The sequence below is a fragment of the Aristolochia californica genome, unplaced genomic scaffold, assembly GCF_029961685.1.
Source record: "Aristolochia californica isolate CCGP_79_NKW_82.1479 unplaced genomic scaffold, dmAriCali1.0.hap1 SCAF_1, whole genome shotgun sequence".
Lineage (NCBI taxonomy): Eukaryota > Viridiplantae > Streptophyta > Magnoliopsida > Piperales > Aristolochiaceae > Aristolochia > Aristolochia californica.
This window is the reverse complement of record NW_027181770.1, coordinates 52,652,317-52,796,495: the sequence shown is the minus strand read 5'-3', so window position 1 is coordinate 52,796,495 and position 144,179 is coordinate 52,652,317. Positions and strand designations below refer to the sequence as shown.

General features: G+C 37.4%; 10 protein-coding genes across 12 annotated transcripts; 5 read left to right on the top strand and 5 right to left on the bottom strand.

Moving 5' to 3' along the window:
- The first annotated feature begins 22,884 nt into the window (after positions 1-22,884).
- LOC137950743 (alcohol dehydrogenase class-3) lies at positions 22,885-33,198 on the top strand. The gene is made up of 9 exons (XM_068797353.1): positions 22,885-22,971; positions 23,068-23,204; positions 23,284-23,330; positions 23,447-23,772; positions 24,836-24,918; positions 25,001-25,076; positions 30,410-30,567; positions 30,649-30,810; positions 32,707-33,198. Exons 1-9 carry the CDS (start codon positions 22,938-22,940, stop codon positions 32,821-32,823), a joined length of 1,140 nt encoding a protein of 379 aa, XP_068653454.1. The 5' UTR covers positions 22,885-22,937; the 3' UTR covers positions 32,824-33,198.
- A 10,348-nt stretch (positions 33,199-43,546) lies between these two features.
- Positions 43,547-45,444, top strand: LOC137950723 (pentatricopeptide repeat-containing protein At1g33350). The gene has a single exon (XM_068797332.1). It carries the CDS (start codon positions 43,635-43,637, stop codon positions 45,201-45,203), a length of 1,569 nt encoding a protein of 522 aa, XP_068653433.1. The 5' UTR covers positions 43,547-43,634; the 3' UTR covers positions 45,204-45,444.
- Positions 45,445-46,300: 856 nt separating this feature from the next.
- On the bottom strand, positions 46,301-48,446 carry LOC137950735 (ammonium transporter 1 member 1-like). The gene has a single exon (XM_068797342.1). The coding sequence runs from the start codon at positions 48,119-48,121 to the stop codon at positions 46,589-46,591; it is 1,533 nt and encodes a 510-aa protein (XP_068653443.1). The 5' UTR covers positions 48,122-48,446; the 3' UTR covers positions 46,301-46,588.
- Positions 48,447-49,828: 1,382 nt separating this feature from the next.
- LOC137948667 (uncharacterized) lies at positions 49,829-51,914 on the top strand. Its single transcript, XM_068794788.1, has 4 exons — positions 49,829-49,949; positions 50,460-50,606; positions 50,932-51,092; positions 51,684-51,914. Exons 1-4 carry the CDS (start codon positions 49,829-49,831, stop codon positions 51,912-51,914), a joined length of 660 nt encoding a protein of 219 aa, XP_068650889.1.
- Positions 51,915-59,280: 7,366 nt separating this feature from the next.
- Positions 59,281-81,367, bottom strand: LOC137950709 (uncharacterized). Of its 2 annotated transcripts, none has more exons than XM_068797313.1 (9): positions 81,263-81,367; positions 78,848-79,083; positions 61,990-62,202; positions 61,705-61,896; positions 61,395-61,595; positions 61,192-61,272; positions 60,571-60,700; positions 59,699-59,782; positions 59,281-59,605 (listed from the first exon to the last, which is right to left on the bottom strand). In XM_068797313.1, exons 2-9 carry the CDS (start codon positions 78,950-78,952, stop codon positions 59,535-59,537), a joined length of 1,077 nt encoding a protein of 358 aa, XP_068653414.1. In that variant the 5' UTR covers positions 78,953-79,083; positions 81,263-81,367; the 3' UTR covers positions 59,281-59,534. The 2 variants fall into 2 exon arrangements, with proteins under 2 accessions (XP_068653414.1, XP_068653421.1); XM_068797320.1 differs by lacking the exon at positions 81,263-81,367 and adding an exon at positions 80,722-80,797.
- LOC137950698 (uncharacterized) lies at positions 79,292-81,256 on the bottom strand. Its single transcript, XM_068797301.1, has one exon. The coding sequence runs from the start codon at positions 80,930-80,932 to the stop codon at positions 79,580-79,582; it is 1,353 nt and encodes a 450-aa protein (XP_068653402.1). The 5' UTR covers positions 80,933-81,256; the 3' UTR covers positions 79,292-79,579.
- Positions 81,368-87,918: 6,551 nt separating the features above from the next.
- Positions 87,919-89,186, bottom strand: LOC137960118 (uncharacterized). The gene is made up of 2 exons (XM_068807618.1): positions 88,954-89,186; positions 87,919-88,501 (listed from the first exon to the last, which is right to left on the bottom strand). Exons 1-2 carry the CDS (start codon positions 89,100-89,102, stop codon positions 88,180-88,182), a joined length of 471 nt encoding a protein of 156 aa, XP_068663719.1. The 5' UTR covers positions 89,103-89,186; the 3' UTR covers positions 87,919-88,179.
- A 728-nt stretch (positions 89,187-89,914) lies between these two features.
- Positions 89,915-91,762, bottom strand: LOC137948658 (cocosin 1-like). The gene is made up of 4 exons (XM_068794775.1): positions 91,372-91,762; positions 90,996-91,258; positions 90,440-90,868; positions 89,915-90,307 (listed from the first exon to the last, which is right to left on the bottom strand). Exons 1-4 carry the CDS (start codon positions 91,760-91,762, stop codon positions 89,915-89,917), a joined length of 1,476 nt encoding a protein of 491 aa, XP_068650876.1.
- A 6,714-nt stretch (positions 91,763-98,476) lies between these two features.
- Positions 98,477-103,786, top strand: LOC137960106 (mitochondrial import inner membrane translocase subunit TIM44-2-like). 2 transcript variants are annotated; one of them, XM_068807596.1, is made up of 15 exons: positions 98,477-98,572; positions 99,229-99,390; positions 99,558-99,664; positions 100,218-100,301; positions 100,430-100,505; positions 100,948-100,992; positions 101,090-101,530; positions 101,643-101,711; positions 101,796-101,860; positions 101,940-102,008; positions 102,089-102,161; positions 102,277-102,381; positions 103,146-103,217; positions 103,307-103,369; positions 103,462-103,786. In XM_068807596.1, exons 2-15 carry the CDS (start codon positions 99,316-99,318, stop codon positions 103,591-103,593), a joined length of 1,476 nt encoding a protein of 491 aa, XP_068663697.1. In that variant the 5' UTR covers positions 98,477-98,572; positions 99,229-99,315; the 3' UTR covers positions 103,594-103,786. The 2 variants fall into 2 exon arrangements, with proteins under 2 accessions (XP_068663697.1, XP_068663706.1); XM_068807605.1 differs by lacking the exon at positions 98,477-98,572 and adding an exon at positions 98,971-99,087.
- Positions 103,787-104,642: 856 nt separating this feature from the next.
- On the top strand, positions 104,643-106,357 carry LOC137948647 (11S globulin seed storage protein 2-like). The gene is made up of 4 exons (XM_068794764.1): positions 104,643-104,952; positions 105,024-105,298; positions 105,438-105,854; positions 105,974-106,357. The coding sequence occupies exons 1-4, from the start codon at positions 104,643-104,645 to the stop codon at positions 106,355-106,357; spliced, it is 1,386 nt and encodes a 461-aa protein (XP_068650865.1).
- The last annotated feature ends 37,822 nt before the right edge of the window (positions 106,358-144,179 follow it).

Below are 144,179 nucleotides of genomic sequence, written 5' to 3'. Positions count from 1 at the left end.
CAGGCTACCTCCAACTAAGGTATTGTACCCTGAAGTGGACTTCCTGTCAACAAATGATCCAACCCAATCTGCATCTAAAAAACCTTATATGTTGATGTGGCCATGATACTTATAGAGAAGCCCTTTCCTCTCCAGGGCTTGCCAATGGGTAAGTTGTGGTTTGTGCTTATATTGACTCACCACACTTATTGCATATGATATATTTGGTTTGGTCTCTATGAGGTAAATAAGCTTTCCCACAAGCCTCTAATATTTACTTATATTAACATCTTCTCTAGAGCTTGCACATAACTTTGTATTGGCATCCATAAGAGTATCTGCAGGTCGACACTCCATCATCCATATGTCCTCTAGTAGATCTAAAACATACTTTCTCTGAGATAATACAATCTCATGCTTTGATTGGAATACCTGAATACCCAGAAAATAATTTAGAAGTCCAAGATCCCTCGTTTTAAATTCTTTGCATATCTTCTCTTTGACTTCTTTTATGTTATCCACATCACTGCAAGTTAAGATGATATTATCCACATAATTTACTAGTAATACTTTTCCCTTTTAAGGTATTCTTGACAAAGATAGAATGATCTAATAAGCATCAGGTGAATCCACACTGCGATATTGTTTGGCTAAATATGTCAAACCAAGCCCGATGAGACTATTTAAGTCCATATAAAGACTTTCTCAATTTGCATACCAATTCCCCCTCAACCACAAAACCAGGTGATTGATGCATTTATATCTTTTCTTTAATGTCCCCATTCAAAAAGGCATTTCTTACTTCCAATTGATATATCGGCCAAGAGGAATTAGCAACTAGAGATAATAAGACGTGTACCGAATTTAATTTAGCCATTGGGGAGAATATCTTTTCATAATCCACTCCATAACACTGAGTGTACCCCTTTGCAACAAGTCGGGCTTTGAGGCAAGCAATAGAATCATCCGGATTGTGTTTGATAGTAAAAACCCATTTATAGCCCACGAGTTTCTTGCTGGGAGGAAGAGGAACTAGGGCCTACGTCTGATTCTCATATAATGCATGCATTTCTCCTTCCATGGTTGTCTTCCATCCTGGATGTCTCAGAGCCTCCTACAATGATTGAGGAACAAAGATGAAAGAAATAGATGCAAGAAATTGACAACATGAAGAAGACAATTGATGGTGAGGAAAAAAATTTGATATAGGATAAAAAGTGGAGGGCCTAGTGCAAGTCTGAGGCTCCTTCCATGGAGTTATAGGCCGCGTATCAAATTATGGGCCAAATACAATAGGAGAAGACGGGCTTACCTTGGATGGATTCGTAAACTCCACAGGTGTGGTGTCCACTGAGGCTTTAGGGGGCTGAAGTAGATCCACATCAAGCGGCACAACGGTCTTCAGAGCTGCCTGAACTAATGAAAAATCCGGAGGAGCATCTTTTGAGGAATATAAAGATGTGTCCTAAAAAAGTGACTTCCCTAGAAATAATTAACTTAGGAAGAGAAGGATTATAATAGATATATCCTTTTTGGGTACAAGAGTAACCCAAAAAAATACACTTAAGAGACGAAGGGTCAAGCTTTCTCTTCTTAGGGGACGTGACATAAAAAAAACATGTGCAACCAAAGATCTTCAAAGGAAGGAAGAAGAGATTGTCATAGGTATCTCCTAGAAGGTTTAGTCCACCACAATGAGTGTAGACATAGTTATCTGACCTTGAAGAACCAGAGCCAATTTTACCACCTCTTGCTCGGCCTACTCTATAATTTCTATTGCACCCTCAGGTGGTAAAAGATGTACCCCTATTTTTTTTTTTAGTACATAACATATAATACTTTAGTATGAGAGGTGGAGGAATGATCTGATATCCTAAGTAATGTTGCACTTATGTCATCAAATGATGGAAGTGCAAAGGGGTTGAGAAGTTGAGTCTTAGCCACTTCAAGATATGGCTTGATGTTTGACAAACATATAGCAACTGCTAAGGCCTCCCACTGCTTTTCTTGAATTGAGATGTCAGTGGAGTAGGGTTGAGCAATCTTCCATTCTTGAATTAGTCCTCTACATTGAGCCAAGTACTAATGTAGAATGTCCTCTTGCTTTGTATTGAACATGGTTTGGAACACATCATACAACTTCTGTAGGTTTTGTGTACTAGAGTACAACTTAACACAAGTGCCCCAAATTTGTTTTTCAGTTTCAAGGAGAAGAACATCGTTGGCCACATGCTCCTCTATGCTATTAATTACCCAACTAATGACTAAGGTCTTATTCTTAAGCCCTTTCACATAAGAACTATAATCTTCATCAATCGGTGAAACTGGTTTGGTTAAGTGACCTAAGAGGTCTCAAGTAATGAGAAACATCTTAATTGATAGTGGCCAACTTAGATAATTAGTTAACTCTCTCAAGAGTATGGTGGTAATTTTAAGAAGATCACTTTTGCCTCCCATTTAGTCTTCAACCATTATAATCAATAAGTAAACAATTTCTTATGTGCAATATGTTAATCCTTCAAGTAGCTTGAGCAGCAAACCGAGGCAAATATATTAATTAATTTGAGAAGAGATAAGCCACTTGAACTCAAATAGTATGCATCATTAACCTTCTATCAAAAGGAAGTTCATGTGTTGTCTCATAGAAGGTAGATCTCATACCTCTATCACACATGAACTCAAAATCGGATTGGAGAGGATCTCATACCAAGAGGATCTTCAACTAAGAGACAATAGAAGGTAAGTTACTATCCTATTTTAAACAAGCACTAAATAGGTATGAAATACTAATCACGTGCTACTCATGCCACTTAGAAAGGATTAAAATATTCTTCAATTAGGAGATTACCTCAAATCAAATCAAATCAAATCTGGAAATAAATTTGAAACAAATTAGAATCCAGTTCGGGTATCTTTCGAAGAGGGAAACTTGCCTTCTTTGTCAAATGCACTACCAAACAATTAAAAATATCACAATCACTGCTCCTTCTTTCCTTAATGTAATTAGGGAAACAAATAACATTGAATCTTTTAATAAGATAAAGTTTTATATCAACCTAAAAACAGTAGCACTTTCTTTTTTTAAAGGTGCAACTCTCGGATAGCTTCAAGAAGGAAACATTTCTTACCTAATTATGCACTAGATTTGGATGATAGAATCATGCCTTCTTTGGCCCCTTTTTTGCTCTTTTTTTCCTCAAATATTTTAGGTATGTTTTCAGAGAGGAGAAGATACCAATAAAAGATCCAAAAACGTTGCAAACAACCAGCAACCTTATAAAAAAAAATCTCCTAGGCTCCCTTTCAAACAATCCTTTTTTGAGCTCTTGGAGAGGAAAACAAGAGGAGAAACAATTAACGGATATAATAACTCAAAAAATTATTAGAACTGAAACCTTAAATCATAGTCAACTTAGATGCCAATAATAGATATAGTGAACCTTGATTTAGATGCAAATTTCAGTCACAAACATCAACATAATATGCAAGAGAGCAATAACACAATTGGTTTTGCATGAGGAATAAACACTGAGCATAATCACTATGAGCGAGCCACTTTCAAGGCCTAAAATATAATCACCAGCTTCTCATACAGATTAGATGAGAAAGTCATCCATAAACCATCTTTTAGAGATAAAGAACTATCGACAATAATCTCATAAGAGAAAAAAATTATATTGGTGCAACTAAAAGCTACTGCTTTATCAACAAAAAGAACTCTACGTGAAGCTTGATCAGTGGAGCCTTTCAAATTTTACTTGATCTGAAAATCCTAAATCCACTGCTCTGATACCATGTTGAATTTAGGATCTATGACAAGGTCCTCGACTAAGGTAGTAAAAGAGGAGAGGAAGAAAAGGAGGAGAAGCAAGGAAAAGAGCGAAGGAAGAGAGAAATAAGAGAGAACTTGGCTAGAGAGAAGGAGAGAGAGAGAGCTTGGGAGAGGAGACAATTTTAAGGAAAAATTTGAGAGAGAAGAGGGGAGACCTAATGATCTACCCCATGCATTAAGCCTCTATTTATAGCTATGGAAAGAAATTTACAATGACTACAAGGCCCTTAGAACTACAAACTTTGAAAAAGAAAAGACATAAGTAGACATACATCGTCTTAAATAATTACACTTTTGTGTCATCTTTATGAGTAAAACTTTAAATTACCACATTTTCCACGTGGGGAAGGTAATTACTTTGATGCCACTTTGAGATGTCTTCTAATAACAAATATCTTCACAAAAGCCATTTTTATGAAGTCACACGCAGATACATGCACCAAGCTAGGAATATTTGATGTTTTTTCACCAGCTTGAGGGGAAGTGATGAAGAAGTTCAAGTCGTATATTATGTAATTAAGAGAGTGAATTTTATAATTTGTAATTAGTTACAAGCTTAAGGGTTATTTTTTATTTGCTTATGTACTAGTGCATTCAAGCCTCACATATATAAATAACATAGTGATGGGAAGGAGGCTCATTCGAGCTCTCTTCTAAACCCTAATTCTCTCCTCTCACAACTTCCTTCTCTTCACCTTCTCTTCTTCCTTCTCTTATTCCTTCCTTCTTCTTCTATCTTCTTCTTCTTCTCAAACTAAGTTACTTATAGATTAAACCCTAGAATTTAACATCTACCATATTAATTCTGGCTTTGTGAGACTTCTTGCTATGAGAGTCATGTAAGACTCTTCAATACCTACTATTCAACAATGCTCTACATCTAGTCTTAAAATATTCAGTTTTCTTTTTTTTTGTAAGTTCTTATTTTTAGGAACAAGCTTCAATGTGGTTTTACTTTGGGCCTTAACTTGGCAACTTGATTGACCATCCTTTTGTCTTAAGCTTTTGCCATAGTACTCATAATATATGTGTTGGAGGGTTTGTGTCTAAAATACACTCATAACACCATTAGTAGTACACTTTCAAGCTACCTATTGGAAGATATGATGTAATTAGGGTGACACTGATGTAATTAGTTTAAGTTTTTTGTCTCTTATTCACTTTTATTAGGGTGAAAGGTATACTTATAATATTGATACTTTTGATACCTATAAATATAACTTATGGGGGAGGGTTTGGACTAAGTCCAAGACCCTAATTTCTTCCTCCTTTTCCCCTCACGCATTCTTCTCTCTTTCTCTCTTTTTTCTCTCTTGGACGTGTATCATACACTCTCCTCTATTTTCTCTTTTTTTCTCTCTTGGACGTCTATCATACACTCTCCTCTCTTCTTTGATTAACCATATTACCTATGGAATACTGAAAATCAACATGGTATCAGAGCGATGATTGATTTTTTAGGATTCCAGTTGGGTTTTCTCTACCCATATTTTGTTAGATGTTGCTCGGTGAATGAGTTCTTCTCTCTAAAAAAATTTCATATGCTTCTTGGTAAATGATTGATTGATTGATGCTCTTTTCTTTGTTTGAAGACGAGAACCCATATCAGTATAAGGTTTTTCCCTTTGTGCTTCATTATCAAAGGAACTCTTCATGGAGGGATGAATATCACTAAACTCAGCCATCATCACTCTATTTTGCTGGTAAGTTTTTTTCTTTTCTCTTCACTCCAAAAGTTTTGTTGCTCTGTTTTTGAATTAAGAATGGAAGAGGATTGTTGCGGCTGTAAAAGAAGCAGTACGAGAGGTGGTTATTGCTGCAAGACAATAGTTTTTTGTTAAAGACTACTGCTACATGATAGCCAATGTTCGTGGACGGTAGAGGTTCAAAATTCTGAGAAATAGTAGACAAGAACAACTTCCATTAGTTTGTGGGGTCTGGTAATGTTCTTAGTCAGGCCAAAAGCAGCTTTATCTCTGTCTGGGATTTTTTTATTTGAAGAGAATGGGTTTGCTTGTGGCTTCCATGGCTGCTGCTTTGGTATTACTATGTCAACCTTGATTCTGAATCCTATTTGTTATTTCATGGCCTCCTCCACCTGTTGCACTGTCGTAGGAAAGATTGTTGAAAACCAGCATACCATTGTTATCTTACATCTTTGTTTGAAATTCACGGCTTGATATATCGTCAAGCTATTTCTATATTGATAGGTGATTTCTTTTCTGTTTGGAAATTTTTCGTTTCAATCATAGAAGATGAAGTAGAGCTGGCAATATTTCATGTTGCTATAAATTAGGAAAAATATGCTACTATTATGCTGGAAAGTCTTGTTGATTGAGATAGTGGATGTTGCAGTTTGTTGGTAAGATAAGAAACAAGACTCTCGGTTTCGTATCTTGCTCTCCTCTCTGTTTTGAAAATATTTTTAGTAGTTGAACTATGGAATCTTCCATATTATTCTAGCCAACATGGCGAACTCTATGGTAGATTGTATCATGCTTATCTCTACGAAACTTATCTACATCTATTGGTATCGTTCCCTCAAAGGAAGAGGGAGTTTTTGGTAGTTCACGCAGTGTTGGGAGCAACAAGAAAAGCAGCACTCTTGGTTGCCATTCAGCAATAGTAGAAACTGAAATCTCTTATACAGAAAGGGTACAAACCAGAAATTATTATCCGGAGATAATATTTCCATATTCCTTGAATCACGTGATCTTTGTTTGATCCAGAGAGATTAATTTGGAAATAAAGATTGGTAATTCCAGCATAGATCTTCGAATTGTGCAACTCTATCCTCGATTTATTCTGATCCAACCAACTTCATTCTATTATGCTATTGGTATCCCAAGTTGCTGATTATATCTACCGAGTTGTTGTTGTTGTTGTTGTTTATATCTACCAAATCATTGTTTATATCTACCGAGTTTTTTTTTGTTTATATCTACCAAGTTGTTGTTTATATCTATCGAGTTGTTGAGTATAGCAAGATTTGTGAGTTGCTTCTTTAACTTGGACCATCAAGGTGTGACTCAGGACAGGTCCACTCAGACTCACAAGTCCGCTTGACTCAGTCATATCAACTCGGTCACTTTACTCAGTCTAAGTCTTCTTCTCTACTCGACGTGACTCAATTTTGTTGACTCGGCTTGACTCACTCATTGGGTGTAAAAGGTGCTATCTGCTACATTCTTCACTTTGGCTAGGTTATTATCTTGGATTATTTTTTGGTGCACATCTTCCTTATTCAAGGATGGACTCGTTGCAAATTATTTCATGCGTTTATTAAGGATTTTCATTATTTGGAACGTGTTATTTGGGCATTGGCCCATAACCGTTGCTACTATTATGTCTCTTTGATTGAAACCTCATTATTGAAGAATAAATCCTCAGTTTCTTGCCTCGGGTTCATTATTCGTTGATTATTGTCGGCATCGGTTCGTCTGCTGCAGAATTTGAATTTCTTAGAAAAATAAAGCACATGGTGGCCTCAACATCTTATCTTCCTCTTTACCCATTACCCATTGGTTACTTGGAACATTTCTCTGACTATCTTTTATTTGATTCTCACTTCCTGTATTGGCCAACCCTGTTGGAGCATTGTTTTGATTGGTCCATTTTATTTATATGGGTGTTTTGAAGTCCTTTGAGACTTTTTATTAGTACCCGTGAGCTTTTTAATGATGTCTTGTGAATGATAGACATTACCCACTTTAGTGATTATTATCACTATATTTGTTCAAAATCCTTTGAGGTTGGTTTCGACTTATGTTTTATAACCCATTTCTACCCTTGGAGAGTTTGTACCCGGTGTCGTACTTATTCTTGGGACACCGTGATGTAGGAGTTTGTTACTATATCTATGTTATTTGGTTCAAGCTGGGATTACTGCCATTACCTCTAAGCTTGAGGGAGAGTGTTGGAAGATATGATGTAATTAGGGTAGCACTGATGTAATTAGTTTACATTTTATGTCTCTTATTCACTCTTATTAGGGTGAAGGGTATACTTGTAATATTGATACTTTTGATACCTATGAATATATCTTATGGGGGAAGGTCTGGACTAAGTCTAAGACCCTAATTTCTTCCTCCTTTTTACCTCACGTATTCTTCTCTCTATTTCTCTCTTAGACGTGTATCATACACTTTCCTCTCTTATTTTTCTCCCTTCTTCCTTCTCTCCTTTGCTTAACCTTATTACATATTGTAGAATTTAGGATCCCATGAGAAGAACTTTAGAACAACGAAGAAGGAGAAGAAGAAGAGAGAAAAGAGGGGAGAAGAAGAAGGATGTAGAGGGAGAGACTTTGGATTAAGGAAAGGATGGATTGCGTCAACCAAGAATGAGGTTGGCTCGACAAATTTCTAGGAAAAGAGGAGAGGGCTTCAATGATCTACCTCTTATCCAATGCCTTTATTTATAGTTTTACAATGCACTTAGGGCAACAACTTGATAAAACAAAATATATAAAATGAACACGTATTTACACCTTTATGCCATTTTTATGGAAAATATCATATTTTACCCATATGCCACTCCTTTGACATGTGGGCTTCTTGCCTTGAGCTTGTGGGTTTGAGCCCATCTTCCAACACTCCCCTCAAGCTGGAGGAGAAAATACATCATAAATACCCAACTTGCCACATATAAAAGATAAGATTTTAGATGTAACCGGTTTAGTGAGAATATCAACTACTTGCTCTTGAGATGAAACATGTTTGAGGGAGATTATTCCTTCTTGAAACTTTTCTTGTATAAAGTAACAATCCACCTCAATATGTTTAGTTCTTTCATGGAAGATTGGATTTGAAGTTATATGAATGGCTGTTTGGTTATCACAATGTAGACCCATGGAACCTCCTTTATAAAATCCTAATTTAGTAAGAAGGGTCCTGATCCATAAGGGTGAGCCATAGGTTTGTATTTTGTTTCGGCGCTAGATCTTGAAACCACATTTTGCTTCTTACTTTCCATGTAACCAAGTTCCCCCCAACAAGAGTGTAAAATCCTAATGTGGATTTCCTAGCATCAGGTGATCCAACCCAATATGCATCTGAGAAGCCTTCTATGTTGAAGTGCTCATGTCTTTTATACAGTAATCCTCTTCTCGGAGCTCCTTTTAGGTATCGTAATATTCTCTCTAAGGCCTTCTAGTGGGTAATTTGTGGTTTGTGCATGAATTGACTCTCCACGCTTATAACATATGATATGTCTAGCCTAGTTACTGTGAGATAGATCAATTTTCCCACAAGTCTTTGATATTTGCCAATATCAACATCTTCTCCAGTCGTGGCACACAATTTTACATTTGTATCCATAGGTGTGTCAACTGGTCGACAACCCTTCTTTCCTATTTCTTCAAGGAGATCCAGGACATATTTTCGTTGAGACAATATTATCCTATGTTTGGATTTAAGAACTTCTATGCCCAAAAAATATTTAAGCATACCCAGATCTTTAGTCTTGAATTCCTGACATATCATATTCTTCACTTCTTGTATGCTATGAGCATCATCACCAGTTAAGATAATATCATCAACATATACAACCAATAATATTTTCCCTTTAACAATATCTTTAAGATATATTGAATGATCGACTGAGCACCGATGAAAACCAAATTGTAGAGCACTTGACTAAATTTATCAAAACAAGCCCGAGGTGACTGTTTAAGCCCATATAAAGATTTTTTTAACTGGCATACTTTCTCCCCCTCAACCACATAACCTGGTGGTTGAACCATATAAATTTTCTAGTGTATATTACCATTTAAGAAGGCATTTTTGACATCGAGTTGATATACGGGCCAAGATGAGTTAGCAACAATAGATAAGATGATACGTACCGAATTCAATTTGGCAACAAGAGAGAAGGTCTCCTCATAATCTATCCCATATCACTGAGTGTAACCTTTAGCAATGAGTCGAGCTTTAAGAAGAGCAACCGACCCATCCGGGTTATGTTTCACTGAAAACACCCATCTACAACCGACCTGACATTTTCCTTTTTGGAGTGATGCTAAAGACCAGGTTTGATTTTCATATAAGGCATGCATTTCTTCATCCATAGCTGCCTTTCATCTTGGATGCTTTAGGGCCTCCTGATAGGACTGTGGAATGGAAGTAGAAGAAATAAATGCAAGGAACGGAAAGCACTCGGAAGACAAGCGATGGTGAGACATAAAATTGGAGATAGGGTGAGACGTAGTACATGATCGACATTCATTTCTTAAAGCAATAGGTCGAGTATCAAATTCAGGCCCAAACATAGGAGGAGGACTTACCTTTGGTGGATACGACAACTTCACAGGTGAGGGGACAGCCGGTGCTTCAGGGGGTAGAGTAATATCAACATTGAAAGACACAAACAGACAAAGAGTGGTAGGAGGAAATGTCAATCCTAGAGGAGCATCTTGTGAGGAGTAGAAGGGGGTGTCCTCAAAGAAAGTCACATATCGAGATACAAGCATCCTCTGAAGGGTAGGATTGTAACAGACATATCTTTTTTGGGTGTGAGAGTACCCCAAAAAAATATACCTCATAGACCGATGATCAAGTATATTTTTTTGTGGTAAAGTAACATGAACAAAACATGTACATCCAAAAAACTTTAAGAGGAAGAGAAAAAGGATCTTCACCATGAAATAAAACAGAGTAAGGAGTTTTATTACAAAGAACTGATGAAGGTAACTTATTAATAAGAAAACGGGTATAGCATGAGGCCGTAAGTATAGCATGAGGCCAATAAAAGTAGGGTACCTTCATGGAGTAGAGGAGGCCCGAGCAACTTCAAGAAGGTGACGATTTTTTCTTTCAGCAACACCATTTTGTTGAGGGGTATAAACACATGATGTTTGATGTATAAGCCCATTACCACTCAAAATGATTTGAATTCATTATAAAAATACTCCTTAGCATTATTAGACTTGAGGATTTGAATTTTCTTTCCAATTTGTGTTAAAACCATAACATGAAAATTTTTAATGATAGGAAGAATTTCTAATTGTTCTTTAAATAAATAAAACCAAGTCACGGGTAAAGTCATCAACAAAAGTAACAAAGTATTTAACTTTTGAAATGTTAAAGACACATAAAAGTCCCCATACATTAGAGTATATTAACTCAAAAAGAGCAACACTTGTAGTTTTAAGACGAGGAGAATATGTACTCCTAATGTGTTTACGTAATTGACAAATCTCACAATTGAAAGTATAAAGTGATTTTAAAGACGGAAGTAAATAATGAAGTGAAGAGGTAGACGGATAACCAAGCCGGTTATGCCAAAGTTGGGCCTCAGATGTAGTGGATGATAGGGCAGCTAATGGTGGAAGAGTGAAGTAGTACAAACCCCCCTTTTTATGGCCGCCACCAATCATCCATTTCGTAGTTAGATCCTAAAATGTACAAGAAGATGGTGAGAAAGTGACAGAGTAATTTAACTGTTTTGTTAATTGATTAACATAAAGCAAATTTAAAGGAAATTGATGGACAAACAAAACATCTTGAAGAGGAATTGACGAGGTAAGAGAGGAGGAACCCTTGCCAAGGACCTTGGTTTGGGTACCATTAGCAATAATAACAAATTTTTGAGGAAGACAAGGAGATAATGAATGAAACAAGTGTTTTTTACCTGACAGATGTTTGGAAGCCTCGAAGTCGATGATCCTAGAGGAAGAGGATGAAGAGGAAGAAATCATACATGAAGCAATGATGGTAGAAGCAGTAGGTAATGGAGGAATGGAGGACTCCATTATGGACTTCATCTTCTGAAATGCGACATAGTCTTCAGCAGTGAGAGTCACATTCCCAGAGTAGGAGTCAACCTTTTTCTTCCCGTTTCTCAACATTAACAAAGGCTGGGTTAGTCGTGGCCCAATCAGGCTTGCCATAAAGTTTCTTGTATGTTTTCACAAGGTGGTTCTGACCACCACAGTAAGTGCAAAGTCGAGGCTCGATAAATTAATTATTCAAACCCATTCGACCACCTTTATTTTCTGCCCCTCATATTTCTGTCCCATCCTTAGTATGAGGATGATGTACCCCGATTGCCAGAGAATATGGAGCATCAATAGGAGAAGGAGGAGATGGATCAGGGATCCGTAGCAACGTAGCACTAATGTCATCGAAGGATGGAAGAGCGGAGAAACTAAGAAGTTGGGTCTTAGCAACCTCAAGGTAAGGCTTAATATTTGACAAGCAAATAGCTGTTGCCAAGGCCTCTTATTGTCGTACTTGAATGGCAATGTCAGTGTATGGCTGAGCTATTTTCCATTCTTGGAGAACTCCCCGAAATCGGACCAAAAACTCATGAATGTTATCTTCGTGTTTAGTATTCAGCATACTTTGTAAGACATTTTAAAATCTTTGTAAGGAGGTAGCACTCAAGTGGAGTTTAGCACATGTGTCCCAAATATCCTTGGTTGTTTCCAAGTGGACCACATTGTTAGCTACATGCTCTTCCATGTTATTGATGAGCCAACTGATAACCATGTTATCATTTTTAACCCACTTGTGAAGGCTTCATCTTCTTCATCAATCGGAGGAGGGAATTTGATAACATGACCGAGAAGGTCACTAGTAATGAAAACCCGTCGTACCGATTGTGACCAGCTAATTAATTGGAGAGACCTCTTAGTGGAATCGTAGTAATGTGGAGTATGTCACTCTTATTACTTGTATGTCCACTCTCTATGATGAGGCAAGGCAAATGTTGAGGTCAAGTGCAGGGGCCTTCTTCAAATAACAATTACTCAATGAAATTTGAAGAATCCATGAACCAAATCAGTCACCAACAATAGAGGGAAAAGGAAAAAAAAATTATGAGAGCAAGCACCAAATCATCAAAAAATTTGTGCTTTTGTCAAGTGAGAACAAGAACCAGACATCACTCAATTCCTCTTATATTTTTATAGAAAAAAAAAGAGAGGAAAAGATAGATGCAACTTCTTATACCTTAATCCAAACTCCAACACAAACCAAGAACAAACAATTTAAAGAAAATTTAGAGGCAAAGGTGGACACTCAGAAACAAATTTTTCTTCAGCTCATGGGAATACTCCAATATAAAAAAATGGCAATTGTCGAAGTTCAAGAGCAACAAGATAATAGAGATAAGTAAGTGCTGGAATTTTAACCATATAACGGTCATCCAACAACATAACACACTCCCATGAGCAAGGTCAAGTGAGAGAATTTACAACAACATGCGCTGGAATTCTACCTCAAAGAAAATTGATCCAAGTTACATAAAGGTAACTGAATCTGAAATCATCAATATTGATAAGACACTAGTAGCAACTGATCTTGATCAAGCTTGTAATGGAGCTACAAGAAGATCAAGATTATAACATCATATTAGTCATAAAAGATAAATCTTCACAATGTCTCATATGAAGATTATCTTGACTTGATGTAATTCAGAATTCAAGAAAAAAAAACCATAAAGAAGGAGTATGTAAATAAGGGCCATAATTAACTTCTCTCTTCATGGTTGAACTCCTTCTTTTATGAACAACTTCTTCGACAGATTTCATAACTACATCTAGAGGGATCCTAAACTCCTTGCTCTGATACCATGAAGAATTTAGGATCCCATGAGAAAACTTTAGAACACCGAGGAAGGAGAAAAAGAAGAGAGAAGGGAGAGGAGAAGAAGAAGGACGTAGAGGGAGAGAGTTTGGATTAAGGAAAGGATGGATTGCGTCAACCAACAATGAGGGAGGTAAATTTCTGGGAAAAGGGGTGTTGAATTTATGGAAAAGACAAATACTTCATTGACTTCATTAACTTATTATAACTAGAGTACATGAACCTCTATTTATAATAGAGAAAGGTAGTGAAGTCCAATTAAAATAAAACTACCATTGTCCCAATTACACCCAAACTCTAACACTTAAAGATAAATCTTAACATAATTAAATAACTCAATATAGATTAAAAACAAACATAACTCAAACTAGAACTCTTCTAGGACATGACCATAAGATAAAGATGCCTTTGTGAGTCCTTCTTGATCTTCCAACTTATGTGATAAGGATGCCTTTGTGAGTTCTTCTTGATCTTCCAACTTATGTGATAAGGATGCCTTTGTGAGTCCTTCTTGATCTTCCAACTTATGTGATAAGGATGCCAGCTTATGGCAATCAAAGTGAGTCCTACTTCTTATGGCTTATGGCCCATCTTGTGGGTCTTCCTTAGTCCTATGACCCATCTTATAATACTCTTAGATGTGTGGGCCTTCCTTGGTCGTGTGGGTTTGGGTGCTACTTCCAACACTCCCCCTCAAGCTGGGGGTGAGAGAACATCAAGAACTCCCAGCTTGCTGCAAATGATGTATAAAATATTTTTGTATAAAATGGTAGTCCTCCAATCTTCCAACACTCCCCCTCACGCTAGTGCTCTCTTCCATGAGGCCCAAGTTGGCCAATTCAGGGGGTATAACATATATGTAATAATAAGTTCCTCCGTCGTGGTGTCCCAACCATTGACATTTGATATTTTTGACAGGGTATTAAGTTCCTCCATCATGGAATCCCAACCATTGACATTTTTTATATTTTTGATGGGGTATTAAGTTCCTCTATCATGGAATCCCAACTGTTGACATTTGATATTTTTTACGGGGTATTAAGTTCTTCTGTCATGGAATCCCAAACATTGATATTTTTTATATTTTTTACGGGGACAAATAAATAATTGTATGAGGCCACCTCTTCTTCAATAATAATGTCCCCAAAGAGACATAATAGCTGCAGCTGAATATAGCACGACCATCTTCCAACACATAACACGAACCAAATAATAAACTTTGTAAAAGAACCCATGAAATAATCCGATATAAAAATTTCTTCTTAGATGCACAAGCTTCATTTGTGCTCCCCCTCTCTTGAATATTTTGGTCACATAAACTTTATCCACAACATATGAAATAAAATACCTCTTTCTTGTACTTCTTCTACTTCTCCCCCTCAAGCTGGGAGGTAATGGATGTGATCCCAGCTTGAACCAAATATCATAGATGTAGAAATAAACCCAAATAATAGAGATGTATAAATAAGCCCTCAAATCAAGGAGAAGTGAGATAATTTTCCGATATATCAACTCAAAAAGTAAAGCAAAACAATGGACATAAATTCGGATTTTTCAATGCAACAGAATATCAACATGACCTTTGATTCTTCCAATGCGAATATATCTTTAAATATAGATCAGATTGACATAAAAGTTTCCCCTTATGAAACTATACTTAAATAAATTTCATCCAAGTATAACTTCTCTTCATAAAATATAATTATGAAAAGGTAAATAATCTGATAGATTTCGGTCTCTGTCATTAGCCGAACTAAGTAATGTTTCTCCTTTTTTTTCAGTTTGACCATCGACTCTTCCAAGATCAATATCTCCTTATAAAAAACTCAGATCGAGAATTGGTTGAATAGGTAACAACATATACTTACATATGTTTCTTTTGATATATAATTCTCCATATAAAGTCTCTTTCTTGATAGCATAAAATACCTCAGAAGTTGAAGCTTTTTGCTGCCACTTGAACCTCTTTTGCAATCTGACCTTTGTTGTTTCAAATATCAATTTCTCTTTGAAGATAACTCAGATAAAAAATTGGTTGAATAGTTAAAAGAATATAATTATAGATATTTCTTTTGATATATATTTTTCTATATAAATTCTAGTTCTTGAGAGCATAAAATACCTCAGAAGCTGAAGTTTTCTGTTGCTGCTCGAACCTCTTTTGCAATCTGACTTTCGCCCATTCAAATATCGATATATCTTTGTAGACAACTCCGATTGGAAAAAATAATTTTTCCTTGGAAATTAGGCTCAAATATCTTTTCGTCAATATATAATTTGTAATATGAAAATCTCAGTATAGAGGTAAAAAATACAAAGCAAACTACAGGTGTAGGGACTGAAAAAAAATAACTACGAACCTAGACATAGGGTTTAGGGTTTAGAGAAAAAGATCTCATTATCTCTGTGGGTTGACGAAATCATCTCTGTGGGTTGACCAAGTCAACTCACAGAACCTGCTCTGGTACCATGTTGAATTTATGAAAAAGATAAATACTCATTGACTTTATTAACTTATTATAATCATAGTACACGAATCTCTATTTATAATAGAGGAAGGTAGTAGAGTCCAATTACAATAAAACTACCTTTATCCCAATTACACCCAAACTCTAACACGTAAAGATAAGTCCTAGCATAATTAAATAACTCAATATAGATAAAAGACAAACATAACTCAAACTAGAACTCTTCTACGACGTGACCATAAGATAAAAATGCCTTTGTGAGTCCTTCTTGATCTTCCTATTTATGTGATAAGGATACCAGCTCGTGGTAATCATGGTGGGTCCTACTTCTTATGGGCTATGGCTTATCTTGTGGGTCTTCCTTGGTCGTGTGACCCATCTTATAATACTCTGAGATATGTGGGCCTTCCTTGGTCGTGTGGGCTTGGGCCCTATCTTCCAACAAGAGGAGAGGGCTTCAATGCTCTACCTCTTAGTCAATGCTTTTATTTATAGTTTTACAATGCCCTTAGGGCTACAACTTGATAAAACAAAAGACATAAAATGAACACATATTTACACCTTTATACCATCTTTATGGAAAATATCATATTTTACCCATATGCCACTCCTTTGACATGTGGGCTTCTTGCCTTGAGCTTGTAGGCTTGAGCCCATCTTCCAACACCTATGGAATACTGAAAATCAACACTAACCATTTTGTTATCATCAAAATAATGGAGGCCAACATGATTTTACCATTTGGTCTAACACATATTTGGAGAGTTTTCAAAATTTTTGTAGTGAGCATGAACTTGTTCATCAAACATTATGTGCTTACACCCCCAACAAAATGGGGTAGCAAAAAGGAAAAATCGACATTTACTTGAAGTAGTTGGAGTCTTACTACAATGTATGAATGTGCCTCATTTCTATTGGGTGCATGCAGTTCTCACTACATGTCTTCTTATTAATCGGTTGCCTTCTTTAGTTCTTCACAACACGTCACCATACTCTCTATTGTTTCAAGATGATAATGGTTTCTCTTTACCTTTGAAGGTTTTTGGATGTACTTATTTTTTTCATGACACATCTCCTCACACAAACAAATTGGACCCTCAAGCTATTAAATGTATTTTTTTGGGATACTCTTTGTAGCGAAAAAGGATATGTATATTATAATCTATCTTTATAATGGTTGTTTGTGTCAGTAGATGTTGCTTTTCTTGAGGGGCAATCTTTTTTTTTCCAATGGGTAATGCACCTCCAGGGTTCCCACGTTCTACAACTTTTCCCAAGCCTATGATGTCGTTGGACGATCCACTACAATCAAGCACATGGAACACTAGCCTCCATCCTCCTGCTAAATTGGCTAAACACCCACCTATGGAGTCTACACAACCTCTTGAGGTCAGTTTCTCCTCCTCCTTCACCTATTATGTTTGGTCCTCCATATGACGCTAGACCTATTGCTATCAGGAGAAAACCACGGTCTTGCACTCAACCATGTACATCTCACCCCATGTCTAACTTTTTTATATACCCATCAATTGTCTTCTACTTGTTTCACATTCCTTTGTTCTCTTTCTTCAACTCCTCTTCCTAGGTCCAATTAGGAGGTCCTTCATCATTCGGGAAGGAGAGCAGTAACCAAAGAAGAAATGGCAACTTTATATGAAAACTAAACTTGACAATTGGTGCCTCTACGACAAGAAAAAAATAGTAGGATGCAAGTGGATGTTCATAGTTAAACATAACCTGGATGACATAGTGGCAAGACTTAAAGCTAGGTTGGTAGCAAAAGGCTATACTCAATGATATAGAATTGATTATAAGGTGACATTCTCCCGTGTGGCCAAACTAAATTCGGTACCAATTTTTTTATCCCTTGTTGCAAATTCTCGCTGGTCCTTGTATCAGCTTAATGGGAATGATGCTTTCTTAATGGGCATATAAAACATGAAATTTATATGGCTCAACCACTTGGGTGTATAGTTGAGGGGGAGTTGGTGTGTAAGTTACAAAAATATTTGTATGGGCTAAAACAATCCTTGAGGTCCTAGTTTGATAAGTTCAGTACAACCATGCTTCTTTTGGTTTTAACAGATGTGTGATGGATCACTCAGTTTTTTTCAAACACACTAACAAGGGAGTTATTTTCTTAATTGTATATGTTGATGATATTATTATAAAAAGCAGTGATTCTGAAGGTATCAGTAAGTGAAGAGACATGAGTTCAAGACAAAAGACTTAGGACTCCCCAAATATTTTCTTGGGATTGAGGTGTTGTAATCCAAGTATAGCATTCACTTGTTACAAAGAAAATATGGTATTGATTTGTTTAATAAAACAAGGTGTCGACCTACAGACACTCATATAGGCACTAATGTAAAATTGTATGCTAATTCTAGAGAAGATTTAGATGTGTAAAAGTACCAAAGGTTGATAGGAAATTGATATATCTTGTTGTCACCATACTTGACATATCTTTTACAGTAACTATTGTTAGCTAGTACATGCAAAAGCCTTAGAGTTCTCATTGGCAAGCCCTAGAAGATACTCTCTGGTACTTCAAAAATCTCATGGATAAGAACTTCTACACAAAAGTCATGGTCACATTAATATTTAAAGCTTTGCATATGCTGATTGGTATGTTCTCCAAATGACAAAAGATCTACTTATGTATATCATTTGGAAGAAATCTACTAACTTGGAAGTGCAAGAAGCAAAATATGGTTGCTCGATCTAGTGCAGTGGCAAAATATAGCGCCATGGCATAAAAGGTGAGTGAACTAATATGGATTGAGTCACATTTCTTAGAGTTGGGTTTCAATAGAGACATTCTGATGAAACTTCATTGCGATAACTCAACAACTATCTATATCGCTTTTAATCTAGTTTTTCATGAAAGGACTAAACACATCGAGGTTGATTATCAATTTGTCAGAGAAAAGTTACAAACAAGTGTCATAAGCCTTGAATATTTTCCATCTGAAGGCCAAGTTGTTGATATATTCACAAAGCCGATTGTGTTAAAGACATTGAGTACCGCATGCTTCAAGTGGGGAGTTTATGATGTTTTTGCTCCAGCTTGTGGGAGAGTGTTAAAAGTCAAGAGGGGTCGAACTCATGTAATTTGTCTTTGGGGTTAGTCTTTATCTTTAGCCCTGTAGTCAAACTATATTTATGTAATACTTTGTTTTAAGAAGTTATAAAAGGCTTGAGGGGGGAGGATTAGGCTTTCACTTTTGAAATCCTAATCCATCTCAATTCCCTCTTCTCGCTCGCGCACCTCATCAACTCTTCCCTCTCTCGCCTTTTTTCAACTTGTTCTTCTCTCCCTTTCTTTTTTCTTCTCATCACATTCTTACTCAAAGGTTCTTAAAGAGTAATAGAATCCTAAGATTTAGTACATATGAAGGCTCTACCTAAAAGGAAAATGTTGCATTATCAAGGTGAGATGTCACTCCCTTATGGAAGAACAAGTCATGCCAATTGTATCCCTTCCCTTGCATGTGTACCAAGAGGAGAAAAGGGTGAGACCACCCCACCACTTTATAAATAGTGGCCTTCTTTAGGTGAAAAGGAATTTTTTTTATAAGAGAATCTAGGGAGAACGTCAAGAACTTCTAGAAGAAATTTAGAGAGAAAATTGTTGGAGAATTTTTCTAAGTTTCAAGTATGTCAAAACTTCGTCCATGAGAATTGTGCTTTTGATGCCACAAATCTCAAATAAATTTGAAGCCTCATCGGATTTGTAGCAGCAAGCAATTTTATTTGTTGCTACTTTGAAAATAAATATATTTTAGAATTTTAATTTTAATTAATAAATATGAAATTTTATTTTTTTATAATTTTCATATATTGAGTTATTATTATATAAAAAATAAATAATAATTTAGAGAGAGAGAATGAGGGCGAGTCGTCATCCCCCTTCTTTGGTTAATGAAGAGGGGGGTCATCCTCCTTCCTCCAACAAGCAAAAGAGTAAGTTGGCTTCTCCTCACCCTATTAAGAGGCCACCTTCCTCTTAGGGTTGGGCACATGCGAAGACAAGGTTAGATTTTAAAAAGCTCCATTTGGATCTTCAACTCTTACTCCAAAATGCAACTTTTAAAAAAATCAAACAGGTTTTAAAACTTAACCTGTCCTCATCCCCATCCAAATCCCAACAAAGAAGCAAAAGGCTGCCAACCCTCTTCCCAAGTCTCAACAAGGAAACAAACTAGCTACTAGGGGTGGCATCGAATCGAGCTGAGCCTAGCCTTGAGCCTAAAATTATAATCAAGCTCGAGCCCAATAATTTTAGCTGAGTTTGAGTTCAAGTTCGAGCTCCAACATACATATAAAACTTTGCAAAAAATACATGTCATATAAATTGTATATAAAATTATGCATACATTTTACATAAAATTGGGCATAACCTATGTATACAATACCTGCATAAAATTATCTATACACACACTCTACATAAAATTATTCATAAACATTGGATAATATTATGCATGAAATTTATACAATAATCAGACACAAAAATTAAATAAAATATCAATATCAATTTAAAATCACCTAAATAAAAACTATAAATCCAGTTAAATTTATAAACTATACTACGATTGACATTATCATTTTCATGGTGAGCAAATATCTGATGCATTTTCTATGTTACCAGCATCCTAAACTATTTTTGTGCAATTATTTGACAAATTTAGTTTTGTTTATTAGTGTCTTCCATAGCATGAATTCTTACAAAGGTTTAATCTATTTGCACCCAGTAGCTTTGTACTCTTGTTTGTTAGACTCAATCATATAGTATTGTTTTTAGTAGATGATCATGTGGAGTTAATCTATTTTTGTTTCAAGTTATTCAAAGAGATCATATACACCACACTTGTCTTCTGATTTGTTCATTGAAGAAAACTTAAAACGGTGGAGTTTAATGGTGGGTCAAGTGGGAAAAGTACAATAGTGTTATGTTCCAATGTACTATTTTCCTATTGTGCTTATGAGAACATCAACCATTCTTAATGCTCTTTTTACATGATATAGTCTCACCAATCTTGTGAACTGTCCAGGGATATGTACCTTGTGCCCTAGGGTTTTGAAATTAGAAATATCTCTTTTGAGAATAAACATTAGAAATACATGCCACTGAATAGTGTTGATATTTTATACTTGTATTCTATTGCAAAATTAGCTTCTCTGAAGAAGAATTTTGGGCGCAATACTATGCCAGCTTGAGTAAGCATTGGTGCTGAGATAATGTCTGGAGGCAACATTTTTTATTATATACTGGATGTTTATCTATAAAGATGTGGCACTTTCATTTTGCCATCTCCATCCCAAAATGTGAGTTGTTACTCCTGAGCATTAATAATTTGGGTTGAGTCTTGGAAATTAGTCCTTTCTATGTGAAATCAGAATGCTAGTATAAAGCTGGTCAGCAAAAAGAGCAAGGCAATTGAGGAAAGATGATAGAACAATGAAAAATAATGGAAAACTCGAATCTAATAATAGGTGAAAAGTTTAAAGACTCAGAAAACTAGCACATTTTGTATGCATCTATTGAGGGGGAGAGAGAGAGCAGATGACCTTCCTTCTATCCCACAACTTTTCAACAGGCTGCTCTCACCTCTGTAATTTGTTCTTGGGTTACAAAAAATTAATTGATGACAAAGAACGAAGAGCTTGAGGAAGAAATTATAGAAATAGAAGATGAAAACAAGTAAAAACAAAAATTTACCTAAAGGGCCAAATTGCAGACCTCTTCTTTCTCTGTTTAGGCTTGGGAAAGATTTGATTGAGGGAACTTCACATTGCCATAAGTAATTTCCTTTTTATTTTCATCTGATTTTGCCTAGCCTCTCAAATCCCTGATTTGCTACTCCCCGAAATCGATGCCCGAAGACAAAACAAAAAGTCAAAGAGAGGAAAGGAAGGTTTGCCGAAAATTAGGGCTCGGGCTTGAAATTACTTAACGAGCTGATTGAATCGAACCGCGGTTCACTCGAGCTTGGCTCGTTTACTTAAACGAGTCTGAACCTCATCTTGAACTTGGTTCGAGTTCAACATTTTTTGAACCGAACCGAGTCGAGCTGTTTGCGAACCGGCTCGATTCGATGCCACCCCTACTAGCTACCCTCCTCTAGATAGAAAGTGGAGGATCTTTGCTCTCCTACTTGCTAAACTCTCTCTCTCTCTCTCTCTCTCTCTTAATTTTTATCAATAATTTATTTTGGAGAGCCAAATTGAAATCTAGTCGAAATAAAAAATTGTGACTTCTCAAGAAATCCCACAATTAATTCTAGACACAAACTCTAAAATCACTATGCCCCCCCTCCTCTAAAGTACAACAATTATCTATCTTTCCTCTAAACTATTACATTTATAAGCAAACAAATAAATTACTAATGTAGTAATTTAGGTTTTTACTAATATTTTTAAAAATAATGAGCTAATGAGGTGACTTAGTCCAATTAAACTTAAGTCAAATAAATTTGATGGATAATTGACTCATATGACATCATAAAATGTTATTTTTAAAGTAAAAATAAAAGAATGATATGATACTTGTGTCCAATGGACAACCACCCTATCCTTCCACCCTCTTTTCTTTTGTTTGTAGGAGAATGGCCACAACCCTCCTTTATTCAGAGTGTCACAAAGGAGAGGATGGTAAGGGTCCTTCCGTGTTCACGGCGGCATGGCCCGGCCAATGCAAAAGCCGGAACTGACGGAGGCTGACCGGTGGCGAGTCTCTCTGCATAGTTGCACCCGGCCGCCACTCCATCTATCACGCACAATTATTGGTGCGAACGAAGATACTTTAAAATTAGGCATACCCACGTGATATGGCCCCCTCCATTCATTCACGAGTTTGTTTGATATGACCGCTCTGAAAACGGAAAATTGAGAACTCAAAAAAAAAAAAAAAAATCAAATAACAGAATATCCAAGTGCTAGAAAAAATGAAAGCCACGTATTCTTCGTAGTGGAGGACCATTAACAGTAACAGCCGGCAGGTCACTATATAAATCACTCCGTCACGACCTCTCTTCTTCCTCGTTTCTCCGCTACTTCTGCTCTGCGTTCATGGCGACTCAAGGTCAGGTCATCACTTGCAAAGGTACTAACTTGACTGCTCTTCCTATGTTTTTTGTCTCTCTTTCTGCCGATCTATCTCTTGGTTGCTGGCCGTCTGAATCGATCTGTTGTCTCTCAGCTGCGGTTGCTTGGGAGCCCAACAAGCCTCTGTCCATCGAGGATGTCCAGGTGGCTCCACCCCAACCTGGGGAAGTCCGAATCAAGATCCTCTTCACTGCTCTTTGTCATACTGACGCTTATACCTGGAGCGGCAAGGTTTTCTCTGCATTTGCATCTTGTTCCTTGCTTGATCCTTGTTCCACAAAAACCTAATGCTTCGTCTCAATCTTTACAGGACCCTGAGGGGCTCTTCCCTTGCATTCTCGGCCATGAGGCCGCCGGGTGAGCTACATTCTTTCCCCCCTCTCTCAGTAACCTTTCCGCTGGTGCATTTCTATTTTCTTCTACTTATTCAAGTCTAAGATTACGATTTTTTGTACTGTTTTTCGAATAATTAGGATCGTTGAGAGTATTGGTGAAGGTGTTACGGATGTACAGCCCGGAGACCACGTTATCCCTTGCTACCAGGCTGAGTGCGGAGAATGTAAGTTCTGCAAATCAGGGAAGACGAACCTTTGTGGCAAAGTACGTGCCGCCACCGGTGTTGGTGTGATGATGAACGACCGCAAGACCCGCTTCTCCATTAACGGGAAACCTATCTATCATTTCATGGGAACTTCTACCTTTAGTCAGTACACCGTGGTTCATGATGTCAGTGTCGCCAAAATTGATCCAAAGGCACCTTTGGAAAAAGTGTGCTTGCTTGGATGTGGTGTTCCGACAGGTGAAGTTCATTCACCCTCTGTTGCCTTGGGCTTCTCCTTTTACTTTATTTTCCTCTCAGGCGTCAAGTAGAGGTTGAGTTTGTAAAGTGATGCTAACGGATCATTTTCAAACAACATCCTCGAGTATAAAAATGGATCCATGCTGGAGGGCATGGATTAAATTTCTTTTCCAAGGTTGATGTGTGAGCGTTTATACCTATAAGTAGATGTTTCATAAGCGATGGTTGTTTTCATCTGTATTTTGGTTATGTCTTTTCTGCTTTCTTATTTTCTTATTTAAAAAAAACAGGAGGGCTTTACGCTGCCAAGGAATGGAAGTTGGTACTTATTAATAAACATTTAATCTTTATCTTCTATTGATGTTCATTTTTGAAATCTGTTGTATAGGGACAGTAGTGAAAAGCAAACTGAACTCTTGAGGGAGGATTTAGGTCATCGTGCAGTAGACTGCAGCTTGTTCAATTCTAGTGGTGTTGTCTAACCAGCTTGCGCAATTTTTTTAGCACTGTAGACTATATACAAGATTAAACCCCCAATGTGCTAAAAACAGTATACATAACATGGACATTGTGGATTCCATTCTTCATTCACTTCAAATTCAGATGCACTGCTGAACTTTATGCTTTGCTCATTTTAATTAAAAGGATAAAAATGGCTGATAAGACCTTATTATATTTGTTGGTACATCACTTATTCTGAAACTTGAAGGACATTCCCCTGTCACTCATACAACGCCACCTTAGGAAGTACCTAATTCAATTTGAGCTGTTATGGTGGAAAATGAACTGCATCCAAGAAACAGGAAACTTGCTATCCTGGTTTCAACGTCCATCTGTATTTCATCATATGGTTCTATGAGAAAAGTATTAATTTATTGCAGATTGGTCCAATGTTATTGTGATATTTGCTACTAATGGTTGCCCACTTATACTGGAAGAAACTGGAAATCTCTATAAATTATCTGTTATTTTGTTATGAGTGTTGATTTTGGTCATACTTTGCTCTTTATCAGATGCTCTGTTTGTTATAAACTTCTAAATGTTGTTGTTTTGTGCTGCTCAGGTCTTGGAGCAGTTTGGAATACGGCAAAGGTTGAACCAGGATCCATTGTTGCTGTTTTTGGTCTTGGGACTGTAGGCCTTGCTGTAAGCTTTCTTCAGAACTTCCCTTGCATTATGGTGGTCACTTCTCTGGTTTGTGATTGAATATGTGCATCCTGTTAAACAGGTGGCTGAGGGTGCAAAGGCTGCTGGAGCATCACGAATTATTGGAATTGATATTGACAGCAAAAAGTTTCCTGTTGGTGAGCCTTCATTATCCTTCTCATTGAAACCCTGCATGCACTTGCAAAAGTGATGGCAGAAATAGGAGTAGGTAGCTATACTATCTATGCATGAAGGGACATGGAGTCAGCCCTTGCACTTAAAGAAGTCAAGGAAAATGTGAAACAGAGATTTGGAGCTATAAATCTGGAAAATATAGAATGGAGAAAATGAAATCAATGTTTGTTTTTATAAAACTTGTATTAGATGTGTTTTAGATGTGGAGAGGTGTTCTTACATCTGGACCTACAGCGACACCCTGTTTCAAGCGAGACTGTAGTCAAAATCTTTTAGAACATGGAACAGTCACCTTATGTGGAGCAATTTCCTGCACTCCAGAGGAAATGGAATGAGCCCACCTAGGAAGATGCACTGGCTTCTGGTTTGAAAATTCTATTTCTGGTGGCTCATTGGGAAGGCCAGTGTTATGTAATGAATCAAGTTGAGCGTGCTTTGTGGTTTCTAACAACATTTAGGAGTTTCCAGCATGAGAATTTCTTGATCCTTACTTAACTTTGTCAAAATTGTTTTAATTTCTAAGAGCTGTTATGACTTGCTCTTGGACAATGTGACCAGTGGGTCCTTCAAAGCAGCTACAATTTTTCTCACTAAAAGACTTATATACCTGTTGAATGGGAAAAAGTCCCACATTGAAAAATAGGAAAAAACATTAATGGGTTATAAGGATGAGTAGTAGGCTTCTTAAGTGGTTAGTTGTTTTGGGATGGAAGCAAAATCAACCCAACACCCAACTGTGGTATTAGAGCAGGTTGTGTGTGTGGGTCGAGGCCCAATTTGTACTCCCTAGGTTATCTATGTGTTGTGAACTCCATGAGGTAAGAATCTGTGTATTATGGACTTCATGAAGGAGTCCGTGTGCCTTATTGATGGATTATGCCCACGTCTCAGACCTGCTCTGTGCAAGCCTGAACGTGAAGGGGAGTGTTGAGTGAAAAAAAGTCTCACATTGAAAAATGGGAAGAAAAGTTAACGGGTTATAAAGTTGAGTAATAAGTTTCTTAAGTCGCTTATCATTTTGGGATGGAACCGAGTTCAATCCAACACCCAATAGATGAAAAGGAACTTCAAAAACAACAAGGGCAGATACATGTAGCTAAGTCTTTGGATGACTTGGGACTAGAATTTGATGCAGTTTGGGCTTAGTTACTTGCCTCTGATGACATTTCATCAAATTTTGAAGCCTTTAACAGAGTTATGCATGCAAAAACAACTATCACATCAAAGGATAACAAAGAGGTAAGGGTGTTGAAGCAATTGCACTTAACACTCATGGACGGTTAGAATCTGTATGGGGCCGTGGTGGAAGTGGTAGTGTTTGAGGCCGTGGCTCTGATAGAGCCAAAGATTGCAATGATGGCAAAGCTAACATAAGGTGTGTTCACTGTGGATGCACAAACTATTTTTCAAATAAGTGTGTAAATTCATAAGATTGGAGTTTGAGAAGGAGAAAATTGAGAAGAAAGAAAGGGGAAAAGAAAGAGAGGAAAATAGCAAGCGAGCACTCCTATTTTAATTGCTTCACTCAAGTGATAATGACATAAAATGATAACATTGCCCCTCATTACAAATCCCTCATAACACTCTAAATGTAACTCAGAATTAAATGATAAATGAAACATAGATTTATAATATGAAGCCTAACTTACTCTAACCCTTATGAGAAATTTATACTCATAGGGAATGACCAAAGTACCCCCCATATGTGAATTCTAACTAAATGTTGGGATAAATTTAGTAAACTACCATGCGCTAACTCTTCTATTTAGGACAACATTGAGACCTCTTCTAGCCAAGCAATAAGCATATTACGTAGTGTCCTTGATGAGCTTCAGCAGCTTGCCCAGGGAATTACTCAATTAACTTCAACATCCTCTTCCTTAGCATCTATTGCTTAACCTACACATCCTACAACCACTCTTACCAGTTCAGGTACGTCAGCTTTACACGTAAGTCCCATATCTTCTTGGATTATTGACTGAGGTGCTTCGTACCACATGTTAGATTTGTCATCCTTGTTCTCCAATTTTAGTCAATCCTCTGTTTTTAAACATGTTACCCTCTCTGATGGGTCTATCTCTTCAGTTCATGAAGTAGGCGATGTTCAACCTATCCCATCTGTGTCACTTGAATCTAGACTATTTGTTCCTAGGTTTTCTCTTAATTTATAGTTAGTTTGTCAACTCACAAAATCCATGATTTGTTTGAAAGAAGCTGGTCAAGAAATAGAATAGTATGTGTTTTAGAATCTCATGACGAGGAGGATGGTTGGTTCCATGCGAGAGATGAGGATTGTATTGCTTGGAAGGCTCTGTTCTACATGTTGTTTTCACCCTCCTAGTGGAATCTATGGTTAGGACATCCTTCTCTAGTAAAATTGGTTAAGCTATTTCTTGAATTTCAATTTAGTTTATCTTTCAAGTGTGAGTTGAGCTATTTCTTGAATTTCAATTTAGTTTATCTTTCAAGTGTGAGTTGAGCTATTTCTTGAATTTCAATTTAGTTTATCTTTCAAGTGTGAGTTGTTTCAACCAGGGAAGCATCATTATCATTTATTTTTAGTCAAACAAAAAGTAGTAGTTTGTTTGAGATAGTTCATTCTGATGTATGGGGACCTTATCTTGTTTCAAATGTTTTTAGTTACTAGTACTTTGTTTTATTTATTGATGATTTCAGTCATACCACTTAGGTGTACCTCATATGGGAGATATCTAAAGTGTTCCATGTATTTCGGATTTTTATATTGAAATGAAAACCCAATTTGATGCGTCTCTTCGTATTTTTCGTATTGTTTCTATCAGAGCCATGAGATTATTCATCAGTCTTCATATGTATTTACTCCACAACAATATGGAGTGACGTTAAGGAAAAAATCACTGTCTTTTTAAAGGTTGCATGTACAATTTTAATTCTGATATATCTTCCTAAGTTGTATTAGGGTGATGTTGTTCTTATTGCATGTTTTCTATCAATTGGATGTCGTTCACTGTACTTGACGATAAATTTCTCTTCAAATATTGAATCCGTAGGCTACATTGTTTTCCCTTTGTCCTTGTACCTTTGGTTGTGTGTGCTTTTTTCATGTATTTGGATCGTTTTTTGATAAATTGTCTTCTCAAGCCATCAAGTGTGTTTCTAGGTTATTCTTGTACATAGAAGGAACACAAATGCTTTTGTCCATCCACAAGAAAAACATTTGTACCTACTGATATAACATTCTTTGAGGATGTTCATTTTTTTTTTCTACCTCCAACGAGGGGATACAGATATAGTTGCTCCTACAACTGTGTAAGATGTTCCTAGTCAGCCACCACCTATTATCGCACCAAAGCCATTGTAGGTGTATCAAAGAAGGAAGATTGTTTAGACACCCATAAAAGTTCCCTGTCTCTTGCTTGTACTAGAATCACTTAGATCTTCCTATTGCTATTTGTAAGGGCATATGTATGTCTACATGGATATTATGTGATCTCCCTTCGAGTACTATAGTTGTGGGATGTCAACGGGTGTACACTATGAAGTACACTGTTGATGGTTCTATTGACAGCTATAAAGCTAGATTGGTTGCTAGGGGTATACTCAAACCTATGGTATAGATGTATTTGAGACTTTTTCACCATTGCCAAATTGACTTATGTCCCAATCCTTATATTTGTTGCAATTAATCAGGGGATGGCCCTTGTTTCAGCTGGTGAAATTGCCTTATTATACAATGATTTGGAAGAAGAGGTGTATATAGAGCAACCTTTTGGGTATGTTGCTCAGAAGGGGACTGGAAAGTGTGCAAATTAAAGAAGACAATTTATGGACTTAAACAGAGTCCTCGGATATGGTTTGAAAAGTTCAACCAGATAGTAATGTTCTTTTGCTTCTCTCAAAGTCATTGTGATCACTCTCTTTTTGTTATAAAGAGAGTATTTGGAATTCTTGTGTTACTTGTATACATTAATAATATTATTTTTTCAGGAAGTGATAAATAGAGAATTGTGGAAGTAAAGGAACATTTGGCCAAACATTTTCAGACCAAAGATTTGGGTTCGTTACTTCCTTGGGATAAAAGTCCCTAGAAGCAAGGCGGGAGTTGTGTTGACCCAAAGGAAGTAGTTTATAGTAAGCCTACAAGAATATTGCCTATTAGGTGCTAAACCTGTAGAGACACCGATGGACATTGGCAATGATTTTCTTGATTAGAATAGTGATGAACTTAAAGACAAAACAATGTATGTGGGTTTAATTAGAAAGTTGAGTTATGCCACAATTACTCGTCCAAATATCTCATTTCTTGTAAGCTTGGTAAGTCAATTCATGGATTGTCCGCACTAAGTTCATTTGGATGTTGCTAAGATGATATTGAGGTACTTAAAAGGGTCATTGGAAAAAGGATTTTTTTTTTAATTCCATTATCTTTTATGGATAGAGGCTTTCTCAGATGCAGGTTATGCAGGATCTAAGTTTGATAGGAAGTCTACTACTGAGTATTGTGTGTTTGGAGGAGGAAATTTGATAAGTTGGAAGAACAAAAAAGCAAAATGTGGTGGCTCGTTCAAGTACGAAAGTTGAAAATAGAGCTATAGTTGGGTCAAATCAGTTCTCCGAGAGTTGACTTTACATGTTGTAGAACCTATAACCATGTATTGTGATAACCTGACAACCATTTTCATTGTAGGCAATCCTGTGTTCTGTGAGAGAACCAACCGTATAGAGATTGATTACCACTTCATCTAAGATGCAGTGATGAGAAAGGAAGTTGTTACTCTTTGTATTTGTTTAAGTGATCAAATTAGTGATATCTTTACTACAACTTTGAGTAAATGTGAGTTTGGGATAATTTGTAACAAGATGGGGTTTTTATACATATATGCTCCAGCTTGAGGTGGAGTATTAAATGTCAACTGCCAAGTTTAGATTGTTGGGATAAGTCTGTAGTTCAAGTTACACGTTATTTGGATGTGTAGTTAAAGAGTTATTTAGGTTTGTGTCTAGAGGGGTAATTATGTAATAAGCCACTTAAGTGAGTAAAAGAAAAGAGGGGGTTGTGCAAAGCCCCTAATGAGTGCCTGCTCAATGCATTTTTCCATTCTCTCTTCTCTTCTTTTTTTTCTTCTCTCCCCGTTGTTCTCCTATTTTTGATCTTCTCTTCAATGCTTCTTAAGACTTTTTCATTGCTTTATAATATAAGTCTTTATGATTTTCTAATTGAACTAAAAATTCCAGACCATCTTTCTTATCTATTTTAAGGGAATATCTCAGGCTCTTGAAAGTTTTTATCAGTTTTTATGCAAATAATTGTTTGCAGCTAAGGAATTTGGAGTAACAGAATTTGTGAACCCAAAAGATCACGAGAAACCAATACAGCAGGTCCTTGTGGACCTCACAGATGGGGGTGTAGATTATAGTTTTGAATGCATTGGAAATGTTTCTGTGATGAGAGCAGCTTTAGAATGCTGCCACAAGGTGAGACCATGGTTTCTGACAATCTATACTCTTATCAAATATCGCATTGGGTTCACTTCCATTAATATACTTTTACTGCAGGGATGGGGAACATCAGTTATTGTAGGTGTTGCAGCATCAGGACAAGAGATATCCACTCGACCATTTCAGCTGGTCACTGGACGTGTTTGGAAAGGAACGGCCTTCGGTGGATTCAAGAGCCGCTCTCAAGTGCCATGGCTTGTTGAGAAATACTTGAAAAAGGTATTTCAACTTCTCCGTGTATTCCTTAGTTAAGATGCTATATTTTTAGGATATATGAACTAAGTTTCGGAAGCTTTTCACATGGAACCGCACAAGGAACCTAAAAAAGAAGAAAAACAACTGGCACAACATGAGACATATGATTGAAAAAGTGAAACTAGAGCTTAAAAAAAATGTGTTATCTTTTCTTCCCAAGGACTTATGCATGCATCGAAAAAGAAGTATATATTTAAGTTCATGTAAACTTGGTGCCCCCCATCCTCGAGTTTCTTTTCCTATGTGTTTAGGGATGACAATGGGATGAGTTTCTCATTTTGTCCTGTGGGGCTGGTATAAGTTTCCCCTAAAAACCTGTGGGGGGTTGGATTGGGGACGGGTTGGCACTGAAGACCTGACTCAACCTGAGGTCTGGTTATTTTTCTTTATGCATATACCCCTTAAGATTTATTTAAATGACAACATTAAAGTAAGAAGGAAAATGAAATAGAAATTTTTTGGAGGGCATAAATGAAAAAAAAGGAAAATTGTTGATTATACATTCTTCCTCAATTGGGTGTAGTGTGGGAATTAGTGGGGACAAAACGAGGTTTCAGAGATCAAATAGGGTTCGCGGGGATGGGGATGGATTGGCCGGCAAGGATGGTGTTGGAAATCTAAACCTGTGATAGGTTTTTGTGGGGATGGGTTCACAAGGTGGATTTGCAGGTGGAGTCAGATCTCTTCAAACCTGATACCAACTTGACCCAACCAATTGTCATCCCTATACTTGTTCATGATAAGATTAAAAATGTAGAATAGAAAGAACTAAGTCCATTACATTAGGCAGGTTCATCCCAACATGACTAGCAAAGGTTAAAAGACATGTTTTCAACTACTTTATATAAGATCTTGCAAACACAAAAATGGTGAGACTATTCCTCCATAACTTCTGCCACTCTCAGACTACTTTGAGATGTAGAACAGATGAATACGGCCGCAAAATGGTGAGACTTTTCTTACCGACTGAGACTCCTTCACATCCATATGAAAACAAACAAGCTGGCGCATGACATGTAGAGCATGTAAAAATGCCATAGCACACGTTGGTCTCAAAAACCTATTCACCTAACCCATATAACGTAACAAATTTAGGTTTGGGTTCACGTCAGTGCCATGTTAGATTTGGCATGTTCCTCTGAACATGACTAGCTGAAGTTAAGTGATATCTTCCTAACTATTAAGCATAAAAGCTTCCTAGCTCAAACCAATATCTGATTATTCTTGCTAAATAATTTCTCTCAATTAGTCTAAGATGTGGAGAACAAATATTGGCCTAGAGTGGAGGGATAGTTTTTACCCACCAACAAAGTTTTATGGTTAAATCAGGAATAAATGAACCTAACTTGACGGAACTCGAGTTTATATTTTTTATTAAAACAGATTTATTTTACATATAAGTTTTCAGTAAATGATTAGTAGATCTTCTTTGGGTGCTAACTCTTCAAAGTCTAGAAATAAGATTTTTTTTTTCTACTGTCTTCTAAAAGTTTTGCAAGTAGAGGTCCTTGGACGGCTTCATTCTTCATCCAGACCTCTGAGATAGTTTCAGGAGATTATGAAAAGCTCATAGAGTTTCAATTTTCATTAGCCTGTGGAAAACAAGTTACGCTCTTGTATTAGGGGCAGTTCATTGTATGGGGTAAGCAGCACTTCTGCTGATCCCGTCAGTATGCAGTGAAGATCCTGGTTTTATCTTTCTGCATGTCATGTTTCCATAGCTCTAAGAATTGCCACTGCTGTCAGAGAATGCCTTGTCCTATTCTTTCTGCAAATTTGCTATCTTTACTGCTGTTGTTCCGTAAGTATGTGCTCTCGAAACTTGAAGTGGTATATTGAACTCTATTTTCTGGGTTGCAGGAAATCAAAGTTGATGAATACATCACCCATAATCTAACTCTTTCGGAGATAAATGATGGTTTCCATCTGATGCATGAAGGAAGTTGTCTTCGATGCGTGCTTGCTGTGCATCCATGAGGTGAATCGGATAAGCATTGTAGCTATGCACACTAAGGTGAACTGGGAACACAAAGGGTGGAATCTATATACAGTAACTTGTAGCACCTTAAAGAATGTGATGGGGAATCGGGGCATGATGTTTTTTTGAAAGTGAATTACTTCTATGATGATAAGTTTGTTTTATAATCTGTTCTACTTCTCAAAGAAATAATAAACACTTGATTTGGCCCTTTTTAGCCTTCCCTGCATATCCCAGTATTTCCTCTGTGGAGGGCCTTCTGCAGCAAACCTGGGTCTGGGCTGGAGTTCATTTATTAGTTTATTATCAGCTCAAGTCGATTTGTTTGTTTGTTATGTTTCATCCATACTGCAGGTCCATCTCAAGAGGGAAAATTTTAGTTTTGCTTGCATTTCTGTCGATAAGAATTGTGAGATTTTTCCATATTTAAAAATCATAATAGATTTTATATGTGCAAAGTTATATCATCAAAATGTTATAAAAATTGATTTGTTTCTAACTCAACATAAGACATTAGTTTTATGTTCAATTATGTCACATTATAATGAAAAACCATCAGTAAATAATGACTATGTTATTTGGTAGCGGAATACTATGTTATGCATTCTCATAATCTTATATTATAAAAATAATTGTGGGTTCACAAAGATTATGAATCGTGAATGTATCTTCCTTGATCAATGAATTCTAGATTTATGATCATTTAATATGGTCAAGTTATATTATTTTATATTTTTGTAATTTCATCTTAATTTATGCATTAATTGGGTAAAGGATTAGTTTAACCTTTTGGAGTATTTGGATGATTGATGGGTTTACAAGACAAATCAAATGACAGGCATTTGAAAAATCAAAAGGCGTGGAATCTTGGAAATCATTTGAACAGGTACGTGGAATGTTTATGTGGTACTGTGAGCATTACCAGAAAGTAGTCGTCCGCACGCCAAGATTGACCCCTCGTCGTGTGAAAACATAAAGAGGTCACTTGTTTAAAGTCCTCCAATATTTGATTCCAGTTGATTTGCTTGACTTGACCATGGCAAAGTGAAACAACCAGAACTTTCCGTACTCAAATTAATCCCGTCTGAGACTTGGGACCCAGCAGAAACCCATTAGACCTGAGCATTTCATTGCAGACAACGATGACGGCCTGCCTGGAACATTTCATTGCAGGTCACGCACGATATACCCTTTTTGTTTGTTTTATTTTCTTTGAACGGGACTGCGACTTGTGTGAACTGTGTTTAGTCACGACTTAGGTACGGAGAGTATGTGAGTTCATGGTCAAAGTTTGCAGATTTGAGAAACAGGTTTGGAACATGGGAAAGCTTCGCTTTTGAATTCAAATCCCCACTTCTATCATGTACTAACCATGGACGGGGAGGACAATCATGCTCTCTCGTGGACAAATCCACCTTACTCTGATGCATGTTGGACTAGACCCAACAACTATTCATTAAAATATGAAAATTTTATCCTCAAAATGAAGATCCTCCATTAATGGTCTAGATCATCCATATATATATATCAACAGTTAAGATTCAAAGAACTTTTTCAACTCTAATTTCTCAAACATCAAAGTATGATGATTTAGTAAAGTAGTCGATCAATGGTCAAAATCAAAGTCGATTACTAAGATCAAGGCTCGATTGAATATCAAGATAAGTGGATTTTGTGGGGCCATAATCAAGATCAAATAAAAAAGAATACCACCTAAGTATCACCTAAGTAATATATAAGCAATGAGAAGACATATTATTGATAGCACTTGATATTGCAAAGGGCGCAAAAGCATGACATCATAGAAAGGCTCCACCTTAAAGGAGAATGTGACATAAGGTGAGGTATCATCTCCTTATGAAATGAAGAATGAGTTTTACCATGTGGCCTTCTCTCCTAGTGAGTGAGTGCAACTAGTTCAGGGGGATGGAGAAGATTGAAAAAAGAAAAGAAAAAGATGAGGTGACTGAACCACCCCCACAACCCTACAAATAGATGTCCATTGGAAACTTGTAGATTCAGAAACCCAAGGATTTTTAAGAGTTAGGCTATGGAAGCACATAGCATGAAAATTCTCATCGAGCAAAAAGGTGATAGAAAAGCCCCTATTGATGACCCTAGAAAGAAGGCTAAACTCACAATGAAAGAATACTCAAAACCTTTGTCAAGGGATTCATCCAAAAAATTTCACATAGACAATGTCATCATAGTTGCTAAAATCACAGGTAAACCGAAGAAAGGTGGCGACCAAAAAAAGCCAGTGAAGATAGAAGTCAGAAAGCCTATATTGAAAGAAAAAGAAGCAAAATTTTATCCCTTTCTTGACTCTAATGTGCCAGTGATGCCGGAACAACTACTATAAAAAAAAAATAGTACAATTATCAGAGCCAAAAAATGATAGAAGATATTGTGAAGACCAATGATCTGAATTATTGTAAATTTCATCGGATAACTGACTATCCACAAAAAAAAATGTTTTTCACTAAAAGGAAAGAGTGTGGAATTGGCAACACAAGGGCGTATCATAATTGATCCTGATCACTGGAGTTGAACTAGAAACTCTCACACTTCAACAAACTCAAATTTCTACAACATTCCTTTCAAAGAAAAATGAAAATGTGGGATAGACGTTAATGACACACAAGAAAAAGGTCACAAAGAAGCCATTGCATCAAAGTCTCACAAAGCCAGACAACTCGCAAAGGAGCATTGCGAGACAAGAATAGAAAGGATAAAGGCATAGTGAAAATAACGTCTATGATGAAGCTAAAGCGGAATCAATAGAGTGTGATCAACCGAGTAATAATTGAAGACTTAGAGAATCTTATAATAAAGATGGAGCAACAGGCATAACTGAGGTTACCAATCCGTGGAAGAAGGCTGTTGTGCGAGGACAAAGAGCCATGGTAGAAGACAATAGCAAATGACTCGGAATGGGCAACAATAATAGTCCTAACAAATAGCAAGATTTAAACTCTAAAAAACCATAGTTATGAGTCCTAAAAATCAATGCTCTGATACCATGTTAATTTTCAAGACTCCATAGATTGCATCATAGAGAAAGAAGAAGAACACACGTTGGGGAGAAAAGAAGAGGAAGAATGGGGTTCTTGACTTAGTCCAAACCCCTCCCCCTTAAGTTCTATATATAACTGATAAAAGTACAATATTATAATTATGCCTTTCACCCTAGTAAGAGTGAAGAAAAGACAAGATACATAAATTAATTACATCATATCTTTCAATATTATTTGAGAATTTAAAGATTAATGGAGATTAATATAGTGGGCTCATTTTTATCTTCGATTGATTTACATCTCCAACTCAATGAAGATTAAGTTATCTTGTAAGAATACATTATACGTGAGCTCATTTTTCCCCTAAGGTTAGAGTTGTCAATTTTGCATGGGATTTGATCAATGAAGACAACAACAAAATCTTTTCAAGACATTAAATCAATAATTTATGGGCCCACTATTTTTTAATATACAAGAGATTAGGTGTGTTACAATTAAGCGTTGGATCGTTCGGCCTCGTTGCACATGCAAGCTGGCCCCAAAAAAGAAAAAAAAAGAAGAGAGAGAACAAAGTACTACAACCCTTGTCCATCTATTCGATGAACAAATTCTTGAAAGGGGTTATTTTGTTCCAAAAAATATCGATGTATTCAAGGGTCTGATTAGTAAAAGGGTGTGACCGTAAGTGCGAAAACAAAAGAGTATTATAAAGTTTTAAGTGATGTAAGGTCCAACAATCAAGTTATTCCTCTAATTCAATCTTCATACATGAATTTGATTTGAACTTCACTTAATCCGATGAATGTGTTAAAACTTCTTTAGTTGACTAGCCTCAATTTGTCTCCACTAAATGTTCGATGAGAACTATTAGATCTCTTATTACATGTAACAACTTCAAGGATGGTAATAAAGTACTAGCAAATGGTAACCACCTCACCATTTTTCTCTCCCTAATCTTCTTATTCACCCTTGACTAGCTACACTTGCAAGGATAGAATGCGACATGGCAAGATGAGGATATGACCCCTCACCTTACTTATGTCACATCTCTTTTAAGGTGGAGCCTTCGTCCATATGTCACCTTTTGTCCCATCTCACTCCTTATGGAGAATTCTTTGCAATACCAAATGTCACCAATATGTCACGTCATTGTTTGTGTGGTGCTTAGGCGGCACTTAAGTGGTTTTCTCTTTTTTTTTTTGTTTTTTTAATCTTGGTTGTGGCCCTACACAATCCGTTTCATCTTGACCATCAATTGGGCCTTGATCTCAGGAATCAACTTTGATTTTGATCGAAACCCTGATTTTGAACATTGATTATCCCTTTAACTAAGTCTCCATACTCTGACTTTTGAGAAGTTTGACTTTGAGCATTGATCCATTAATGGCCAAGTTCTTTTAATCTTAACCGTTGATTGAGGCTAGCTGGATGAAATAGATCCGCATGATTACAAACAGCTCCAAGGCCTCAACATCAAGGTTTCTTTCGCAAACTTCACCCCGTGCATTATTAAAATAAAAAAAATTACTATTATATTTTATTTATTTTTTATTTATTCCTATTTATATTTTTTAAACAATTATTTATTCAATTTTTTATTATCTAAATTTTTTATTTATTTTTCAATTACTATCATTATATTTTAAATTTACTTATTGTTATTAATTACATTATATATATTTAAATTTTGCTTGATATTAATCTGTTTCATGTTTTATGTTTATCTTATTATATTTTTTTGTTTAAATTTATCTTTCAATTTTAATTTAATTTTTTATATTTTTTATTAGTTCATGACTACTTTATATCTATCTTATTACATGAATTTGATCTTTAGTATGCTTTTTATTTAAATGTGATTTATTTTAATTTATATTATTTCATGTATTCTCTTCACAATTTTATATGTACTTTATAATTGATTTTTTTATAAGTTTTTTTAAAAATTAATTTATTATTTTAATTATTAATAATTGAATTTCTATTTTTGTTAATTTTTTCCATTAGTTTTATTTATTGCTCCTATTTATTTCTTGCTTTATTTGTTGGGGTTAAGGGTTGGGGCTCATAGTTGGATTTTTGAAAACTTGACCTCAACTTCATGAGGCAAAAACAAGGTTGAGGGAAAAAGAAACAAGGCGGCTTGGAGTTGGCCTTTTAATTCCAAGTTGTTAAAAGACACTCATGTGTGTATGGGTGGAATGACTAGTATATAAGTATTAGTTTCATAGAGATGATATTGAATTATAATTATATTAGTTGGTGTATGTTCTCTTATGTCTTTTTCCTTTTAAAGCTTGTACTTAGGGGTGGCATCGAGCCGAGCGGAGCCTGAACCTGCCTATGTTCGAGTCGAGCTTGATTTAAATATTTCGAACTCGAGCTCGAGCCGAGCCTAGGCTCGAGCCTAAAATTGTTATCGAGCTCGAGCCTAATAATTTTAATCGAGTTTAAGTCGAGCTCGAGCTTCAACATTCATTTAAAACTTTTCAAAAAATACAAGTCTTGAGTTCGTGCTCCAACATACATTTAAAATTTTTAAAAAAATACATGTCAAATAAATTGTATATAAAATTAGGCATACATTTTACATTAAATTGGGAATGACCTCTACTTAAAATTGGGCATAAGGGTGGCATCGAATCCAACTGAGTCCGAACCTTGTTCAAGCCGAGCTTGATTTAAATATTTTGAACTCGAGCTCGGCCGACCCTAACCTCGAACCTAAAATTGTAATCGAACTCGAGCCTAATAATTTTAACCGAGTTCAAGCTCGAGCTCTAGCTGAGTTCGAGCTTAACCTATATTTAATACTCTATATAAAATATATGTCAAATAAATTATATATAAAATTATGCATACATTTTAAAAAAAGAATGATAAGGGAGGTTCAAAATTGAATTTCAATAATGGATTAGAACACACCAATATTAATTTTTTTTACTCCAAATGTTGTCTAGCTTATTTTGTAATTTTTGAATCTCGTCATAAATTTACTATGGCCTCCTTAGTACCCCTAATTGAAAATTCATATTCTAGGAAAAAACATTTATATTTCCAAAAAACCTTTAAATAAAATTCTATTACTATTAGTGATTTATTAGAAAATTACAAGAAATATTTTAAAATTTTCTTAGGAAAGTTAAATGGACCTCTTATTGCCTCTTCTAGGGAAATAAATAAAAATTAATAATCAATCTAATATATTACTATACTTATCGATAAATTTTTAATCAAATAAAATATCAAACACAAAATTGCTATGAAAATTGCCTCATGCTAAAAGTATTACAGCATCAACTGTCAAATACTTATTCAAAAATTTTTTATACGGTTTTCTACCCCATCTTGGCAGGAAAATATTACTTAGAAAATTATATGATTTTTTAATAAGAATTTTCAATTAGAAAAATGTTTACAAAAAATATGAGACACTAATAGTCCCTAGAAACTTATTTCTACTAAAATGTATTTTTAATTTCTTCAAGAGCCATGAGGAAGGAGAGTTTAAGATTCTTTTGCACTTTATGATCTCGCACGTGTGAAATCATCTTCGTACAAGGGGTGGGGGTTAAGTTAGGTATTCTGCTGGTTCTGGTTTTCCACTGAGACAAGGAACGACGCCTTTCGGGGATAACAACGGTGACGGAAACAAAGGCGAAGGCAGACAAAGGGGAAAAAATCGAACGACGGCCACAGAATCGGCAGCAACGGAAAGGCAAAAAGTGGTCGGCGACAGAGGCGGCCAGAGGAGCTCGGTGATGAGGGGAGGAAGAATCCCTCCCGCCCCTGGCCCACTCTCACTTTGGTCCTTGTCCTCGGTCCCGACTCCCCCAAATCCCCCAAATCCTGCGCCGCTAGTTAAATTAATGAGCCAGCTCGCGAGCTTTTGATCCAAACCTTGATTCGGTCAAGCTCGGCTCGTTAATTTAAACGAGCCGATTCTGGATCTCGAACTCGGCTTGAGATTCGGGTATACTAAATCGGGTCGATTCTGGCTCGGTTCGAAGCCACCCCTACTTGTACCCCTAAGGACATTGTAGTCATTGTAATCACCTTCCGACAACTATAAATACAACCTCAACGCATGGGGTAAAGTATTCAACCATCTTTCTCTTGGCTCAAATTCGTCCATACACCTCTTTCTCTTTTCTTCTTCTTTCTCTCCCTTGGTTTCTTCTCTCGTCTCTCCCAAGAGCTACAGTTCCTCTATTCTCTCTTTCCTTTGAGATCTCATATGTTTATGTGATGTTCCTAGAAATTAACATGGTATAGGAGCAGGAAAAGATCTAAGATGAAAAAGGAGAAGATAGAGAAAGACGGGAGGAAGAAGAAGATGATGAAAAAGAAAAAAGAAACAAAATGAGTTTCTTGTTCCCTGTAGTTGTTTTCCAATTCCTATTTTTATGGGTTTCCTCACCTCTATTACCATATGTTTTGTATAGAAAAATATATACCTTTGGAAAGATATTTGAGTCTAAATTTCAAGTCAAGAAGAATTTTTGGAATTGGATTTTTATAGAAGGAGAAAACGATATTTAAAGCAGCAAAGGTCAATCAACAAAAAAGTTTTGGTAAGCAGTTGAAAGCCTCAAATTTTTTAACGGTTTGTACCAAGACGACTGAGAATTTATATTGAGAATTATATCTCTTAAGAAATATATGTGAGTCTTATTTCTTTCCCAATAAACCATTTCTCAATCTGATATTTCTAGATAGAGATATCTACATTGGAAGAATCAAAGGTCATACTAGTATCCTATTGGATGAAAAAATCCGAATTTCAGTCGAATTTTTTGTTTCATTTTTTTAGTTGCTAATGTTCTTTAAGTTTCCTAGTTGTTTTCAAACTCTATTCAATATTTTACCAACTTTAGTCTCTTTCCTTCATTAAGTTTTCTTTCTTTAATCTCACATCACATTAGTTTCTTAGTTTCCTTAAGACAAGTCTTCCCTTATATGAGTTTAGTTTCCTTTTTAACAAAACCTGAAATTTTGGAATTAGAAAGTTTTTTTTTATTCTAAATTCCTAAATCTCCCTTATTTCAAATTTTATCTCTTGAATATTTTCTTTCCAAATTGGTCTAGTTGTGTTAAAAAGTAATTACCTTACATGAGAAGTCTATTTTTAGAAAGCTTCTAATATTATATTCATTCTCACAACTTTCTTATTGGATTTTTTTTTAAGTTTCCTCAATCAACATATTCATAGAAGAATTATTTTTTTATCTCCCTCTTGAGTCAAACTTGCTCACTCCAAAAAAGACATACTTGGTCAAGTTTGTTAAGTTAATTCAGTTCTACCGTCATAGTCTCCCCAAGTTTTTCAAAAAAAAAAAAAAAAAAGATCACATTCTTGATTCATTTGGAAGTATGACTGTTGCATAGCCGCTTACTTTCAATTAAAAGTTATTTCCTCTAGTATTTTTTCAGTGTATCATCGCGTTTTCATTATTTTAGAGCAATGCCTAGACCCAATACCTAAAAGTATAGGAGTGCGTTCAACATCCAACTTGAGTCAAGTCTTTTGTTCTTCACCCAAGAGGTGATTTGTATTTGATATACCCTTAAAAGTGAATAATCTCTTTGCAGTGCCCTAAAGTTGAGTTGTTTTTCTGCCATTGAAATTGAGCAAAGTGTGTTTCAGACTATGACTATCTTGACTGGTGTATGGAGCTTTGTCGTTCAGCTAGGAGTTATTTTTCTTCTCTCACCATTATGTTGTGCAAGTTGGGTCTCTTGGTAAAGAACAAAGAGATCCCTAGCTTGAGAGGAGAGTACAAGAAAGAAGAAATAACAAATAATGAAGAATTCCACGTGTTGTGGTAATAAAAAATTTATGTGACTAGAATATCCAAGTAAGGGGGAGACAAGAAGAGAACAGGATGAAGACAAGAGGAAGACTAACAAGCAAGATGTAAATAAGAAAGAGATGAATCAAACCGAGGAAATCAATTTTTTTAAGCCACAAAAGATTGGAATTTCTTTGAGGGGGAGTATCAAAAGACACTCATGTGTGTAGTGGTGGCATGGCTAATAAATAAGGAGAACTTGCATAGATATGGTATATATTTGTAATTATGCAAGGTGGTATATGTCCTCTTATGACTTTTTCTTTTTGAAGTATGTAGCCCTAATGACATTGTAATTATTGTAAGCACATTCCCACAACTGTAAATACAACCTTAAAGCATGGGGTAAAGCATTCAAACCTCTTCTTCTTGGCTCAAATTCGTCCATATATCTCTCTTTTCCTCTTCTTTCTCTCCCTTGGTTTCTTCTCTCCTCTCTCCCAAGAGTTAGTGTTCCTTTATTCTCTCATTCCCTCGAGATCTCTTGTGTTTATGTGTTGTCCCTAGAAATCAACACAGGTTTTTTAGGGTTTGGGTTTAGAGGTTAGGTTTAGATCCAGGGTTAGGTTTTGTGGGCGAGAACAAGGTCAAGTAAAAGGGAAACAGGGTTGGTAATCCTTTTTTTCTTATTTATTTATTTTATTTATTTTATTTATTTTTTTTGTGGCAATGTTGAGTTTTGAAATAGGAGTTAGGTTTTTGAGAATTCAAACAAACTTGGATTGAAAAGGTTGGATTATAGGGATGAAAAGTTGGATCCAATGCCTATTCCAGAATGACTAGCCAACTTAGGAAACATTTTCCCCAACTAATAAACTAAAGATCTTTGTAATCACTAATCTATGTGAGATTATTCCTTAACAATCCTCATGTGTAGGCCCCCTTTTGTGGCTCTACAAATGGATAATTTGTGGTGGAGGCCCACATATGAGGACATGCTTTAATACCATGTGAAGTTGGTTCTAAGGCCCATCCCAAAATGATTAGCCAACTTAGGAAATCTCTTTCCCAATTAATAAATTTAAGATCCTTTTATTCACTAATCCGTGTGGGACTATTCCTTAAAATCTTGGGAGGGGAACTAAGATTACTCTCTTCCTCAAAGAGGATTGGTTGGAATATCTTGAGGAGCATCATCTCAAAGATCTGATCATGAAGCACTCAGAGTTCATTAGGTACCCAATTTCTCTTTGGACAAAGAAGACCATCGAGAAGGAGATATTAGATGATAATGATGAGGAAGACAAGAAGGATGAAGAGGGCAAGGTTGAGCATGTTGATGAAGACAAGGAAGAGACGACAAAGAAGAACATAAAAGAAGTTTCTTATGAGTGGTCTTTGGTCAACAAGCATAAGCCAATCTAGATGAGGAAGCCATAGGAGATCACCAAAAGAGTATTTTGCATTCTACAAGAGTCTAACAAATGACTAAGAGGAGCATCTTGCTATGAAACATTTCTCTATAGAGGACCCAACTTCACATGGTATCAAAATATGTATTCATATGTGGGGTCCCTATCTAAATTATCCACTTGTAGAGCCACAAAAGAGAGTTTACATGTCAACAGGAGTGTTAAGGAATAGTCGCACATAGATTAGTAAATAACAAAATTTTGAATTTATTAGTTGGGAAAATAGTTTTCTAAATTAGTTAACCATTTTGGGACGGGACTTGGACCCCACTATCACAAGGGATTGTTGAATAGGACTGTATATAACAGAACGTCACTTCTATCACATTAGGAGCAGAATACTTTGCTTAGTTTTTATTACGAATTATTTTCAGTTTCTTAATATGTAAGCAGAGTCTCTATGAATATGTAATTCCCTCTTAATATACGTGAAAGGCGACATTTGTGCGTAATCCTCTTTGAAAATCTCCTCTCCATCGTCCCCTCTTGTCGAACAAGTAGTAAGCAAATGGAGGGAGCATAGCCGAGTATGAACTCCGCCTCCGTAGCACTCAATGAAAAGGTTTTACACCTTCTTCGCAAATGCAAACATCTTGCCCATCTTAAACAACTTCAAGCTTTTCTCATCGCTCTCGGACACGAACAATCTCACTTCTACTCCTTCAAGCTCCTCCGTTTCTGCGCTCTGGCTCTTTCTAACCTTCAATATGCTCGCCGTATTTTCGACCACATTGACTCCCCCAATACCCATCTTTACACCGCCATCATCACTGCCTATTCCTCTGTCGGTGACTCCCACGCCGTCTTCATTTTGTACAATCAAATGCTTCGTCGAGGCCACCCTCGACCCAACCATTTCGTCTTTCCCCACGTCCTGAGGTCTTGTTCCGACGAATGTGATCTGAAAGGGGTTCAGTCGATTCATCCTCATGTCGTAAAGTGGGGTTTTGATGGGTATTCTGTCGTGCAGACGGCGTTGGTTGATGGATACGCCAAATGCTCGCTCATTTGCTCGGCGCGAGATTTGTTTGACGAAATGTCGGACAGAACTGTGGTGTCTTGGACGGCTATGCTGTTTGGGTATGCGAGGATGGGTTTGGTAGGGAATGCCGTCTCAATATTCGAAGAAATGCCCGACAGGGATGTACCTTCGTGGAATGCTGTGATTTCTGGTTGTACCCAGAACGGGCTTTTCCCTGTGGCCGTCTCGCTTTTCCAAAGAATGGTGTTGGCGGGGGAAAGGCCTAACGAGACGACGCTAGTGTGTGCTCTCTCCGCTTGTGCCCATCTTGGGATGCTTCGGCTTGGCCGCTGGATTCACGGGTATGTTTACAGGAACAAGATTGGACTCAATTCGTTTATTTGTAATGCCCTCCTGGACATGTACGGCAAATGCGGTAGCTTGGTCCAATCGGCTCTGTTATTCGATATGAATTTGGGGAAGAGCTTGGCATCTTGGAATTCACTCATCAACTGCCTCGCACTTCATGGACAGAACGAAAAGGCCATTGCTGCATTTAAAGACATGGAAAATATGGGTTTCAAGCCGGTGGGAGTCACATTCGTTGGATTGTTAAACGCATGTACTCACGCGGGATTATTGGATGAAGGCCGCAAGTATTTCAAGTTGATGAGTGAACATTACGGAATCGAGCCCCAAATCCAACACTACGGTTGTTTCATAGATCTTCTGTGTCGAGTTGGGAGCTTTGAGGAAGCCATGGGAGTTATAAGTGGCATGAAAATGAAGCCAGATGAGGTCATTTGGGGCTCTTTGCTTAATGGTAGTAGGATTCATGGAAACATGGAGTTGGCAGAATTCGCTCTACAAAAGCTACTGGAAATGCATCCCGACAATGCAGGGTATGGGCGAATGCTAGCAAATATTTACTGCGAATCTGGGAAGTGGGAAGATGTGGATAACGTGAGGGAAATGGTGGAGGATAAGGGAGGGCAGAAGACGCCTGGATGTAGTTGGATTGAAGTCAATAATAAGCTCGAGCAGTTTTATTCAGGAGACGGACAACCTGCCACTGCTGATCAGCAGATTCTCTTCGTTCTTCAAAGCTTATCAGAATTATCCATATACGACTTGTAACAAACTTGAGCAGAGTAATAGAATCATCACATTACAGTGGAACAATTTTTCCTACTTTCAGTTACTTTCCTTCAACTATTCGACTAGACTTCCACCAACAATTGTTTTCCTTCAGTCCCCATCTGTGTGAACACTCTTAGCATTTGGATCTTGAAGCATTACTGACCCCGTTTTTTACCGCTCGCTTTGCTGCTTTCGTTGCTGTAGATTGGGTGGTCGAGATTTGGGAATCTTTCGATGAGTTCTCGACATTTTTGGCTCATTGTTCATAAATGTATGCGAGTATGGTTCGTTTCTCTTGTCTTGTCTTTTAGTAAAAAGGGCAATGATATCACAAGGATATGGTTCATTTTTTTTTTTTTTTTTTCTGATACGTCGCTGATCTCTCGCCATTGCTCTGCATTAGCCATACAATTCCATGGTCCGTCGTCATGGCCCTGGCCATGGAAACATCCAACTTGAAGGACAGTGGACTCACCCAGAACCATCCATTCGATGATCCGTTTCCTGTTCATATGAACCCCCACATTGCTGTTTGCTACAGGGGTAGGAACGGAGTGAATGAGAAGTTGGAGAATCCCGGCGGTTCCCTTACTGGAAAGAATCCCGGGAACGGAGATGCGATAATAACTGATCTCTTAAATGATTCTTCTAAAACATCCCGAAAACAGAGGCGTGCAGTAGGTAATAACTGTTAGATACCGGAGTAGAGACAAAAAGTAATTAAATTGAAGATTTAGCTACGAGCGTTTCCAGAAAATTAGCCGACGAACCTGGTCGCCTAAAAGATTTCAAGGGTTCCGTATAGTAAAAACTGAAAACTGAAAGATTCCGAGTATCCCAAGAATATTAAGGATTCCGCAATTGCCGACAGGCAACCCATCGAAGGCGTGTCTGTGTTACCAATTACATCTTTTTACCGTCGAATGATTTCTGAGATGGGTTCGTTTTGAACAAGTAATTACCTCTTTGCTGAGCTTATTCCGCCCCAATTTCACCATTCAGTCTGAGCTCTGAAGCAAATGAAGCAAATCTTTTTAGTTTTTATGCTTGAAGATGAGGAAGAAAGAGGAATTTGTAATTTAACAACAACCGACTTGCCCAGAAAGATCAGACGACTCCTTTCTTTCATTCATATTGAAAATTGAATGCCCAGCCCAGATTTGAAAGAAAAACAAAATAAAAGCAGAAGGCAGAAGCTCTTTTCGGTGTTTATCACAACAATTTTTAACCCAACTAAGTCTAAATCTACAACCTCTAATTTCCACCAACTTCCTTATAAAAAATACTTCGCCAGGATGTTTCTAGCCCACCTTCGCTGCACAAATTTACAATACGTGAGCAGTAGGAACTAGGAACAGAAGCAGGGGCAATCACTGACGGGCCTAGGCCTGATTGTTAGGAGTAGGCGAACGGGAAGCCGTGGGTCCGACAGCCATTGACTTGAGCATAAACCCGGTATTGTGGTGGCTGGAGTCGTCGTCATGGTAGACGTAGGCGAAGCCGCCGTGCCGTGTCAAATCCATTCCGGCCATTTCGTCCTCCGTCGAGATCCTCAGCAGCTTCAACCTGTGGAGAACGAAGAAAAGTATGCCCATCAAAGCGCTCACCCAACCCGTGATCACCAGTATCTGAATCACGTGTGCCGCCAGTAACCGCCCACCACCGCCCATGAACAGCCCATAGTTGTGACTCGGACGCGTCGGATACACCTCCCTCACGTATGCCTCTTTGGCGAAGAGCGCCGTGAAGATTATCCCCCACGCCCCGCAGCCGCCGTGCAGCTGCGCCGCTTCCAATGGGTCATCGTACTTCATCTTCTCAGCTAGCTTGTTGCAGCCGACCAGAACCCACGCCGCCATGAAACCGCAGATGATGGCAGCCCACGGGTCCACCACCGAGCAGCCAGACGTGATGGCAGCGAATCCTCCCAGCAGGCCGTTGCATACGTCCGTCACGTTCCAGTGTCCCGAAATCAGTCGCTTCCCGAACAAGGTCGTCAGAGCGGCCGTGCACCCGGCCAAAGTAGTCGTCACGGCCGTGCGTCCCACCGCGCTCCACTGCCCGTAGTAGCTCGGCGCGCCATCATACCCCACGAGAATGAGATTGAAGGAGCCCGGGTTGAATCCGTACCATCCGAACCAGAGAAGAAAGGTGCCGAGGACAACGAGAGAGGCGCTGTGGCCACGTAGGGTGATCGATCGGCCTGTGTGATCGAATCGTCCGATGCGAGGTCCCTCTATGAGAGCCCCCCAGAGACCGGCAATTCCTCCGACCATGTGGACCACGCCGGATCCGGCGAAATCGATGACTCCGGAGCCGAACAGGAAATTGTCGGTCCGGAAGGGGCTGGCCCAGCCGTCGGCGGACCAGAACCAGTGAGAGACGATGGGGTAAACGAAACCGGTGAGGAAGGAGGAATAGATGAGATAGGCAACGAACTGGGTCCTCTCGGCGATGGAACCGGAGGTGATGCCGGCGGCGGCGATGGCGAAAGCCCACTGGTAGAGAAAGTTACTATAATCAAAGGAGGAGGAAGGGATATCCTTGAGACCAAAGAAATGCTTGCCGATGAAGCCGTTACTAGGGCCGCCGAAGGCAAAAGCGAAGCCAAAGAGGTAATAAAAGAGACCCCCAGCAGCGGCGTCGAGAACGTTCGTGAGCATGATGTTCATGGTGTTCTTAGCCCGGACGGAACCAGCACAAAGCATAGCGAAGCCAAGCTGCATGGCAAAGACGAGGTACGCGGAGAAGAGAAGATAGGTGCTGTTAATGGCAAAAGTGGTGTTGGACATCTGAGAAGAAACGGCATCGAATCGATCGCAGATGTAAGAGGCAGCAGCGGAAGCAGCAGTGGAGTTAGCGGTCGGACCCAGAAGGGATAGGAGGTCACCGGCGGAGCACGTCAAGGCGGCCATGACAGAAACTGAAAAAAGGGATCGGGAAGGGGCAGAGACAGTTCCGGCTTTGCTGTGCTTTGCAACGGAAGAGAATGGAAGAAAGATTTGTTATAAAGGCTCAAGAAGCGGAGACTTCCCGAGTCCAATTCACTCCCAGCTTGGCAATTTAATAGGTCCTCGTTGCTCCTGGGACTCCATCAGATCCGTCCATTCACTGCAATTGTCTTGGTCAAAACTCTAAAAGGCCACTCTGTACAGCCGATTCGCCGTCCTTTCTCTGCAACTTCTCAATGGGTACGGGATTATCATATTACCCCGTCGGCTGCAAACCAACCAGTTTTCTAAAATAACAGTTCTCATTTTTTTCTCAACCAGCATAAGATCAGTTATGGTCTGACTCTCGGTTCAAGACCGTAGACTACAGCTTTTCTTGCCCGAGTGTTTTTTCCTCTTCTCATGGCAGTTCAAGAGCGTAGATTCCAGCCTTTCTGGCCCCTGTTTTTTCCCTCTCTTCATCGCATTCTACTTTTCATTTCTAATTCCGACTGTCAATTTTTGGATTTTTCAATTCAATTCTGTAAAAGAATTTAATAAAATCTTTATTTACGGTGGTGAATACCAATTTAAAATTTTCAAGTTAATTTTGACTTTAATACATGAAAAAATTGTAAGTACTAGCCTTATACTAATGATATATGTTTCTCTTACCTTTTAAACATACGAGTGTTAATTTGTACAAGTAATGTGGGACAAACTTAACACATGCCTATTCCTATTAAAAAAAATCGCAAGAGAATTTAAATTCACTGACGGAAAATTTCTTCCAATGAATTTAAAATTCACTGGCATAGATCGACTTCTAGCAGCAAATTTTAAAATTTCAATACCGTCATATTTTTAATCTTTTCTGCTGGTTAGAAGGTTTTATTTATTTTTCTAAAGTTAGTTTTGGAACTTGTAGTCAGTGGATATTTATCTGCATGGCTAGTACTCTTTGCATGGATATAACAATGAAGCCTATTGTAGAGATGTATGCATGTTATTAGTAATAAAATTATGGTGAAAGGTGGGAAGTTGTTTGAGTCTTACATAGTGATCGGTCGATCGCCAACATGGGAAATGAGAGGAGGAAGAAAACGATAAGTGATTTGATTTTTGCATCGCATGTAATATGTTGTATGTTCATCTGAAGGCACTAGAAGCCTTAATAAAATTATTCTTGCAAGAAAATCCAGGCAACTTGATCGGCCATCTTAATAAATTTAATTAAGAGATGTTGCCCTAAATAGAAAATTTTGGAAGTAAAAAAGATTAGGTGAGAGCAGACCAAGTAGCATGTCTTCAATAGATGCAAGGTTTGTTGGATTACAGATTTTATGTTTTGGTGGTGGTATTTTAGCCCTTGAGATATTGGGGCAGAGGTGGCGAAAAGCAGAAATTTTAGTTTGCTTGAATTTGTTGGTTGAAGCTTCAAACTTGAAGAACTGACTAACTTTTTCAAAGGATTCTCATTTTAGTGATCAATAATCAAGATTTAGGATAGTGTGCACTTAGGAATTTAAACTAGGAAGAATAACTAGCAATTTTTAGTACTAATCATTTTTTTTTTTTTGTATTTGGTTCAATTGGAGCTTAAACTCAGTTTGCATGGAATTACTAATGTTGTTTGGATTGCTTTTTTTTTTCTTTATGTTTTTAATTTGTAATTTTTTTGGAGAAGTAAGAATGCCAACACCTCCAACTCACTTGACATCAGTAGTTAACACTAGTTCTAGTGTGCCCATAGATAATTCAGAGTCATATCCCTCTAGAACTACTAATGTAACAAAAGTGAGCCTAGATGAAGGTACCCTAAATGAGTAAGAAGATGACTCTATCCATAGTTCAAAAAGACAAAAAATGTCTCATGTGTGGTTGGAATTCAAATAAGTCTCATTTATAAATAGTACAAAAAATGCTTAATGTATTCATTGTAAAACCAATTTGAGTATTATTAGTAGTGGAGTGACCACACATATGAGTCGATATTTCAAATATTGTCCGAGTAGAAAAATCGCAATGAGAAAACAAAAAAACATAAACTTTCAACAAATGGGGTCTAATGTTGATCAAAGTCCATTTGGACTTCCTTTTATGGATTTTGGAGGCAAATATGATCAAGCTAAAATGAGAGTACTCATTGCTCATTGGATTCTTATGCATGAGCATCCATTCATGATAGTAGAAGAGGAAGGATTTAATTTTTTTAATGAAGATGGCAAATATAAATTATGAAAAAATATCCCGTAAGACCTTTAAGAAGGAATTTATGGAGGTGAATGAGGCTGAGAAAAAAAATTGAAAACTTTATTAAAAGAGATTAACAAGATTAGTCTTACAACGAATCTTTGGAAATCCAAAAATCAAAATATTGAATACATGGTTATTACTGGTCATTTTATTGATAGTAATTGGAAGCTACAAAAACGTGTCTTGAGTTTTGTGCATGTTCCTCCTCCTTGTGGTGTTGACATAGCATATGCTATTTAAAAGTGTTTGAAAGATTGGAAAATCGAAAATAAAGTATTTAGTATCTCAGTTAATAATGTGCATATAATGATGTTTGTCTGATAGTTTTGAAAGGTTATTTTTCATGAAAAAAAAATTGGTTTGTAGTGGGAAATTATTTCATGTGCGTTGTTATGCTCATATTCTGAATTTATTACTCTAAGATATTTGTTCATATTAAGGATATCATTGAAAATGTGCGTAAGAGTGTCAAATTCATAAATTTGTCTGAGTTTAGACTTCACACTTGTTTTTTAAATTGTGCAGCAACTACAACTAAGTGAAAAAAAAGTTGGTTATTGATTGTCCAACTCGTTGGAACTCCACTTATGACGTGTTGTCTTCTGCATTAAAATTCAAAGATGCATTTCCTAGATTTCAAGATAGAGAACCAACTTATGATTGTTTGCCAAGTCTTGATGAATGGGAAAAAGTAGAAATGGTGTGTGGGATTCTAGAAGTTTTTAATGTAGTCATTAATATAATTTATGGGAATAACTACCCTACTTCTAATTTGTGCCTTAGTGAGGTATATAAGGTAAAAGATGTTTTGAATTTTCATTCTACAAATGAAAATAATTTAATTAGGACAATAGTTCATAGAATGAAAGAGAAATTTGAGATGTACTGGGGGTGAATGTAATTTGTTGATGGTGTTGTTTCAGTTTTGGATCCAATGGTCAAATTAAGGTTGATCTAAATGTATTTTCCAAATATATATTCTCAAGAGAAAGCTACGATGAATATAAACTTAGTTTGACAGGCCTTATATGAGATTTATGATGAATATGTATCCATATATAATGTGGAGATTAGTAATGAAGTGATTGCTTCAAGTATTAGCTCTACATGTATTTCCAAAAGTCGTAGGTCACATTCTTCATCAAGTTCAAGTTGGTCAAAGTTAATGACTTATGCGAAACAAGTGGAAATAGTGAATTTACCAAGGTCAGAATTGGAAAATTATCTTGAAGAAGATGTGTATATTTGTAAGAAAACTTTACAATATGATTTTGATGTTTTAGAATAGTAGAAAGTGAATAATATGAAATTTATGGTATTATCTAAGATGACAACAGATATCCTTATAATTCCCATATCCATAGTAGCTTCAAAGTCTACTTTTAGCGCTGGTGGTAGAGTAATAGACCCATATTATTCTTCCTTGAAACCAAATATAGTTCAAACTTTGATTTGTCACAGTGATTGGGTTCGGGTTCTTCACGGTGTCAAGAAAAATCAAAAGGTGGTGGAGGATTGTTAATTTGTATATTGTTAGTTTTTATTTTTCAATTTGTAGTTTTTTTACGTATTTAGGTTGGCACTATTTGTTGTTATGAGATTGAGATATTGAAGTGCTATAAAATATTTTTTTTATGCGGTGAGGAGAAAATACCCATCGTGGAGGAGGGGTAATACAATGGGGCCGTCATATGGAGTTTTTTTCGCATTTATGTTGTAGGTTATCACTATTTGTTGTTATGAGATTGAGATATTGAAGTGCTTTAGAAAGTTTTTCATGCAATGAGGAGAAAATACCCATCGTGGAGGAGGGGTAATATAATGGGATCATCAGATGGAGTTTTTTATTTACATTTGTGTTGTAGGATGAGTGACCATGTTACTAAGGGAGAGTTATAGGACCACAAGTTTGAGCGGACATAACTATAACAATAATAACAACATAATGTCAATATGAAAAGATAATTCAATGTAGAGTCCGAAGATAAACATAATCCATAAAAATATTAGCATGATATGAGTTTTAATTTTTGCAATATGGAATTAAAAGAAAGTGAAATTTGAAACTAAACGTAGAGTAATAAGATATAAATGTTTCAGCATAACTTTAAATGATAGTTCATAGGATTGTGCATAATACGTAAGATGCTCGATTGAACTTTAGTTTAAGGAGTTGTAAAGTTGGAATATGTGTCTTTCTACAATAGGGTCTTTCTGAAATTTGGGTTTTTTTCTAAAGTGTGATTGCATGTTCAAGAAATTTTATGCTAATTTTGTGCAAAGTTTTTTCTTGAATTTAGGATCCCATGCTTGAAACCTCGAGCAAGATGAGAAAAGGAAGAGAGAAGAAAAGAAAAAGCAAAGAGAGAGAGAGCTCAGGTAGAGAGGAGAGAAGAGAAAAGGGAAAAAAGAGACTTTAGGCTAGGAGAGAAATTTACATATTTATGGAAACTTCTCAATCAATTAGGATCTCTAATTACATCAATCATGATTAGTTAAATTACATCAATCAATTACATTAATCAAGGAAGATTGCCACATCTTCTATCTTATGTGATGACTCATCATGTCACATCATGTGGTGACTCATCATGCCACCTCTTGTGGGCATGGTGGGTATGGTCCCACCTTCTAACAGTTTGGAAATTCATTCTTACAAAAAATTCACAAGTACTAAATATATGCGTACAACTCTTGAACTGTCAAGTAGATAGTTCGGGACTTGTGAATTTGTTTACTATTATAAGTATTATAATTTGAGGTAATTATTGATGCATTCGTATGCATCTTCCACAAATTCCTTGAGTAACTGCATACTTCATTGACTAGTATGCATTGTGCTCTGTTAATAGAGTGTAGTGCATGAACATCTGCTAATTATGCTGGTGTAGCATGAGGGATGAGAGAGATATAGTCAAAATTTTGATTCTTAAATTATAATAGTAAAATAGCAAACAATTGTGAGTCCTAAATGGACGAGGTGGAGTCACGAACTCAATTGAAAAATGAAGCTGGATGTGATCGAGGAATTATAGTTTGGGACCTCTCCCATCAAGAATGTTGAAGAGTAGGTATGAAAGAGTCTCACATGACTCTGACAACAAGTTAGTGAAATTTTTTTCTTTTCCATAAGTTCAAAATGGTATCAGAGTAGGTTCTATGAGTTGACTTAGTCAACCCATAAATATAATGTAATCCTTTTCTAGTCTATCATCTCTAGTAGGTTAGGTTCGTATTCTATCTTTTTTCTCTCTTTCTAGTCCCAATACCCATTATTTTTGGCATTATCACTTCCATAATAAGCTTTCCATATTAAAAAAATATGTATTTATGGAGATATCTTTGTCTACTTTCCAACTCAAAAATAATTTTGGCAATCAGAGTTTTTTACAAAGAGAAATCGATATTTAAAGCAGTAAAGGTTAGACTATGAGAGAGGTTCGAGCAGTAGTACAAAGCTTCAATTTTTGAGCCATTTTATGATATATATATATAATGAGACTTTATATGGATAATTATATATCAAAATAAATATCTGTAATTCTTGTTTCATAAGGAGAAAATTTTATGTCAATCTGATCTATATTTAAGGAGATATTCCTATTGGAGTCGGTAAGGGTCATGCTACAAAACATAGAGAATTAAGAGGTCATAAAATATTCAAGAACAAACATTTTTGTATCAAATTAGGTATAAAAATAAATCTATTCCGGTCTAATTTTTTTAGAAATAAACCGTTTATGATTTTGAGCTATATTTTTGGAGATATTAGTATTAGAAGTACCAAAGGTAAGTTTTACCAAAAATTCTCTTGTTTTTCCTATTTTCTCTCCTAGGCATTGAAGTGAATTGAATTCTCTTTATCATAAAATCGGATTTTTTTAGCCAAATTTGTCTTCTAATCATAGAGTTTTGGTCTAACTTCAATACTATTTTCTTTTTTAAAGCCTCTCTGATCCTAGAAATCTCTTATCTTTGGAAAGTCTACTTTAGGAAAGTGCAGCTAATACAGGAAAACTTATCATTGGAAATTTTCTATTTTTATTCTTTAGAATCTTGAAAGTATTCCATTGAGTATTTGATTAGAAACTTTCCTCATATGGACTGATCAATTTGGAAATAGAAGCTTGTAAGTTAAGTTATGCAATTATCATATTTTCCACATTCAATGTTATTTTCAAGTTTTGTATTTTTGTTACTTGGTTATATATCTTCTGCATTGTCAACTCCAAAAACATTTGCTCACCCTCATTAAATTATCTTGAGGTCATACTTGGTCAATTTTTTAATTTATTTTTCTATCGTCATTGTCTCCTTATTATCAAGGTGGTTATTTTTCCTCCATTATATTTCCCACATACCCCTTTTTATCGGTTACCTTTCTCCTTGCACCCTTTTATGACTTCGCATATCCTTTGGGCCTACCTCTTATGCGTTGATTCGGTTGGTTTCTTTTTTTATATGCATATACGTGTTTTAAGTCCATTGAGACTTTTTTATGAGTACCCTTAAGTGGGTTTTTATCGTTGTCCTTCGAGTGACATGCGTTATCATTTTTAGTAATTATACACTACTTTTGTTTGAAATTCTATGAGGTTGGTTTCGACCTTTTTTATACATACATCACCCATCATATTTTTTGAGAGTTTGTGTCTGATTGAGTTCTTAACCTCGGGACACCTTGATGGAGGTAATAAATACAGTTATGTTTTTGTTTCAAGCTGGGATTACACTGTAACTTCCAGTTTGGTTGTGGAGTGAGGGAGGGGGTGTGGTAGAAGCTCATGAAAGAAGTATTTTATTCCACATGTTGTAGTAATTTTTGTGTGACCAAAATACTGAAGAAATGAGAGCTCAAAAGATGAAGCATTTTTCATCTATGAAGTTTTTTTTTTCATCAACAGTAAACTAAAGACCAAGAATTCTTTTCATTACAAGCTGAAGTTATAAACTCCAACTTGAGGGGGAGTATTAAAGAGTAAGTATGGAAGAATCTCACACGACTCTGACGTCAAGTTAGTGAAGTTTTTTCCTTTTCCATAAATTCAACATAGAATTAGGTGTATTAAAGTAGAGTATTCTCCCATATAGTTGGGCATTGTCTATGACTAATTTGTGGTTTTATATATTTTGATGTTATGCAAAAAAAACAGATAAGGGTTGGATGAAAATTGTTTATAATAGATCCTTAATTGAAGAATATAAGAAAGGGGTAGAGGCATTTATTCATATGGCATACACCAAATATGTGGTAGGGCAAGACAATAAGATATGTTTTTCATACACACCATGTGCTAATAAGTTTTTTTAGATGTACGCCAGATAAAGGATCACTTATTTGTGAACGGGATATTTCCTAGCTATACCTGATGGATATTTCATGGGGAGCAATACCTATAAGAAAACTCATCAAAGGAGAAATGCTAACCTGGGCCGATGGTCAAAAGGGAAGTGAGGGGGTACACAATGTGGTATCCATGATCTCATCCATGGTATATTGGCTGATAGACCTTTATTAATGACGATCAAATAGAGTACAGTAGTCATGCTAAAGACTTTGGAGTTGGACTAAGTGGGTTTGATAAATTTATTCGCTTGTTCATGGATGCTAATAGACCATTATATCATGGTTGTTAGAGCTTTTCTAAGTTGAAGTTTCTCATCTGTTTGCTTCATGTCAAAACAACTTCCAACATGAACAATAAATAATTGGATAAAATACTTTATTTGTTGAAAGAAGCATTTCCACTTGCAGAGTTACCGCCTCACAACTATTATGAGGCTAAAACTCTTTTGCATGAATACAAAAAAGTACATGCATGTAAAAATTATTGTATATTATTTTTAAGAAGTAATGAAAGGTAGACAAATATCCGCAATGTTATGAGTCGAGGTATACTCATGTAACAAACAAAAACTGATCCTACGTAAGTTCTTACATTATTTCCACTCAAACCACGAGTTCAGCGATTGTTTATATCAAATGATACAACCAAGGAGATGAGATGGCATACCGAGGTGCGTTTGGATGAAATGGATACGTTGATATATCCCATGGGTTTAAAACTTTGGTATGAATTTAACAAAGAGCACTTGTGGTTGTTGCGGACTCAGGAAAAGTACGTCTAGGGCTTGCAACTAATGGTTTCAACACACTTGGCATTGAGTGCATTGTACATCATATGGCCTGTGGTGTTGATGTTGTATAGTCTACCCCCATTGAAATGTATAAAAGATCACTATTATATGATGAACTTACTAATTCCAAGGCCAAAGTCCCCCTATAGTGACATTGATGTTTATTTATGCCCTTTAGAAGATGAGTTCAAACAGTTGTGGTCAGAAGGTGTGCAGGCTTTTGACGCACATACAAGAGATGTGTTTAAAGTGTATGTTGCACTTCTTTGGACCATAATTAATTTCTCAACTTACGGATCACTTTTAAGTAGTACTAAGGGAGAATTGGCATGTCGAAAGAGCATGAATGAAACAGACTTTGTGCCATTAAAACATAGAAAAAAGAAATGTTGTATTGGCTATCAATGTTTTTTACCCATGGATGATAAGTGACAAAGGGATAGAAAGTTTGATGGTAAATTAGAATATCAACCCCCCTAGTTCAGTCATATGTATATGACATTGATAAACAATTGATAGAGCTCTTACACTTTTGTTGATCGGATGTTGACTCCCTTCTTGATTTTAATGATAACAAAACTTAATAGAGTTGACGATTACAATAAGTATTTTAGATACTTTTACTTCAAGAGACAGGTATTTCAAGGTCTAAAGCTTTAAAACAAATCAAGCTTCTCAAATACCTCAAGCATCATAGAAAGTCAAATCTTGAAGAATCACCCTTGGAATATGAAGACAAAGTGAAGACTAGAGTTTAGGATTTACAGATATATGTCAAAACTCAATTTATGCAAAAGAGAGCAGTCCAACTCCTTTGATATGATGTACAATGCAAACTTGGAGTTTGAGGGTATACTTTTCTTTCATGCATGTTTTAAAACTATCATGTACACATTTCGAACATGTTTGAAGTACTTATGATCATTCATTCTCATGCTTTCAAAGTCAAATTAGTTGAACTGGCACATGAATGATCAATCAACATCTGTCAATTATCGATCATCCAAAAGTGCATAGGCCAAGATTATAAATCATGACTGATCCACTTAAGTCGATTAATCGATCAACTGGAACATGGCCAAATCATGCTATAAAACATGATCTCCCACTTGGACTGATCGATCGATACTGTCCAAGCAAGTGAAAAGTTTTCTTATAGACTACTACTAAACCCTTAATCCACTTACACCTAACTGCATTAATTTAAAAAAACCCTAGGGTGGGACCTATCCCCGCTTTAGGACCAGGTCCCATTTACGCCATCCCATCTTGATGATTAAGTTGCTAGCCCCATGCTGCCTACGGACCAGTAAACCCATCTCTGAAATTGTTCGAAACCTCTACTTCTTTGGAACTACGAGAACACAAAAAATAGAAAAATGAGATTAGAAGCCGTAGAAGAAACAGCTTAGCTTTCAAATTTTAAAGAATAAGAATTCTCCTCTTTTTCTTTTACAAGCCTAAAAATCCAAGGGCGGAAGCGTAAACGTTACTCAAACAAGTCAATTGGACTTGGTCGATTTGCAGCTGGACCATTCTTTTTTTTCTAGAATCTCTCCTGTGACCTCTTTTTTCCTTTCGTTTTCCGTCGCTCGAATATTTCTGTTCAAGTTGATTCCTTATCTGATCAAAGTTTGGAATTTGAGATTCCTTATCTTTCTTGTTTCGCCAAGTAACGTTTGCAACTTGCTCTGAAACTTTGATCTCATGAGACCTCGATAAAACCGCTCCAACCCGACCTCTTCTGCAGTAGCGTCATTGGTGATGAAAGTGTTTAAAGCAAGTTGCTTCGTCAACGAAGTCGACACCGATAGGCCTTTAAATGATCTGCAGAATTCGGAAACCACAGGCTCTGACTTCCCCATTTCGTATTAATTAAGATTCATTCTGAACTCAGACCTGATTGCTTCAGGATTCCGGAGTCTACGACTTGTATAGCGTACATTTTGGAAGCCTAATAACAGTTGACTTCTCCAAATCAACATTTTCTCTTTCTGAATTGCTGGACTAAATGACAACATCGATCCTAGAGTTTTTGTCTTGGAACTGGTCGGATTCGAGAAGATTCTCAACTGGGTTCCAGACTGGTATCACCATTCTCGGTCTCTGTGTGAATCTGTGAAAACTCATGCTTGATATTTTGCTGCTGTGTATTTTAGACTACATCAAACTGTAAAATGATATTCTATGTTTTGACGCTGAAGTGTGTTAAAAAACTAATGTTCCTGACGTCCAAACACATTTCTACATCCACCCATTTGTGCCAGCTGCGATTACAAGAACGTCATGGACGGATACTATTAAAAATATTTTCACAGCACTATTACTGACACTTTGCTAGATAATCCAAACTTCAGATCCAAGAAATACTTAAGAATCCTTGGCACAGTTAATCCATTATATAAGATTGAACAACCAAAAAAAAAAAAAAAAAAGTCCCCCAGTGATGAAAATAAGCAATAGCTATAGTTTCATTGACTCGGACCCTTTTTTATTTCTGTGCAAGACAAACAAGGAATCAAAAAGAAGAAACACTCAGAAGGAAGAGCTGACGAACAAACAGGGCCACTAGCGGCGACTCGACGCATGCGGCAAATTATGTAATAAAAAAATCTTGGAAGAGGATGATTAGGTAGCTCTCAACAATCAGGTAGAGCTTCTTGTTCTTTTAAAAACTAACAGTTTACCATTGTATTCCTTTTAAAAAATAGTTTCAACAATCAGGTAGAGCATCTTGTACTTTTAAAAACTAACAGTTTACTATTGTATTCCTTTTAAAAAATAGTCTCAACAATCAGGTAGAGCATCTTGTTCTTTGAAAAACTAACACTTTACTATTATATTTAATTGCATATTACTGTCATTACAAGGAAACAGCTAGGTTCTGAGCAAAGGACAATTGAATTACTCATCTTCCTATTAGATACTATCCACCTAATTGAGGTTGAGTAATTACTCTGTATGCAATGTACCACGTAAACTCCACGCCGATGTCCACACCATCTCATGGTAGATTCCACTTTCCTGCTTTGAACTCCTCATAGAATGGGGACTGCTTTGAAACGACAAGGAATACTGCAGATACGCAGGACTCTTTTTAAAGTGATTAAGCAAGTAGAAGTATTTGACCACAACAAACAAAAACTGGAAATGCAATTTAGAGCATACCTGGAATCCCAGGGATGACATAGTCAGACCGCCTTAGAATATCATAGAGAGTTTTCTTCTCGTTTACTCTGACCCACTTTTTACCTGAGAGAAAGGAATCACGAAGAGGTAACAACGTCAACTTTCCCAAGAAGAACAAGAGACTCAAAATGTGAAAGCAATAACAGAGATGATGGCAAAATGTTAAAAGCACGTCCATCTATGATATAGCTTCCCATGGTTCATTAGGACCTGTGGCCCAACATAACATTTTTAATGCAGAGTGGTATACAACACAAGACCCATTACGTTTACCAAGAAACTAAGAACCCCTGCTAACTGATATGGTTCCTGACTTGGTTCCCTAATATCCCACTTCTTTATCTCCAATTTTGATGCTATCATCATTATCAGAGCCTCATCCAACTAAATTGGAACCGGCTATACGACCTTGGAAGCAAAGCCGAAGCAAGTGGACAGGCAAGACTGATATTTACAAGCTCAACTGCGTCAAAGCTGCTTGAGTTTCTGAATAGATTTTCTCATCACATGAATACCTAATTGTTTAGCACAGTTTCTAGACACTTGAATACAGCTGAAAGATTGGAGACTGGCACCGAAAGGAATGTTTGGTAGTATAAAAAGCACAAGAGCTGAAGAGCACTAAGAACACTGTGTAGTCTTCAACGAGAGTATGCGACTTCTGCTTTCAATGCGACTGGCACCGAAAGGAATATTTGGTAGTATAAAAGCACAAGAACTCAAGAGCACTAAGCAAGAACACTGTAATCTTTGATGAGAGTATGCCCTTCTGCTTTCAATGATCACAAGCAAAACATCAAGAAGTTATGATAGCATATACATAAAGAGAGTCTTAGACATTTTATAGTCACCTGATGAAAACTCTTGAAAATCAAGATTTTTCTCCTCATCACAAATACTGTCTGCGGCATGAGAGGCAGCAGTCCCTTGCAGGAAAAACCGAATTACTTCCCCCTTTGACAATATAGTCCCAACACCAGCCTGACAGTTTGCAAGAATCAGGTAAGAAGTACAAAAAAGATTACAAAACTCTGATGTTCTTCAAATTTTAGGATCGGTGTAGAACAATATTGTGAGAATTAGACCCAAATAGATGGTTCAACAGAGTTGGAGTACTGGTTACACACACCCTAAACCCATGTGGGATTACTCCCAGCAAAACCCATGTGGGATTACTCCCTCAAACAAAACCCATGAAGACTTCCTCTTGAATATTGGTAACAAAAACCCAAAAATCCCCAAGAACCAGCTTGTGATATTATGCAAGGAATCAAGAAATATATGGAAAAATACATAAGCTTCATATTTACGTGTAAACTATAAAAAAGAAAAATATTCATTACAATGTCTCACTGGTCAACCATTGGCTGAACAAGAGCTGGAACAACACAAGTGTCATGGCTGGTCTATTTTTTCAATATTGATCCTGAAAGTAATTTCCAACCACAAAAAAGAAGAAAGGTTGAACTCACCTCATAGTACAATTCAACAGCATTACGCTTGTAAGAGTGTTGTGTATCCCAGGGTAATGGTGGACAACTTTCTGCAAACATGTGTTGGTAACTAAGGATACCAGATAGTCATAAAGACAATAATGTCTGATTACATATAAACGTAACACAAATTCAAAAGAGTATAAATGTAACACAAAAGGCCACAATAAATGTAAGGATATCACGTCAAGATGATTGGTGAACATGTCAATCTCACAGAAGTCCTCAATGAAATCGCTGGACATGACCTTCCCATACAGAAGGAGAACAGGCCAGTGGAGAATGTTGCTTTTATCAAGAATTGGCTTCCTTATTCCCGTAAGTTCCTGATACATTGCTTTTCCCAGCTTTAAGCCTCTACTTTCAACTGCAAAGGCAAGATCCTGCACAAATTCCCAATGAGAGGTATTGACCATGCAGATCAAGAAAGAAGTTATACTCCACAGCAACAACTTTTTGTTTCTAAGAAAGGCAAAAAACAGCAATAACTACCTTAGCTGCTGCAATAGCCATGGAAACTTGAGCCTCATGCTGTTCAGCTTCTGACCTTTTGGAATCAATCTGAATTGCTAATTTCTTCAGTTCTTCGTTAGATGGAAATCCGTTGAGACCTCTCTGGCAGAAAGCTGATGCTTCCTTCAATAAATTCAAATAGAGGGCAGCTTTGGCTGCTCGATAAAATGCCTGAACATGTCCATTACCCTTCCAATCTCAGAAAATTAGCCCCCACAGAGAATTTGATCAAAATCTACTTAAAACATCAGGCACAAGTTTAACCTTCAGATTTGTTGAGGAAAATTTAATTGCCTCCTCAGCATCTGACAAAGCCCTTCGATAATTTCCAAGAAGCAAATTCACATGTGCTCGATTTGAGAACAAAATTGAATTCTCAGATTCATTCAACACCTTTTGATTGATGGCCCTAGTGTAGCAGTCAACAGCATCACTGTAATGCTCTTTACCCATCTTGACGAACCGATTGCCCTTTTCCTGCATTAAAGAAGCTAACTAGTAATATATTTTTGAGTATTAGATGCATGGCAACATTTTTTTATGTTGGCACATTTAGCTGTATGCTTACCCGCATAGCTGCCTTTTTTTAATTCAAAATTACTTTAGTTGGTAATCCAAATTTTCAACATCATGCCACAGAAAAATAAAATCCCTTAAAGAATATAAAAAGGAAAGAAAGAAAATGAAAAATTTAAGAACGTTGAGAAAATAAACAGTATAGCCAGCACAATCACTTTGAACTATCTTTTTGACATCAAAAATAAGGTGCAAAAATCCAGTTCCCATATAATGCAAATATGATACTGAATCTTACTAAACTTAATACCAGAAGCAACTGCATCGAAACTCAATATCCCCATCGCCCTTTGGTATAGGTTTTACTGTCAAGGCAAACCTTAACACTTCATATTCCAGATGCACATTCATACTAACGTTAGAAGCAGTCATAATGCTAGTAATTTATTCATATAAGCACTTGCATTACAATTTGGTACGGTCCTAGTGTTAAGTTGTGGAGCCTAATCAATGCCCTACGCTAAGTTAGTATGCGGATCGACCTTCGCAATAAGGTTGCCGTGGGGGTCGGAAGGGGGGCGGGGAGCCCCCTCCCGGGGGTTTAGGGAGGAGCCCCCGAAAGGTCCACGATATATTGATTGTTGTTTTATTAAGGGTAGTTTGGGGATTTCACTCTTGTCTCGTGGTTGTCCTAATTTTCTCTTTATATTTGGGGCGCTACTATTAGGGTTTTATTATTCATCGGAGGAGCATCTTGAGTTGCAAACCGAGAGAAAAGTTAGAGAAAAACACCTGTAAGTGTGTACGATTTCTCTTGTAAACAATTTCATCTTCATAGTGGATTACTGCAGCAACAGAAGACAAGACGTAATCTCACTTTAAGATGAACCTATATAAACCTTGTTGTGTTTTTCCTTGCTTGCTTTTCCTTCTTCAGATTTTATTATTATTGCTCTCGTTAGTCTGGAATTAGGGCGTCGAATTCCTAACACCTAGTTCTTCGAGCTATTAAGACAAATTCTCAAAGACTAATAGACTATTGAAAAGGATTACAGTAACACCAGTTGGCTTCCTAGCCAAGTATATAGGAGGGCATGCTCTCTTTTGATATCTTCCATAAAACCTTAGAGAGATTGCAGAACTTTGCAGAAAATTATAAAGATGAATTCACTTGTATTTGCATGAGTAACTCCAGGCTAGTTTAAGCTCAGCCCTCCTTCATGTGTTCGAATTGCTATGGATAGATACTTGAGTGAAGGAGACTCTCCCACTGTTGTTAATTTGTTTGAGCATGGCAGAATTCCTCCCTGGAAACTATCGCATTAAGTGAACAAAACTAGTGATATTATCCATCATATCGGTGCCACATGGACCCATACACCTAGATATTTATAAAAAAAAATGGTGAGAAGCCCCAAACTCCTAGATCTGCCCATGCCATTTTGTACATCCTCACCACAGAAGGCATCTCTCATGCTGAGCTTGTCATTGGTTAGATATTGTGTTGCATCGTTTTTGTTAGTTTACTTATTTTTTGTTAGGGGCCCATTTATTGTACTCATCCCTAAAACAACCAAGGTGGCATCTCCTTGATTTATCAGCCAACAGACTCAAGATGGTTCTACCTAGATTCATTAGCTCTAGTCGAAATGGCAGATCCTAGGCTCATTATTAGCCGTTCATAAACAAGCAGACTACTTCAAGATGATTACTCAGCTTCCAGTGATTGTCACACTTAACAATGGGAAACCATTTGATTGTGTTTGTTGAAGCTTCCTTATTGGAGTCAAGTCGAGAGTTTGGATCAGTATCATTAATTCAGCATTTCCTCTGCTACTCAATTGAGCAGCATTTGGTGAATTTATAAGCAAGGAATTTGTCAATATGATCTTCTTACCCCTTTTTTATTTAGCAGAGACCATGCACAAGCTGTTCATAGAGGCCAAGCAGCTTGGTTAGCCCAAAACCACGTCTAATGATCCTAATCTAGAAATCCTTTTATTCCATTTTGCTGATAACACCATCTCTTTTAGTGACAAAATACCTAAAAGCCCTCTTATCTCCTTCTGACAGCATTTCTGCCCCCCAAAGTTTTTTTTATTTTTTATTTTTATTTGTAACAGCAAGAAAAAGTAAGCCATTGAAGAAATTCCCGGGGAAGCAAGGAGTACAAGATGAGTGCAGCATATAAATACAAAAAGCTAAAAAGAGTCAAAGGGATAGAGAAGATCCCTTAACAAAGTGCTGCCTGGGGACACCCTTCCCTGGCTAAAGAATCGGCTAGGCCGTTGGCACTTCTACGGTTATACTGCAAAGTGACATTCAAATTTTCAGAGGTCTTCGATAATTTATCAAAACATTAAGAAGTGACCAGGAGGGTCTTTCTGCCTGCTAGCCCAACTAATGACAATTGTAGTCCCTTCAATGACTAGAAGCGCTGAGAATCTTCCAGTATATAGCCGAAAGCCCTAGAATGGAGCTTTCAACTCCACCACTGTTGCAACACCATGGCCAAAGGGACTAGAATAAATAAGGAAGCTACCTAAGGACTACTCTCTGATCATGCCACCCCCTCCAGCCGGACCTAGGTCACTCCATGAGCTGCCACCAAAGTTGAGCTTTAAGCCACCACCTTAGAGGGGGAGACTAAGCAACCAGGTTGGGAATGACAGAATTTAAAGAGTTTACGATGGTCTTCCAGTTTCTTCTAATTAAAAAGCTGGGAAGGTGGGTGCTGTTTTGGAGTTTGATACCCCAAAGTAAGGATTGAGAGTGTTGTTGCTTCTATGATGCTTCTGACAGTCTTTTGCTTACCTTCAAAAGTCCAACAGCTTCTTTTTTTTCCTTATGTTCCAACTAACTGCAGAAAGGATTAGCATTCACAAAGTTTCCCGACTATCCCCAGGAGGTGAAGGTAACTTGGGAATGAAGGGATCTGATAGACCCCTAATCCTACATGTATACAGCAGAAGGGGGAAAGCGATTATGGTAGACAAAGGGGAATGGGGCACCCAAAGGCCGAATGCAGCACATCCACCTGGCAGCAGCAAGGCTGTCCCTAAAGGGACAGTGAGTTACTGGAATAAGGAATAAAAGGGGGGTTAGTAGAGAAGGGGGATGCAGGAAAAATCAGCTCGGTGGAGGTTCCAGAGGAGGATTGGCATTCACCAGGAGTTCTGAATTCTGGGCTCTGTTCGACCTCATCAGCACCAGGTACAAACTCTCAAACTGTGGTCTCCATCACTTTGGTATCAGTGCAGCTCGGACTAGGTATGGTGAAATAAAAAATGGAAGGCAGAATGGGCTTAATGGAAAATGAGGTTTCGGAACTGAAGAATGGGATAGAACAGCTCAAAATCGATATGACGTCGATTTGAGAGCTTCTAATAGAGTTCCGAGAGGGGATGTGCACCAGGGAGAAGTCACTGATTGGAGAAAAGTCGGCAACTCAGGCCGGATGGCAGTACAAAGGAGACCAAAAGGGGGAGACAAACACGAAACAAAGAGGGGAGAAGACTCAAATCTACCGATTTTCTCCTGCGAAGACCCATACGGGTGGCTCTACCTCGCCGACCGCTACTTCACCGTGAACGCTGTCAAGAAAGAAGATAAGATTTCGTCGGCCGTCATCTGTCTGGAAGGGGGGCTTTAAATTGGTTTCAGATGGTGGAGAGATGCGTACCCAGTCCCAATTCTAGCGGCGCTCCTCCAACAATTCGACCCTTCACAGATGGGAGGCCTATACGAGGTGCTCCGGCAAGACAATATTGTTGAGCAGTTTGAGCTCCTCTCATCTCTGCATGTCAAAGCATCAAACGAACTGTTATGGGAGCTTTTGTCAATGGCCTTCGGGACGATTGTCAAGCCAAACTCTTGAGTCAACCCAGCTGGAGTCAACCCAGCCAAGTCTCTACTCAGTCTCATGGAAGCCACTCTCCGAATCGATGAGTGTAACTCGGTCCTGGACAGCACACGTGATTTTCAGAGGCGTGGGCCCAAGATGGTGGGGCCAGGGTGGATCGCAAGATCAAATGAAAGGTGTTCGTCCCGGATCGCACCCAGCGCCAACTGAAAAGAATTCCCCCCTCCCCCAACAGCACCTTTGTGACACCGGTCACCGTCAGAACAACCACTAACCACGATGGCGAAACATAATTTCGCGTATCGGCAGCTGTCCAACGAAGAAGCACAAGCAAAGACGGAAAAGGGATTGTGCTTCAGATGCGACGAGAAATTTTCCCCAAGGCATCTTTGAAGGCTACAACAAATGCATGCAATGATCATCTTCAACAAAGAGGACTCGTCGGTTGCCGCAGGCAATGACAACGCCTCCGCGAGGAAATTGAACCGCTCACGCACGACCTCGTCGCCCTAACACTGAATTCTCTTCGCAGAGGAGTCACCTCGAGCAACATTGAAATTGAAGGGGTCCATCGACAAGCACAACATTGATGTTCTCACTGACAGTGGCGCTTCCCATTTATCAGTACCAACCTCATCTATGAGCTGCTACTCCAAATCATGCACAGCCGACCCTACGGTGTTATTGTCACCGACAAGTACTGCATCAAAGGCAAAGGTATTTACTCAAACCTTGAACTCGTTATCCACATCATCGCCATCAAGCAAAATTTCCACCGCTTCACCATAGAAGCCACAAGCATGGTCCTCAAGGTGACTTGGCTACACCTACTAGGCAATGTCTACCTGAATTGGAGAAACCTCTCCATGACATTCAAACTCCAAGGACAGAAGGTGCAAATTCAGGGAGACATGGCCTTTGCTAATGTTGAAGTTTCAATGAAGATGATGACCAAAATTTTGGGGAAGTGAAGAGATGCCTCCTAGAGTTCCATGGGTTGTCTAGTAATCTCGAGGCCCCATCAAAGGAGGTAGCACCAGATATAGTCAGTCTTCTCATGGAATTTCCACAGGTGTTTGAACCCATGCCTGAACTGCCACCACTTGGGTCCATGGACCACTCCATTCCTTTAAGGGCCAAGGAACCACCACCCAACATCTGACCCTACCAGTATCCATTCTACCAAAAGATGGAGATTGAGAACATTGTAAAAGAGACGTTAACAGACGGGATTATCTGCCCTAGCAGCAGCCCTATCTCCAGTCCAGTGCTCTTGGTGAAAAGAAGGACGGAGGATCGCGATTTTGTGTTGACCACAGGGCCCTCAACAAAATTACCAGACCAGACAAGTTCCCCATCCTAACCATTGAGGAACTTCTGGATTAATTGGGAGGAGCACATACTTTTATCAAGTTGGACCTCAAGTCAAAGATACCAAAAGATTCAGGATACCCCCAAAACAGCATACCACACTCATGAAACAAGTTTTTGGTGATGCCATTTGGCCTCACCAATGCACCCTCCACCTTTCAAGCCTTGATGAATCGGATCTTTCAGCCACACCTCATTAAGTTTATACTGGTCTTCTTCGACAATATCCTGATTTATAGTTCTAACTTCTCTTGCAGTCCAACCTTTGTTGCTTCAATATCAATTTCTCTTTGTAAAAAACTCTAATTTCCAAAATTCTTTTGTGTTGGAAATTAGACTCGAAAATCTTGCCATCAATGTATAATTCGTAATGTGAAAGCTCAATATGGAAGAGCGAACAGCAAGAAAACAACGGATACTAGGACAAGACAGATAAAAAAAAGATAGAACACGAACCTAAACCTTGAGATGATAAATCAAAAAAGGATCACATTATCTTTGTGGGTTTGACAAAGTCAACTCACAGATGCTGCTCTGATACCATGTTGAATTTCTGGAAAAGAGAAAAACTTTACTAACTTGATATAATTTGAGTACATGGGCCTCTATTTATAATAGAGGAAACAAGTAGAATCCAATTACAACTAAACTACCCTTATCCTAGTTATATCCAAAATTAAACACTAAAAGATAAGTCCTAGAACAATTGAACAACTGAATATGAATTGAAGACTAACATAACTAAAACATCTTTAAACTATGACTCTTTTGTGAGACCTCCTTCCATAATAAATTTAGTTTTGTAAGACTTCTTGTTGTGAGAGTCATGTGAGACTCTTCCATACCTGCTCTTCAACAATCTTGTTGTTTAGTTGGTTTGCCTCCAATGGCAAGATTCTAATGTAATGCCCTTGAGAGAAGTGATATGCATGTAAAATCAATCTTTCAAGGTTTGTGGCGTTGAGCAAGAAAATTAATAGTTGCCTCCTTTATTGTCCCTTTTCATTGAAAAGATTGGTCAACTATCCAAAGACTTGGAAATAGCCTATACCTTTCAGCCTATTTTGAGAAACCTCTCATGCAATGCATTTCTTAATATGTCTTTTAGATCTCGATAAAATGCTATAGCAAATCTTCTTAATGTCTTCTAGATCTTGATAAAATGCTATAGCAAATCACCATGGTTATTGCCATGGTTATAGTATCTTTGTGCCTCAAAAAAGTGCTCAAATTGGGCCTATCCCTCTCAAAAATGACAAATCAAGATACTTGGGTTACATTAAGAGCTTTCATCAAAATTAAATTTCTTTCACAAGTTGAGGATCTAAGTGGAGGAAGTAATGCGATGATGACCATAGAGATTAGCCACTTACCTTCAATTCCTTCCAATTACAGCGATTGGATATTCCTTGAATTCCTGGAGGAGAAGCCCAAGAGAAAATGTTATGGACTCTATAGCAGGACGAGTCATCCAGAGGCGACGCGGATGAGTTGGTGACTTAGGGGAGCAGTGAAGTACCTTAGGCATTATATGTTTCTTTATTTCATTATTTGCTAGTAGGTAAGCCATGAATGGCATTATTGTAATAAACTATATCTCGAGCCTCAGCATGATTGCTTTAAGAGGTTAACGAAAGGGAATGAGAAGCTAAGCAGAATTTTAACCTAATCAGGGTCGGTGTTCTCCTTGACGAACCCAAGGTTCAGGACTCCCTTTGATGAGCCTGGTTATCCATCGTTCTTCAATCCATCTCCTCTCCATTCCATTCCGTGAGTACTCAATCCGTCACCATAGGTCGCCCTGGTAGATCAGGACGTCAGGGTGTGAACGAAGATCCCTCAAACGACCTCTCCCATCATCGAATCACTCGGTCCATGGTCAGAGACCACAACAGAGAACTTGATGTTTAGCCTTATCAACGGCATGTCCCCTAGGAAGGATGGTGTTATGGACTCCATAGCAGGACGAGTCATCCAGAGGCGACGCAGATGAGTTGGTGACTCAGTGGAGCAATCAAGTACCTTAGGCATTATATGTTTTGCTTTATTTCATTATTCGGTAGCATGTAAGCCAGCAATGGCATGATTGTAAAAAACACTATCTCCAGCCTTGGCGTGATTAGCTTTAAGAGAGCTCACAAAAGGGAAGAGGGGTAAGCATGATATTAACCTAATCAGGGTCGGCGTTCTCCTTGACGAACCCAAGGTTCAGGTCTCCCTTTGACGAGCCTGATTATCCATCGTCATTCAATCCATCTCCATTCCATTCGATTCCGTCCTTACTACAATCAATCATCATAGGTCGCCCTGGTAAATCAGGACGTTCGGGATTGATCTCAGATCCGATAAATGACCTCTCCCTTCGTCGAATCACTCGATCCATGGTCAGGGAACACAACACGTTGGTATCAGAGCAAGCCAGCATGGGGTAGTCATCCAACAATGAGGAATTATTAGCAAAACTCAGAGAGATGATACACGTAGGGCAAGAACAGAGTGAAAATCAATTGGCGGCAAGGCAAGAAGAAACTGAGGGGCGTCTGGCTGCATTGTTGGACAGTAGGGTCTCTAACAAGGTAAATTTACAAGTTGAAGCTTTATCTCATAGAATATATGAAATGATTGGGGGAAGAAATTCAAACCCACGGGAAGGGGAAAGAAGCCCTGCGACCAGGCAAGGACCACAGTATGCTGAACGCACAGAGCATCCAGTGCCATGAGGGAATTTTAGTCCAGGAGGAGGGGACAATTCCGAGATACACAAAATTGGATTTTCCAATTTTTAATGGGTCTGAGGACCCTTTGATTTGGCTCTATAGGTGTGAAAAAAAAATTCTCACCAAAGGACGGCTGAAATAGACAAGTTGGGATTGGCCGCCTTCCACATGGTCGATGAAGCGCAGCTTTGGGGCCATCAATTAGAATTGGAGTATTCGAATTTAGATTGGGAGGAATTTAAAGATTTGTGTACAATCAGGTTTGGGCCACTGGCTCAAAGCAACCCATTGGGGGATTTAGTGTTGTTGTGCCAAACAGGTAGTGTTGAACAGTATAAAAAATCATTCCAAGAAAGTTGGTCAGGGCCATCAAGGTTGTGAGGGTGGACCAACAAGTAGGTCTGTTTACACCGGCTTGACAGAGTCCCTACGCCTAGAAGTGGAACTACTTGCTCCTACGAATTTAGCGAGAGCAATGAATTTGGCCAGAGCATTAGAGGCCAAACAAAAAATCCAATCACGCAAGCCTAATGGGCAGGGTGGAAGACATACTGCTAGCGCCCACAACACGGGACCAACATGGCATAATAATGTTAATTCAGTTACTCCTCAAGCCCCTAAGCCTAGCCCTTCTCAACCGGCATTTATCAAGAAATTGAACAGAGTCGAGATGGAAGAAAGACAATCCAAGGGATTATGTTATAATTGTGACAAGCAATACACGTTTAGTCATCAATGTAAGAAATTGTATTGGTTGGAAGTTACTGATGAAGAAGAAGAATCCCCCGAGGTGGAAGAGACAGAGGTGGAGGAACCTGCCATTTCTCTCCATGCCATCACAGGACCCCAGTCCACCACCACCATGCAGGTGTGCGCCTTAGTCAGTGAACAACCATTATTAAGTCTTGTGGACTCAAGGAGCACCCATAATTTTTTGAGTTTCACTACCGCCCAGCATTTACAGCTTTCCATTCAACCTCGGTCAATAGCTTTGGTCTTGGTGGCTAATGGAGAAAAGATTCCAAGTTATGGGGTCAGCAAGGCAATTTTGTTCTCCATTGAAGGTAAACAATTTTCAGCAGAATTTCTCATCATTCCACTAGCGGGCTTTGATATGGTTTTGGGCATAAAATGGCTCCAAACGCTGGGACCAATCTTGTGGGATTTCGCGGCATTGACCATGAGCTTTGAGTTGGACAGCCACTAGGTGACATTGCAGGGTCGTAAGGCTCAAGTTTCAGCACATTTACATGTACTTCAGCCACAACAGCATCTGCCTACCAATTCAGAAAATTTGTTGGATGACTTTACCGACCTATTTTAGGAACTGACGTCTCTACCACCATTGAGACACTGTGACCACTGGATTTGTTTGAAGGCTGGCCCCGAAGTGGTAGTTGTGCAACCATATAGATACCCACATCTTCAAAAAGATGAAATTGAACGTCAATGCCAATCGATGCTAGAACAAGGTCTCATCCGACAAAGTACGTCCCCTTTTTCCTCTCCTGTCTTGTTGGTCAAGAAACATGACAATACATGGAGGTTTTGTGTGGATTACCACGAACTCAATGCCAAGACAGTCAAGGACAAGTTCCCTATACCCGTAGTAGATGAATTACTAGATGAATTATATGGGTCTCAATTTTTCACTAAGTAGGACTTGCGTTTAAGGTATCACCAGGTCTGAATGTATCCTCCGGATATAGAGAAGACAGCCTTTCGTACTCATCATGGCCACTTTGAATTCATCATGATGCCTTTCGGACTCTCCAATGTTCCCTCAACGTTTCAGGCCTTAATGAATGAGGTATTTAATGCCTATCTCCGCAAATTTGTTTTAGTATTCTTTGATGATATCTTAATCTACAGCAAGTCATGGACTCAGCATTTACTACATTTGCAGCTGGTTTTCCAACTTATTAGAAGTCATCATCTATACTTAAAACGTTCCAAGTATTCGTTTGGTCACAATCAGGTGGCCTATCTGGGTCATGTTATTACTTCCAAAGGGGTCACAGTGGACCCGGAAAAAATTGAAGCTATCATCAATTGGCCCCAGCCGCGACATATTTCAGCATTAAGAGGATTTTTGGGCTTAGCGGGTTACTACAAAAAATTCATCCACAATTATGCGCCACTAGCGGCTCCGCTATCCAACCTTCTCCGCAGCAATGCCTTCCACTAGAATGACGAAACTGAACAATCCTTCCAAAAACTCAAACAAGCTTTAGCCACAACTCCGGATCTGCAATTACCAGATTTTGATAATGTATTTGTGGTAGAATGTGATGCATCTGGAGGAGGGATTGGAGCGGTATTTCAACAATCTGAGCATCCTATTGCCTACTTCAGCCGTCAACTCGCAGCTCACCATCATAAGTTACCGGCATATGAACGGGAATTGATTGGCCTAGCGAAAGCCATCCACCATTGGAGACCTTATTTATGGGGCAGATTTTTTGTCATCCGCGCAGATTTTTTGTCATCCGCACAGACCACTACAGTTTAAAGTATATGTTGGGCCAACGCATATCAACCTCTCCACAACAGCATTGGATTACCAAACTCATGGGGTTTGATTTTACTGTGGAACACAAGGCAGGCAAATTGAACAAAGATGCGGATGCCCTCTCACGTCGTTCCAAGGAACACATGCTCCTATGTGCCATTAGACAACCAACTCCTCTTTTGCTGGATTCAATAAGAGCGGAACACCAGCAAACCCCAGCAATGCAGGAGTTGGCGCAAAAAGATTACAAACGGCACAATGACATCCCACTGGTCTCTTCATGACAACCTCATTTTATATAAACAATGCATATATTTACTTCACACTTCTCCTTCGGTAGCTCTGGCAGTCTCATCTTATCATGACAGCACTCACGAGGGACTCCACAAAACCTTACAGAGGATACGGGAGGATTTTTATTGGGAAGGTATGAAATCCACGATTGCTAACTATGTGGCTGCGTGTTAGGTGTGCCAGTGGAACAAGGCTGATCATTTAAGTCCAGCCGGGGTACTACAACCACTCCATCTTCCCACACAGGTTTAGTCGGACATCTCTATGGATTTTATTGAGGGACTTCCAAAAGCTTCGGGAAAGTCTATTCTTTTTGTGGTGGTTGATCGATTTTCCAAATATGCACACTTTATACCTTTGGAGCATCCTTATACAGCAGCGAGCGACGCTCAAGTATTCTTCGCGAATATTGTTCGTCTCCACGGAATTCCGGAATCCATCATAAGCGATCATGATGTGGTATTTACAAGTCACTTTTGGAGAGATATATTCAGGCTATGTGGTACCAAACTCAAATATTCTTCCGCTTATCACCCTCAAACAAATGGCCAGACCAAAGTGGTGAACCGCACCATTGAGATGTATTTGAGGTGTTTTGTGGGGGACAGTCCTAAACGGTGGGTAGAATGCCTTCCTTGGGCGGAGTACTGCTACAATACTTCTTTCCACACCGCCTTACAAGCAACACCTTTCAAAATATTATATGGCAGGGATCCCCCTAGATTGCTCTCATATACTTAGGGATCAACCAGAGTGGATGCAGTTGACCAAGCTCTTTTGAATCGAAATCAATTACTGGACAATGCTCCCCAACGTCTTAGGAAAGCTCAAGCCCGTATGAAAGAATATTATGATCAGCGTCACCGGGATGTTCAGTACAATCCAGGTGAATTTGTATGGCTACAGCTACAGCCTTACCGACAACATTCAATTGCGGGCACGCGGCACAAGCTTTCTCCAAAATATTTTGGACCATTTCAAATTATCTAGCGCATGAGATAGGTAGCATATAAGCTACAACTTCCTCAGGAGTCCAAGCTTCATAATGTTTTTCATGTCTCTTTACTCAAGACATTCAAAGGATCAGAACCGTTGTCCGTCCCTCCCTTACCACCGATTGAAGAAGGTAAAGTTGATCACACACCATCTAAAATTTGAGTGCTCGCTAGAATGAAGAGAGGACAGAAATACTAGTTCAGTGGACACACACAGATGCCACAGAAGCCACTTGGGAAGATTTAGACGTCTTTAAGCACGTCTACCTACATTCGAGCTTGCGGACAACCTCTTTCTCCAAGGGGGGAGTGATGTTATGGACTCCATAGCAGGACGAGTCATCCAGAGGCGACGCGGATGAGTTGGTGACTCAGTGGAGCAATCAAGTACCTTAGGCATTATATGTTTTGCTTTATTTCATTATTCGGTAGCATGTAAGCCAGCAATGGCATGATTGTAAACAACACTATCTCCAACCTTGGCGTGATTAGCTTTAAGAGAGCTCACGAAAGGGAAGAGGGTTAAGCATGCTTTTAACCTAATCAGGGTCTTTGTTCTCCTGACGAACCCAAAGTTCAGGTCTCCCTTTGACGAGCCTGATTATCCATCGTCATTCAATCCATCTCCATTCCATTCAATTCCGTCCTTACAACAATCAGTCATCATAGGTCGCCCTGGTAGATCAGGACGTCCGGGATTGATCTCAGATCCGATAAACAACCTCTCCCTTCGTCGAATCACTCGATCCATGGTCAGGGAACACAACAGCTGGGTTGTTGCAGAAGGCCCCTTTGATCTATTTCTTTCTATTGATGGGTAAAAAGTCCCACTATCTTGTGTTGTTGCACATGCTCTACATCTCAGACTAGTAGTCTGAGATTAAGATATGTTGTTTTCTAGGGATAGTCCTGAACTAATTTTGCCTTGAAATAGTGCTTTTAGATGTTAGAGCTCATGACAATACTGTATTCACAAACAGATTTAGGCCCTCTTGATGCAGGAAGTGATGACAATGTTGTTATTAATTCATTTTTAAAAAATGTTGTTATTAATTGGAGCAAGAAAGCTTTCAATTCCACAAGTAACCTATGGAAACATTTTTTGAGATTCAAACTCTGTTGATAGACTCCATATCTCATAGAACCATATTTTTCAATTTGTTGATTTTTACGACCAACACATAAACACAAGACATCTCAAGGGAAGGGGAAAAAAAAGGAATTCTAGCTCTTGGGAGAGAGGAGAGAAGAAACCAAGGGAGAAAAAGAAGAGGCAGAGAGAGAGGTGTAAGGACGAATTTAAGCCAAGAGGAAGAGGTATGAATGTTTTACCCCATGCGTTGAGGTTGTATTTATAGTTGTGGGATGTCACCTTTATGGATATTCTCCTTATTTACTAGCCATGTCATCCTTACACACTTGGGTATCTTTTAACACTCCCCCTCAAGTTGGTGTTTATAACTCCACTTCGCAAATAATCTTGGTCAAGAAACTTGTGTACTTGAAAAGAAATTCTAATCTTGTGTGGCTTGAAAAAGAAATTTCGATTGCCTTGTTTTAACTCATCTTGTACTTATTCACATCTTGCTTGTAGTCTTCATCTTGTTCTCATTTTGTTCTCCCCCTTACTCGAATATTCTAGTCACAAGTGATTACCACAACATGTGGAATTCTTCATTGTTGGTTACCTCTTTCTTGTACTTCTTCTTCTACTTCTCCCCCTCAAACTGAGGATCTCTTTGTTTTATACCAAGAGACCCAACTTGCACAAAATAATGGTGAGAGAAGAAAAAACATTCCTGGTCATATGACAAAGCTCCATACACCAATCAAAACGGTCATTGTTTGAAACAAACTCCGTTCAATTTCAAAGACGGAAAAATGGCCCAACTTTAGGGCACTACAAAGAGACTACTTGTTTTTTAAGGGTAGCTCAAACAAAAAACAACTCTTGGGTGAAGAATAAAAAGACTTGACTCAAACTGGATGTTGGGCACACTCCTATACTTTTAGGTAGTGGATTTATAGGCATTACTCTGAAGAGATTTTAACAAACATAGATTGAAGAAAGTACTTTGAGGAATTAAGGTGTGAATAAAAAGATAGCAACTCTCATACTTCAAATGGAAGGAGGCATACAAAGTAGTTCTTCACACTTCCAAGTAAGAAGGAGGTGTTTTTAAACCAATAGATGGATAAAAAGTTACCATGTTTGACTCAAGAGGGAGATGAAAAATAATTTCTCTATGAACATGATGATTGAGGAATCTTGAAGAAAAATCTCCCATAAGAAAGTTTTGAGATGGAACATAACTTAATCATAGAAACTTTCTAAAAATAGACTTCTCATATAAGGCTATTACTTTTTAACACACCTTGACCAATTTGGAAAGAAAATCTTCAAGAGATAAATTCTAGAATAAGGGAGATTTAGGATAACTAATATTTAGAATTTAGAGTGAGGAAACAAGACTTTCTAATTCAAAAATTTTAGATTTTGTTAAAAAGAAAACTAAACTTATATAGGGAAAGACTTCTCTATGGAAACTAATGTAATGTGAGATCAAAGAAAATAAACTTTTAAGGAAGGAATGATACTCAATTAACTAGATTTTAAAAACAAATAGGAAAATTAACCAATATTAGCAACTCAAAAGTGAAGCAAAAAAATCAGCTTAAATTCGAATTTTCGCATGTCATAGCTGCCAGCATGACCTTTGATTCTTCTAATATGGACATCTCTATCTAGAAAGATCAGATTGAGAATCAGTTTATTGGGATAGGCAGTAGATTCACATATCTTTCTTTTGCGATATAATTCTCTATGTAAAGTCTCAGTTATGTTGTACAAACCGTTCAAAAAGTTGAGGTTTTTTGTTGCTATTTGAAACTTTTCAGTTGCTTGACCTTTGTTGCTTCGAATGTCAATTTCTCTTTGTAGAAAACTCTGATTGCAAAAATTCTTTTTGAGTTGGAAACAAGCCTCAAAGATCTTTCCAACAATATATAATTTGTTATATGAAACTTATGGTGAGGGAGTGAGAAATCCAATGAAAAACAAGAATTGGGAAAAAATACTAAAGGGACAAACTAGAAACTTCTCTTTTTTCTTTTTGTTTTTCTTCTTCTACTTCTTCTTCCTCCCTTTCTTCTCCATCTTCTTCTCCTTTTCCATGTCAGATCTTTGACTACTCTAATACCATGTTGATTTTTAGGGCCGACACATAAACATAAAACATCTCAAGGGAAGGAGAGAAGAGGAACTCTTAGCTTTTGTGAGAGAGGAGAGAATAAACCAATGGAAACAAAGAAGAGAAAAAAAGAAAAGGTATGAGGACGAATTTGAGCCAAGTGGAAGAGGCTTGAATGCTTTTGCCCACGCTTTGAAGCTATATTTATAGTTGTGGGAAGGTGTTTACGATAACTACAATGTTTTTAGGGCTACACACTTCAAAAGGAAAAAGACATAAGAGAACATACACCAACTTGCATAATTACAATTTTATGTCATCTCTATGGATGTTCCCCCCCTACATACTTGGGTGTCTTTTAACACAATTAGACACCAGCTCGACTGATCCCTTGCTTGGGAGGGGAATGGGCACCAACTAATTGTGTGTTCTCCAAATATCCATCCTGATAATGTGTGTGTAATCATTTCATGATATGTTGTTCTATTACAAATTCAATCTATTGCTTTGTATCCTCACCGTTTATTTGGTTCCTTTCACGACAAAATTTCCATCATTCGACCAAAGAAAGAAAAGAGTTGGGAAGCCCCAATCCATTTCCAACTGTCACAGTAGCATAATGGATTTGACTCCTGTCATTGGGTTGCAATATTCACTTTTACAAAAACTGGTTGCACTAATAACCATGGTTCAGATCTTTCCATTTTGGAATGGACTTAGACCCATTATTAGAGCAGGACATTTATACTGTTGGGCCTAATTCATGCCCCATTTAGTTTTATACATTGTCCCATTCTGTTGCCTACATCCCAGTCCCATAGTCCAATTGTCCAGAGACATGAGGGAGATTCTATTGGAAACAATTCCACATAGGTAAAGAGTCAAGAAAGATCTATTGACATCAGTTGGGAAAAGACGTACTAACTTTGATTAGTCATTTAGGAAGAAGCCAGCCCAACTATAGTGCTACAAGTGTCAACATGAGGCTAACAATTAAGAACCAATACAAAAAGTAAACATGGTCATGAATATATGAAAACAGCTGTTTTATTGTCCAAATGCTTTGAAGGGGACTCTCTTTAGTGATCCAGTGGTACAAGAAGGGGATGAACCTCCCTAAGCGTCTTTTGAGTTTGATTAAAGAAATTTACGATCTGGTAAAACCTTTAAGGATATCATGGTTGCACACTCTGAGAACAGTAAATGGTCATGCAGACAAGTTTACGAAAGAGGGTGCCTCCCTCCCTGAGATGATCATCCAACATCATCAAATTTCTCAAAGGGGTTAAAATTTTACTCGTTTAATTATGTGGCCAACTGTATTAGATATTGATGTAATTTGTTTTATGTACTTTTGGCCTCCCCCTTCTTTCGGAGGCTTGTTGTATCTTTCCACCTTCTCTTTAATAAAATCTATCTCGGTTTTTTTTAAAAAGGCCTTCTCATCGAACAATAGGTTTTTACAGTGAGCATATCTTTGAAAGGCTACAAGGATATATTTTTTTATGCAAAAGAAGTTGGTTACAATGGAAACTTTAAATATTCATGAGACTTGAATCAAGGACCACATGCACACAATATCTGTTTGTAGTTACTTCAACATTAAGCAAAAAAGTAATAATTATAAAGAAATGGTTAAAGAAAAATAAGAAGGATTGCAATACCTTTAACTCAATAAATGTGGACTCTTTTAACGCTTTAATGGCATCAAGGTCAGCACGCTCATTTTCTGTCACGGGATCAGCACCTTCTTCCAACCACAGAGCCATGAATACTACGTTTAGCAAAATATGTTGGTGGTATTTGGATTCCCACTTGCCCAATTCTAATCAGTATCAACTGTCTGGCCTCTTAACAAGTGAGACTCCAAATTTGAGTCCTTGAATGTGAAGTCAGGAATCTAATTAGACAAAAGAGCAAGCCAGTTGAGAGAGAGAGAGAGAGCCCATGATTAAGGTACAATAACAGTGACATAATGAGAACAGTGAAATATAGCAGCCACGTAAATTGCCATTTGTAACAGTTCGTTGCATTAATAGAGGCATGAAAGGCCAGCAAAGGGAAAGAGGATAGGCACAGTTAAATAGATTGCACCACACATTGACAATTGTATCCCTTGCCCAACCAAGACAAGATATCATTAAAAAAGTTGCAGATGGATTATAGTTAGAAAATTAACAGGCATTCCATTCCTAAATTCTTTTGCTACTTACTATAAAAATCCTTACAACTTTGCATAACATTTTTACTACAATTTCACTTATAAGGAACATCAATCACTGCAAAATTCCAAAATCACTGTAGACATGACAAATATAAAAGTTACATCTGTTTATTGATCAGTACCGAGGAGAGTACAGAACACCAATTGAAACGATTTTAAACTACTGAAAAGACTAAGAAATGGCAGCAGTACTGGAAGGCCGAGGTTTTCTCTGAATCACAGATGATCTAGCATAAGAACAATTCCATTCCCCCCCATCCTGAGCATAATAGTCCATGGGATAGTCCGTTGCATCAGTCTTGCTTTCAACATCAGGAATGCTTCCATTGGTACAATTACAGTTACTGCAAGAAGCTTTTGGACAACTTACAGCATCCTCACTTTTGAGATCCATAGTTGTCTTGCTAACTATTCCTTTCTCCCACCAACCAGGAATGAACTCAAGAGCAATCTCTGCCTCAAATGGTGTTAAGAAAGGTTTCCCAAAAGCCTCTCCCCAGTCAATTGAAAGCCTGGGGCAAGCTATCTGAATCCAAGCATCAATAGAATCTCCAAAAAGTGAAATCCTTGTAGGAGATAATTCAGACATTAAAACAATGGTCCAGTCAAAACCTTTCTCACCCATCCTTTTCTGCAACCTATCAAGAATCCGAGGGTTTCCCTGTCGCCCCAATGTCCCAAGCACAATACCCCAGGACTTAGCTTTCCTTGCATTTAGGATTGCTTTTTTCCGAGCTTCTTTCATCCCATTGTGATCATACTCTTCCAAGAACAAAACTTTGAGATATGGATCATACCGAAACGCTCTAATATGGGGGTTTGCTATCATAAATGCCTCAAGATGGAATCTACCATCTGCAACAAATACAACAGCATCAACTGTTGCACTCTTAGAAATTGTAGGAGATGTACAACCAAGAATTTCCCCAGAAGACAAAGGTTTAGACTGTGGAACAATGACATCGATACCAGAGTCTGCTAAAGCAGATTTAACAGCTCTCACAGCTGCTGAGAATTGGATGGTCCCTGCCACTGCAATCTTTTTACCACAAAAGTTGGCTTTAATCGTATTCATTAGATGGTCTACATCAATTTTGATTTCAACGAATACATATAAAGCAGGGATTTTGGTGTAATCTATTGGGACTAAACAGCTATGCCCGTAATGGATCAAAAGATCAGCATTTAAGGCGGAAGCAGAAAAATCATCCACACAACAGGCCCCATATGTCACGTCACCCAGAATAAAGCACTCTTCAACAGAAGCAAAGGTTTCAAAAATGTCGCAAATAACAAGTGAGTACATGAGGAGACCTTCGGGGAATTGAAGGGCAACCGTTTTGGCGCCGGAAGATACAATTCGCCATATTGATTTATGAATTTCGAAGTTATAGTTTGAAGGGAGCAGGGAAATTGCAGTATTAAGGGAAGGATTGTTGAGAATCGAATCAGGGACCTGATTTCTGAAGAAACGCTTAGGAAGGGGTTTTGGGTTTTTAGAGGACAGGGAAGTGGAGGTTTCCATCTGAATAGCAAGCCACGTGTAAAAAGAAGATATCGAACAAAGTCACGACAGTAATCGTAGGCAGACTCGCCTCTTCTAGAGAAAACAGTGACGGTCTTCAGCAAGAAGCGAATCGGATGTTAGATTGGAAAGGGGATAAAGAAGGAGGAAGTTCAGAGGTTCAGAGAACTCGAGGGAAAAAATCAAAGAACAAGCACCCGTAACTGCTCTTGCAGTAAGTTGAGATTATAATTGCTTCCAGAGTAAATAGAAGACCAAGAAAGTAGGAAGTAAGAAGCCCTAAACTAAAACAGAACGACCAAAGACAGCATCAGCAAACCGGGATTGTACCTTATTCCTTCACGAAGACTACGAGTAGTCGCTGAGTTCTCCGAAATCAGCTCAAGGCCTGACGCTAGAGGGTCGCAAAAGGTATTATATAATTTGTCTGCCCAACAATTCTCAAGCGGGGAAAGCTCAATTCGGAGGGCGTGCGACTGAACATATCAAGGTTCGTGTGTTATGTTCTCGTTTCATGTACTTAGTACATGTTTGTGCCATTGAAGAATAGAACGGATGGAGGTATGTTAACTTAGGTTGACTCGAGTCTCTAATTTTAATCATAATGAAACTTAAGTTAGTATACTAATATTAGTAAGAATAAATCATCTTGAAGAAATACCTTTAAATACGACGAATTGAAGAACTAATGTTCGAGCTTTTTAAAAATTATCCAGAATTTTAGCCATATAGATAATAGTTAACCAATTCTCGAATCTTGTTCTGATTTATGAATTGGAGCGTTAGGGCATCAAAGTTTTTTAAAAAAAATAAAATTATGTTTTAAAATATCAAACTAAGTTTTAGAAATGTTAAATCTCTCACATTTGGTCTTTCCCATGCTTAAAACTTATTTGAAAATTCTACCAACAAATATGATCGATCATTATTTTAAATGTATGATTAGTTATACACAAAGCGGTGAACTTTCTAACTCAATGCATGATCGATAATTGTTTATAAGTATGATCGATCATCCGAAATATTGTAAGGTAAAATTATAAAACATGATCGAATATCCAATATACTATTAGCCAAAATTTAAAGCATGATCAATCATCTATAGTGTATGATCGATAATTTAGAATGCTATAATGTAGGATTATAAAGCATAATCAATCATCTACAATGCACGATCAATCATCTAGAATACTGCAAGGCAAGTTTATAAAGCATGATTAATTGTTGCCTATAAAAACATGATCAATCATCAAGATTTGTCCAACTTTGTAAAACACATGATCAATGGCTAGTTGATCATTAGGCTATGGGGATTCAAAAATAAATAAATATAATAATATAGAATAAAGTACCTATTTCTTGTGCTTTTTCTTCTATTTTTCTCCCTCAAGTTGGGGATAAAATTGACTTAAAAATATAGCTTGGAAAAAAAGGATGGGAGAAGAAAAATCACACTCGGCGAAGATATGGGAATAAATGCTCATTCACGGTTTTAATCACTGTTCGGTGGGGTATTTATAGTTTCCCCAATTCAAACTAGCAGTTATTTACCCATTTGAAAAAATAAGTACTTTGATTGATCGATCATTATAAAGTGATTGGTCAATTAATCAATCATATCAACTACTTTTCTCTCATACAATGACTTATTGATCGATGGACTAATCAATATATTACCATTGGTCTGAAAAAGTTAAGTATATCAATCACTATAATTGGATGACTGATCAATCAAAATTCCCTCTGGCTATGCAACACACCTATGATCGATCAATGTATTTTCCTATGATTAATCATGTTTTATGTCCCTTATTGACAAGGTTCTAATTGATCGATCAATCAGGTAGGATGATCGATCATTCTTTGTGAAATTAGCTTGCCTGGATAACATAAAATGGTCATGTCTTGGATGATTGATCAATCGACTATGGTTGATCGATCATACTTTTTTTTTTTTGCAAGCACAATTTTGGATGATCTATCAATATTAGTGGTTGATTGATCATTTCAATAACAGTTCATAAGTGTAGACTTTTTAAAGCATGAGAATTTTTCTTTAAGTGTTCTAGCAAGTTTTAAATGATATTTATGATAATCCTAAATATGTATATATGCAATTTATAATCTAAAGTTCCGATTTTACAAAGTTACTTAAGGAGAGGGAGTTTAGAATGTTCTCTTACAAAAATGATTGTGTTTAGATGTTTGTCTATTACACTCAAACTCTTGTCTTCTCATTGTCTTCATCTTTGTAGGTGCTTCTTCAAGAGATGTTCTTCAATTATGCTTGAAGTCTTGAATTTGGCTTTGACGCTTTAAACCTTAAGATATTTTAACTCTTGAACCTGAAGTATTTGAAATAATTGAATTTTCAACTTCTTAGTTCAATTAAGTTTTGTTATCATAAAAAACAATGTGGGAGTCAACCTAAGGTCAACAAAAAACCCAAATTGACCCTAGTCGAACTCAGGAATCTCAATTTGAAAAATTGTTTACACCTAACCTATTTCTAATCATGTTTAAATCAAATGAAACATGACATTCCTGAACCAATTTCAACCCTATACCAATTCAGGAACTTCAATTTTAAAATTTTAAATTTAACCTACCTTTAATAAAGCTTAAATCGAAACAAACATAAAAATTTTGAATTCATTTTCCCTAAATCAGAATTGAAAACATCAATTTTAGGTGCTTAACCCAATTGATGCTTCTTTTCATACTTAATCAAGTCTGAAATTCGAAATTTAAGAACCCAATCAGTTTTATTCCAAGTCAAAATCATCAACTCAAAAATCCAAAACTTGACACATCAATGAACACCTTCAAATCGAATATAACACAATTTCAAAACCCTACTAGTTTTAAATCTACACTCATTACACTCTAGTTCAAGGTGGTACAACTCAAATCCAAAATTAGGAAAATCAACAAGAGAGATGGAGAAATGAGAAGGGGCAACTAGATTTTGAACTTATTAATTACAAAATTACAAAACTTTAAATCAAGTGAAAGAACAAGTATCATCTACACTATGGAAAGCTCTAGTTTGTCATTAAGATCAAAAGGGGAGAAGCACGGAATTAGGAGTTCAAAAGGAGGGAAAGCTTACCACTTTCTTCCTCTCCTTCTTCCTCTTCTATCTTCCTCGTTGTGTCATGTGCCCTCTCTCCTTTCTCTCCATCTTTCTTTTTTTTTTTTCCTTCCTCTTGAAATCGAATGAACCTTGCCAAGCCTCCCCCCTTCTTTCTTTCCTGCTTCTTCGCTTTTCCCCTCTTCGTTTTTTTAAACCCTTCCTCTAGATTTACCACAATGCCCCTCTCTTTCTCTTTTATTCCACCACTGCCCTTAGTCGAATGTAACACTCTATCCCCCTAAAATGAAGTTTGTAGTCTTCTAAATTGAGACAAGGTACACCCCGGGGTGAATCTTCTCTATTTCTTCCCAAATACAAAGGATCTACACTTCCATATAATTCTTTATAAGGTGCCATTGCTTAGCATCAATAGGTTCCTCAACTCTCGTTGTTCTTTTAGTTGTTGTATGATAGAGGTCATACTTTATAATGTCTTGGAATGCATCTTCAAGGCTACTGCCTAAAATGGAAGGTGGCAAACTTCGTTCCGACATTGTAGTCCTCATAACAAACACATTGTATTAGACACTAGTGACTTTTACCAAGAATATATCTACCATCAAGTCACCCTGATACCTACCTATCACACTCGAATTCTTACTCATACAATATCGGACATGATACTCCTTCTTTAAGGTGGTAAATTTTTTTCTACTTACATCATTTTAACATTCTAATACCTGCCATATTATCATACTCTCAAAGAAATACCCCTAAGTTCACAATAGTATTCACACTTTGAAGGGCCTAGTGTCAAACTCCATATTTTAAATCATATATTGTACATGTTCAAGATATCCACGGTACGAACTCTCCAACTATAATTTAAAAATTATAATTGTCTAACAAACTCAAACTTATACATCTACCCAATCTCCTATTTATGATTCCTTAAGGGTCTGTTTGGAACCCCATAGAAAATAAAATAAAATAAAATAAAACAAGAATTAACCATTATTATTCCAAAAAAAAGTTAATGAAAAGAAAAGTTTGATCATTATCTCGTTTTCACCAACTATTTTTGGGATTTATAATGGTCAAATCCTTATTTTCTTTTCATTTCTTTTCTTTTCTATGGGCCAAATATACCCTAAGTGCTTCCGCCCGTGTATGAAACAAGCTATCCAACTCTTTTATTCCTCTGAAAAACGTTGCCACAAAGGTAGTTGAGCTATTGCCCAGTATATCCTACTTGTGGTCATAGAAAACTTTGAACACAAATAGGAATCTCAAAAATGAACATTATTTATCATTATAAAAGATGGAACGTATTCAAACTTAAAATTTATACATGCTTCTATAAAATTTCACCATTTAACCCAACTCAAAATTCTTGCATACTTCAATCATCAAACAATTCTATAAATACACTCCTACACGTATCATTCCATTAACACAATGGGAATTGTCTAATAATAACATCAATCCAGCATAGATATATCATGACGATTATTTAGCACAAACATGAACCCAATTCATCCTCTAACTTTTCATTTGTACAAATATACCTACTACTAGATCACGTGAAACATAAAAAAAAATTCTTTTTTTTTTATTGTTGATTTGCAGGACTCTATGGATTTAGTTCATAGAGAAAAAGAGAAAAAGAGAGAGAGAGAGTCATTGGAGAAAACAAGAGAGAAAAGAGGTTATGGACTTGTGTCCTAACCCTCCCCCTGAACTTCAATTTATAGGTTGATAAAACTATAATATTAAAATAATACCCCTGGAAGTTAAACTAATTACATCAATGCCATTTCTATAAGATGACTCTTTATTTACCATCCTGCCATCATTGTGTGGGCCTATGAGCCTTCTCCTTGGTCTATGGGCCTTGAGTCAATCTTCCACGTCTCTTGGATGTGTGCGTCTTCCTTGGCTTTATGGGTTTCAACCCATCTTCTAACACACTTGGATGTGTGGGTTTGGGCCCATCTTCCAACAATCTCCCTCAACCTGGGGTGAGAAAACATTATGAACGCCCAACTTGCTGTAAATGGTGTATAGGATCCTCCTATATTAAATGGTAATTCATCATATCTTTCAACACTCCCCCTCAAGCTGGTGGTCTCTTCCAAGAGGCTCACTTGGCATAATATAAGTGAGAGTAAAATTACTCCTAACCGTAAGACATCGCTCCATACTCTGGTCAAATGACTCATGTTGGATGTTGGGCACACTCCTATCCTCTATAGGTAGTGGGTCTTAGGCATTGCTCATAAATGTAGTAATAAACTCCTCCATCACGGTGTCCCTCCACTGGGTGACTCTCAAATGGTAGGTGTAAATATGCCAATTAAGGGGGGTTAACGGGTAATCACCTAGAAGATAATATTTTGGGGCCACCATGCGCTTTCTTCTTCATTAGAATAGCCAATGCTAATAACAGTCAACATCTGAGAAGTCCTTCTTCAATAGTAATGTCTCAACCAAAGAGACGCAATAGCAACAACTGAAATGGACTTAGGCCCAATAACACATACCAAATAATAAAAATCCTTAAAAAATGACCCAATAAAACGAGTCTATCAAAAGGTTGTGCACCAAATATTATGTTGACCAAGGAATAAGTTGTCATACTTCAAAATAATAATCCAATCGGAGGCAAGGAACCGAGTCAAATAGTAAACTAATATAGCCGAGTCATGGAAGAACTATGTGTAGAACTCGGGACCCAAGCCCATATAAATGAGAGAGAAAACAAGTGGGCCGAGTCAGGTGACCCAAATCGAGTTGATCCAAACTAAGTTGACTCGGTCCGAGTTGGCTCAAGTTAACCCAACTAATTGATTTTAGACTCCATGGATTTAACTCATGGAGAAAAAGAGAGAGACCCATTGGAGAAAACAAGAGAGAAAAGAGGTTATGGACTTGTGTCTTAACCCTCCCTTTGAAACTCAATTTATAGATTGATAAAACTATAATATTACAATAATACCTCTAGAACTTAAACTAATTACATCAATGTTATATCTATGAAATGACTCTTTATTTACCATCATGTCATCACTTTGTAGGTATATGGGCCTTGAGCCCATCTTCTATATCTCTTGGATGTGTGGGTCTTCCTTGGTCTTAAGGACTTGAGCCCATCTTCTAACACACTTGGATGTGTGGGCTTTCCTTGGTCGTGTAGGCTTGGGCTCATCTTCTAACACTCTCCCTCAACTTGGGGTGATAGAACATCATGAACACCCAGGTTGTTGTAAATGGTGTATAGGATCTTCCCATATAAAATGACAATCTATCATATCATCCAACATTAACACTATTTCCTGACATGCCCTCACTAAATACTCTATCCGGTGCACACTCCTCACTAATTTGAGGCGCCTTACCCTCTACTTGGGTCTTTATTATACCCACGCTTACAACTTGTGTCAACTTTCCATTCCTTATTCCTAGTTAATATTTTTCTCATGTATGTGTATTCTAGACACATGGCCCTATTGATTGTTCAACAAAATATACCCCTCACTATAGATGAGGCACAACATTCCCAAAGTTTACAATGTAGTTGTTCTACTCACACATACACATCTATTTTATTCCACCACTTCCCTTAGTGAATTGTAACACGGACTCTTCCATTTTGATGGTCGTAGCAACAACCTATTTAAGTTCTGAGTTTGGTGAGCTTGGAAGCATCACTGCTCTATATTTCTTCCTGGGCAAAATGAAGTAGTTTCCGCGTCATTTAATTGGCTCTATTTAATTGATGATATATAGAAAGTATTTATATATCTTTGAATCTTTTTGTGCTATGGTTGAAAATCAATTTAATAAAAAGATTAAGATTCTCAAGTCAGATAATGCCAATTAATGCTAATCAACAAAAGGGAGGCTGCAATTCACCGAGTAACTCGACTTGATGCGGACAATGGCTTTCGATCGATGCAAACAAGCTTGAGTTTCAACATAATCCGGGGCAGAATTGAAGAAACAAGAACAGGTGTTTACTGATCTTTACAATGGCAGACTCGAGACTCCATTTCCTACTTCAGCACTTGTTAACCGGTAAAAAATGAGCGAACACAAGAGGAAAAAAAAAATTACATTTTCGGCAGGGATAGATTGGAATGTTTTAGGATAGGGGGGCAGCGTCTTCCATCTAATTGCAGGCGCGATTAGCCGCCGCGAAACGATCACTCTGCCGAGCAGCTGCTTCCTCTGAGACCAACGCCTGTATGAGGAGAGTCTTCACTTCCCACGCGGAGTAGGGGAAACCCTTGCGAGAGTAGGAATTTAGAAGCGCCGCCGTCGACTGCTTGAGCAACCGCGACAAGACGTCGCTCTCGTCGTTTCTCTCCGTCGCCTCCAGCAGCGTCAGTTCTGATCTGTAGCGATCCATAACCTGCGACCCGAAGATCTTTGACACGGATGAACGCTGCGGCACCATCTTCGGCCACGCCTCCGTCCTGCTGCTCCAGTATCTGTCACGGATACCTCATTGTTATGTTTGGTTCGACTTGGTAAAAAAATTTCAAAGCGCAGAGTCAGAGATGTAATGGGCAATGAATTGCCGACGTACGGTATTGTTATAAAAATTTTGAAACACCCGGCGCAAGTTAGACCGACCCAGAGGTTGAAGGTAAAAAAGGGCATCTTGGAGCAATTACGAACAGTCACTTTCCCCTGATTCTCCGATGTGATCTGTAAGTTTGAAGTATGAACTACGAACTACAAAGCCTCATTTTATAGAACGAAAAAGAAGAAAAAAAAAATCTGCTCGTCAAACATCTTCTTCTCTAGATGCGAAAATTCCTCTTTTCCGAGTTTTTTCTTGTTCGATTTTTTCCTTCATTCAAATGTCTTATGGAAAATAAACTCCCTGAATGAAACAAAACTACGATATTTCAGAAGGCGGAAGCTCAAAAAATCTTACTGAGGCGTACAGCGACCTCTGTTCCTCGTGTAAACGAAACCAAACCCTCTCGTTTCTGAAGTCGCCGGATCTCTGTCAACGGCCACGGCAAAGCCCAGGCAAGCCAACAGAAGAAAACACAGTTTGCAAACCAGACGGTATCCCTCCATTTTCCGACCTACCTCAAATCTTTCTCCGCACTCTCTCCTCTCTCTGCTTCCACTCCTTCCTCTCCCACATCAATCCCACATCAATCCCCCGTGAACCAGCCTAAGACAACAGCTCTGGTTTGTCTTTATTGCTCGTTTCTCAAAAAATTTGTCGCCTCGATGGAACAATTTTGACGAGAATAACCCCACTTTCGTGCTCTAATAACGGAGGTCCATCCGTAAACTTTTCAAACAAACTACTTACCATTCAACCAAACCTATTAAAAACTCTCTTTTATATTTTAATATTTTAAAGTTTATTATTTTAAAAATAAAAATATAAAAAATTGTATTTAGGTATTTAGTTAATAAAATATTTAAAATGGGTATATGATTTGGAAATTTTAAATATAAAAATTATATAAAAAATTATAAAATATAATATTTGTATGATTAATATTTAAAATTTTCATTAACTACCTTAATTCACCTAATTAATTCATATATTAATTATTTTACCAAAAAGTTTTTCAATGCAAGTGCAACCTTAGAAATATAGAATGAGCTTAAAAATTAAAAGAAAAATATAATATTAAATAATTTAAATGATAAAGATAATATTTTAAAATTGTAATTACTAAATAAAAAAATGGGAAGTTTCAATTTAACCCAATTTGAGTAGGATAATATAGTAATAACGAGCTGAGTCCTGGTTTATTACAAAACAGCCTACAATCTAACAGTGCAAGGCTTTATTCTTCTCACAAACTCGACTAATAAGAGTATAAAAGCCGAATGAGGTCTCTAGGTTTGTTCGCCGCGGCGATATCATTTCAAGCAGAGGCGCTTCCCCTGGACTGAGAGGGCTCGAAGACGCCCAATTCATAGCGTCTGTTGTCCTTCAGCCGACGGACTTCCGCCCTCGATAGGCGGTAGGAGTTCATCAGGACGGATTCCGGGATTGCGTTGATCACCGAGCCTTTTCCCACGATCGGGCTCATCATGGCGTTGTCGCTGGTCTTGAATGAGATGTACTCGAAGCCTTGGTCTCCTGCCTGCGCCATCACCGCGAAGTTTTGTGGGATCGTGATCAGCTGATTCTGCCGAAGCTCTCCGTCGTACACGGGTCTTCCGTAGTTGCCGACGATCTGAATGCGGGCGTTGCCTCTGGTGCCGTACAACACGCTATGGGCGTTGGTGTTCCAGTGTGGTGCAAAGATGGCATTCTGGAGAACAACATTGATCGAACAGCGTAAATATTAGGCGATAGAACATAATGGGGCGTTGTCTGGTTGAGGAAAGAACTTTATAATCTAGGCGCACGATTCGATTTTATTTGATTGTGCCGGTTCCCTTACCCTCTGAAGAACTCCTTTCTCTGCGTTCAGTTGGAGGAAGTTGAGAATGGGGACTTTCTGGCTGTTGATACTGGTGATTCGGCCTCCTTTGGGAGAGTATACATCGGCGCGTCGAGGATCTGCAATGTTGTATCTGAGTCTTGTGTTGCAGAGAGTCTCTTCCAAGCCATTCGATCCTCTCTGCTGCTCTTCTTCTTCCTCCCGTGTGGCTGATGGTATGGCCAATCTCAGCCCACCCTCCACGAACACGATACTGCCTCTATTATCATTCTCACCCCGGATATTCCTCGCCGTCTCTATGTTCACACCCAGTACCTCTGCTAACAGTGACAAATCAAAGCCACTGAAAAGGTTCTTATTTTGCTTCTCCTCCTGCTGAGTTGCAGCCCAACTAGATTGCCGTCGCGGGTTTCCAGCAAGTTGGAATTTCTGCAATTCGAAACCAGACAAACAAGACAGAATTAAGAGAGTTAGAGGACACACGGGAATCAAAGATCGAGCTCATCCTTCGTTGGTAAGAAAATGTGATTACTACATAGATGATCAGATTGCTTACGCGGAGGTTCTCGTCAAGCTGGTTAACGTTGTTGCTAGTGTCAAACAGCTCGATTGCAATAACAGGAGTTTCACCATCGTTGTAGCACCAGTAAGCGACTCCTGCAGGCAGAGCTAAGATGTCTCCCTCTCGGAATTCTCGGATCTTCTGATGCTGGTCGCGATACCTCTCGCTCCCTCTTTCCTCAGTTTGTTGAGATTGACGTTGGACAGATTGGAAGGATTCAGGGCAGCCAGGAATTAATGCGCCCGTGTAACCCCTACCTGCAAGCAGCAGCAGCCCCCGGTTATGGACTTAATCCAAGCTAACATATATGGTCAAGGATGGAGCTGGGTGAAGAGATCCAAACACACAGAGAGAGGTAGAAATTGAAGACCTTGGAGGATGTAGACGAGTTTAGGGGCATTTGAGTACTCCGGCAAGAGAAGACCTCGAGAAGCCACTGTGGTGCGGCGGACGGCCACACCAGCACACTCGAGCTGCTCATCATTCTCGGCGAAGTACTCGATGAGACCAGCCTCCGCGTCGAATCGTTCAGTAGGCTCCAGGGCCCTCAGATTCTCCAAGCGGCATTGGCTCTGTACGCGGAACCTGCCCTGAGGAGGGCTCTGCGTCCACGGCAGCGGCTGATCCAACTGAGCCAGGGACACCCCACAGAGGAGGAGGACGGAAAGAGCAGCGAGAATTGCTCTGGCCATGGATATACGCAGGCAAGGTGATCTGTGAAGAATGTTACACAGTCTGTGAGATAAGCAGTCTCGGTCCATCGGGTATTTATAGGGTGCAGAGACAGATCTAGGCATGACATAAGGTGGTGTTAGGTGAGGGATGATCAAGACATTCTTCGCTCTGCATGGCTTCCTGCTCTGTATAGCCAGCACTTGGTGATGCCAGTAATGATGTTGCCGGCGGTTTCATGGCCAGATTTTGAAGAAAGAAGACAAACGAGGTGCCGCGTAAAAACCAGTTTTTGTCCTGTGGGCCGTTTAACGGGTCGGACATGGGTGGATCCGACATTGAGACGGATTTAAGATCCGATCAATACAAAGTTCCTAATGCGATCTGAATGTTGAGCGGATTTTCAAGTATTTGATTATGACGTTGTTATTTTTGGTAATTTTCAAATATGACTTTGTATTTTTAAATATGACCAAATAGATAATATAATTATAAATACAACCTTGTCATTCGAACCTCGTGAGCAAGTTTAAAGTAAGATCATTATTAAAATTAATTGAATAATCAGAATATTTGAATTATATTTTTAATTTTTAATTTATTTTTAATACTTCAAAATAAATTTCAAAAATTGCTGCTCAACCTCTCCTTCGCACATAGGGAAAAAAGAGAGAGGGAAGGTCATCTTCCCCACCCTATGAAGAGCAAGAGAGGAGAAGACCACCCCTCCCCTCTTTTTCTTTTTTTGTGGACAAAGAGGGTTGCTCCCTCCCCTTCCCTCCATGGAAGGATGATCCTCCTCTTCCTATCCTCTCTCGTTAGAAAGAAAGAAGAGGAGTGAGGGAGACTCCTCCTCCTCCTCTATGTTTCTCGCTTTCTAGTGTTTTTTTTTTTTTATTTTAAAAAATAAAAGTATCCTAAGTTTCAAAATTTTACTAAATTTTTTTGTCTTATTTTGAACTTGACCATTTATGAAATTACAACATTAATAGATCGTATTTAAAAATATAACATCGGGCCTCTGAACACCTAACAGGTAATGGTAAAATTTTAAGTTTTATCTCTCCTTGTTTGACTGACAAGTTTGTTTCTATAGCCGATGGGTCCCAAACCACAGTATATGGGATGAGATCCACCTTTACTACATCGACGTTTCCCTTAGAAGATGTTTTATTTATTCCACAATTTCCATTGAATCTTTTGTGTGTCAGACAATTAACCAAAAAGATTAACTGATCCATTACCTTCTTCCCTACTTCTTGTGTTTTTCAGAACCTACTCACGAAACAGGTGATCGGTGGAGGCCATGAACAAGGGGAGTTCTACTATCTCGATCGACTAGCAGTCACTGCCACATCTAGCTCACAACACAAGGCACTTCAATGGTATAATAGACTCAGCCATTCGTCTCTACAACCCCTTCAAATTTTGTGTCCTTCGCTACTATTGGAAAATATGAATATGTTGGAGTATCATTGATGTAATTACTTTATGTTTTTGTCTCTTCTTCACTTTTATTGGGGTGAAGGGTATAATTATAATATTAGTACTTTTAACATCTATAAATATAGTTTCAAGAGGAGGGCTTTGACTAGGTTTGTAACCCTATTCTTTCACCTCTTTTCTCCCCAACATATGCACCCTTCTCTCTTTTGCTTCATTCTCTTCTTACCCAAGATGTAATCTATGGAGTCCAACACGGTATCAGAGCAATGATTGATTTTTAGGATTCATCACTATGATTTTTTAAAATTCTAAACTTGCTATTGCTCGATGGATGATCAAATTATCGATGATTATGTTTCTGGTTTAAGGCGAGAACCCATGTTAGTATAATAAGGTAGGGACTTGATTATCATGTCTCTAAGTTGCATATCTTCGTCAGTTTGATCCAACATTAATTACATGCTACTAAGAAGAAGAACAACAACTAGATTGTTCTTGTGATGATCTAGATGTGGGCTTTGAAAAACCTTGATTTGTCAAACAAGAACAATAGACCCATGCGATCTTCTCAAGTTGTGAATCCCCCTTCTGATAAGTAATTTGAAGTTGGTCTTTATGAACACATGCCTGGCTATACTCCGAGACTTATCTCCCTTTGGTTTCTATTAAAACATGAAAGATCTAGTTATGCTCTTCCTATGGGTTTGAATTTCTTTCTTACGTTATGGAGCTGCTGAATTCGGATTCAGAGAATTTGATTGCACAACTCCTTCCTTCTCATAAGTGATCACTGCATATCAGCATCATATTGTTTTATTTGGATTAGACTTTGTTTGGTATCACTCTCTTTGCCCTGTAACTTGCTCTATTTGGTGGACATGTTCTGCTTCATGCAATCTAGTATTGCTCTCTGCTCTTATCCAACCTTGTATTGCTACCATTGTTGTCATCTACTAGCTATCGGAACTCATATCTTGTTGTCATCTACTGGCCGTCGAAAGTTGTGTTTCTGTCATCTTGCTCCTTGCTGGCATAATGCCCAAAATCTTTGCTGCTTTTTTAATGCGTATCTGTTGAAGATAGAAATTTACGTGATCTCTGGAATGGAATGAAGCTATTGGAAGTTTTTTCTATCTACGAGAAGTTTTCATATCCAGCTCTTGCTGGTTGTTCATGATTCCATCATTCTAGCAATTGCGACAGAATCCCATTACTCTTTGGTTACAACAAGATTACACTGATTTACAAAATACCGGATTTGCTTTGTTGTTCTAGTTCCAACAATGTCTCTACGGGTTAACCAGCTGGAGGATTAATTTCATCTTATATCATTCCTTATATCAGAAGATTTGGATTGTTGTTTTGGTATCTCAAAATTTTTTCCAACGGTAAAAACAACTTCGTCTTTGCTGGCTTTTGGTTTATTTTTGGAACCAGTATTAATCACTGATTGGCAATAGATTGTTGTGTTCGCTTTCTTTGTATAGATGTAACTGAATTTCAGTGGATTTTAGGTGTTGAGATCGCTTTCTGTTTTATAGCTCGTGGTTGGGTTCCAGTGGTATCTTTTTAAGCAACAGATTCGTTTTTCCCTTTGTTGTACGGATGTCGCTTACCTTACCGGTAACTTCAACAACTACCACACCAACAAGTCATATTTGCTAGATGATTCATTTATGGAAAGTTGCCTCTGAGCTAGCACATATTGTTGATCCGTATGTACTGGTGTAGATTGCTCGAAAGTTTTCTATCTTGAGCTGTGATTTTTCCCTATCGCAATTGATTCATATTTATTTCTTGCAATTCGTATCTGACCTATTTGAACTTCTTCATCCATCAATTGCTGCAACGGGCTGTGATGATTGTGGCGCATTGTGAAAGGGTCCTTTCACGTGTTTTGAAAACAAGATGACAACAGCAAGTCAGAGTCTTCCTCACTTTGCCAGGTTAACTCAGACCTGAGGATCACTACAGCGTGCTCGATTTAACTTAGACTCACGAGTCTGAGCTCATTATTCCAAGTCTCAATTTTTGATAGAGTCAAATTGGTCTCTTGACTTAGCTTCACTCAGAATCTTGACTCAGTCCCTTGACTTGATCTATTGACTCAGCGGGACTCATTTTTTTCTTGGATTAACTTAACATCCTAACTTGGTTGGACTCACTCACTGTCAAAGCTACAATCTGCTATATGCAACCGGCTTGACTTCGACTTGATTATTACCTTTGATTATTGTTACCTTATTACTTGGTGCACAACTTCCTTATTCAAGGATGAACTCGTTGCAAATTATTTCATGTGTCCTTATTACTCTTAAGGACTTTCATTATTTACCGGTTATCCTCTGCTATATAAATGCATATTTGCTACGTACTACAACTACTATTGTGTCTCTTTGATTGAGACATTATTATTGAAGATGAACTCCTCGGTTGCTTGCCTTGGCATTAGTTGATATGATGAAGAATTTGAATTACTTAGGAAAATAAAGCATATGATAACCCCAACTTCTTCATCTTATCTTCTTTATCATTACTCATTACCCTCTTATTATTTGGTAGCCTTTCTCCTACTGTCTTTTATTCGACTCTCATTTACCTCCTTTGACCAACCTTTTTTGTGCGTTGCTTTGGTTGGTCCTTTTATATATATAAGTGTTTTTAAGGCCATTGAGATTTTTGCTTTTTATCATTGTCATGTAAATGACAGACATTACCCACTTTAGTGATTATTATTACTATATTTGTTCAAAATCATTTGATGTTGGTTTCGACTTATGTTTTATCACCCATTTCTACCTTTTGAGACTTTGTGTTCGGTTTTTGTACTTATCTTTGGGACACAATGATGGAGGATATTTTTACTACATCTATGTTATTTATTTCAAGTTGGGATCACTGCCATTACCTTCCAGTTTGAGGGGGAGTGTTGGAAAATATAAAAATGTTAGAGTGTAATTGATGCAATTATTTTATGTTTTTTGTCTCTTCTTAACTCTTATTAGGGTGAAGGGTATAATTATAATATTGGTACTTTAAGGAGAAGAGTTTGGACTAGGTCCATAACCCTATTCTTTCTCCTTTTTTTTCCCCAACGTGTGCACTATTCTCTCGTCTTCTTCCTTCTCTTCTTTACCCAAGGCGTGATCTATAGAGGCTTGAAAAATCAACAACTACATTTTATTTCCAGTTTAAATTGTGAAGTTTTTTAGATGAGCAAATACCAGTGGAGTACTTATTCCCTTTGTGGAGAACTTAAAGGTGTGGAGACCATTAAATTGTTCAAATATTTCTCAGTCCAAGTATTTCATTACTTTTGTTGATGATTTCTTGAAGTATGGTTATTTTTGGTTAAGGATAAATCAAATGTCTTACCTATATTTAAATACTTTTGTGTCGTGGTTTCTACTCAATTCCATACCACCATAAAGGTCCTTCAATCAGATAATGCCAAGGAATACAAGTCAAGCGATTTTGATTCTTTTTGTACTGTTAAATGAATTATTCATCCCCAACAGAATGGTGTGGTTGAAAGTAAGAATTGCACCTCCTTTATCAGAGGTGATGGATAGTAGATGATGATTGGTGGTTTCCAGGGATGCAGTGTACTAACTTCTCTTTGATGTTCTTTACAGGGTACAGGTGAAGCAACTGCAGAACCCATACACTATTTTTGAAAGAATTATTGGTCTTGTGATCCGACCTGCTGAACATGAGCTCATCCACTGCGACTTTAATGAATTTAATATTATGGTATGTATTTCTTATTTCCCAATTTTTTATACAAAAAATTTAATGGTGGTTTTAGAGTTCTATTTGTACATTAACTTGGTGTAAATACTGCCAATAACATACTTTTAAAATTGCATAATATGTTAGATGTAGTTGATTCATGAATTCAAGAAAAATCAAAAGGTGGACTACTTTTGAAAAATTATTTATTTTGATATTTTGAGTAAAATTTTTAGTTTATTTATTAATTTTTTGTTTGATGATTTTATACAGAGTGTATAAACAATTTTATGTAGGGTTTATGTACAGAGGTCATGCCCAATGTTATGTAGAGGTCATGTCTAATTTTATATAGAGGTCAAGTCCAATTGTATGTAGAAGTCATGCCCAATTTTAAGTAAAATTTATGCATAATTTTTTATAAAGTTTATTTGACAGGTATTTTATGCAAAGTTTTAAATGTAGATTGAGCTCGAACTCGGTTAAATTTATTGGGCTTGAGTTTGATTACAATTTTAGGCTCGAGGCTAGGTTCGACTCTAGCTCAAGTTCAAGATATTGATATCAACCCCAACTCGAACATAGGAAGGTTCGAGCTAGACTCGACTTTGCCACCCCTAATTGATAGTCTCCAAAACTTACATGATATTTTTACAAAATATGTTAAATACCAAACATGAAGACAACTTACTCATGGCAAGATTCAAATGCCTCATTCTAGGGTAGAAGCTAGCTCAACTTTACTTGACTGATGTATCCTCTATTCAAGAAAAAACAAAGGGAGGCCTTAACAACCGCTATTTGTCTAACAAACACCAAACCTTACTGTGAGGTTGCCAAAACCCAACTCCTTACCTCACCTTACTCAAAATTCCAGTTTCTTCTTCCATCTTTAAATACTTACTAACTTCTCTTCAGCAATGAAAAAGATCCCCCTCAAGGTGGAACACTTAGAAAGAGGCAATTAGTTGATTAACAGTTAAAAATTGTTAATAAAATAATAAATATTGTATTTAAAAATTTAAGTGAATATTGAATTTTAATATTTACATTATATATTGGAATTATACTTAGAAATTTAGGTCATACTCAAAACATTTCTTAATTAATAATAAACATTTATAAATATTTATTGATTCTAAATTCTATAATATTTATTAATAATATATACCATTAAATATTTACTATTGAGTATTGATGTAGTAAAGTAACTTAAGTATAATATTAATTTGGTATAAAGTAACTTGATGTAGTCTGAATTTTTATTGATATTTGATACTAATAAGTGAAATTGAATATATTAATTTTATGTGAAGTGTAACAATTTAATATAATGTAATATTAATATAAAATGATTAATATATAGTGATTATAAATAAAATCAAAGTGATATTTTAATAACCTCGAGTATGCATGATTTGATTGGGGCTACAGTTATAGAACCCAATACAAGGGCATAACTTGTAGCCCACATACCCGGTCTATATCAGCGGTTCATGCAGCACCGGTTAAAACTTGAATAATTTCATTTCATTTTGACGTATGGTCTCTAAATTCACCAAACCCTAGCCAGCACAAATATCTAGGGTCGTATGAGAATTACGAAGCTTCTGAGAGGAGTTCGCTTCTCTAAACCCTCGCGAAAAAAACCTTTCTCTGCGTCGACAACTCCAGCTCTCCCTGTTCCTGCTCGTTCTCCGGCTTCCGACTTGTCTCTCAAGGTACGCTTCTTAGTCTCTGAGCTTCTCTATCTTTTACCTGTCCTCTCTCTGTCCCCTCTCTCACAGCATCTTTTTCTCTCGACCATTCTCTCTCTCTCTCTCTGTTACAACTTCTCTCTCACAGCTTCTTTCTCTCTCGACCCCTCTCTCTCTCTCTCTCTCTCTCTCTCTCGCTCTCTCGCTCTCTCTTATACACAGCTTCTCTGTCTGGGCCCCTCTCTTTATGTCAGCCCCTATCTCTTTCTCAATGCTCTCTTTCAGCCCCTTTCTCTCGACCTCCCTCCATTCTTCCATCCCTCTATCCCTTTATCCCTTCATTCCTACCTCTGGTTTTATTTATTTCTCATTTGCTTAGATTTTTGTATTTCTTTCTCAGCCTCTCGCCTCTAATCCTCGTTTCTAACTGTCTTTCGATAATTTAGTTACAGACATTTTGAGTTTTTTAGTTTTTGGGTTCGGAACTATCCGAATGCAGATATTATCCAACTGTGTCGAAATCGGATATCGGAATTTCGGTTAGTGTATTTTTTTATTTTCCGGATTTCTGATATGGATTGAGCTCTTGTCCGCGTTTGACCCGTTTACACCCTACGGGGTACATCTATATCTTGGAAGCCTCAACGCCCTAACCCTTTTGCAACTTTTTCCCCTTTCAGGATCAGATGTTTTCTTCACATTAGCGGTGGCAAAGGTTCAAAACGTTTCGGCAAACAATATAATCTGAATTAAAGACAGAACCTCTGATGGGTAGTAGAAAGTTGGTTCGAGATTTTTTTCTCTCGAAGCAAATCCCTTTGCTTCGTCTTCCTTCTCAACAGGTAGGATTTGAAATTCATGTTCCATGATTGTAGTTCTTTTATCTGTTTTCTAGTGAACAATATGGGATTTTTTAATGTCTATGAATGCTTTTCATTTAAATATATACGTTGAAAACCGTTAACGAGGATTAGAAGATCCTCATGCTTGCGGGTGATTTTTATTATAGGCCGTGGATATGACGAGGCATGTAGTTGGACCGAACGGGTTTGCAGTTTCTCGCCGCTTCAGCGTTTTTAGTGACTTCTCTCGGAAACTGAAAGGAGAAGTTAGAAGGTACAATATATATGTAATTCATGGTGGTAGTAGAAGGAAAGCATATTTGACAACTTGTGTGTTATTTGTATTGGCAAGCGTTAACTAGTGAAAAAGCGTGTTTTTGTGTCATCATCTGGAAGCATTGATTTATTGTTTATCTCGTTGATTTGAGTGCTCGTTAAGTTGGTTATCATTAGGCTCTTTATTTTATTTTATTTTTTCCTTTCTTATTGGGATATGGTTGATTTTTGTGCACTATTCTTTTTTCTTTCTGCTTCTTCTTCTTCTTCTTCTTTTGGTGACTGGAGAAGTCTATTGTCAGCTTTTCCTCTGAAGAGTTTTCTCATTGTGTCTACCTGCATGATATATTGCCCTAGCATTCTAGTTCAAAATTACTCATAGCTCCTCTCTTTCTTTACCTTGTTGCATCGGCAAGTATCTATCCATATAGATTTTATATGTTCAATAAGCAATGTCTTTATGTTTAACTTTGTAACATGTAATTTGAATCTTTTTATAAATATATCTATATTCAAACGCAGATTATTTGATTTTTGGTTCTTGGCTGTAGTAATCAGGAGTTCCAACAGTCTATGAAGGAGTTAAAGGAGAAGACTGAAGAACTAAAAAGTGCGAAAGAAGATATCAAAAATAGGTACAAATGGATGTAATCCACTTTATGGTTGTCTTTTTTTCTTTCCTAGGAGTAGGTTGAGACATACTGCTGTATGTCAAGGCAGGAGGCCCTGATTATGGAGAGATAGTGAACTGGCGAATATGCAGAACGAAGCAGACAACTGAGCAGCTGTACAAGCATGTTGATGGTGTTTGGACTGAAGCTGAGGCTACGGCAAGGAAAGTAAGACTCATGTCTGGATTTTCTTCTAATCTTGTCATTTAGGACTGATATTTTCATCTGGTAGTCACATGGTACTACTGTGGTTTGGTCTTGTGGGGTTGGGGTAAATGACATCCGGGCTATAATAAGGATCCATTGGTTGAGTTGGCTTTTCCACCTGTGTCTTGTTTTTAGTTGCAATCCATGCATACGGATTGAAAGTTTCTATGTGGATATATGTGGTCCGAAAATTTCACTGGCTGTACTAGTATAGCCATCTTAATTTTGCTGTTAGTAGTGAAAACATGTGTTTCTTCAAATCCTAAATTGCTTGAGGTGTTTGTTGGGTTAGAGTGATGTGGCTACCAAATATGCATATGGGTTTTTGAATGAGCTGGTATTGTGTGCAAAAATTTTGTTTCCACTTATTGGTATGCTTAAGTATCTTCATTTTGTGCCACAGGTTTCTGCTAATGTGAAAGAGAAATTATCAGTCAGTGCTGCAGAGGTGAGCATAAATATTTTTGTTTAATGTTCATGACTACCAGTTCTCTTGAACATTTTTCTTCTCTTCTTTGCTCTAAACTTTCTTGACCATAACTTAGGTGAAAGAGACCTTTGGATTTGGCAAGCAAGATAACTCTGATTCCCCCCGTATGACTTCTTCTGATCCGGAAGCAAGAGAAGGAATCCATTCCACAACTGAACCAGGAAATTTTCCGAATTCAGAATCTTCCAGCAGCAATAAGGATTCAACAGGAACTTCTGAAACACTATATGACAGATTTAAGTCAAAATTCCCCTCTGTTCCTCCAAGTATTTCATCAGCTTTTCAAAAAATGAAGGATGTTAAAGTTGTTGAGTTGGCAAAGATGGGTTATGATATAGTGAAAGATGAGCTGAGCGGTAAACCAAATAAGAGAAGACGATATGCTGGTCCTTCTCCCTCTACATCCAATGAAGGCATGAGCACAAAAACTGATATGGTGGTGGTACCAAAAAAGGAGTCACCCTGGAGAAAGAAATGGGAAGCACTCAAAGAGAAGGTAAGGGCATACCTATCCTGTTTCACTATTGTTGATTTTCACAGAAGGACACTGGATTTTGTACTTCATTTCTGCTTTACTTCACACTCTGTATTTACCTCTTTCTTCACAGATGCAAGGTTATCCTGTTTATAAGCGTGTAAGTGGCTTAGGGGAACCGGTTGTGACAAAAGGCCAGGAGGTAAATTTTTTTCTTTTGTCTATTTAAACTGAGAATAAGTGTTGTATTTGCTAATTATTGCTAATCTTATTTTTTGGTTGACAGATAGCTGAGGACATGCGAGAGAGATGGGAGACGAGTGATAATCCAGTAGTTCACAAAATTCAAGAGTACGGTTTCTTCTTCATCTTCTTATTATTGCTTGACTTGTTACACTATATACTAATGTTGTATGTTTTCTTTTGGCAGCTTGAATGAAACTGTTTTTGGAGAAACAGCAGCTGCATTATCTTTTAAGGAAATACGTCGCCGAGACCCGTGAGCTTATCAGAAGATGTTTTTTATTCGTCATATTTGAAGTTAGTGGCCTTTTCTAATTCAATGGAGCTTTGATGTAGGTCTTTTTCCTTACCAGAGTTTGTTGCTGAGGTGCAGGAAATGGTTAGGCCTACACTTACTGCTTATTTGAAGGTGAATTTCAACTTTTAAAGATGAAATTGTAGTAGTTCTCCATTCTTTCCATTGGAAAATTTGATTTCATTGGGATCCCTTCTAGACATGTCAGAGAATTTTTAAATGCTTGCAGGGTGACATTGAGGCACTGAAAAAGCACTGTAGCCGTGAAGTGATTGAGAGATGCACAGCAGAGCACAGGGCCTACGAAAGCAACAATATCTTCTTTGATAACAAGGTATTCTTTATTAGGAAATGGGTGTCTAGAATGATATTTTGCTGAAAAATAGAAGTAGTAAGATAATATTTTCTTGTTTTATTTCTATAATGAGCTGAGTTATCTTCGCTTCTTTCTTTCTTACCTTTGTTGAATGAAAAAGTTAGTTAGCCTTGAAAGGGAAGAATCCTATTCTCTATACCCAAGCAATGAAGTCCAAAAGTTTGCCATTTACTTCAATCTGTAGCTAGAAACAGTGGAAGACCCCCATGACCTCCCTCATTAAGAGGAAATGATTCTGGTGTTTGTTTACTCTTTGATGAGGGTAATTTAGCATGGGAAGCTTTTTGTAAATGGCATGCTTGTCGAAGCAGTCATATGATTAGTGCATGCGGATGAAGGTTTTTGGATTTTGTTTTTAATTATGACCGTTTTTATGTATATTGTTAAGGAATAGTCCCACATGGATCATGTGGATAATTTGGGTGGAATGCCCACATACTGAGTGGTTGTTTTGATATCATGTTAAATTGGGTTGAAGACCCTATCCCAAAATGACTAGCCACTTAGGAAAACTCTTCTGTTAACTAATAAACTCAAGATTTTTTATTTTACTAATCCATATAGGATTATTACTTAACATATATGTTGTTGCTTCATTAAATAGTTATTCAGTTTTCATGAGTTTGTGTAATAATTTGATTTTGAGCTGAAACTACAATTTCAGAGTTGTTTCTTGTGAGAAATTTCTGTTTCTAATCTCTTGACAAATTTTTGTGATGTAGATTTTACATATATCAGACGTTGAAGTAAGAGAAACCAAACTAATGGGAGACAGTCCGATCATAATTGTAGTTGTAAGCATTTTATTTCTGCATGTCTTAATCACATTATAGACAACTCTGGGAGCTTATCTTGACATATCCCATCTTTAAAATTGCTGCAGTTCCAAACACAACAAATCTACTGTGTGCGCGACAGGGAGGGTTTAGTGAGGGAGGGTGGACAGGTACAAACCAAAATCTCGTCTCCATTTACACGCTAGTTTTAAGCAATTTTACTCCTTTCAGCAGCTGAGAAAGTGTTGGCACTTTTACTCAGGATACAATACACACTGTATATTATGCATGGGCTATGCAGCAAATTGATCCGGAAGAGCTCGGTGAGGGAGCATACTACCCGGTCTGGAGGCTTAGGGAAATGCAGCAACTCGGAGTCAGGGCCCTCATTTAGTTGAGCGCTACGAGTATTGGAGAAAGCAATTATAATCTTTCGAGTACCGGACAATCTATTTCCAATTTTCTTTGAGGGAATAAACTGGCAAAATGTTAGAGATAATTTGAGGAATTCGTGTGTAATTTCTTTTCGATGACTTGTATTGGCAGAGCAGTTTTACTGAAACAATAGAGTACACTTGGTGCATTAATAGGCCCTATATAACCTTCACTTTTACTCTGGATGAGATTCTTTGACCTCTTTCTGGGTTCATTGGGAATAAGCTATTGATCTAGGTTCACTACTCATATTCCAGGTTTTGATGATAACAAAACCCAAATTAATAAGTTAACGATTTATAACACAACATTTGAGATACATTTCCTTCAAATGAGTCAAGGAAAGAACCAACAAATCTGACTTAAAACCTTTAAGCCAAGATGAAGAATCAAGTTATATGAAGAAGCTCCTTAGAGAAGAAAGAAGAGTTAAAAGACAAGTGTCCAATAGAAAGTTTTGTAAAGTGGATAGGCATCAAGATCAAGGTTTTAAACTGTAGGGTAATGAGTGTTTTGAAGCATAGGATATGCAAATTCTTTCCAAAAACCAACGTTTTAAGTTCATTCAAATGTTTTGGAATCCTTTGTTCATCAAGTTTTGGCCATAGTAAATGCTTAAATATGTACACTCTGAATAACATGATCGATAACACATAAACGTTAACTATAAAGGATGATCGCTCATACTATTGGCCCATGTGGCTTCTCAAGGAGGGGGTTATATATGATAATTTGTGAAACGTGTCTCGAAACTGAAAGAGGGGTGAGCTCGTCAGTGATCATGTGTACAGATCAAGGACTGCAACGAGCAGGTGGCAAACCTTTGGTGAAGTCAGGACAAAGCCATGCACGTAAAAACGAAAAGGAGCAGCGACACATGCTAGCGCTCTTAAACCTTTCCCCCTCTATAAAAGCCACCAGAAATTGCCTTGGTATTTCATCAGCCAGCAGCAGCAAGTTTCGTACTCTCTCCACTCCTTCCCGTTTCGAGTCCAGCGGTTTTTTTCAATGGCGACATCTGTATTTCTGCTGCTCACGGTTGCCGTCTGTCTTTTCATTCTCTCCGCCCACGCTTTCGACGAGACGGGCCAGTCCAAGCGCCGCCCAGGCGACCCACAACAATGCCGCATCGAACGCCTATCGGCGAGCCGGCCCTCTCGAAGGATCCAGTCTGAAGGTGGTGTGACCGAGCTGTGGGATGAGAATGAGGCTCAGTTTCAATGCGCCGGCGTCGCCGCAATGAAGAACACCATCCAGCCCTACTCCCTTTCCTTGCCCAATTTTTCTCCATCCCCTCGGCTGGTTTACATTCAGCGAGGTCTCTCTCTCTCTCTCTCTCTCTCTCTCTCGCTCTCTCGCTCGCTCTCTCTCTAATGGTATTGTTTGCAGGTAGAGGATTGCTGGGCATATCCTATCCAGGGTGCCAAGAGTCCTATCACTCCGGTGGACGACAGCCCAAGGGCACCAAAGGCGAGGAGCAGCAACAGACCGGGCAGAGCCTGCAAGACCAACACCAAAAGGTGCACCGAATCGTACAGGGTCAGATCGTTGCCCTACCCGCCGGCGTCGCCCACTGGTGCTACAACGATGGGAATGAAGATCTGGTAGCAGTGTCCGTCACCGATGTCAACAACGCTGCCAACCAGCTCGACCAGAGGCCAAGGGTAACCAACTCCAGTACTCTTTTTAAATTTTATGCATGCATCAAATTCTTTGATTAGGGTGCTAAAAGCTTCTTCTTCTTCTTCAATGAATCAACTGTATTTACTATGTGGTCAAATAATATTAATATTTTTTATGCAGTCCTTCTATTTGGCTGGTGGAAAATCCAAAGAATCGGGGACGGAAGAGTTCAATGCTGAGAACATCATTCGAGCATTCGACGCCAACTTGTTCGCCAATGCGCTCGGTGTCTCGGTGGAGACGGCGAGGAAAATGCAGAAGCAAGATGAAAGGGGTTTCATTGTTAAAGCGAAGCAAGAAGAGATGAGAATGATCAGGCCTGGAGAAGAGGAAGAATACGAAGAGAGGTATCCGGGAAAGAGGGATAATGGACTGGAAGAGGCTTACTGCAATATGAAGATCAACCAAAACATCGATAACCCTAGAGAAGCCGATGTCTACTCAAGGCAGGCCGGTCGAATCAACTCCGTCAACATGCACAAGCTCCCAATTCTTTCTTACTTGGAAATGAGCGCTGAGAAAGGATACCTATATGGGGTATTATTTTATTTCTTTCTTCATCCACCTGAGAGTTTTTTAAAGCCGATTGATTTAACCTGCAACAAAATATATAGTTGTTCTTCGCTACCGGATTAAAATTTGCCGATCCGTTGCAGAACGCCTTGTACGTGCCTCACTGGTCGATGAATGCCCACTCGATAGTGTACGTGACAAGAGGCGGCGGGCGGGTTCAAGTGGTGGGCAGCAACGGTAACACGGTGTTGGACGAGGAGGTGAAGGAAGGCCAAATCGTGGTGGTGCCACAGTACTATGCCGCGATGACAAAAGCATTAGAGACTGGATTTGAATGGATCTCCTTCAAGACCTCCGCCTTGCCGATGAAGAGCCCTCTCGTCGGTGCTCGGTCTGCTCTCAAGGGAATGCCTATTCAGGTTCTCACCAATTCGTACCAGATCTCTAACAGACAGGCTCAGGACGTCAAGTTCAACAGAGAGAGGCACTCCTACCTCGTTCCCGGGACTTCAAAGTCCACCTCCTGAACGGAATCGAAGTTTTGTTACAGCAACGACTTTTTATGTATGTACAAGCAGCATGTAGCGGCTAGATAGGTTTAGTTGCCTCTTCCGCTCATGTTCTACAAATAAATACGTATAAATAAGAGAATGTACGAGTGAGGTATTTGATGAGGTATCAGATAAACAATAATGAATTCACTTATTGCTCCAATCAGAATTTCTTAGCTTACAAACCGCAGCTCTACCCACTTACCCATACTCATCATTTATTTTAGGATTTTTTTACCAAAATAACCATTTGAAAAAACATATTTTGAAAAACAACAATGTTATCAACTTATTTTGAAAAAATCCAATTTTGACCAGTCCACTATACATGTGGACAGTCAAAGATGACACGTAAGCTTTGATTACTTACATGTCACTACGTCATCAGAGCAGTGAGGTTAAACGAACACATCGACTGCCATATCATTTTTCGACACGTCTTCTGCCATGTCTGCTGCCACGTCTTTAAATGATAAAAAAATTTGAATAAATTTTTTTTTAAAAAATACAATTTTTATTACCTTATACTAAAATAATAAATTATTAAAAAATCTAATAAACAATTAAAAAATTAACTCTTATTTATTTAACACCATTTAATATGAATTAAAATATTTATTAATTATTTTTTATCGTTACACTTTTTATTACTTTATATTTAAAAAATAAAAAATAAAATAAGTATACTAATTAGATTTAAAATATTTAAAAATTTAAAATATTTATAAATAGAAAAAATCTTACTCTTACCCATTTATTATGGATTTAAAATATTTATAAATTGAAAAATTATAATTTTTTTTATTTTAGAGTTTAAATATACAATTTATTTGTATACTTTTTACCACCTTATTTAAAAAATAATAAATTATAAAAAAATATATTAGTTAATTAAAAATCTTACAACACCTTTAATTATCAATTTAAAATATTTATTAACAGAAAAAATATGAAAATTTTATTTGAGTTTTAAAAATAAATGTATCAATAAAATTGTGGTTTAAAGCCCTTTCCACGCTGTAGGTTTAAAGCCTTCAATGGAAGCATTGAACCAGAAAATGTTAAGTTGTGGTGAGGACACAAGGGAGAGTAAATGCTGTACATATCGATAATGTCAAAGAGATCGTTAATGGGAGCCATGGCATCCCAACATATTTGACACGGACTGAAATTACATTTCTTGAACTAAGTTATAACACACCCAGTTTTTCTAACAACCTTTCAAGGCAAAGCAAACAGGCTCAAGCTGTAAAACAAACCCAACATAGAAGACAAACCTCATTTATTTAGCAAGATAATATTATGCATTCAGCAAGTTTAGAAGCTGTCTCAACAGCCAAAGGTACATGTAGCTCATTTATCATCATAATGCTTGTGATGGTGGTGATGTTTGCCGTGGCGACGCTCCTTTTCCTCATCATCAGAGTCATCCTTCTGCCAAATAGTTTTATCAATAACAGAAAAATTAAAATCTCCCTGTGACTCTCATCTAATATCATTGCATGACTCCATGAATAATCTACAAAGCCATTGTGGTCTGTCTCCAAGTCTATCCACCCATAACCAATCTGTACACATTTTCAATCCTTTTTTCTTAATTTGAAAACTCTAAATATGATCAATGGAAAGTCGTATATTACTAAATGATTTTACATCAAAATGTCAAAAAATATTAAAATTCTCATTCCACTCTTTTGTTTGATTATAACAAAGGGCCTTGCCTGAAATTCCTTCATTTAGATAAACATATCGGTCTTTGTCGGAACAACTCTTCCTTCTCTGTTCTGAAAAAGGAAAAGCACATTGAGGCATGAGAGTGAGGGATCGAGAGACAACTAGCGTGACTTCCATTACAAAAAAAGTTAAAGAGGGAGAGAGAGTACTCACCTTTTACAATGTTATTGCAATGATACTCATTGGCTCTGGTTATGATGTTTAGCCATTTTCTCACGACAGTTTTCATCCATGAAGATTGAAAATGATCAAATTCAAGGGAACATACTTATATTTTCTACCAAACAAACGAAGTTGTGGAGCTTCTGAAATTCATTAAATTGAAAATACAAAGACAGTTAGCTCTGGTATCCACTTTGATTTGTTCTCATTTTTAACACTCAAAAAACACTAGCCAACATTTCCTGAAACAAGACAAACCTTACTTAAGTTGGTGAAAAGTGTCATATGTCCATCCAACATTCAGACCACATTTCTTTACAAGCATTTCAAGGAGCAACTTGACCTGATTTGAAAAGACATTGGATGCAGCTGTTTAAAAGTGAAGGATAATTAAACATGAATTATCTCAAAAGTTGATCAAGCCATCTAGTCCTAACAATGCAAAAACACACCTAAGTCCAAATCCACCGAACACCCCTGGTAGAGCCCCATATGACTTCGCAGTCACTACGAACCGTACCTCGTCAGTGATGGGAGTCGGGTTTCATTGGCTAATGGACGCCCGTGCAGGCGACTCTGCCTAGTTTGAACTGGACCCAACCTACTCTTAATCAAACTCTCTACCCATCCCTAGGGACATATGAAAACTCAATAAAACATAGACAAAAAAAAATACCGTGTCATGGTTATGTATAACACCCGAATCTCCTCACCACATGGCAAAATCATTCCATAGCACTTCAAAATTATTCAACAATATTCTAATCGAACTAATTCTATAACAGATGACTAGTCCTAACAATGCAAAAACACACCTACGTCCAAATTCTCCGAGCACTCCTAGTAGAGCCCCATATGACTTCACAGTCACTACGAACCTTACCTCGTCAGTGATGGGGGTCGGGTTTCATTGGATAATGGACGCCCGTGCAGGCGACTCAGCCTAGTTTGAACTGAACTCAACCCACATTCCATTACCCAACCTACCCTTAATCAGAATTTGTACCCATCCTAGTAACTAAGGCAAATATAAGAAAACATAAAAAAAACAAAAAAACCATGTGGTGGATATTTATAACACCCAAAGCTCCTCACCACATGGCATGATCATTCCATGACACTTCAAATTTATTTAACAACAACTAGCAACTAAAAATCCTGTAAATCTTATCTCAATAGAGTAAACAACAACTTCATAAATAAGAAAATTAAACAAAATTAACTAAAATTAAATTAGCAACTTCAGAAAATACAACATTCAATGGATTAGGAATCCATAAACTAAATTACAGCAAATTATACAAAAAATCCATAAACTAAAATTAAACTTTACAATAATTTTAATTTATCTGCAACTGACAGAAATTTCATTAACATAAAATCAGAAATTAAACAGTAAATCACAAAAAAATCAATACAATAATTAAAAACCTAAATTCAAATTAACATTATAATTAAACACAATAATTAGATTCAATTAACAAAAGCCCTAAAAAAACACCCTCCTAAATCGGCTTTTGGAATTCAAATTCGGGTTTGGAGGGTGAGTAGGGCTCCGGTTTTGAGAGAAGGGGTGGCGAGAGAGTGAAATGATAGGTTATTAAGAGATGGGGCGTTGAGAGGAAATTATAGAGTTCAGTTTTGAGAGAGGGGGCGACAAAGAGATGAAATGATATGCTTCAGTTTTGAGAAAAGGGCAGCGAGAAGATGAACAAAGGGGAACGGAGAAGAAGAACGAGAGATGAGGTTGAGACGAAGAGAGAGCAGTTGAGAGGGGGGTGTCGAGAGCGAGGGCGAGGCCGAGCGGCGGCAGCAGGAGAGGGGGCGAGAGGAGAGGAGAGGAGAGGAGAGGAGAGGAGAGGAGAGGAGAAAGATTGAGGAAGAGATATTAGAACAAAAAAACATATAAGTGAAGGCTTACATGGTGCGAGCTTACGTGGCGCAAGATGACAGGACAAAAAGAGGGTAACAGATAATGATGTGGCAGCTGACATGGCAGAAGACGTGTAAAAAATGATGTGGCAGCCGATGTGTTCGTTTACTCTCACTGATCTGATGACGTGGTGACACATAAGCAGTCAAGGCTTATGTGTCACCTTTGACTGTCCACATGTACAATGGACTGATCAAAGTTGGGTATTTTTTAAAATACATTGATAGCGTCGTTGATTTTCAAAATTTGTTTTTTCAAATGGTATTTTTTGGTTTAAAGCCCTTTATTTTTTTAAAAAAATGGAACTTCATCAAATGGAATCTATCGTTAATACATTTGTTAATTTTTGCTTTTAATTCAAGTTTATCCTGGTGCCTTTTTCAAGTACTAGAGAATCCTCTCATGCCTGCCAATGAGACATTTGAGGTTTGTGCTAACACTGACTACAAAGGAAATATCTGGTCTAGTCATAGTGAGATAGATGAGTTTGCCCGTTAGCATCTGGTACTTCCCAACACCCACTTCTTCTCCCGAACTAGCACGTAGTTTTGTATTTGTTTCCATGGGGGTGTCAATAGGGCGTGTTGAATTTATGAAAAAGTGAAATACTTCATTGAAATCAATAACTTGTTGTAATCATAGTACATGAACCTCTATTTATAATAAAGGAAGGTAGTAGAGTCCAATTACAATAAAACTACCCTTGTCCCAATTACACCCAAACTCTAACACTTAAAGATAAGTCCTAACATAATTAAATAACTCAATATAGATAAAAGACAAACATAACTAAAACTAAAAATCTTCTTTGACATGACCATAAGATAAGATACTTTTGTGAGTCCTTCTTGATCTTTCAACTGATGTTATAAGGATGTTAGCTCATGGTAATCATTGTGGGTCCTACTTCTTTTGGGTTTAGGCCCATCTTGTGGGCCTTCCTTGGTCGTGTGACCCATCTTATAATAATCTTAGATATGTGGGACTTCCTTGGCCGTGTGGGCTTCAGCTTGTCTTCCAACAATCCCCCTCAAGCTGGGGGTGAGAGAACAACATGAATTCTCAACTTGCTGCAAATGATGTATAAAATATTTTTGTATAAAATGGCACATCTTCCAATATGCTTTCATCTTCCAACATTCCCCCTCACGCTGTTGCGTCCTTCCATGAGGCCTTGCTGGCATAATATAAGTGAGAGTAAAAATCACTCTTAGCCGGTAAGCCATTGCTTCAATATCCAGTCCTAATGCTGGATGTAGGGCACACTCCGTCTTCTATCGGTAGTGTGTCTATCGGCATTGTTTTGAAGTGTCCAACATCGTGTCCCTCCACAGGATAATGACTCACGAGTGTTGGAAGATAAGCTCAAGCCCACACGACCAAGGAAGGCCCACATAAGAAGTAGGACCCATAATGATTACCATGAGCTGTCATCCTTATCACATCAGTTGGAAGATCAAGAAGGACTCACAAAAGTATCTTATCTTATGGTCACGTCAAAGAAGAATTTTAGTTTGAGTTATGTTTGTCTTTTATCTATATTGAGTTATTTAATTATGTTAGGACTTATCTTTAAGTGTTAGAGTTTGGGTGTAATAGGGACAAGGGTAGTTTTATTGTAATTGGACTCTACTACCTTCCTTTTTTATCAATAGAGGTTCATGCACTCTGATTACAACAAGTTATTGATGTCAATGTAGTATTTCACTTTTCCATAAATTCAAAATGGTATCAGAGCAGGTTTTGTGAATTGACTTGGTCAACTCACGGAGGTAATGTGATCCTTTTATCTAAACCCCAAACCCTAAGTCTAGGTTCATAGTTATTTTTTTCAGTCCCTATATCCGTGGTTTTCTTGGCGATTTTTACCTAAATAAGTAGTTTTTTATATTACAAATTATATATTGACGGAAATATATTTGAGTCTACTTTAAAATAAATACGATTTGTTCCAAACGGAGTTATCTATAGAGATATGTCAATATTTGAATGAGCGAAGATCAGATTGCGAAATTTTTTGAGCAACAGCAGTAATCTTCAGATTCCGAGGCATTTTTTGCTTCCAAGAAATAGAATTTATATGGAGAAATATATATCAAAAGAAATATCTTTAAGTCTATTCTTTTATCTATTCAACCATTTTTTTTATCTGAGTTATCTACAAAGATAAATCGATATTTGAAGCAGATAAGGTCAGATTGAAAAAGAGGTTCGAGCGGCAGCAGAAAGCCTCAACTTTCGAGGTATTTTATGCTATAAAGAAAGAAAATTTATATGGATAATTATATATCAAAAGAAATATACATAAGTTTATTTTCTTACTTATTCAACCAATGTTCATTATGATTTTTTTATAAGGAGATATTGATCTTTGAAGAGTCAATGGTCATTCAGGAAAAACTAGAGAAACAGTATTTAGTTCGGCCAGATGACAGAGACCGAAATATATCAGATTATTTATCTTCTAAAAATTATATTTTATGAAGATAAATTATAATTGGATGAAAGGTATTTAATTCTACTTTTAGAAGGAAAATATTTCATGTCAATCTGATTTATATTGAAAGATGTATTCAAATTGGAAGAATCAAAGGTCATGCTGGTATTCTATTGTATTGAAAAATACGAATTTATACAATTTTTTGCGTCACTTTTTGAGTTGATATATCAGGAAAATATCTCATTTCTCCATGGTTTGAGGGCTTATTTATACATATTTGTTATTTGGGCTTCTTGCTACATCTATGATATTTGGTTAAAGCTAGGATCACTGCCATTACCTCCCAACTTGAGGGGGAGTAGTAGAAGAAGTACAAGAAAAAGGTATTTTATTCCTTATGTTGTGGATAAGTTTATGTGACCAAAATATTCAAGAAAGGGGGAGCACAAAAGATAAGCTTGTGCATCAAAGAAGAAATTTTTATATCGGATTATTTCATGGGTTTTTTTACAAAGTTTATTATTTGGTTCGTGTTATATGTGTTGGAAGATGGTCGTGTTATATACAGTTGCTGCTATTATGTCTCTTTGAGGACATTATTATTGAAGAAGAGGTGTCCTCATACCGTCATTTATTTGACCCCTCATACTAATGTTTGAATTAGATATTGACTCAAATTGTAGAGTCCTAATCACCTACAATCTCTCTGTGTAATTCTATAAATAGATTACACCTAATCAATAATAATTACGGCAATATTATTTCATCATTCCTATATTCTATAGTGAAGATCAAGCCCATAGGGCGACATCCCATCATTCCAGTTTATTCTAGTAAGTCAAAAACATATTTCCTCTATGATATAATAATACCATGTTTGGACTGAAACATCTCAATAGCAAGAATACTTAAGAAGTCTCAAGTCTTTCGTCTTCAATTTATTGTAAGTCTTATTTTTTACATATGATGTTGTTAGAATCACTACCTGCCAAAATAATATCATCCACATATACAACAAGTAGTACAACTCCTTATTCAGTATGCTTGAAAAATACAAAATGGTCCACAAAGCACCTTGTAAACCCATATCGAATCATCGCTTGACTAAATTTGTCAAACTAGGCCCGTAGAGATTTTTTCAGACCATATAATGATTATGTAAGACAACACACCAAATCTTCCTCAACCACATATCTAGGTGATTGCTGCATATAAATTTCCTCCTTAATATCACCATTAAGGAAGACATTTTTTATAGTTAGCTGAAAGACAGACCATCGAGAATTAAAAACCAAAGATTATAAGAGACACACAAAGTTGAGCTTGGAGACTAGGGAAAAGGTTTCCTCATAATAACTCCCATAACATTTGGTGTAGACTTTACCCTCAAGTCGGGTTTAAGGCAGGCCATCGTGCCATCTGATTTTTTTTTACAATGAAGACCCACTTACAACCTACCGGCTTTTTTTCGAGAGGGTAAGGAAACATGGCGTCAGGTTTGATTCTTGTAAAGAATTACCATTTCTTCGTCTGTGGTTGCATTCCATCCTGGATTCTAAAGGGTATCCTGATAAAATTGAGGAATAACAACAGATGAAATGGAGGCAATAAATTGACAACAAGATGGTGATAACCAATGGGTAGATAGAAAAATGAGCAATGGGATGAGAGGTAGAAGGCCAGGTGCATGCCCTAGGTTATTTTCGAAGTGCAATACTTCAGGTATCAAATAAAAGACCAAAAATAGGGGACTAACAAGGAGAACTTACCTCAGAGGAATTTGGAGACTCCACATGTGCAGTGACGGCCAATGCTTCAGGGTATATCAATACGGTCATGAGGTGTGAGCTCATCAACTGTCACAATATTATTGATGATAGAAAAACTAAGTGGAACACCAATGGATGAATAAAAGGGTCGATCCTAAAAAATGTGACATCACTAGAAATAAATTTTTTTTAAAAGACGGATTGTAACAAACATATCCTTTTTGAGTACGAGAATACCACAAAAAATACATTTATGCACCTTGGGGTCCAATTTAGTAGTATGTGTGGAAGCTTTATGAAAAAAATAGGTACACCCAAAAAATCTCAAAGGAAAAGAAAACAACGTATCACTAGGAAAAAGACAAGAATATGGTGTTTGTTGACCTAGTAGTGAATAAGGTAACTTGTTTATAAGATTACAGGCGGTGAGAAGAGCATGGGGCCAATAGAAATGAGGCACATGCATATGATGGAGTAGACCACGGGCAACCTCAAGAAGGTGTCTATTTTTTCTTTCAGCCACACTATTTACTTGTGGTGAGTATACACAAGAGGTTTAGTGAATGATGCCTTTGTCATAGGAAAAGGTTTGGAAGTCTGAAGATAGTTATTTCTTGGCATTATCGGAGTGAATAGTATTTAAGGTAGTGTTGAACTGGGTATACGAAGTCTGTCTCTACTACTGAATTTGTTCTGCTTCAAAAGATTAACCGTCTGAGGACTTATACAAACAACTAGGCCATTCCTATTACTGCTGCTTCTATAACATGTATGGTTTCAGCTACTTCTTTATCCTTGGTCATTGACTATAGGGCCTCTAAGCACTTGATAGGTAATGGTACTCTCCTCAATTCTATAGGTCATTGTTTACCTGACAAATTTGTTTCTATATCAAATGGATCCCAAACGGAGGCACATGGGGTGGGGTCCACATTTGCTACCCCTACTCTTCATTTAAAAGATGTCCTATTTTACCCTGAGTTTCCACTAAACTTCTTGTCAATGAGTCAACTCACCAAAAAATTTAACTGCTCCATCACCTTTTGTCCCACTTCGTGTGTACTTCAGAATCTAAAGACAAAATAGGTTATTGGTGGAGGCCGTGAAAGAGGAGGGCTCTACTTTCTTGATTCACCAGCACTAACAACCACTTCTAGTGCTTAGCATACGACCCTTCAATATCATAATAGTTTAGGATATCCTTCCCTTCAGCCTCTCAAGTAGATTATTCCAATATTACAATTCATTTATATTCTCAACTGTGAAGACTGTAAAGTGAGTAAACACCAACGGAGTACTTATTCTCCACATGGTGAAACCATGAGTGTTGCCCCATTTTTCTTGAGTTCATACTAATATATGGGGCCCTATGAACATTTATAATGTTTCCCAGTCTAAGTATTTCGTTACTTTGTGGATGACTTCTCTTGAGCTACATGGTTGTTCCTATTAAAAGAGATATTTGAAGTCTTACCTCTTTTTAAGTGTTTTTGTGCCATCTAAGCATATTTATGACTTTCAACAGTTACTTTTTTAGTGAATAGTTGAAAGCCGGTGTGATATGTATGCAGTACATCCCATCCAATAATCAACTTGTAGACATCTTTACAAAGGTCATTGTTGAAAAATCCCTATCACCGACATGTTCAAAACTTGAAATCTATGATGTTTAATCACCAACTTGAGGGGGAGTGTTAAAAAAGATAGTAACATTATTTTTAATTAAGTAAGTGAGTGGTATAGGGTGTAATTATGTAATAACTTAAGTTCCTTTTCTTTACTCATGTATTAGGGTCTTCACCCTCACAAACTATAAATGAGGGCTGAAGGGGAGAGTTCAAAATTGTGCTCTCGTGATTCCCCTCTTGAAACCCTAATTATATCACACTCATCCCCTCTCTTCTCCTCTCCTTTCTCTCTTCTCTCCACTCTCTCTCTCTCTCTCTCTCTCTCTCTCTCTCTCTCTCTCTCTTTCTCTCTCTTCTCCTCTCTTCTCCTCCTTAAACCTAGACCTTCTAGTGATTGAACCCTAGTATTTAACAAAACCAAATCCTGGTCTTTGACCTATATGACTTGGACAAGGCACAAGGTCATACTGAACCCAGTTCAATCGGCCGATCCAGGTTATCGTTTTGTCTCAGGATCTCATGCCATCCTTGCTACATTTTTTTATTTTGATGATGCCAAAGGAGGGAGAATAGTAAAACTAAAATGAAAATGAAGGTTTTAAGTGAGGAGGACTAAGTGCAAGAGTAGCCAATTTAAATGCTAAAATTAATTTGATTATAGTATTAAAGTGAGGGAGTTATATTTGCAAATATTATATAAAACCACAAAGGGTATGTCGGAGAACAAATATGGAATAATCTTACATGACTTTAATGGAAGGAGCCTTATGGGAAGAAGTTTCAACTAAAGAGGACTTTTAGTATTATTAGACCATTTATATTAGAGTTGTTTAATTATTCTAGGATTTATCTTTTAAGAGTTTCACTTTGATTGTAATGGGGATATGGGTAGTTAAATTTAACTGAGATTATATGTATTTCCTCTATTATAAATAGAGATCCAACATTATTCAAAAAATAGAGATCCGGTCAATGTGCGTCTCTATAGATACCCACATATTCCAAAAATAGAGATTGAGCCACTAGTTAAAAAAATATTAGAAGCCAACATTATTCTTTTGAGCCACAGTTCCTATTCATCTCTAGTATTGTTTGTAAAAAACAAGGATCGCATGTGGAGATTCCAAGTGGACTATAGAGCACTCAATTGATCACAAGTAAAGACAAGTTTTAATTCCAATTATTAAAGAACTCCAAGATGAATTGTGAGGTGCTACTATTTTTTTATAAACTTGATCTCAGCTCTACTTGTCACCAATCCACATGGCCCCTACTAATATTGAGAAGACAACCTTCCAAACACACCATGGTCACTATGAATTTTTAGTCATGCCTTTTGGTTTTAACCAATATTTGATCCACCTCCTAGAGTTTGATGAAGTTTGGCTTCTGACCAAATTTGAGGTGATTCTTTCTATTTTTATTGGATGATATATTGGTATATATATTACCCTAAAAAGTCTTGCAACTCTTATGGCACAAACAGTTTTCTGTGAGGAAGTATTTATGACGTTTTGTGGGTTTCAAATCAACCATGTAGAGTAAGTTCCTAGTTTGGGTAAAGTGGTCCTGTAATACCCGCTTTTACTCCACAATGGGCATGACTCCTTCCAAGGCTATCTTTTATGGCGAAAATCCTTCATTCCTAAACTCATATTTACGTGGCACAACTCCCCTAAATGATTTGGAGCTGGTTTTACTAGATAGAGATGCCTTATTGCATTTTTTAAATACAATATTACAATTGTTCGTAACCAAATGAAGCATATAGAGTAGAAAGCCCATCACATGGAACAAGAATTCAATATAAGTAATTTGGTTTATTTGAAGTTGCAGCCTTACAGGAAAATGATTATTATTCAACACCATGGTCAAAAACTCCCCTTTTGTTATTTCGGGCCATTCAAGATCTTAGTGAGAATGAAGAAGGTCATAGATTTTTCCAAGTACCTAGATTTTAATGATAACAAACATAGGCATTTGATGATTTACTCTCAAGAGTGAACAAATTGGCTGAGTTGAAAAAGTAATTAAAAGAGTTGACTCTAATTGTAGTAATCAAAAACATATGCAAAAGGAAGCTTACTGCATTCAAAATTTCAATTTCTAGTACTTCAAGAAACAGAAGGAGACAACCCAAGGTGTGTAGAATCGACCACATGCTCATGTAGCTGAACATAGACAGAAAAGGCAAAAAAACTAATTTAAAAATTCATTATAAGAAAAGATTGAAAAGAAGTGGATTCGAGCACACCAATATGTAGTTGAGCACATGAACATGGAGTCAAGCACACAAGCGATAAACCGAGCGCAGAAAAACTAATTTTTAAATCAAGCTTCTATAGAATCACAAGGAGTTGATCACATACAATCAACTATAGGGAACAAGGTGTCAAACCCGAGTTACTATAATTTTTGAATTAATGAAGAAGTCGACTACATCAAATGGTTTCAATCCAAACTAAAACTGTTGAACAAGAAAGACTCGATCACTACAAAAAGGAGATGACCCTTGCAAAAAGGAGTCAACCCCCGTAGGAAGCAAAACATATGGGGTTCAAGTCAAACAGAGAATTCAACTCCCAAAAGAGTCATTGGAGCATAAAGGATTCAACCCCAAATCAAAGGATCTGACCCCCAATCTACAAAAATGGAAATTCAAGATATTCCAAAGGCAATAACTTTAGCTATAGCTCTTCAATTTATATAAGTGACTAATCAAAATGACAAGCAAGAATAACAGAATTTATTAACTTTTTTTATATGTTCTATTGATTTTTTAAAAGTGCTTTATATGATGGCTAGTTTTTTTTTTTTTTAACTTGGATTTTATCCTATAAATACCCAAGTGCTTTCTAGCCTTTAAATCAACTTCATCCATGAAATTTCTGAAGTCTCTCTGTCATATTCATATGGCTTCAATGGGCTTGAGTTTGAAATCTAATATTGAAGCTTCAACTTAAAATTTTGAATTAAGTATTTGTGTTAGTTTTCAAATAAAAATTCTATTTTGATTACCATCCATTGGTTTTGTTTTTATATCTAGTAAAAGTGTTGTTAATCTAATTGATAATTTGTCCTAGAAATTCTAGCGTAACTTTGTTATTGCTTTAAATTTTATATATGCCTGTTAAAGAGGCACTTAGTGAGCACATTGTAAAAAAAATGTTTTTTAGTAATTAAGAGTAGGTTGACTTGCAATAATTTATAAATCCGTTTTGGGTCTAGGTGTCTGGCCTAGAGTTGTTGATCAAGTCCCAAAGTGTTTGGGTAGGTGCTATAAATAAACCTTAGAGGCTCTAAGATGTATATAAGTTTTGGCTTTTCATAGTGGATCTTTTGATTCTACGATAAGAGTTCCTTAGGAGTGGATTAGCAATTTGAAATAGTGATTGTGAGTATTAAGTTTTGGTATAGTGGATGGGTTTGTATGAGTTTTGTTGAATTGTAATAAATCTTAGTAAACCTAGCTCAATTTTCCTGCATCTTTTATGATTCACCCAATTTTGGTATAGCTCAATGTTACTAAACTTAAGTTAAAGAAGGGCAACATGATAGAAGCTTCACCAACTCTTCCCCAATGCACTTCAGGTCTGAATGGCTAGATGCTTGAAGACTAAACTCTTGATCCGTTGGAAACACTTTCTAGTGGACGGTACCACTTGGGAGGACAAAAACTCATTCTGCCATACTTCTTAGATATTTTTGAACCTTGAGGACAAGGTTCTCTCATGGAGGGTGGATTGACACATTTAATTTTATTTTTGCACTCATTTCAGTCATTAAGTGGTAATTTTGCTAGTAGAAATTCATTTTGTAAGGAGGCTTCTTTCATTGCTTCAATGATATAATTTGGGGACTTAATTGTAATCAAGGGCAAATCTATAATTTGTTGAAGAAATAAAGGTTAGGAGTCAAGGATCTGGGGTATGGTAGACAAATTATCCAATTCTGAAATCTTTTGTTTTATTCGCATGACATAAGAGATGTAGAGAAGTGGCTGAGTTATCTTTTCTTTCTCATCTCCAATTCCACAACTCAAAAATTCCCTGCGTTTGTGAGACCTTAGCAACCAATGGGCCTAAGAAGAGCATTCCCTCAATGTCCTTGTACACAAGTCGAAAATCAAGATGGGGAAGTCACCTATGGGTGGCATCGAGCTGAGCCAAGCTCGAACATAAGAAATTTTTTTATTTTTTGTTTTCATGACATAAGAGATGTAGAGAAGTGGTCGAGTTATCTTTTCTTTCTCATCTCCCGTTCCTCAATGCAGAAATTCCCTGCGTTTGTGAGACCTTAGTGTTGAATTTAGGATCCATTTTCCAATATTCTGAGCAAGAGAAAGGAGAAAGAAAAAAAAGAAAAGGGAAGAAGAGATCTCGGGTAGAGAGAAGAAAAAAAGAAAAGAGAGATGTGCGCCAAGCAAAAAGAGAGAGATTTACTCAAGAAGGAGATGTGTAACTTGATTAATTCCGAATTACAACACCTCTATTTATTGTAGAGGAAGTGATAGAGTCCTTATACAATTAACCTTTCAATCTCCTAATTACATTCCAACTCTAACTCTCTTAGATAAGTCTATCAACACAATCTACTAGAAGTCTAATATGAGTTGAATTAGAACTCTTCTTCAATAACGTGAATATAAGGGAGGAGGCCAGCTCATGGCCTTATCCTTGTGGGTTCCACATGATCTTTTAGCTCATATTGATAAGGTTACCAGCTCGTGGTATCTTTGTGGGTTTCACTTGATCTCCAAGTCTTCTAACTCATTTAAGCTTGTGCTTCTTATCTTCTTAACTCGTGCTAGCTTGGGTGAGGAATCTTCTTGACATCCCACGTCCTCATGGTGGCTCCCACCAGCTTGTGCACCATGGTGGGTCCCACATTGTAACACTCCCCCTCAAGCTGAAGGTGCGAAAACATCGTAGATGCCCAACTTGCTATAGATGGTAGACATAATCTTGTGAGTGACTGGCTTGGTGAGAATATCTACAACTTGACTTTGTGATGATATATGCCTTAGAGATAAAAAAAAACCTACTTGGAACTTTTCTCATATAAAATGGAAGTCCACTTCAATTTTTTTGTTCTTTCATGGAAGACTGGATTTGATATAATGTGTATTGCTGCTTGATTATCACAATATAGATCCATCAGAGCTTCTTTGTAGAATCCCTATTCAATGAAAAGAGATCTAATCCATAGGAGTTCACTAACAGTGTGTGCCATGGCTATATATTTTGCTTCTGCACTAGACCGTGCTACTAAATTTTGCTTATTGCTTTTCCATGTAACCAAATTCCGTCCAACAATTGTCAAAAATCCGGCCCAGTCTGCATCTGAGAATCCTTCGATGTTAAAGTGACCATGGTTTTTATAGAGAAGCCCTCTTCCTGGAGCTCCTTTCAGATATCGTAGTATCCTTTCAAGTGCTTGCCAATGACTAAGTTGTGGCTTGTGCATGTATTGACTTACCATACTTACTGCATAGGACATATCCGGCCCTGTTACAGACAGGTAAATTAGTCTTCTCACTAGTCTTTGATATTTCCCAATATCTACATCTTCTCCAGTGCCTCCACATAATTTTGTATTTGAGTCCACAGGAGTGTCTGTTGGTTTGCTTCCCATCATTCTCGTCTCCTCTAGTAGATCAAGGGCATACTTCCTTTGGGATAGCACAAAAAAATATTTCAATACCAAAAAAATATTTGAGTAGTCCAAGATCCTTTGTCTTGAATTCAGCACATATTTTTTTTCCTTTGTTTTTTGGATGCCCTTGAAATCACTACCAGTTAAAATAATATCACAACATATACAACTAGAATTACCTTACCTCTCGATCTCTTGGTGTGTTTTCAATAAATACTGAGTGATCTCCAGAGCATAAAGCCAGCCCGTATGAGGGCTTGACTAAATTTCTCAAACCATGCTCGAGGGACTACTTTAGACCATACAAAGATTTTTTTAGGTGGCATACTGACTCCCCCTTAACCACATACCCAGGTGATTGTGTTATGATCTCTAGCCATGGATCGAGTCGCCCTACGCTCTCCTCGGTCTTCCAGGATTAAAGACGGTGAAGATCTGGACTTGGGATTCTTGGAGCGTCCAATGGTGTATGCTAATCTCAAGCAAGACGATGAACAGTCACTCGAGCTCACCCCTAGAAGATGAACCGTCAAGCTGATGGAACTCGGCATGGAAGATGAAGAGACGTGGTTGAACGGTAGATTTTGTGAGGTCGTGGAGTAAGAGGTTTGATGGGGAAAAGAGCTCATGAGATAAGGTGAAATCATAAAAAAACACAAGAACATATTTGCGCAAGAAAGGATGAAATACCTCATTCATGAGTGCATGGAATGTAGAGAGCTCGTTGGAAAGACCAAAGGGCATCACCAAGAATTGAAAATGACCGTGGTGGGTACGGAAAGCCATTTTTTAAACATCTTCAGGGTGGACTCGGATTTGATGGTAACCCGATTTCAAGTACAACTTCGTAAATAATTCTACGACATGAAGTTCATCCAACAACTCGTCCACCACCGGAATGGGAAATTTATCCTTCACCGTGTGCGCGTTGAGCTCCCTGTAGTCTACACAAAACCGCCATGAGTTGTCATATTTCTTGACCAACAAAACCGACGAAGAAAAAGGCGAACAACTGGGCTCACTGATTCCTTGAGTTAACATGAGCTCACACTGACGCTCTATCTCGTCCTTCTGCAAGTGAGGGTACTGGTATGGATGTACCACGACTGGCTCAATGCCCAACTTCAACTGGATACGATGGTCATAAGCCCGTATCAGAGGTAGGGCAACAGGTTGCTGAAATAAGTCGACAAATTCATCCATCAGCTGCATGAGTTGACTGCCCTCTGAATCCCTCAGCTGGAGAGTTTGAAGAGTACACGGTAGGGGAGCATGCATACCATGGAGCGTGAGCTGCTGGTGACCTTGGTTGAAACTCATAGTGAGGGACTTAAAATCCACAATATCGGACCCAACTGTTGTAACCATTTAATGCCTAGGACCAAATCAAATCCAGCAAGCGGAAAAGTTCTGCCTAGAAGGTGTGGCCTTCAATGACAAAATTGACTGCTGCACATAACCCCACATTGGTAATTTTCTCCCCATTTGCTACCAAAACCGAAATGTCGGAATTGTGCTGCAGTGGCAAGCCCAACTAGTGGGTTGACTAAGGAAATTGTGGGTGCTGCCCGAGTCAACCAGTGCAAGTAACAGAAGAGCCTGAATGCCAGCATGGACCTGCATCGTAGTGGTGTTGTGTAACCCAGTGATGGCGTTGAGGGAAATGGCTGGTGCTTTCTCTTTTGTGTTGACTGCTTCTTCTAGGGAAGGGTTGCCTTTCGGATCCTCTACCTCTAACCAAAACAACATCTTGCATACGTGGTTTTGAGTGCACTTTTTTCCATGTCGGACTTAGAAAGACGTTTAATAAACTGAGGGGGAGGCGCTGACCTGGCAGGCTGCCCTTGACGCAGAGGGGTGTTGGGAGTTGTTGGGGCACCAGAGGGCACTCTGCTCGACCAAGGGGTGCGACGCACCAAGGATTCTTTTAAAATGCATTGTTTAGCATCCAGAGTTTGGGCCAAATTCATAGCATGGTCCACCAAAGAGGAGGGGGCATGCAATTCCACCTCAAGACGTAGAGCCTCCACCATCCCGTCAGTAAACAAGTTAACATGCTGACTCGGACGCACAAACGGATTGGCTCGGGTAAGGCGTTCTTGAAACTGTTTCTGATATTCTTCGATGGAGCCTGTCTGTTTGAGATTAACCAAATCCCCAAGGGGATTGCTAAGTGTAAGTGGCCAAACCTCAACCTATATGACTCTTTAAAGAAATCTCAATCATGCACGTGTTGTGCTGAATCAAATTGGGAATACCACAGTAAGGCCTCATCTAACAAGTGGAAGGCAGCCAAAGAGACCCGCTCCTCTGGGTGGGTTTGTTGGTGCCAAAAGAAATGCTCATAGCGCTGCACCAACATTAACGGATCAGTAGACCCTTCATAAGTCAGAATGTTAACTTGGTGTACCTGGGCACATTTGAGTTATTGTTGCCATGAAAGCTCCCCGGAGGGGTCTGAGCAGGACGCAGAGGAGGCATAGGCGGGAGTGGAAGGTCAGGGTATTCCGTAGGGCGTGGGGCACTGCCCGGATGGGGAACCTCACGCGTTCCCTAAGAGTGGAGAATATGGAGCGCGGTCTCCTTAAGCTCTTGTATGTCAGTCTGAAGCTCGTCAAAGGGAGTGCGCCAATCTGCTGGAGAGGAAGAGTCGTCCAAGGTGGTCCTGCCTGATACCACGTTGTTATGATCTCTAGCCATGGATTGAGTTACTCTACGCTCTCCTCGGTCTTCCAGGATTAAAGACGGTGAAGATCCGGACTTGGGATTCTTGGAGCGTCCAATGGTGTATGTTAATCTCACGCAAGACGATGAACAGTCACGCGAGCTCACCCCAGAAGATGAATCGTCAAGCTGATGGAACTCGGCAGGGAAGATGAAGAGACGTGGCTGAACGGTAGATCTTGTGAGGTCGTGGAGTAAGAGGTTTGATGGGGAAAAGAGCTCGTGAGATAAGGTGAAGAGGATGAGGGATGACAAACTCGGGATGAATAGGTGAAGAGGCGTCGACGGATGAAAGCTCGTGAGGAAGCAGATGAAGGGACGTGATAGATAACAAAGTTTGAAGGAAGCTTGCACCTAGGCCTCGTGAGAGAGAGAACCTGATCTCATTTACCTATGACTCAGAGCTTACCTTCCACACAAATGACGTCCCTATAAATAATAGGAACACCCCCTTACATAGCCAACGCCAAACCCTAAGTTCTGAATAAAAATTACATAAATGCCACCTAATAACATTCTGAAAATCACATAAATTATCATCTACGTCTACCTGCTACTCTAGAGGCTATGGAGTCCATAACAGGTTGTTGCATATAAATTTCTTCTTTACTATCCCCATTCAGAAATACAATTTTCACATCAAGTTGATACATTGACTATGATGAATTGGCTGCCAGAGATAATAATATACGTACCGAGTTCATTTTGGCAGTGGAGAGAAGGTTTCTTCATAATCAATTCCATGACACTGAGTATAACCTTTGGCAACTAGTCGAGCCTTCAGTCGTGCTATTGACCAATCCGGATTATGTTTGACAGTATAAACCCACTTTCAACCAACGGTTTTTTTATCTATTGGAAGAGGAACCAGTGATCACGTCTAATTGTCATTAAGTGCTTTCATTTCTTCATCAATTGTTGCCTTCCACCTTGGATGTTATAGAGCCTCTTGATAGGAGTGTGGAACAAATATGGAGGAAATAGAATAAAGAAACTGACAACATAAAGGTGAGAGGCGATGATGAGACACAAAAGTTGAAATGGGATGAGAAGTAGAAGGTCTAGTGCATGATCTAGGTTCTTTCCTTACAGAAATAGGACAAGTATCATATTGAGGGTCAAAAATAACTGGGGATGTAGGACTTACCTTTGTGGATCTGTTAACTCGGCAGGTGTGGTGTCGGCCACTTGCTCTGGGGGTTGAATAATCTCTGTATCACTAAGTACAACTGGTCGAGGGGAACCTGGTACTGAGGACATACCAGGAGGAGCACTGTCATAATAAAATGATTAGTCTGCAAAAAATGTTACATCCCTAGACACAAGTAAATGTTGAAGAGAGGGACTATAACAAACATAACCCTTTTGTGTGTGAGAGTATCCCACGAAGATACACTTGATAGATTTAGGATCAAGTTTGCTGTGTCTAGGAAATGAATTATGAACAAAGCATTGACATCCGAAGACTTTCAAAGGTAGTGAAAATAGATCATCATATGGTAACAATCTAGAGTAAGGAGATTTATGACCAAGAACAGAAGATGGTAGACGATTTATAAGAAAGCAAGTCGTAAGGACCGCATGAGGCCAATAAAAGTATGGAACTTTCATGGCATATAATAAACCTCAAGCTACCTAAAAAATATGACAATTTTTTCGTTCGGCTACAACATTATGTTGAGGTGTAGACACATGTTGTTTGATGGATAATTCCATTTTCTTGACAAAAGAGTCAAGGTCTTTGGAAACATATTCTTTGGCATTATCAGATCGGAGTATTTTTAATTTCTTACCAAACTGTGTGAGTACCATAGCATAAAATGACTTAAAAATAAATGGTATCTTAGAACGCTCCTTAAATACAAACAACCAAGTTGTGCGAGTGAAATCATCAATAAATGTAATTAAATATTTTACTTGAGAAATATTGGAGACACTCAAGGGCCCCCAAACATCAGTACGAATTAAAGAAAATGGAGTAACACTTTTGACTTCTACATGAGGAGAGTATGTACTCCTTTGATGTTTACTCAATCGAAAAACCTCATAATGAAATTTTGACCTTACTTTAAGAGAAGGAAACATATAATGAAGAGATTGTGCAGATGGATGTCCCAACCGATTGTGCCATAACCTTGTCTCATTTTTACTAGCAAAAACCATATTCATTTTGGGCACGTCTAGGTAGTAAAACCCCCCTTGTTCATGGCCTCCACAAATCACCTACTTCGTTATAAGATCCTGAAATACACATGAAGTGGGTGAGAAGGTAACAGAGCAATTAAAATATTTTGTCAACTGACTAACATATAATAGATTCAAAGGGAAAGTAGAAACGAAAAGAATATCAGTGAGCAGAAGTGATGGTGTGACAGAAGTGGATCCTTTCCCTTGGACTTTGGTTTGATAAACGTCAGCTATGGTAACAAATTTGTGTGAAAGACACAGAGATAGAGAATGTAATAAATTTTTGTTACCCGTAAGATGCTCGGAGGCTCCTGAGTCAATTATCCAGGATGAAGATGAGGTAGATAGCATACTTGAAGCAGTAGTGGTAGCAATAGTTGCGGAGGAACTAGGAAAAGAACTCAACATTGTCTTCATTTTCTGAATTAGCTCATACTCTTCATCAGTAAAAATTTTATGTGTAGCTGATTTTGTGGGATGTTCTTCTTTTGTATCACTTACAAAGGCTTGATTAACCTTTGTCAATTATAACTGTCTATCATAACATATTTCTTTATAATGACCTTATTGTCCACAATAACTGCATGTCTTGTAATCCTTGTAATAGCATTGATCTATAGTGTGGCCAAATTTCTTACAATGGATACATTCTTTCCCATCTGCTCTGCCGGCACTAGTCCTTCCACCTCTTCCTCGGCCTCCTCTATAACCTCTGTCTCGGCCTCGGTCGCAGTCAGATGATGGTTCTCTATGATCTATATTCATAGCGGATGATACTTCAGTAGTGGGGGAAGAAGTGTCTAGAATATGGAGTAGTGTTGCACAAACATCATCAAACTTGGGAACAACAGAAGCACTCAGAAGTTGACTCTTGGTAGTCTCAAGATGGGGTTTAATATTTGCACGGCAAATAGTAGTAATTAAGGCTTCCTTCTGCTTGTCTTGGATAGAAATATTTGTGGTTGAAGGCTGAGCTAACTTCCACTCTTGAGGAAAGCCTCTAAAGCGGATCAAGTACTCATCGATATTTTCTCCTTGTTTAGTATTCAACATCCTTTTGAGAATATCATATGGTCTATGTAAAGTATCCGAGCAAGAGCACAGTTTAGCACATGTCTCCCAAAATTGTTTAGCAGTGTCAAGATGAATGACATTGTTGGAGACATTTTCTTACATGCTATTAATTAACCAACTAATCACCAAAGTATCATAAAAAATATCATCTTCATCAATAGGTGGTCTTTTGTTATAAGAAACCTCTAAAGCGATGTGGACCAACTCATAAAATTTGATACCCCAGGTAAGGGTATAGTGGTAATTATTAGTATATCACTTTTGATATTCATATTCTCTTCGGACATAATAGACCCTTCTTCTAAAAAAAGTTTAACAATAACACCAATACTATTCTTCAAACAACTCGATGTATGGAGAAATTTAACATTGATGCTAAATTATTATTCTAATTTTTTCTCTAATATCACTCATAAGAGACTCAATAACAATCTTCTATATCAAGGGACTCTTGTTCCCACGAAAAAAAATTCCAACAATCTGATCATGGACTGGTCTCGGTTAACAAAATTTCCAAACCGACAAAACTGTTTTGAAAACTTCTTCTAGATGGAGAGGTATGCATATCCACAATATCATAAGCTGAAAAGCATTCACATACTCATCTTTAAATCATCTTCTAAATTCAGAAACCAGTAACTTGAAGACAAAAAATTAAACACTTATCTTACGGTTTGTGATCTTTCTTCACAAAAGAGCCTTCTTTGAGTGGTGTTGATTATCACTTCGTTAGAGCATTCCTTTTGATGAGGGATCCTAAATTTAATGCTCTGATACCATGTTGAATTTAGGATCCCTTTTTCCAATATTTTGAGCAAGAGAAAGGAGAATGAAAATGAAGAAAAGGGAAGAAGTGCTCTCGGGTAGAAAGAAGATAAAAAGAAAAGAGAGATGTGCGCCAAGCAAAGAGAGAGATTTACTCAAGAAGGAGATGTGTAACTTGATTAATTCTGAATTACAACACCTATATTTTTAGTAGAGGAAGTGATAGAGTCCTTGTACAATTAACCTTGCAATCTCCTAAATACATTCAAACTCTAACTCTTTAAGATAAGTCTATCAACACAATCTACTAAAAGTCTAATATGAGTGGAACTAGAACTCTTCTTCAATAACGTTAAAATAAGGGAGGAGGCCAGCTCTTGGCTTTATCCTTGTAGGTCCCACATAATCTTCCAGCTCATATTGATAAGGTTACCAACTCGTGGTATCTCTGTGGGTCCCACTTGATCTTTAAATCTTCTAACTCATTTTAGTTTGTGCTTCTTAATTCATGCTAGCTTGGGTGAGGACTCTTCTTGGTATCCCACGTCTTTATGGTGGGTCCCACCAGCTCGTGCACCATGGTGAGTCCCACATTGTAACACTTAGCAACCAATGGACCTAAGAAGAGCATTCCCTCAATGTCCTTGTTCACCAGTCGAAAATTAGGATGGGGAAGTCACCTAAGGGTGGCATCGAGCTGAGCCAAGCTCGAACCTACATATGTTCGAGCTTGGCTTGATCTAAATACTTCAAGCTCAGCCTCGAGCCTAAAATCGGAATCGAGCTCGAGCTCAAAATTTTTAACCGAGTTTTAGCTAGAGCTCCAAACCTACATTGAAAACTAACAAAATATAAAGAAAATATTAAGATGAACTTAGTACCATTGAACTGCAAGCTATCACATAAGAGTCCAAGACTTAGCAATGGACCATATTAATGTATAATAACCAATTTAATAGACCTAAAAGAAAGTGGAAACACCTCCATCAATAGTGTGTACTCAATTGGCAAAAAACAATATTAGATATTGAGGGACCCGAAAGGGCTAAACGGTCAATCGTCTTTGAGGTTTGAGGTAAATAAGAGCAATTATCAACCAAATAAAGAAGGAATTGACTATGGCAATTACAGTAAATGGTATTTTCATAAAAAAAAAAGTCTAAGCTAACGAGTCTTATTTCAAGTTTGACCGAGCTCAAGTAAAAACTGAACTAAGCCAAGCTCAAACGGTTTGGCTTGGTGCCACCCCTAAAGTCACCGTTGGAAGGAGGAGTAAAACTACTCGAGTTCTTAATCAGATTATAATAAATGGATTTAAGGAAAGAAAGCTCTGTAGACAAGTATATAAACTTGATTAGATACTTTATACATGACATCGATGACTGAAAACTATTCAAAATTCAAACCTGAATTTGTCGTGTTTAGTATTTGTTTTGTTATCCATGAGCTCGGATTCTGAAAATCGTATACCAAGGACCCCTTTAACAAAGGAAATACTTGGCTAGACTGGAAAGTGAGACGCCCAGACAAAGATGTTAAACACTACATCTGGGTCTCCTGCCTTTCAAGCTATCCTGGAATCTCCATTCACAGCTTGCTGGAAAAGAAAAGCCACTGCGGTCCACATAGAGCAAAAGCAAGACGAAAGAGAAAGTACAGCAGGAAGCACTACCCGGCCCTCTACTTGGTAACTTGGGCGCTAAGCTGCCTTTGGTCAGAAAACCACACAGCGTGGGTCGTCTCCAGCCGAAAGGCGAAGGGAAAAGAAGCTTCATGAACGAAAGCACCCATGTCATCCTCACTATCTCATTATTTCCACTTTTCTTGTATATAATTTTAATATTCAAATTCTTTCCTCGTCGTTTAAGCCACCATTTTTTAGATTTGATGCCTGATTTGTTCAATATTAACGGTCTAAATTTCTTCCTTTTTTTTTAATCGTAATTGTTGATCCTGAGAACTGAAAAGCCTTTGTTATGGACTAGTGATTGGTCCCACGAGACAAAAAATAATACAGTAAACTCGCTTCTGAAACTGGAAAAGCAGTAAACAGTAGCTGCACAGAATTTAAGAGCTACCCAGTCCTCCTCTGCGAACGCAAAGCGAGTCTCTCTTCCTCTCTCTGTCGCCAATAGTTGCTAGATCTGTTGATGTCTTGCTTGAGCGTGGGAAAGAAGCTTTCACCCGCTGGAAAGGCGTGGAAGGGCTTCGTCTCCTCTCTCCAAACCAATCTTTGCAAACTCTCACACTCCAAAACCATCAAACACGCCAAGAAACGACTCAACACCATTCTCCGGCATTCAACAAAATCCTTGCCTCACCTGAGAAGGAAGAAACTGCGGGGACTGAGTGGATGGTCCACTGTTCCAGGAACTCAGCGCCATCTTCTCTTCCATCGTAGCTTCAAGCCCGTGTACGTCGACCAGATCTTTGCCAGTACTGTCGAGGTGTCAGACCAAGTAATGGAGACATCCGCTGCCAAGAGGGGATGCGGAGGAGGACAGGAGGAGCAAAAAAAACAAGGTCCCATGCTGTGGGATGTGGACGAACGAGGTGAGAAGTTTATTTCTGATTTCCGCAAGGAAATGAGCCTCCAGAGAGAAAGATCTTTGGACGAGTACCAGGAGATGATCGCCCGCAGCGCCTAGTCTCTTTCAAATTCGTCTCCCTTTTTTTGTTTTTTGGGTTCTTCGTGTTCAAACTTCAAAACAGTATATTTTGCTGTGGAGATTGGATTGGATTGGATCATGGATTGGCTGTATGTTACATCTATTTACATTGTAACGGTGTGTAAAGGTTAATTATTTTTATTTTTATTTTTATATTTGACCATATTTGAGGAAATATTAATATAATTTTGTTTCATTATGCATCTAACAGAAGAGTCAACATTGAAGTTGAAGTTAGACTTCAAATTCAAGGCAATGATTTGATTCAACTTCAACTCATCCTTGGGTATTAGTGTATACGAGTTAGTGCACTAAAAAACAGATTCCAGTGTTAGTGCCTAGAAATTAAAAATATGATGTAAACAAGATAATGAGTAACTTTTTATAATATACTTAAATAGAACATACACCTAAACATATAATTAACCAAAATAAACATGGTTACTACACTCATAAGCGATTTAATGTCGTATTAAATTATATTAATATACTAATTAATAAAATACTATATTATATTAATTAATGATTATAGCTTATTACAAAATAATATAATAATTATAGGTGAATGTAATAAATTATAAAAAAAATAAAGTAAAAAATAACATAACGAATATAATAAATAAATAAATTAATTTATTAATAACATAAGATATATTTTAACATTAAAAATCACTAATTTAATACAGTAATAAAAAAATATTATTTTATCAATAACACAATATATATATATTTACGTATTATTAATTAATATTGCCACAAAATTTAGAACCATTGGTTTAATTAATTATAAAAATGGGATGATTAAACCAAAATAATTGATCAAATGTTTACTTTATTAATATTTTAATTACTACTATTAAATCACTCATTTAATACAGTAATAACAAATTGAATATATTGAATAAATAAAAAATACTTATTTTATTAATAACAGAAGATAGATTTTTTACGAACTATTAATTAATAATATATTTTTATAAAATTAAAAATGATTAGTTTAATTAATTATAAAAATGGGATAATTAAACCAAAATAATTGATCAAATGCTCTCTTTAACAATATTTTATTTACCATGATAGATTATAAATAACATATAATAAAAAAATATATACATTATTTTATTAATAAACTAGGATAGATTATTAATAATATATATATATATATATATATATATACACACATATATAATTAAAACTTAAAAAACATGCTTGAAAATGAACCGAGTTACTCATAATAGTCCATAATTTACAGCATAAAAGCAAACGTTTAAACCCTAACGCTAACCCTAAACCCTAAATCCCCTAAGCCCTAACCTTAAAACCCGAAATTAAACCCTAACCCTAAAACCCGAAATTAAACCCTAACCCTAAAACCCAAAATTAAACCTTAAACCCTAAATCCTCTAAACCGTACCCCTAAAACCCAAAATTATACCTAAATCCTCTAAACCCTAACCCTAAATACCAAAATTATATTGAAATCGAACGATGAATACAAATAAACCACACAAAAATTAAATAAAACAATATCAAACAGTAAATTAAACTAAAAAAATTAGGATTAGGTTTATTAGGTAAAATTTGGGGGAAATCAAAGCCAAATGGGGGAAATTAAGGAAAATCGAAGAAGAATTGGAGAAATCGAAGCCGAAATGAGGAAAATAGGTGAGAGAGAGGGTAAACAGAGGGTGAGAGGCGTCTTGGTGAGAGGTGGGAGAGAGGGTTGAGAGGCGAGGGCGCGCAAGGACAATAGAGAGGGCCGAGAGAGCCAAGAGCCAAGAGATTGTTCCAAGATGCACATAGACCACCAGAGGGGAGAGGGAACCTCGAGACGCAGAGACGGGAGAAAGGACCGAGAGACGTAGAGACAAAGAGAGGGAAGAGATACAAAGATTTTGAAGGGAGAAGAAGCCAAAGGGAGGGCGAAGACGAGAGGAAGAAGAAAGCGGGAGAAAAAATATTTCGGGAGGAAGGCCGGGAGAGAGAAGAGAGCGCAAATAAGAAGAAAAAATTCGTCGGGGGAGGGAATGACGCATCCCGAGCTACACTTCATGTGGATGACTCGCAAAATTGGGCTGAATCACAATTCCACGATTTTAGCCTGAGGCAATTACTTGCATTTTTCAGACGATGATGGCGCTCATTCACCACTAATGGCCTAATCAAATGAACTACGTAATGTGAGAGAACTTCATTTCAACTTCATTGTTGACTAACCTCCCCTAAAGTTCAAATTTAAGGCAATGATTTAATTCAACTTCAACTTTAAGTTGGGTGCTAGTGTAGACGAGTTTAAGTGCACTAGAAAATAGATTCCAGTGTTAGTGCCCCAAAATGAAAAATATGATGTAAACAAGAGAATGAGTAACTTTTTATAATATACTTAAATAGAACATATACCTAAACAAATAATTAACCGAAATAAACATGGTTACTACACTAATAAGTGATTTAATGTAGTATTAAAATATATTAATATACTAATTAATGAAACAGGGTTTTACAATCTATAGAATTAGGGTATTTCTGCATCAAACATGGATCAAAATGCATATTCAGATAAAATCATTTCTCTCTACAATAATATATGGACAAAATTTTTGTTACTCACCAATTCGGTACAAAATGACTTAGAAAGCTATAAAACAAAGTAGTTTGTGGTTGCTTACAGAAGATCTCTTTCACTGTAATTGGAAAATCCAGTACCTTTACATTACATATTACATGGAAGGCTGACAGTGATCAACCATATTTTACAAGTAATTGAAGATTAATAAGAGATTAACAAGCTTAGCAGGTGTTGGGGCCAAACCCAACGAAGCCATTGGCACCATCGAAGGAGATCTGTATCCCTTCCTGTTGTATGTTCCCTATTATGGAAAGTCGTGAACCAGAAGGGGCAAATGCAAAGTAGAATGTCCCCTCCTTGTCCACTGGAATCAGGAAATTACTCACCGGCAACGTTAGTATCAGACCCCCCGAGAAGTAGAAAGACACCATCGAGACTCGGACTGATTCGAATATGAACAGATCATAACACGTATCTAAGATGGAAATGTTGGCGGCAACCTTTCTGTTTATGCCAAGAAGGCACCCCACAACATTGTGTACACCATCGTCGGGAACCTCGTCGCTGTTGTGCCGGTGTCCATCACGACTTCGCCGTCGCCGAGCTCTTTCAGTCGGAACACATTTTCGGGTATTGGAACCCGGGTGCTTCCCACTCTGAAGACGCCGAAGGGAGATGAAGCCAATTGGAGTGCAAATACGAGAGGAAGAAGAGAGTGAGAGAAAAAAAAATTCGAGTGTGGAAGGCCGAGAGGGAGAAGAGCGCGAGAGAGAGAAAAAAAATCGCCAGGGGGAGGAAAGACGTGTCCCGAATGATCACTTCAAGTGAATGATTCATAATTTTGTGCTGAATCCTCATTCCACGATTTTAGCTTGAGACAATTACCTACATTTTTCAGATGACGCTAGCGCTGGTGCATCACTAACGATTTCATTGAATGAACTATGTAATGCGGGTGAACTTCAATGTTGACTGACCCCCCCCCCCCCCCCCCCCCCCCCCCCCCCCCCTCCCCCCCCCCCCCCCGCTCCATAATAGGTCTCTTGAGATGGCAATATATTTTCCTTTTATTTATTATGTGCCTGAGGATTGGTATCTAGGTTTTGCAACTTTTTTCTTTGATTGTTGAGTTTATCATTTTTTGAGGGGCAATGCGTAGAGGTAGAGGAAAAGGCAAGAAATTGACCGTTGTTGCAAGTCGTGAAGACCTTGGAAGCGGTGGGCAAGAGTCCTTCCAGCCTATAAGAGAAGAGGGTGGTCTCAAAACCCTTTGAAGGATGATGTCATGCCCAATTTAAAGTAGAGGTCATGCTTAATTTTAAGTAGAGGTCATACCCAATTTTATGTGAAACATATACCCAACCTTTGATGCACAATAGAAAATATTTTTGGAGTTTAAACTATGATGATGCAACAATAAAAATTTGAGGCCTATTCTAACTCTTTTCTCTTGAAAGTGCGTTTGACAAAAAAAAAAAAAGTGGGTTTTATGACTCTTTAGGCTTATTGATTGATCAAATGATCAATCAATGTAATATTAGGCCTTCAAAAAACAAGTTAATTTATCAATTAAATCCAATTAATCGATCATGCATTTAAGCTTTGGTTGTGCACAACTACGTATGATCCATCAATATTGTAGGTATGATTGGTCAGAGAGTATGTCCCATATTGACAATAGTTTTATCCAATCGATCAATACATAGGTATGATGAATCATGCCATTTATTTTTTAATGCCTAGACAAGTATGGTAGATAATCCCATTGGAGATCATCGATCATGATTTATAGCACATTTTGGCATAGTGCTGACTGATCGATGAATCTACTTGGTTGATCGATCATGCTTTATATTGCTTTTCCAGTTTGCATAGGGTATGATCGAACGGTATCAGATAATGATTATCATGTCATTTCTAGTTTTCTAAACTAGGCTTATTAAGAATGATAAAATGATCCTAAGGATTTATAGCAAGTTTAAAATATGGCTATGTATCGAAAAAAACATGATTTGATGGAAATATGTCATAACGTTCCAAGTACTCTTGTGTTCCTCAAATTTGGAGTTTTGGTGTTGCCCCCTTATATATGATGAGTTCTTGAAACTTTTCTATATCACTTAAACTCTAATCTTGAAGTCTTCATTTATTTGCTTGTGAGTGTTTTTTCAAGATGACTTGACACATGATTTGCCCTTGAGGTCTTGAGATGCATTTGTCGGTTTATTTGTAAAAAATTGATTTTTTTATCTTTTAAAGGAATTGCACCTGAAATACAAATTTACAATTATAAACACTATTATATTTTATTTTCATCAAAATATGGATGAGAGACGACTCTTGGTCAACAATTATAGGAACCAATATATACATGATTCTATCCACTGATCACACTACAATTTTTTTTTATAAATAAATGCATTGTTAGAGTTGCATGACACAAGCAATTGTTTTTTTGTAAACAAACATTTTTATGTTTTATTTTGAGTTGGGAAACGAATTTTCCTTTGGAGCATTTCTTCCTTTAAACAAATTGCAAATTAACATAATTTTAATAGTTTGAATAAACTTGCAATAAATATTAAATGAACAAAGACCAAATTTACTTGCCAAAGGGCTTAATATAATATCAATATAAATTGTACGTAGTAAAAATTATCCTTAACGAAAATTGGTACTACCATAAATTGGAGTAGCAACACATTGTCAAAATTTTGCAATTCCTATTTGCCCATTGCGTTGCATTGCCCCTTTTTGAATAACACTTGTGCAACTTTTTTGGCAATGGTTGGTAATAAGAGAACTCAAGGTAAATATGTAGTGACTTTAATAAGGTGGCACTAATTTTTTGTGAATGTCAAAACCCCAAAAAATTCTAAGAAATATATATATATATATATATATGTCATAACTTAGAGAGGCTGGCCAAACAAGGGCTAAGAAGAAAAAGATTGTAGGTATGAGTTGGGTTGGATCAATCAAGTTCAATTATACCTAGTCCCTATTGGATGAAACGTGTCTCAAGATCTTCATTTCATAGTTTTATGATAACAAATAGTTGGAACTAGCCTTGTAAATTAAACGAAAGTAAGACATATTTTTTTAAGACAATTCACTGCTCAAAGAAACATGAGAGTTCAAATCACAAAAAGAATTTGAATAGTGAACGCTTTTAAAAAGGAAAAGAATGAAGCAGCAATACAAATTCATTCAAATACTAAAATGCATTTGAATACTAAAAAGCATTTGAATACTCAAATACATTGAATGCCCAACCACTTGGGTTCAAAACAACATCTAACTCGTCCTAAAGTATCATCCTAATGTTAGAGAAACAAAGAGTTGGAAGTTGAATGCTACACCAACTACCAATTGCCCATACGAAGAAAAATGTTCAACATTCGGATACTCATTATTTGACATCGCATGTCAAAAATAGTGTTGAAAAACCAATGTGAACATTTGAATACTCACCAATATATTCAAATACCATGGCACAACTGCGAACAAATGGGAGCAACAAAATAAAGGTATAGTGGAAAATACAGTATGCCCATGCCCATGCCCAGTTGAACGCTAAAACAAATCCAAGAGCAAACTTATGTTGTTGCAGAATTTGAATACTGCCATTTGTTTAAATGGGCAACCAAGAAAGCGACGGGAGAAAAACATTTGAAGCACATATGTGAGGTCACTAGAATCTTTAGGTGATCTATCATTATAATCAATAGTTCAAACCAATAATTTTAAGTATTTATTCACATTATTCATCAATGATTTGACCAAATTTATATAAGGATAAAGAATCTATTTCAAAACCTAGTAACTCTATGTTGGAACATGATGAATTGGTTCTATAAGTCAATTTTTTGTCTCAAATGAGTGAGAGAGAATGCCACAATGACCACAAAAATATCCATATCATTCAAAACTTTGAAGTCATCTTTAGGGTGGCTTTGGATGAGAAAGAACTTAATCATTAAATTTTTTAATGCTTGCTAAGTGTATGATTTTATATTTTTAAATATGAGCTTGTCCTTAGTATTCGAATTCGTGCATATTACTTTGAAATCTAGTTTGTATTAGTAACATATTATGCATAGAGATTATTTGATTTGCTTCCATATTAAATTGACCTTTGCATGAGTTAAGCACAGTAAGTCATTCCCTTTAAAATCTTTGGGTGTACATGCATAACTCTTGTTGATCACTTTTGCACCTACTTTGAAATCAACTTGGTTCAACAAATTGGATCGAGGATTAAAATTATCATTCACTTTCAATTTGTGTATTTGACAAGAGCTTCATTTTCAAATTTATTTTGAGTTTTCCTAATATTGTTCCTTATTTTGAAATCATTTTATTTGGGAATTTAATTGGGTAGTTGTCAACATTGGAAAGATGCTTATGAGGGACATATGTTTATGTGTGACTACATTGTGAAATCAGACTATTTGAGAGACATTATATTGAACATAAATGTAAGCAAATAACCTTTGCATTGTAATTGGACAAGCCTTGTAAAGGTAAGATGAACCTTCAACTCAATATCTTGTATAAACCTCTGCAGTTGTAGTTGACGTACTAAAAGTTTCATGTGTGGATCTTGACTTTTAAGTCTAGTTGGCTAACGAAAATCCTATTTGTTGGTCTAGGTCTGAACCTATTTTGCGATTGTAAATCCCTTAAAGGGTCTAAGAAATTTGTTTGGTTATTGGAACATTTTATTTTGTGGGCAAAATTAAAATTGGCCTTGGAATTTTTTTTAACGTAGTTTTGTTTAACCCTTTTGCCTAATAGATTCAACCCCGAGGTGAAAATACTCAAGAGTTGACATTGTGACTTTAATTTGTGTTGTGAACCACTATAAATCTTGTGTGCACAATTTAGTATTGATTACAATTGCATTGACATTTAGTTTAAAATTAAGATTACAAAAAAAATATACGAAAAGGTGAGAGAACACTTTGCTCAATTAAATAGAAGTTTAAGATTGACAACAAAAGCTTAGAAACATATTCACTCTCTTTTCTATGTTTGTACTTTATGGGACCTAACAATCCCTTGTTTGGGCACATACTCAAAGGACTCGATGTCGGGTCAAAATCCATTGGATTAGATCAAGTTGGTTGAGGACATGTGCATAAGGAGAAAACTCTCTTCACTCAATGTAGAGTAGGGGAGATGTAGAGAAGGGGCAAAAAGAGTGTCGGGAAAAGGGTCCATTTCACACGCTTGCAAACTTAGAGTAAGGTCAAAATTCGGTTGATCAAACTAGGTACAGGTAGATAATGTGCACAAGGAGAAAATCCCCATGTGCCACTAGGGAAGGGCCCTTGTGTTCACGCAACCATATAAACATCCACCTCCTTTCTACTAGTTTCAAATCGAGCTTTTGTATTTTATTTTTTTAAATATCATCTTGGTAAGCTTGTGGTCAAACTCCAATGACTTGTAACACTTATTAAAATTCACCAACCTAGATCTAAACAACTAAGACACGAAAACCTAATGTAATGTGATCTTGTTGAGAGACCTTTGAAATGAAGTTCTATTGTTGCAACCAATGTCACCAAAAAAATGACTTAGCATTGATTTGGAAAGGTGCTTGGGTTTGATTTAATGTTCTCTTTGTTTCTTTTTTCCTTCTCTCCCTTTGTAATATCATCCTTAGGGTTGGTTTGGAACCCCTAGAAAAGAAAAGAAAAAAAAAAGAAAAAATAAATTTTATTATTCCCAAAAATAGTTAGTGAATATCTCTTTTTCACTAACTATGTTTGGAATAATAATGGTCAAATTTTTATTTTCTTTTCTTTTCCATGGTGTTCCAAACTAAACCTTAAGGTTTTTGACTTTTTCTAATAATTTAGGTTGTGTTTGGGTTTGAGTAAACAAAGATCATTGATTTTTTATTTTTGAATTAAATTTAATTATAATAATAAGGAGAACAAAGTTATTATTTTTTAAAATAAAAAAGAGACAAAAATAAGAGTTGTAAGATTTAAAAATTAAATAAAAATAATGATATACTTCGAGGGTGAAAAACATTAAGTAAAACTAATAGTAAATATTGGCAACCAACATGTGAACAACCTATTGTTATCGAATCTCCTTTAAAAAGTGAATTAAAAAGGCATTTGAACTAACACTTACCAAAAAACCCTCCATTAATACTTCCTCCACCGAATACTTTTATTTATCAAATCTCTGATATTTTTGGGGTCACGTCACCTGCCACGATGAGACGAAACCTTATGATGCTTGCCAATTTGGAAAACAACACAAAACCTCTTTGAAAGCCAAAAATATAGTTTCAACCTCTTGGCCTCTACAACTAATCCACATGGATTTAGTTGGAACTACCTGAACCCTAAGCTTAAATGGGAAGCACTTTACCCTAGTGGTGGTAGACAACTATTCAAAGTTGACATGGGTAGACTTCCAAGCCCACAAGGATGATGCTTTTCCAACCTTTGTTAAATTATGTGAAAAGTTTCAAAGAAATAGGACTATAGCATTATCAAAATTATGAGTGACCATGGAGGAGAATTTCAAAATTCATATTAAAATAATATTGCACAAAGCATGGTATAGACAATACATTCTCAGCTCTTTGAACTCCTCACCGAAATGTTGTTGAGAGAAGAAACTGAACCTTAATTGAAATGTCTAGAGCTATTCTTTATGTATACAACATGCCACATAGGTTTTGGGCCAAATTTGTAAACACTGCATGTTATATCATTAATTGAGTAAGCATAAGGTCATTTCTCAACAAAACTCCATGTGAGATGTATACAAGCACTCTTCCCAGTATTACATATTGAAGAACTTTTCGAAGCAACATAATCATATTCAAAGAACTAAAAAAAAAATAGGGAAATTTGACTCTAGAGCTGATATAGGAATTTTCTTGGGCTATTGTACTTGTAGAAAACCTTAAAGAGTTTATAATAAAACATCTATGAGAGTAGAAGAGTAGGTTCATGTTGAGTTTGACGGATATTGAAGAAGGAAATTGCTTCGAATCATTCTCGGGATCTCAACCTCAAGACCAAAATCTTGAAGCAAAGTTGAACCACCTATGACGCCGAAAAACTATAAATTCATAGTTGATCATCTTCTAGAACCCAAACTATAAATCTTTGGTGACCCTCAAGGCAAAATTGCAACTAGAAGAGCACTCATGACACTGGCAAATAATGCTTTTGTTTCTCAAATAAAGCCCAAATGTTTTGTCGAGGCAGAAAAAGATGACTTTAAGATTATGGCAATGCAAGAAGAATTGAATCAATTTGAAAGAAACAAAGTTTGGACTCTAGTACCCAGACTTGAAAATCATCAACTCATTGGAACAAAATGGTTAGGAACAATGGAAATGAAGAAAATCAAATTGTGAAAAATTAGGAAGGATTTTCAAATGATTGAGAAATAATAGAAGTAAATTGTTGACAAGAGGTTGACTCTCACATTGCTTTTGATGATAACAGAACTGTGCAAGCCAAAAATATAAAGCATGATTAACCAACCATAGCCAATTGATCAATCATCCAAGACATGGCCATTTAATCCCACATATATTGATTGACCATAGTTGTCTAGACAAATTGAATTAATATGGAATGATCAATCAACTCTTTAGATTGATCAATCAGTCGTAACTAGGGGTGGCATCGAGTCGAGTTGAGCCCAACCTCTAGCCTAAAATTGAGGTCAATCTTGAGCCCAATAATTTTAACCGAGTTCGAGCTCCAACCTACATTTAAAACTTTGTATAAAATAGATATCAAATAAATTGTACGTAAAATAATGCATGATTTTTTCTTAAAATTTAGCATGACCTCTATATAAAATTGGGCATAACCTCTGTACATAAGCCATTTTACAATGTGGGACCCACCATGGTGCAAAAGCTGGTGAGACCCACCATGAGGATGTGGGATGCCAAAAAGAGTCCTCACCCAAGCTAGCATGAGTTAAGAAGATAAGAAGCACAAGCTGAAATGAGTTAGAAGACTTGAAGATCAAGTGGGACCCACAAAGATACCACGAGCTGGAATTTTATCAATATAAGGTAGAAGATCATGTGGGATCCACAAGGATAAGGCCACGAGTTGGCCTCCTCCCTTATGTCCACGTTATTGAAGAAGAGTTATAGTTCAACTTATATTAGAACTCTAGTAGATTGTGTTATCCTTTCATGATAGACTTATCTTAGAGAGTTAGAGTTGGAATGTAATTAGGAGATTTAAAAGTTAATTGTATAAGGACTCTATCACTTCCTCTACTATAAATAGAGGTGTTGTAATTCTGAATTAATAAAGTTCTACAATTATCTCTTGAGTAAATCTCTCTCTCTTTGCTTCGTGCACACCTTGTTCCTCTTCTCTTCTTCTCTCTACCCGAGAGCCATCTTCCCCTTTTCTCCTTTTTCTTTCTTTCTTCCCTTGCTCAGAATATTGGAAAAGAGATCCTAAATTCAATAAGTCCTACATAGAATTAGGCATAACCTCTGTACATAAACCCTACATAAAATTGTTCATAAACACCGCATAATAGTATGCATAAACTTTATTCAATAATTAAACACAAAAATTTAACAATCACCCAAACAAAAACTATAAATCTAGTATACATTTATAAACTCCAACTCTTTTCTTTTCATGCTAGAAAACAATATGTCAAGTCTCCATTTGCATGAGAAAATTATCCACCTATAACAAAAATAAAAGAATAAAACTTATTATTGCCTGATAAAAAAAAATACTCTTATAAACTTATTATGCCAATGTGACTAATTTAAAAACATGACCTATAAACAAAATGTGACTAATTTAAAACATGACGTATAAACAAAATGTGAATTTTATACACATCTTCCCCTTATTGAAATATGTTGTTAATTGCGCAGGTTTTTCGCTAGTATATGGTCTAGATAGAGCGCGGGGAGGGAGAAAGGCTCAGGGAGGCCTCATCCTTTCATCAATGGACTGATGGCTATAATTGAAATGGTAGTTTGAGAATTAGTTTAACTTTCATATACTTTATCAGGAACCAGGACAAACGGCATAAAATTTTTCCCGAACCAAATGTTAAGTTAGATATTTTTCTAACATGTTAGGCACTAGGTAGGGCTGCAAAACCGAAACCAGACATGGAGAACCTCATCTGGACATGACGTTTCTATAACATAACGCAAACTATTCTATCAGATAACATGCAAAAAATGCAACATGAGGACCAAGCTCAAAGGTCATATTCAAAGTCCCGAAAAAAGGTAATTCAAAATTTATATAAACTGTCCAAAACCCAACTAGAGGAAAAACAATGTATGCACAGAACCTTGAGTGAGGAGAAAACAGCCCTTCTTGAGGCCAAACTAACAAAATTTGTACCCAGAACAGGAACTGTTGGGAGTCAAATTAAATTTGAACCCATGAGCTGAAAAAAGAAAGGAAAAAATTCATAAAATAAAATATAAAATTCGAGGCCAAATTTTTATCACTGGAATCCCAAACACCTTAGAAAAATAAATGCATATGGTGCATAAGTTCTAAAACCCATTTGGAATGACAAAATCTGATTTTATAGTTTGACAAAATGCAGCCTCAGCCAAATATTTAACAAATACAGTAGGCTGGCACATTCCGTTTGCCAATTGGAAAAACAATCAGGTATTTGCCAAGCATCGGACAGGCTCCTGTGGAAATCTTTTCACTGCCTCTGGGGTATTCCATGATTTAGATTTTTCAGGTCCTGTCGTAATAATCCACTATTTCTCAGCATGCAAGCATCAATTTTCGAATAAGATTCTTCAAGAGTTTGCACAATGAGAAGAGGACCATCTCCTCTTACGCTCTTTTCCTTCCCACTTTTGAAAACTCTTCCCTCTCTCTTCTGCTCTCAGCTGTGCCCACTTCTCTTAATTTATTTATTTTCTGCTGTAATTTTTAATACATACCAAGTAGGATCTTACTTGTTCAACATGTTTAAGCATTTGATAACATCTGAAACTGATAAAAAGATAGTACTATTGACAAATCTTGAAACCAACATTTCATCCTGTTGAAACCATTGGGCTAAAAGGCTCGAACCTTTTAGGAAAGCAACCCCACGGATCTTATACAAGGACTGGCCCGGTCGATATAAACACAAATTCCAACACTCCCCCGCACGGGAAAACCCGTGGACAAATTCACCGGAAAAACCCGGGACAAACTCCTGGAAAAACCCAGGACAAATTCACCAGAAATACCTGGGACAAAATTCGGTGGGAGCGGGACTCGAACTCGGGACCAACCTGCTCTGATACCATGTTGAAACCATTGGGCTAAAAGGCTCGACCCTTTTAGGAAAGCAACCCCACGGATCTTATACAAGGATTGGCCCGGTCGATATAAACACAAATTCCAACACTCCCCCGCACGGGAAAACCCGTGGACAAAAAAATGTTGGAAATGTTTCTCTTTAATATGAATGTTGCGCCTTC

What these genes read in the sequence shown, in the direction of transcription:
- LOC137950743 (XM_068797353.1), top strand. Translation starts at nt 22,938, where the DNA reads ATGGCGACTCAAGGTCAGGTCATCACTTGCAAAG. An exon ending in CTCGGCCATGAGGCCGCCGG is followed by an intron (nt 23,331 to 23,446) that starts GTGAGCTACATT and finishes TCGAATAATTAG; the next exon opens with GATCGTTGAGAGTATTGGTG. An exon ending in TTGGGACTGTAGGCCTTGCT is followed by an intron (nt 24,919 to 25,000) that starts GTAAGCTTTCTT and finishes CCTGTTAAACAG; the next exon opens with GTGGCTGAGGGTGCAAAGGC.
- LOC137950723 (XM_068797332.1), top strand. Translation starts at nt 43,635, where the DNA reads ATGAACTCCGCCTCCGTAGCACTCAATGAAAAGGTTTTACACCTTCTT.
- LOC137950735 (XM_068797342.1), bottom strand. Translation starts at nt 48,121, where the DNA reads ATGGCCGCCTTGACGTGCTCCGCCGGTGACCTCCTATCCCTTCTGGGT.
- LOC137948667 (XM_068794788.1), top strand. Translation starts at nt 49,829, where the DNA reads ATGCCAACACCTCCAACTCACTTGACATCAGTAGTTAACACTAGTTCT. An exon ending in AAAAGTGAGCCTAGATGAAG is followed by an intron (nt 49,950 to 50,459) that starts GTACCCTAAATG and finishes CTTTATTAAAAG; the next exon opens with AGATTAACAAGATTAGTCTT. An exon ending in AATGGGAAAAAGTAGAAATG is followed by an intron (nt 51,093 to 51,683) that starts GTGTGTGGGATT and finishes TTAGAATAGTAG; the next exon opens with AAAGTGAATAATATGAAATT.
- LOC137950709 (XM_068797313.1), bottom strand. Translation starts at nt 78,952, where the DNA reads ATGGCTCTGTGGTTGGAAGAAGGTGCTGATCCCGTGACAGAAAATGAG. An exon ending in CTGTTGAATTGTACTATGAG is followed by an intron (nt 60,701 to 61,191) that starts GTGAGTTCAACC and finishes GCAAACTGTCAG; the next exon opens with GCTGGTGTTGGGACTATATT. An exon ending in TGTCATCCCTGGGATTCCAG is followed by an intron (nt 59,606 to 59,698) that starts GTATGCTCTAAA and finishes GCGTATCTGCAG; the next exon opens with TATTCCTTGTCGTTTCAAAG.
- LOC137950698 (XM_068797301.1), bottom strand. Translation starts at nt 80,932, where the DNA reads ATGGAAACCTCCACTTCCCTGTCCTCTAAAAACCCAAAACCCCTTCCT.
- LOC137960118 (XM_068807618.1), bottom strand. Translation starts at nt 89,102, where the DNA reads ATGGAGGGATACCGTCTGGTTTGCAAACTGTGTTTTCTTCTGTTGGCT. An exon ending in AGAGGTCGCTGTACGCCTCA is followed by an intron (nt 88,502 to 88,953) that starts GTAAGATTTTTT and finishes TATCCGTGACAG; the next exon opens with ATACTGGAGCAGCAGGACGG.
- LOC137948658 (XM_068794775.1), bottom strand. Translation starts at nt 91,762, where the DNA reads ATGGACCGAGACTGCTTATCTCACAGACTGTGTAACATTCTTCACAGA. An exon ending in ACTCGTCTACATCCTCCAAG is followed by an intron (nt 91,259 to 91,371) that starts GTCTTCAATTTC and finishes TGCTGCTTGCAG; the next exon opens with GTAGGGGTTACACGGGCGCA. An exon ending in AGAAAGGAGTTCTTCAGAGG is followed by an intron (nt 90,308 to 90,439) that starts GTAAGGGAACCG and finishes GTTGTTCTCCAG; the next exon opens with AATGCCATCTTTGCACCACA.
- LOC137960106 (XM_068807596.1), top strand. Translation starts at nt 99,316, where the DNA reads ATGGGTAGTAGAAAGTTGGTTCGAGATTTTTTTCTCTCGAAGCAAATC. An exon ending in GTAGTTCACAAAATTCAAGA is followed by an intron (nt 101,861 to 101,939) that starts GTACGGTTTCTT and finishes TTCTTTTGGCAG; the next exon opens with CTTGAATGAAACTGTTTTTG. An exon ending in TAGTGAGGGAGGGTGGACAG is followed by an intron (nt 103,370 to 103,461) that starts GTACAAACCAAA and finishes ACTTTTACTCAG; the next exon opens with GATACAATACACACTGTATA.
- LOC137948647 (XM_068794764.1), top strand. Translation starts at nt 104,643, where the DNA reads ATGGCGACATCTGTATTTCTGCTGCTCACGGTTGCCGTCTGTCTTTTC. An exon ending in GCTGGTTTACATTCAGCGAG is followed by an intron (nt 104,953 to 105,023) that starts GTCTCTCTCTCT and finishes TATTGTTTGCAG; the next exon opens with GTAGAGGATTGCTGGGCATA. An exon ending in AGAAAGGATACCTATATGGG is followed by an intron (nt 105,855 to 105,973) that starts GTATTATTTTAT and finishes GATCCGTTGCAG; the next exon opens with AACGCCTTGTACGTGCCTCA.